The sequence below is a fragment of the Lygodium microphyllum genome, chromosome 28, assembly GCF_053477565.2.
Source record: "Lygodium microphyllum isolate KBCC chromosome 28, Lygodium_microphyllum_v1.1.10, whole genome shotgun sequence".
Lineage (NCBI taxonomy): Eukaryota > Viridiplantae > Streptophyta > Polypodiopsida > Schizaeales > Lygodiaceae > Lygodium > Lygodium microphyllum.
Window position 1 is genome coordinate 20,946,309 of NC_141162.1, and position 139,604 is coordinate 21,085,912.

Sequence of the window (139,604 nt, forward strand, 5' to 3'; positions counted from 1 at the left end):
TCAACAGGCAACAAGGATGATTCTGTAACTCCCAATGTCTCTACGCACAGGTATACGATGCAATTTCTATGGTAACTTTTCACCAACCTGTAGAATAGTGGTTGCACAGCAAAAAACAGGGCCTTTTCCTGAGTGCGTGCAAAAAACTTCCGCCTCCAAAACAGGCCCCGAAATGGCCTCAAATCAAAAAAATAGGGTAGCCAAGAGCTAAAGCCCCGTCCCGCAGCATATACTGCCCTCTTACTTCACCGCGAAGGGCGTCTCAATCTGAGACAATGCACTCTTGCACTTTCCTGCTGTGCTACCTACAGAGACTTGCTCCCAAACTCGAAAAATGAAAGTAATACTGGTCCTCTTACCAGAACACCGCGAACTTGGTTTGCTTTCTTGAGCTCCTTACCACGAACCAGGCTCTGATACCATGTCAAGATTGTGGGAGAGAAGGAAGGAGTCTCACTTGTAGCTTTCTTGCTTACACAATGGGGGAATACACACACAGGTGGAGGCTGAAAATAGTTTTCCTCTTCTTAGTTGTGTAAGCCAAAAAGAACTCTAGTACAAAGAAATAGAAGAACCCTATATATGGGTCTCAAACCAAACTCAACTAACTAAGGTGGCACACTAACTAAGCCACGAACTAGAGTAGATAAGGATAGCTGTCATCTAGCTATTATTCATGGGCGGTGTACCAACCGCATTTGCAGCTAACAAGTCGGTGACATAAATGCACAACGATCACCCTGGCATATCATGAGTGGAGCTCGATATCTCAACATATCTGGGGCCTGTGTCAGAATGTTTCCATGAGCAAAAAATGTAGTTTTTATATCACTTTCATCGATGATTTTAGCAGAATGACTTGGGTGTACTTTATGCAGCATAGAAGTGAAGCATTTGGAAAGTTTTTGGAATTTAAATCTATGGCTGAAAAGCAGTTTGGATGCTACATAAAATGTTTGAGGTTAGATAAGGGTGGAGAGTACATGTCATATGAGTTTTGTGACTTATTGAGAGATCATGGTATCAAAAGGCAATTGACATGTAGGTACACACCTCAACAAAACGGTGTGGCTGAAAGGAAAAATCGGATCATTGCAAAGGTTGCAAGGGCAATGATGAACCAAATGAACATGCCATTGTCATAGTGGGCAGAAGCAGTGCATACTGTAGTTCATAATAGGTCACCATATGAGAAAATGTATGGCAGGACACCCACTCTTGCATACTTTAGAGTCTTTGGATGTGTTTGTTATATCCATGTTCCAAATGATCTGAGAAAGAAGATGGAACCAAAGGCTATAAAATGCATTTTCCTTGGATATCTTGATGAGAAGAAGGGATACAAATGCTATGATCCAGTGAGTAAGGAAGTATACATAAGCAAGGATGTCAGATTCAGTGAATATGAATCATGGTACAAACCCAAAATTGTAGTGGACGTTGATTCCTATGGAAGCAGCGATGATGATGGCTATGGAAGGAAAATTTCAACAAACAACAAGGCTGAAAATCAGCATGTGGAAGATACTTTAGGACCTCAAGAGAATGTGGAAAGTAGTGACAATTACAGTCCATGGAGTGGTAGGTTGAGAAGTTCACAAAGGAGTGCGGAAGTTGCGAAAGGAAAGAGACCTATGGCTGAAAGTTCAGAAGATGAATCTATAGATGATGAGTATGGCATTCTGTATGTTAAAACACCTGGCGCTAGAAGTGCAGGAAAGTATGTTCCACCACATGCTAGATTAGTTGAGACACATGGTAGTACACCTCAATTGAGAAGGTCAGAAAGGATAAGGCATCCCGTTGATAGACTGACTTATAATGGGTTCATGAAGATGCATTATGCATACATGGTTTATTATGTACAACATGTGGAACCTCCTTGCTTTGAAGAAGCAGTAGAGAGCAAAGAGTGGAGACAAGCAGTGGATGAAGAGATGGATGCACTAATGAAAAACAAGACTTGGGATTTGGTGAAATTACCTCATGGCAAGAAATCCATTGGATGTAAATGGGTTTATAAGGTTAAATGTAAGTCGGATGGTTCCCTTGAGAGGTATAAAGCAAGGCTGGTTGCAAAAGGATATGCATAAACTTATGGTTTGGACTATGAAGAAACATTCAGTCCAGTAGCTAAAATGATGACAGTGAGATCGGTGATTGGTTTGGCTTCTATCTATGGTTGGAAGCTTTATCAAATGGATGTGAAAAGTGCATTTTTGAATGGCAACTTAGAAGAGGAAGTGTACATGGATCAGCTAGAGGGCTGTGTAGATCCAAAATACCCACATTATGTATGCAAGTTGAAGAAGTCTTTATATGGACTGAAGCAAGCACCAAGAGCATGGTGTGATAGAATCAACAAATTCTTATGCAGTATGGGATTTTAGTAGAGCAAAGCTGATTATTCACTTTATGTGAGGCATATAGAAGATGGTATGGTTGTTGTTGTCATCTATGTTGATGATCTCATTATTACAAGTGCACTTGAGAAGGAGACTGCTAAAGTCAAGCATGGGTTACATAAAGAGTTTGATATAAAGGACCTTGGTTTGTTGAGATACTTCTTGCGTATTGAGGTTATTGACACACCTCATGGTATATAGCTTATACAAAGGCAATATGCATTGGAGATGTTGGAAAAATATGGCATGATAGGATGCAAACCGGTTGATACACCATTGGATCAAAATGTTAAGTTGATGTGGATGATGGACCTTATGTTGAGGATGTCACTATGCTTAGAAAGATGGTTGGTAGTCTTATCTACTTGATCATTATAAGACTAGACTTGAGTTATGATGTTGGATTGATAAGTCAATTTCTGCAGAAACCATGCAAATCACATTTGGATGTAGTGAGAAGAGTTCTTAGGTATGTGAAGAAGACAATTGGCTATAGCTTATTTTATGAAAAAGAAATCAAGCCTACATTGTTTGGATACTCAGATGCAGATTGGGCATGTAGCTCTATGGATAGAAGATCTACTAGTAGATATGCATTCTCATTTGGATTAGCCATGGTAAGTTGGAGCAGTAAGAAATAACCTACAGTTGCTCTATCAAGCATTGAAGTAGAGTATAGAGGCATTGCATTGGCAACATGTGAGCAGACATGGCTAAGATTGATTTTATATGACATGGGGATAGAAATTGATGGTGGAGTCATTATGTATTGTGACAATGTTAGCAGCATTATGTTGGCAAAGAACCCAGTCTACCATGCAAGGACAAAACACATAGAAGTGCACTATCACTTCATTAGAGAAAAAGTCATTAATGGAGAGATTGACTTGGTCCATGTGAAAACAAATGACCAAGTTGCTGATATCTTTACCAAAGCATTAGGTAAAGATAAGTTTGAGTACTTCAAGAGTGCACTTGGAGTCTTATGTGTGCAAGCTCATTCTGAGCTTGAGGGGGAGTGTTGATAAATATGACATATCCTAAATTATATCCTATGGTTGTATGTATCTAAAGTAGAAGCATATGTAAAGCATCCTTAAGTTGAGGGTATCTATCACTTTGAGGATATCACTTGTAGTAGACTGAGAGAATGGAAGAATAAAGAGAGATAGAAGAAGATGAACATGAAAAATGGTTGAGTCTCCATATCCAATGTCGTCTACTCTCCATTGTGCATCTCTCTCTCTTTCTTTTCATTGAACACCCAAATCATAGCCAGGAGCAATAGGCATATAAAATCCTTGTTAAAATAAGTTCAAATTTGCTATATACAATAGTGAATACATTGTCAAACCAAGCTATTTCAGTACCAAAATCAACTCCAAATCCAACCCATAACATGGGCATAGCATTCCTATACACGTAGACATCACCCCAACATAACCACGCATCATAAGACCAACAAAGCTAACCATAGAAGCATCAAACAGGGTGCTACCCTGTTTTATGACAGTCTGTAAAATTGAAGCTTGATGCTCAAATTGAATGCCAAGAGTGGGAGGATCCATGCCAAGCATCAAAATCAAGTGTATAAGTTTTTGTATAGTAGCCCAATGAAGAAGATATGCTGTTGTAGGAGATGAAAAATGTGAGCTGCTACTAAAAAAGGGCATGTTCAATGCAACGTGATGTTGCATCAGCAAGGTGAGGGCTATGGGGGGCTACTCCAACTTGCTCGAGAAGGCTCAAAGAGTGCCCAAAAAGAATGCAACTGATAGGAAGCTCAAACGAAGTGGCTATGATTGCCAACAAAGATATGGTTGCTGTAGGTATTGGAATGGAAGCTGAGAGTGTGTTAGACCAAGCTCAAGCTCGCAAAGAAGAAGGCTTTGATACTAGTTGAAGGGAGCTGAGCCCTGAAGTGGAAGCACAAGTGGGAGCAAGAGCTATGGTGGAAGGAGTAGGAGCAAGAGAGAGTGACACTCCAAATGTGGGAACTCCAATAGTCACAATGTGTGACCGCCAACCTTCCCTTTATTCAAATTTCACTGAAAGAATAAAGAATGAAGTGACAGTGATGGGTGCTCGCCGCCTGCAGTGTATACCTCCCTCCCCTAATGTAGCCAATTATGTATATATTATATATAATAGAATAGATTATGCTAATATATAGCATATATACAACATATATACTAGGTTAATTATAATATACTAATATAATGTGCATCAGTGTTAATGTATAATGTAATATACTTATTAATATGTTACATGTTAATATTAACATATATATAATATATTATGTGTTACTATATATATACATCACACACACACACACACACACACACACACACACACACACACAGAGTTTTGTTATATGTTAATTAACAAAGTTATACGTTTAGGCTAGAGTGGCAAACATTGATGCCATACATGCCAATGTAGTGGTAAACATACTTTAATGGGGAGTATAGGGGCACGAAGGGGGTGTAGTGGAGGTGGGGTGTTGGAGGGGGGTAGTTGTAGTCCATGAAGAGGATGGGATCGGGGGTGTTGAGGGCAGTGATAAGATCAAGGATGTATTAGGCCATCCTCTTACAACAAGTGTCGTGTAGCATCTACCATGTGAACAAGAAGTGCCCTGTGCGAAGACCCACGATGTTGGAATAGGGCCATGGCATGATGGCTTGGTTCACGATTGCACATGCAAATGTGAGTCGTTGCCACTTGAAACATGCCTTCAAACCTTGGTGCAAAGCACTTGAAGAACATTGGTGCAAACCATTGGGAGAATCTAGGCGCGGAGCGCTTGGTGAACACTTAGGATATGCCTTGATGGGAAATGCTAACAGAAACACCCCAGAATGGTGTTATCCCATCTTGGATCAAGAGTAACAATCCCTAATGCTCAAAATAAACTTTCCCCAAAATGTGAAAAACCTTTATTGAAAAATGTAATAGGTAAAATGGCTAATATTTAAACGTTTGTATACTAAATCCTTCGAATTTTGAAGGTTTTAGTTTTAAAGGCAATTTTGAAATTTAAAGGTGAGATCACGCCAAACCTTAGGTGTTTTTGGGAGCAGGGCCAATGCCACAAGCGATCAAGGGTAAGGGTAAATCATTAGCCCTCGAAGACAAATCCGATTGTATTGCTGCGTTGCGGGTGACACAGGACGCCATCGCCATGTCCTCCAGGCAGAGGGTTATGCTTCTCCGTTTCAGCAGCAACTAGGATATTCAGGAGCACATTCAAAACAAGCAAGCGGACGCAGCAACACAGAGAAATATGTATGGCTCGATGGCCGAGGTTTTGTATATCAGGCATAAAGAAGAAGAGAGCTTCCAAGAGTAGCTGAAGAAGATGAAAAGGCTTGTGTTCTGGTTCATGTCAGGCGTAAGGGAGAATCGAGCTTTCAAGATTAGCAGAATAAGATGAAAAGACTTAGTGTTCTGGTGCATATCAGGCATAAGGAAGAAGCGACCTTACAATATTAGCAGTATAAGATGAAAAGGCTTGTGTTCTGGTGCATATCAGGCATTAGCAGAACAATATGAAAAGGTTTGTGTTCTGTTGCATATCAGGCACAAGGAAGAAGAGAGCTTCCAATATTGGCAGAAAAAGATGAAAAGACTCGTGTCCTGGTGCATACCAGGCATAAGGAAGAAGAGAGCTTACAAGATCAGCAGAATAAGATGAAGAGGCTTGTGTTCTGGTGCCTATCAGACTTCAGAGAGAAGAGAGCTTTCAATATTAGTAGAAGAAGATGAAAAGCCTTCTGTTCTTGTGCATAACAGGCATAAGGAAGTGAGCTTCCACGATTAGCAGAATAATATGAAAAGACTTGTGCTCCAGCACATATCAGGCATAAGGAAGAAGAGAGCTACTGTTATTATTAGAATAAGATGAAGAGACTTGTGTTCTGGAAAAGAAAGTTATGCAAAAGAAGAAGAAGAAGAAGAAGAAGAAAAGGGAGCTGCAGTTCCACAGGATTTGATGGGATTTGATCTTCGAGCCGCCTCTTTGAGGCACTCATTCCTGGGCTCATTGAAGGCCTGCATTGCACAGAAAGACCTGGTTAGAGGCTGCACTCTGCATGCTGAAATCGCCAAGACGGGCCTCCTTGAAAGAGATGCTTGTGTTGCCAACTCTTTAATCAGCATGTATGCTAAATGTGGTGCTATTGCAAAAGCAGAAGAAGTGTTTGGCGAGCTTCCTTCTCGAGATATAGTATCATGGAATGCGTTGATTACAGGGCATACCCAACTTGGGAATGGTATTAAAGCATTGGACTGTTTTGGACAGATGCAATCAGAGGGCTTTCTTCCTAATGCAGTTACCTTTGTTTGCATCTTGAAAGCATGTAGTTTCCTAGGAAATGTGGACAAGGGTCAACAAATACATGCTGAGATTGCCAAACAAGGGTTGTTAGAAAGGAACATTTTGGTTGGCACTGCGTTGGTTGATATGTATGCAAAATGTGGATTACTTACGAAAGCACAAGATATTTTCTACAAACTTCCAGTTCGAGATATAGTTGCATGGAGTGCACTTATTGTAGGATATGCACAACATGGATTTGGTGAGGAGGCACTGATGTGTTTTGAACAGATGCAACTTGAGGGGTTCTCTCCAGATATGGTTACCTTTGTTTGCACTTTGAAAGCTTGTAGCAGCATTGGAGCCTTGAATAAAGGCTGCCAGTTACATACCGAGATTGCTAGGAAAGGTTTGGTGGAGAAAGATCATGCTGTTGGTACAGCACTGGTTGATATGTATGGCAGATGTGGATTGCTTGCGAAAGCCCAAGAAGTATTTGACAAGCTTTCAGTTCGGGATATCATTGCATGGAATGCGTTAGTGGCAGGGTATACTCACCACGGGCATGGTGAAGAAGTTTTGAACTTCTATGAACGGATGCAAGTTGAAGGTGTGGTTCCAGATGTGATCACCTTTGTCTGCGTTTTAAGGGCATGTGGCAGTATTGGGGCCATCTGTAAGGGACAGGACATACATGTTGAGGTATCCAGGAATGGATTGCTGGATAGCAACATCCTTCTTGGTAATGCATTGGTTGATATGTATGTCAAATGTGGCTCACTCGCACGAGCACAAGAGGTGTTCAAGAAACTTCCAGTTCGAGATGTCATTGCCTGGAATGCAATTATTTCAGGTAATCTTCAACATGGTCTTAATGAGGAAGCATTAAACTATTTCAAGCAGATGCAGCTTCATGGTATCTCTGCAGATGCAATCACCATTACTTTTGCCTTGCAAGCTTGTGGCAACCTTGGAGCTACTGATAAGGGCCATGAAATACATGTGCAGATTTCAAAAGAGGGACTCGAAAAGGACATTCTTGTTGGCAATGCAGTGGTTGATATGTATGCCAAATGTGGCTGTCTTGTGAAAGCGCAAGAAGTGTTTGATAAACTTCCGGTTCGAAATATAATTTCCTGGAATGGACTAATTGGAGGATACACCCAGCTTGGACAGCCTGAAAATGTTTTTCATGTGTTTAACAAAGTGATAGCAGAAGGTATAAAGCCAGATCTGGTAACCTTTATCAGAGTGATAACTGCATGTAGTCATGCAGGTCTAGTGGATGAAGGTCTGCTATACTTTCAGATCATGAGCAAAGACTATGGCATCAACCCCTATACAGAGCACCATGTTTGCATGCTTGACCTCCTTGGGCGAGCAGGCCAGTTAGAGAAGGCTGTGGCATTAATTGGAAAGATGCCATTCCATTGTACCGCGATGGCTTGGCGTACTGTGTTGGGTGCTTGCAGAAAATGGGGGAATCTAGAGCTTGGAAGGCAGATTTTTGAACACACGATGCAAGTGGATGAAAAGGATTCAGCAGCATATGTTTGTATGTATAATATTTCTTTGGATGCAGGAATGCAAGGTGAATTATTCTTACAATGAGAGCTGTGGATAGGCTAATCATGGGTATTGATGGCAGTCTCCTTCAAGGGATGACAAGTAATGTCCTTAGCTTGTTCTAGTGAAATGAGACAGCCTCTATAGTGCATTGTTAAGCCAAGGCAAGGTAGAGGTGCTAGTCACGTAATGCTTAATTTGGTTGCATGATTGGCCTTTGTATCATATTTGAAATGGTCTTGTATAGTAGACCACACAATTTAATTTCTGCAAATTATAACATGATCTTCCATGATTTATTATATGGTTCTATCCTTGTAGGAGTTATTGCGTGGAAATACAATGTAAGTGGGTGTTCATTTGGTTACATCCAAAGGCCAATAGTGAAAGGTCCACCTAGGATCTACCTACATAGGAGTCACAGTGCAAGCTATATCCAATAACATATAGATAATGGACATTAGGCTCACCTCCCAACCATTGAGCCAAAGGGGCTCACTCTCGATCTTGGGAGCTAGTAGTAGCAACAAAATCGGGCTACAACCATGTTCCAAGAGTTGGCGTCCCATACCTCCAACCCACGATATCCAATTGTATGGATGTGTTGGCCTATGCACCAAGAGTTGGAGACTTTGTGATCACACAATTATGTGCACAATAGGGCCTTGGGCCTATAAATAGGACTTGTCAGTCCTAACCTTGAAGTGCCTTTAGTGCATTTGTACTCACTTCATGACCATTGTGATTAATGCTACTAGTAGTGCCTATTTGGTTATCCAAGGATGTAGCACTACCTTGCTTTTATGTATGGTTGTTGTCGGCCTTGGGCCTATAATAGGACTTGTCTGTCCTAACCTTGAAGTGCCTTTAGTGCATTTGTACTCACTTCATGACCATTGTGATTAATGCTACTAGTAGTGCCTATTTGGTTATCCAAGGATGTAGCACTACCTTGCTTTTATGAATGGTTGTTGTACTTAGCAATATCCTCATGAAAGAAGTAGAAAAATGACTTTTCAATGAATGTATTGATTCCAATCAAGTAGCCTTGTAGACTTGGCTCCTCCATTTGACCAAATGCTTTGGGAGAAATGGTTCAACAAGATTGTTTAGTCCTATCGTCAAGAACCAATTCGAGTTGGAGTGGAACATAACGATCAATATCATTGAGTTGTGGGACTTACTCATTTGAAACTATTAGTCCACCTTATCCCAATTGTTCTCTCAAATGACTCATATGGAACACGGGGTAAAGTTTGATTTTTAGAGGTAAATCAAGCTAGTAAAATACACTACTTGTCTTCTTGGTAACTTGGGAAGGACCACAATACCTTGAAGAAAACTTATACCTCTTGCAAGTAGTACTTAGAAGGAAATTCACATACCCTCTTGGAGCTCTTAAGAAGTGTGATGTTGATTAGCTTAAAATGTAACATGCTCTTGGGCCATTTTAATGCTTTTCCTTGCATCACAAGCGTTTTACATATCATGTAGAAAATTGACTATGAACTATTTTCATCCCCTTGAGCTTGAAGTAATGGGTGGTTGAGAGCGGAATTTAGGTGACGGGAAGTGCTTAAAAATAGCTAAAAATTATGAATATCAAGGGAAAAATATTCACTGTCAAAGGTGGCGGCTCGATCTAGGACGATTTTAAGCGTCAAAGTGCTTTAAAGGTGCCCGAGCGACACTTGTTGATTTTTCATAATTTTTCAGACAGTCGTGCGGGTTGACATGAGCTACTGGCCAATGCGGGATGCTAAGCCGGACGCCCAGGATTTTTCAGAGCTCGATTCCGAGTCCGGACGAGAAAATGGCCAAGAAACCGGTCAAGATGCGAAGGGGTGGACAAAATTTGGCCAAAGTGGGCAAGTGACCTTTGGGAGCCCAAACTTTAAATGTCACATGAAAGTTTCATGCAATTGAGAGAGATGAAATCGTGGAGAGAGGGCGCCATCAACAAGCGCCGAAAAATGCGCCATGTTGATGGAGATGCTCCCTCCTGCCTGTAAACAACCATGCCAACTGATCACTGCTCCTCATTCCCTCCTGGATGCCAATCATTTCGCCGCCCTTCGCTCGCGCAATGATGCTCTCTTTGAATATCTCTGATTTCAGTCTTTCTATGCTCCCTCCTACCTGCAAACAACCATGCCAACTGATCACTGCCCCTCATTCCCTCCTGGATGCCAATCATTTCGCCGCCCTCCGCTCGCGCAATGATGCTCCCTTTGAAGATCTCTGATTTCAGTCTTTCTCTCTCCTCCCTCTCTCTCCTCTAAAGGCAAGTTCATGTGGAAAGAAGAAGGAAGAAGAAAGAATGATGGAGGCTTGTCCGGCATGGATCGGATTGCTCCACGGGCTGGAAATAGTGATTTGTGATTGTGCTGGACATGAAGTGCTGTTGATTTTCAGATTTGCAGCCATGGACATGAAATCCGAAACACGCAAATAAGCGGTAATTCAATTTTTTCAAAGGAAATTTGAGATTTCATGGCTTTTGATTGATGAAATGTTGTTCATGTGGACTAAAAATTGTTCATGTTGCTGTTTGCTGATTACAATCAGAAAATCAAAAAAATATGCATCTTGTGGTTCAAAATAATACACTAAAACACGTAAAATATGGAAAATCAAGGGAAAATGATGTTTTTGGGCATAAAAATGGGAAAGTGAATAGAAACACCAACTAAACTTTCATTTTTGCTGCAAGAAGGAACTAAGGGCCACAGCCCATAACCTATCTTGAATTTTCAGTAATTAAATAATGCAAAAAATAAGGGAAAATACAAGGAAAATAGAGAAAAATCACTAAAAATAGGGGAAAAAATGCATTTTGGGTGCAGAAAATTAGTGAAAATTAAGAACAATGTTTGTGAATATTTGTGGGGACTGAAGCATGAGGATTTTCCTCAGTTCAACCCCACCTTCTTCTAGTGTGTCTCTTTCCGTTTTTACACATAAAATGATGGTAAAATGTCATATAAATCTATACCACAATGCAGCATTTGATCGATGGGAGGGTAGAATGGTTAGAGTGTGTCTAAATGTGGAGTCAAATGACGAAAAGATTGCTGTTTTTGTTTGCATGCCATATAGGTTGGTGAATAATTATAAAATAAGAGCCTAGTAGCACGAGGGTTTCCTCGGTGCTAGGTTTGTGCAACATCGCATAAGAACGGTAGTTGAAAATCATTGAAAGGATGTTTTCTACATGTGCACAACATTGATTTCATAATTGTTTGAGCACTTGGCATCCACACTATGCATAAATCATGGAAATATTTAAAGGTATCAGAAATCCTGGATGCACAGCAATTGTTTTCATTAGGATCTTGACCCACGTTGAGTGAGAGACAGGGCACCCTAAGCCATAGGCTAGTCGTAGGGTCTAGGGAAAAGAGAAGTAATGACAATGGTACATTCCTCTATACGATTAAATGGTACCTTGAGTGGACTTTTGTACGAAATGTTTATATGTTGAGCGACGCATCGAGGGGCCAATCCCCAAGGTGTAGGAGAGTCGCAGAGGGTTGACGACATTCAGCTGTAGGAGGAACCCCATGTGTATGTGATTCGAGCCTTTTGGCTATGTGAAAGGGACTCCCTCTGAGGAGTAATATTGGGTTAGGATTAGTTGGACTACAACGTATTACAAACGCAATGTTTAGGAAGGCAGAGATTTTGATAGACGCTCCTGGCCGCGAGGCCGAGGGGTTGTCTTGTGCGTAGTGACGAGGCCCGGCTAGTGCATGAGCCAGTGCCGGCCCGTTTTTAGGTCCATTAGTGGTGCGTCTGCCGGGAGCCGCTTAAAAGTGGCGGTCCTCGAATCCTGGTTGTTTAGGGACCAACTAGCAGTTTATGCCAAAGGATACTGGGATTGATCCGTTATTTATTAATAAGCATCGTCTAGCGGAAATCCAAAAGCAAGAAAGAGACGAAAGAGCTAGGCGACGTGCTAAAATTTTTAGGAGATATTCCCCTAAGCGTAGCGGTGCTGAACCCTTACGAGGGAGTGGATCTAGTGGTCTTGGGGCCACAAGTAGTAAGTTAGGAGAAGGTGGAAGCTCTAGTGCTCCCCTTCCTTCTATAAGCCAGTCCACGTCAAGTGCGGGAGGTGTAACCCCACCGTCCCTTATTCCTAGTGCAAATCCAATCCTCGTCATGGCGCAGCCTATTGCAATTCTAGCAGGAACGACGGATTTACCGGCTCTAGGTTACCCGCTACCCATTTTTAATGGGCTAGTTGAGAAAGATGAGGAACTCCACATTAGGGAGTTTCAAAAGCTGATGTTTAACTGTCGCATTCAAGAAGAAGGACATTTAATGATGTTCTTCAATATGACTCTCAAAGGAAGAGCCGCTATATGGTATCATGGTTTAGAAGCCGGAACCATATTGAACATTGATGCATTTTATGGAGCTTTTCGAAGGGAGTTTGCCCCCGAAAGGGGTGGGCAATATTGGTTGCGTGTACTCAACGTGACCCGCCAAGAACCACACGATGATATTCGTGCTTATGCGAAGAAAATAAAAGAGGTTTTCCATAAGTTGAACACCTCTATTCCTATCCCCGCAGCTGCCCAATTGCAATATTTCCTACATGGTTTGGACTTTAATATCCAATTGCAGTTGAGTATGTCCCCTTGGGGGATATAGATGCTGCCATTACACGAGCACAAGAGGTGGAATCCCGACTACAAGCAGCCTATGCTTCTCGAGGCAATTCGAATATGGGTTTAGTATTGGGAAACAATGTGGCAATGGCCAATGGCAGTAGTGGCCAAGGGATAGCAATGGCTAACCCTAATGGGAGAGGGAACATGATACAGAATGTGCCTTTATTACCAGCTCCCCCTAGCATATCGATGCCTACGGGCAGTCAAATGGCTTCAAGTGGTGGAGGCCAGGCGGTCAATTCTAACACCATGCCTGTGGCTCAACAACCAGTGCCTAATCGAATTGTTAGGCCGATGGAACGACATGGTAATGACCAAGGCTATGAGTCGAGTTCTTCCAATGTTCTTAGCGAGGTTAAGGACATGATGAAGCATTATACCGACATGATTACGGAGCAGTATCGGCAAATAGCCGTTGATGTCAACTTCCTTAAAAAACAACAAAATTTGATAGGAAGTAGATACCCAGATGAGGGTGCGCCTTCGAGGTATAGTTGCAAATGGTGTGGTGGGCAGCATTATCCAAGGAATTGCCCAAATGTTAAGTGCGACATCTGTGGGAAATCCGGCCATTTAGCAGCTACTTGCTGGAGTAAGATCAGTTCCCTCCAGCGAGGTAGTCGGCAACCAGGGCCTGTTAATCATCGTGCCCAAGGAAGTGATTCCCAGCGAGAAGATGGGCCTAAACAAATACTTCAACGACCAAAGACTACATTGGAGGAGCTACCAAGTGGTAGTGGGGTTAGTTTGATTGAGGCTGTACGTGTTAATGATGCTGAAACCTCTAATCTGCGAGCTGTTCTTACAAGAGGTCAAAAGGGTAGAGAGGCCGACAAGGATAAGCCTGTCGACGGAAACCCTAAACAAGGCGACAAAGGAACGCAAGTTTTGGATCCTGCCATGGAAGGGGGACCTTTGAAGCCCGTAGAAAGTAAAGCCGATAAGGAACCACCAAAGAAGAAGGTGAAAGTTAAAAAGGAGGCATTAAAGCCAGTTCAGCGACCTAAAGAGCGGATGGTTTGGCATGAAAAGCGAGCTCTATCAAACTATCATGAATTCGATTTAGCGAGCTCTCTTTGCGAAGTCAAGCCGGATGTGAATCTCTTACAGCTTATTAAGCTTTCCCCAGGAGTACGCAAGGAATTTAGAAAGATCCTACGTACCGGGTATATCATAGAACCTTTGGGTATTGCGCGAGTTGGTGATGACTGGTTTGAGCATGCTAAGAAGCATTGCCCAAGGGTTGCAGCCTATGTCAATGGGATATTAGTAGATTATGCCATTGTCGACACGGGATCATCTGTTAACATTATGAGTTCTGAACTGATGGAAAGGTTGGGTCTTGCGATCCAGAAAGATACCTCCACAATTCTCAGAATGGCAGATGATAGTTTGAGACAGCCGGAAGGCTGCATTACTAAGGTCCATGTCACTGTTGCAAATGTAGAATGCCTGTTGGACTTTAGGGTGATTCGTTTTGCAGGTCGTCCAAGTTACCAAGTATTACTCGGACGACCTTGGATCTTGCAAGCGGACTGCCAAGTGGATATACCCGCCGATCGGCTAATATTCGGTAGAGGTGCCCAGCGTATGGTGGTTGATGCTTATCCTGAGTCCCCGCAGAGTGAGAGAGCTCCTCTATCTTCTACAGAATTGGAGACATTAGAAGATTTATCTGCCAGTGAGACATCATCGAGTGATGAGTCCAAAGAGGGATCCACCACGGAAGACATCTATCAGATCACTTTGAATGAGCCGATAGAGGGCCAAGATCGTATAAGAGATACAGATGTTATCGAGCTAGACCTTGGTACACCTGATGATTCGCGGCCAATCAAATTAGGTTCTATGCTCAGTACAGTAGAAAGGGAGGACTATGTGGCCTTGATTCAGGAATTCCGTGATATCTTTGCCTGGAGTTATGATGAGTTGAGAGGCATCCCTCCTAGTCTTGCTGTTCATACAATTCCGTTGAAAGAGGGCAGTCGTCCTGTACGACAGAAAGTAAGGCGTATGCCTTTCGAACTGAGGGACGGCCTGTTTGAAGAGTTACAGAAGCTTCGAAAAGCGGATTTGATTTTTCCTGTGCAACACACGGAATGGTGTTCGCCAGTTGTGATTAGAAAGAAGAAGAATAATCAAATCCGTTTATGTGTAGACTTTAGAGAGCTGAATAAGCAGACAGTTAAGGACTACTACCCGTTGCCATTTATTGACCAGATTTTGGATCAATTAGCGGGTAGGGAGATATATTCGTTTATGGATTGCTTTGCAGGATACAACCAAATGGCAATTGCAGAAGAGGACAAGTTGAAAACAACTTTCATCACTGTATTTGGCACTTTTGCGTACCATGTGATGGCCTTTGGTTTATGCAATGCGCCTGGTTCGTGGCAACGAACAACAGATAAGACATTCGGTGACATATCCCCTGAAGAGTTGAAGGTGTTTATTGATGACTTAGGGGCTGCCACCGTGAGAGAAAGGCAGTTGATCATTTTAAGAAAATGCTTTGAGTGCTGTAGACAATTTTGCATTGCCCTAAACCCACGAAAGTGTGTTTTTGGAGTGCCTTATGGGCTGTTGCTGGGTCATGTGGTCAGTTCGGTAGGAATTGCGACAGACCTTGAGAAGGTTAAAGTTATAGTTGCCATGGGTCCACCACACACTCCGAAGGAAGTTCATAGCTTTCTGTCTTCGGTTGGTTACTACCGTAGATTCATCAACGCCTTGGCAAAAAGAACGTTGCCGCTTACAAATTTATTGTCCTTTAGCTGTTCGTTTGTATGGGGTGACCCTTGTAAGGTAGCATTCGAGGATGTGAAACAAGAGCTAGCAAGAGCGCCCGTTTTAAAAGCACCTAAAAGAGGTGAGGTGTTCTATATATTCTCAACAGCCACCATGTATAGTATCAGCTGTGCTGTTTAGCCCAAATTTGGGAAGAGAAGTGGTACCACCCGATTGCTTTTACTAGTCGGAAGCTGGGGGTATCCGAAATCAATTATACCTACATGGAGAAGCTGTGTCTAGCGATGGTCTTTGGGACCAAGAAATTCAGGCATTATATTCTCTATGAGAAAGTCGTGCTTTATACGAAGGCGGAGGGGCTTCGATTATTGATGAATAAGCTACAGCCGCCTGATCGTCTAGCAAAGTGGTTGATCACTTTGCAAGAATTTGATTATGAAATCAAGAGTAAGCCACCAAGGTTGCAAGGCATCGTGGAATGTCTTGTGGACTTTGGGGAGCCGAAAGAATCTGTGGCTGAAGGTAGTGACATGGAGTTGTTATTTAAAATAGATACGGCATCTATTCCCTCCTGGTATGCTGCAATAACGCATTATTTATCAACAGGAGAGGCGGGATTCGAATTATCTAAAGCTGAGAGAATGAAAGTTAAGCAGCGAGCGTTAAAGTTTGCTTTGATCGCAGGTACATTATATCGGCAAGGGGTTGATGATATCTATCGTCGGTGTGTGATGCCTGACGAGGTGCCTTTCATTTTGGAAGAGTGCCATGATTCTGCTTGCGGTGGCCATTTTGCTGGACGGCTTACAGCACAAAAGGCTTTAAGAGCAGGTTATTGGTGGCCTGCTATCTTCCAGGATGCGTTTGCGTATGTTAAGAGATGCGATATTTGCCAATGACATGATAGTCGAGAGAATAGGAAACGACCACTCACCCCTATTATGGCGATACTTCCATTTGAGAAGTGAGGAATAGACTTTGTGGGTCCTATTACTCCGTCATCGACTACACAAAAGAGGTACATCATTGTAGCAACTGACTACTTCACAAAGTGGTCATAAGCACGTGCAACAAGGAAAGATGATGCTAAAGAAACTGCTAGTTTCCTTTTAGAGCAGATAATATGCCGGTTTGGTCCGCCGAAAGAATTAGTGTCGGACCGCGGAACCCATTTCCTGAATAAGGTGATTAAAGGTTTGACAGAGATGTGGCAAATCAAGCATAACAAGACAACCCCATATAGTCCGCAAGCCAATGGGCAAGTTGAAAGCACCAACAAGCAGCTTGTGGGCATCCTGTCCAAAATTGTGTCGGAAAAGAAACGAGATTGGGATAAAAAGTTATACGTGGCAGTGTGGGCTTATAATACGACCTTCAAACGAGCCATGGGCCATACCCCGTTCAAGTTAGTATATGGGGAGGAGTGTGTCTTGCCTTTAGAAATTGAGCTACCGACTATTCGGTTTGCCATCAATTATTCTTTGAGCGATGAAGATGCACTTTTTGAGCGCTTGACGACATTGGCACATTTAGATGAGCTTAAACTATAGAGCTTATTGCACCAAGAAGTGGCGAAGCGCCGAATGAAGCAGTTACACGACATCAAAGCCAAGAAATACACCTTCAAGAAAGGACAGCTTGTTCTGTATTATGATGCACGATGTGAATTATTTTCAGGCAAGCTAGAGCCCAAATGGGATGGGCCCTATAGGATCGTTAGAATAGGAAAGAATAAATCCACAGTCTTGTTAGTTGACCTTGAGGGGATAGAATTTAAAAATAAGGTTAATCTTAATAAGATTAAACCTTATTATTTCTGATTGTACTAATGCTATGACTGCCTTGCAGGTCTAGGCGCAATCGATCAAACATCTGCAAGGAAATCGTGATAGAGGTTGATGGGTCGTCTGATCCCTTATTTAGAAAACCCATATTTGGAACAGAGGTATCATCAGGGAAAGCTCATTTGGTGGAGCAAAGGATACAAGGTGATTGAGCAAGAAGGTGGGACATTTATTTGGGAAATCAAGGTCTTCTGCCATCACTGCCTACAAATTTTGACGAGCATCCCTGTTGAATTCAATGATAATGGAGGGATGGAGCCTACAGTCCACCCGTTGAATATGCTGAATTTCGATTACCATAATTACGAGTAGAGTTCAGGATGGCGGGATATGTAAACCCTTTATGGATGTACACCTTGTACTTTGATGGGGCGTCCAGGGGTGCATGCAAAAAAGGAAGTGTAGGAGTTGTCATCCGAGACCCCCGACGACGCATTGTCATGAAGTTAGCTGCTTATCTCAGGGAGAATTTTACCAATAATATGGCAGAATACAAAGCCCTGATTATGGGTTTGAATATTGCAAAGAAGGGTAGTATCCGCCAGTTGTTGGTGAAAGGGGACTCTCAGTTGGTTTTAAATCAACTCAATGGGACATACATGGTACGAAACCCCATCCTTTGTATGTACCATCATACTGCCATAGCCCTATTAGACGAATTCGATAGAGTGTCTTTTCAGCTGATTCCACGGAATTGGAATCAGTTTGCCGATTCTTTGGCTAATTTTGCGTATGAAGAAGACCTCTTCTTTAATTGTGGCCCTTGTCTCAATATATCTATTGATGCTGAGGCAAGACCTAGTCGTTTGTGGTGTATGCTTTCTGAACATGCCCTCTTTGGCAGACGATGGTTGATTTGGGTGATGCAGAGGGTAAGCGAGACTCATCTGCCTTTATTATCTTGGACCCATAGACTGATTCGACAACATGTGATGCGAACACCTCTTGCGATATACGCAGGAGGGATAGGTCATAATCTAATGCACCTAGTTTAGGGCTACGAGCCTTTGTTCCCCTGGGAATGGTATGCTTTGATGTCTATCATAATTGTTTCCAGGAGGATGTTATGAGTAGTATTGTTTCATTTCATTAGGCCAAGAGGGCCATTTCCTTGTCTAGTGCGGGTGCGTTTAATGGGGTTTTTTGTTTTAAGTGTTGTGCTGGACAGGTTTCATGGTTCGTGGAATTTGGTGGAGCCTGGAGGAGCCTTTGCTGCGATGGAAGCTTCTTGTGGCCAATCCAGGTGATACCTCTCCTTTACGAGTACCTTTCTTTCCTGTTATATGTGTATTTGTACTTGTCGAGGGGATACATTTTTGTTGGGGACCGGCAACCAAGGTATGAAGTCCCAGGTTTAGGCTTAGTATGTTTGAGGGAGGTCGGAGTAGTCATTGCCTCCTGTAAAGACATTGTCCGGCATCGAAAGACCTGTTTTAGAAGGACATCCTAGTGGCCCTGTTCTGCTAGCCTGCTAGGCAGCCGTTCTAGGAGTTCTTGTTAGTAGTGAGGCAGTTAGAGAAGCCTGCCAGAAGATAATAATGATGATGTCCAGAAACTCTGTACATCCTAAAAGATGAATATAAATACGAAGGTGTGTAAAAAGGGGTTCTAACCCCTATCCCAAGAAAAGAAAAGCAATGAACATATATAAGCAGTTGATCATTGCCTTGCGAGGGCCTGGTAGGTTCCTGGGGACGAATCAGACCCGGGGCCGATACCTTGTCTTCCTAGGGGTGGCTTCTTGCTGAAAAAATAATTGACAAAACAAGGAAGGTTGGAGCGAAAATAAAAGTGAGCGTTAGAAAAGGATTAAGTGTCGCCTTGCGAGGGCTTGGTAGGTTCTTGGGTGCCGAGGCAGGTCCTGAGGCCGATGCCCTGTTCTCCTTGGGTCACTACGCTCAGCTCCCTCCTTTTTACATGCCCAAGTCTGTTCATCCAATATAAACCCTAAAAGAAGACATGTACAGAAAGAAAATACTCTTTGATCAGGCTATAGGAGTCCTCGCCTTGTCGGAGCTCCTAGTTGTGTTGTCTTTAGTTGGTAAGTAGTTCAGACTACCACTTAGGGCAACCTCTTTGGTAGGTTTTTTAGTTTGGCTGTGTTGGAGCAGCTGGTTAGTGACTCACTTCGCATATTTCATTAGATGATGCTAGGCCTACTCCTTGTGGATGTCATGCCTTGGTTCTGTCCAGGGGTAGGGGAAGCATTGTGTTGAGTTTTATTATATAATTGTTTTGTATCAGTTTGACGCTTCTTTGGTTGTTTATGTGTAGATATGTTCGTGGATTCGACGGGCTGAGTCGCCCTATCCCGTGGTCGCCAATGAGAGCGGAATTTAGGTGACGGGAAGTGCTTAAAAATAGCTAAAATTATGAATATCAAGGGAAAAATATTCACTGTCAAAGGTGGCGGCTCGATCTAGGACGATTTTAAGCGTCAAAGTGCTTTAAATGTGCCCGAGCGACACTTGTTGATTTTTCATAATTTTTCAGACAGTCGTGCGGGTTGACACGAGCTACTGGCCAATGCGGGATGCTAAGCCGGACGCCCAGGATTTTTCAGAGCTCGATTCCGAGTCCGGACGAGGAAATGGCCAAGAAACCGGTCAAGATGCGAAGGGGTGGACAAAATTTGGCCAAAGTGGGCAAGTGACCTTTGGGAGCCCAAACTTTAAATGTCACATGAAAGTTTCATGCAATTGAGAGAGATGAAATCGTGGAGAGAGGCCGCCATCAACAGGCGCCGAAAAATGCGCCACGTTGATGGAGATGCTCCCTCCTGCCTGCAAACAACCATGCCAACTGATCACTGCCCCTCATTCCCTCCTGGATACCAATCATTTCGCCGCCCTTCGCTCGCGCAATGATGCTCTCTTTGAATATCTCTGATTTCAGTCTTTCTATGCTCCCTCCTGCCTGCAAACAACCATGCCAACTAATCACTGCCCCTCATTCCCTCCTGGATGCCAATCATTTCGCCGCCCTTCGCTCCCGCAATGATGCTCTCTTTGAAGATCTCTGATTTCAGTCTTTCTCTCTCCTCCCTCTCTCTCCTCTAAAGGCAAGTTCATGTGGAAAGAAGAAGGAAGAAGAAAGAATGATGGAGGCTTGTCCGGCATGGATCCGATTGCTCCACGGGCTGGAAATGGTGATTTGTGATTGTGCTGGACATGAAGTGCTGCTGATTTTCAGATTTGCAACCATGGACATGAAACTCGAAACACGCAAATAAGCGGTAATTCAATTTTTTCAAAGGAAATTTGAGATTTCATGGCTTTTGATTGATGAAATGTTGTTCATGTGGACTAAAAATTGTTTATGTTGCTATTTTCCATGAGTACTTGCTGGTTATAATCAGAAAATCAGAAAAATATGCATCTTGTGGTTCAAAATAATACACTAAAACACATAAAATATGAAAAATCAAGGGAAAATGATGTTTTTGGGCATAAAAATGGGAAAGTGAATAGGAACACCAACTAAACTTTCATTTTTGCTGCAAGAAGAAACTAAGGGCCACAGCCCATAACCTATCTTGAATTTTTAGTAATTAAATAATGCAGAAAATAAGGAAAAATACAAGGAAAATAGAGAAAAATCACTAAAAATAGGGGAAAAAATGCATTTTGGGTGCAGAAAATTAGTGAAAATTAAGAACAATGTTTATGAATGTTTGTGGGGACTGAAGCATGAGGATTTTCCTCAGTTCAACCCCACCTTCTTCTAGTGTGTCTCTTTCCGTTTTTACACATAAAATGATGGCAAAATGTCCTATAAATCTATACCACAATGCAGCATTTGATCGATGGGAGGGTAGAATGGTTAGAGCGTGTCTAAATGTGGAGTCAAATGACGAAAAGATTGCTGTTTTTGTTTGCATGCCATATAGATTGGTGAATAATTATAAAATAAGAGCCTAGTAGCACGAGGGTTTCCTCGGTGCTAGGTTTGTGCAACGCCGCATAAGAACGGTAGTTGAAAATCATTGAAAGGATGTTTTCTACATGTGCACAACATTGATTTCATAATTGTTTGAGCACTTGGCATCCACACTATGCATAAATCATGAAAATATTTAAAGGTATCAGAAATCCTGGATGCACAGCAATTGTTTTCATTAGGATCTTGACCCACGTTGAGTGAGAGACAGGGCACCCTAAGCCATAGGCTAGTCGTGGGGTCTAGGGAAAAGAGAAGTAAGGACAATGGTACATTCCTCTATACGATTAAATGGTACCTTGAGTGGACTTTTGTACGAAATGTTTATATGTTGAGCGACGCATCGAGGGGCCAATCCCCAAGGTGTAGGAGAGTCGCAGAGGGTTGACGACATTCAGCCGTAGGAGGAACCCCATGTGTATGTGATTCGAGCCTTTTGGCTATGTGAAAGGGACTCCCTCTGAGGAGTAATATTGGGTTAGGATTAGTTGGACTACAACGTATTACAAACGCAATGTTTAGGAAGGCAGAGATTTTGATAGACGCTCCTGGCCGCGAGGCCGAGGGGTTGTCTTGTGCGTAGTGACGAGGCCCGGCTAGTGCATGAGCCAGTGCCGGCCCGTTTTTAGGTCCATCAGTGGTTTCAACTCATAACTATACATTAGTATTAACAAATTGTACCTAATAGTAGAAGAGGAAGGTAATGCTCCCAATTAGATTGTCTATGGAAGACTTGTGCAAAAAGTCTATAAAGGTGCTCGAGAAAGATACTGGCCAAGTTGTAACTTTTAACAGTTGTTTGTTGGAAGGAAGCCAATTTATCAATCGATCAACCACGACCCATTTTGCATCATGACCTCGATTTTTATGGGGTAGCCCTATAAAACCCATGAAAATCAATTCTTATCGAGAATTTGTAGAGGTGGTAACATCGTCATTTGTTTGTACCATTCAACATCCATACACCCGCACATTGCTATGACAATGAATCTATAAGAAATGAGGCAAATAGACATAAATAATATTACCTCCCTATCATACCCAAGACTTATCCCGAGCTGTTCCTAACTAATGTGAGTACCCTCTTCACGTGCTTGTCTAGTACATATCCTTGACCGAGCCAAAATGGTGGAGGTGGAGGCTCTTTTCTTCTAGCCTTTGAAACTTCTCTTATCTTTACACTATATTTCACTTGGTACTCTTAAACAAGATCCAATATGCGCTTCAAGTTATAGGGCATGAATATGCTCAAAATTTATTGCTCTTTGACCTTTAGATGTACTAGGATCCCCCTTCCACACAAGACCTTATTTGATAACTTCGAAGACTCTTCATTCATCCATCCTAGTGGAGTATCTTCATCAATGTATTCAAGGTGCTCTTTGAGGTAGTACCCAATCAAAGCTTTGTCTCATTTTGGTCTTTGTTTCACAAGCTAACTGAATTGGATAGGTGGCTTGGAAACTATCTGACATGCACTCTTTATGGAAAACCCCCTCGGCTATGGAACCCTCTAGCCTTGCTCTATGATGCACAAAGCTCTTTATGGCTTCCATGAATCTCTTGCACAAAACATCCATTTGACTATTAACAACTCTTGTAAGCTCTATCTCCTACACTAGATGGATAAGAAAGCACAACTAAATATTTCAAAAAAGATGCCTCATTTTTTATTAAGAAAAGTAGCTCTGTGCACTCAAGCTTCTTCTATTGTATGTCACATGCATCTATATATTTTCTTGTCATCCACCTATCAAAAGCCATAAAGTAATATATTAGACCTAAACAATTACACAAATATATCTTTTAACGACCAAAGATACCTTGTTAACTCACCCAAGACTATACAACATCTCAAACACCTTTCATCAAGCATTCATCTATAACGATGGGTAACATAATGCACAAAAGGAGTTACAATTTGAATCTTGCACAAAGGATCAAGAGAGAGAATATCCAATGTGTAAGAAAATAAATCTTACCTTTGCAACATTATGTTAGTCGTGTTTTTATACCAAAGAGGCCAGAATCATTCACAATGCACAAGCTACGTAAAGATGCTTCATATCCTATGGATGTACTTGTGGGTTGTGTTCTATGGTTTATGTCGTTATCTCATCTAGAGTCAATACCCATGGGGCTTGCGTATACTCTTTCCATAATAGCATTTGAGAAAGGAGTGTAAGAACCGATTATAAATTTGTGGAGTGTTATGAGAGCCTAGGGCATGTGAGTGATAGTGTGCCAAGTTATATACTTGTAAATGCTACTAGATCTTTAGATGTTGGTGATGAGGCCCCACGAGTGCCTTTCAATGAGGAATAAATAGAATGGCACCAAATGCACTATCCATGGATATAAAGTAATCTTAATCATTGAGACGTCTTGTATTGCAATGCTCATATGATTTCTGTTGCAAACAAACATAATATAATGTCATTGGCATAATAATGAATTTTTTTATTATTTTGATAGTTCTAGGTGATCTTAATCTTAATTTAATTATTATCATCAAGGTTTTAAGGGTAACATAATTACTCAATTTGTTGTAAGGGACAAGTTGACCATGAGAAACTTTTGCCATAAATGACCTACCAAATGATCCCAAACAATGAAATTTATTAGAGAGAGAGAGAGAGAGAGAGAGAGAGAGAGAGAGAGAGAGAATTGTAACATTTGAACTCTTTCATTCAAACTTCTTTTTTATATAAAAAAAGAGAGATGCATGGGCATTGTGCACACAAAGAGAGTTTGTGTGCATTCCAAACATTGAATCTTCAAATAAGCAAAATAACTTCATTAGTTAATTGACACTATATGTTATGGGTCTTACCTAATCCAAATTTTGATGTTGATAATGATTACATCTATCTTTGCATGACATTTCATGTCTATTATTGGAGTGCATGAAGATCTTGCATAAGAGTGGTCCAACTAGCTACAATAGATTAAAGGATATCTATTATAGAATCCGAGATACACGCTCGACTTTCTTATATACTTAAAATATATATGGCGAATATTATGTTGGCACAGAGGAAGAATAGATGAGAGAAAAGAAAGATATATAGAGAGAGAGGTAGAGAAATTGGCAACACACTAGGGACTGGAAGATGGGCCAACCCCCCCTTGTGGAGTTATATTATTGACAAGGAGCAAGCTCTTCCATTACACATAAGCTAGTTCTTACTTGTAGATCTTGGAAACAAGATCACGGTTCCTTGCACGGTATACAATCGACTAACTCTTGCACAACTTGGAAGTTTGTACCTTTTGATCCTTCTTAAGTCTCCTTCTCTCCTACACAATATGTGTAGGGCTCTCCTCTTGGCGTTTGATTTCACTAGAGCTTCTGCAGCACTTGCACCTTCTTTTCTCCTCTTGGAACTTGATTTTAGCAAAGCTTCCGCAACACTTGATTTCAGCAGGGCTTTCGCAGCACTTGCACCTTCTCTTCTCCTCTTGGATACATGCAAAGTGATGCTTCCTTCACCTCTCCCTTATACCCAAGGAGAGCCTCCTCTTTTATAGGCTTTCAAGAGCTTCTCTTCTTGGAGAGAGAGTTGAGTTGATCTTCATGCAAGATGTGGTTGTTCCACTCTGCAGCACTAATTTCGAGATATCTCTTTGGGCGTTATTTGGATGAAAAAACGTCCAACACGAAAGTTATAGATCTTGCTATTTCCGATAACCCAAGCGGCCCATTTTTAGAGATCGTTTTTCTATTGTGAGATATTTTAAAAATGGATTTTCCAAAAAATAGCTTTTTAAATTGTACTCTTAACTTGTGGTCCATGCAACCACCTTGAGTCATAGATAAGGAGAGTTCATTAGATTGCCTTGGGCCTCAACCTTAAGATTGAATTCCATACAAAAGCTTGTGTTATTTTAGACCTTAGAAAGAGAAAATCGCTTCTCTCCTCACTTCTAGAGGATCACGTCTCTCGCCTTTCTTAGTGAGAGAATTCCCTCTCTCATCTTTCTTAATAAAAGAAAAGACCTTAAACCTTGACTTGTAGGGGAGAGGATGGCCCCAAATGAATGCAATGCTCATTACACACAAGTAAACATTCCCAGGTGTCCTTGGATGAACACATAAATACATATACACAATGCTAATGCACTTCCTCTTCTTAGAACTCAATCCATCTTCATTTATGTGTAACTCCTTGATTCTTGTGTACACTCTTACACTTGGCAGACACTTCTTTTGATGCCAGGAGGCATATTTCACGGTGGATTCCGTAAACTTTGATGACCGGGGCTCATACACAAAGTGGATTCTTTGCGCGAGAAGTTGATGGGAATGCCTGTCCTTTTCGGGCGTTTCATTAATTTAGTGTGTACATGGGTGATTCCATAGCGGGTGATTTCGCAAAATGCATATTAAATTAATAAACGTTTATGAGTTTAGAGTGCGCACTCGTAATAAATTAAGATTAGGATTGATTTCTAACCAGTTGATTTATCTATGTAGTTGAAGACTGCTAGGTATTCACTTTTGTCGGTTTAATTGTATTATTTTACTAACGATTGTGAATGCTTCAGTTGATGTGTAGAGATAGCAGCAGTGGCGGAGGAAAGCATTGGAGGATAGCGAGTATTCGATTTATCACTTATATTTTGATGGGCGCATACCTTAGGCATGGCGCCTATATTTTGTCCCGTCTATTTATTGAGGCGTTGGATATTTATTTATTATTTTGTATGCGCATGGGCGCACGATTATGTTATTTGTACTTGGACATTGTATTGGGCATGCCAGACTCTTTGGGCACCGCCTGTTAGCTTTATTCATATTTTGTGCTAAAGCAAACTCAAAAGCTAAAAGCTTGCTATTTTGTAATTTGGGCTATTATTTGAGCTTGAAGATGATTAATACATAAAATACATGCTTTGTGGAGTGCTCACACAAGGCATGGGGGGAGATTGCACCCAATTGGTCTCTTGTTTATGTCGTTCATGCTTTTTACCTTGAATTTTGTGCAAAAAGTAGAGTTCTATTGTTCTTGGGGACCTTCCGGCATTCATTACGCAAGCGTACATCATCCAATTTGCGCACCAGTGGTATCAGAGCGAAGCTGAGATCAAGAGCTTCCAATCGCTACCCATCTTGTGCAAAGGTGGAGCTCCTGGAACGATCGAGCTCTACGGTCAATCTCGTCGCGAACGATCAATACGAGTGGATTCCTGGCGATCAAGAACCTCTGTTTCCATCATCAGATTGCGAAGGACCAGCTTGTAGAGGCGGAGGACCACTCCTACATCCTCTTCTTCAAGTCGTCTTCATACAGAGAGATAAGACTCCATAGCCTAAAAGCTTAAAAGCTTTTATTATTATTAAGCTTAGTAGTAAAGCTTAGAGAAGCTTTATGCTTTTAAAAATTCGTCGCGAGATATCAAAATATGCCTGCGAATTTTCCGCCGGGCTGAAAAACGCCCCCCCCCCAAATTTCGCCGTTTCAGATTCCTTAAAGCCACAAGCTAAGTTACTAAAGCTCTAAATCACATAAGCTTCTCAAATTCAGCAAGTTCTGCAAGTCTCTCAAGTCGAAATCCTGCAAGTCACATAAAGCAACCAAGTTCTGCAAGTCTTGGAACTCTGCAAGTCACATAAGTCTGCAACTCTGCAAGTCAGACAAGTCACCGGAAGTCAAAACTGACTTCTGTTCAAAACTCATAGAAGGGTTGTTCCTACGCAGAAACTTCGAACTGCAAAGTTGTTCATTGGAAGGTACTCTTCGCATACGCAGGTTTGCTGAAGCATTTTCAGTATACGAAGAAGGATAAAACACAAATTTTGCGAAGATTGCAAATCCCGCAATAATCAAAGACGAAGATTGTGAAAGCCACACACAAAAATATATAAGCCTTGTATACCCGAACTTGAGCTACACTCATCCCGCTAACTTGATTTTGAGAGTGAGAGGTCTTTTGAGTTTTGCAGGATGACGGAACCACATATGGATGATTTAATGGCTGAAGGCAACCTACCTGAACCTACGATGGAGCAAAAGCTGGACTTAATTATGATGCAATTGGATGAAGAACGACGAGCTAGGCAAGCATTACAAGTACAATTGGCTAATTTACAAAGATCGACTACCGACAAAGAGGAACCTCAATCTGAAGATCTTATCCGACGTACCATCGACGGGACTCTCGAAGCTCAATCCATCCGCAAGGAAACAAAGATAAGTAAAAGAAATTTCAAATTCCGTACTTTCAATGGCACTCGAGAGGGAAAAACTATTCTTACATTCATTAGTCAGTTTGATGACTACTTTCATGAGGAAACCTATGCAGAAAAAGATAAAATCAAGTGTGTCACTAATCATTTAGTGGATAGAGCATCTCTTTGGTGGATCGTGGTTCGTAAAAGTATAGATTGTCCCGCTACCTGGGAGAATTTCAAGAAGAAGTTTATGCAGAATTTCCTTCCTCCACAATTTCATGAAAAAGCCATAAAGCAATGGGACCTTCTTCAGCAACGAGATCGTGAGCCTATTCCTCAGTACACCGAACGCTTTTGGAATGCATTTCTCCAGTTACGCATGCTTGAAGACGTACTTGAAGCGACACACAAGCGCAAGTATATATCTAGATTACTTAGGCATTACTACGCTGAAGTTAATATGTTCAAGCCTACAACTCTTGAGGACACAATTTCATTAGCTCATGACACTGAAGACAAGCTGCGAGGAAGAGACAAGCGTCCACAGCAATTCCAAGCCAATGGTAACTATGGATCTAAGCAATTCAACTCAAATTTTAGAAGATTTAATCAAGGTCGTTTCCCTTCATCATCTTTTCGTAAAAATTGGGCAAAACCACCTGCTTTACCATCCAATACCAACCAAAACCCTAAGCCTATTCCACAGCCAAATCCTAATATCCCTAGACTTCCTGCCATTGCAAACAATGTAACCAAAGCCAAGCCTATAGTCTGTTATAAATGCCACCAGCCTGGACATCTAGCAGCAAATTGCCATTCGAAGAAGCCACCTATCCATATCAACTACCTTGGAGCAATGGAAGATGACGAACATGAAGAAATGCCTGATTTCACGGAAGATGAGGACGACATTACTACTCCTTTGGATACTTTACCAGGTATGCCAACTCCACATTCTTTATTGACAATGAAATGTCTAGTGCATGGAAAGGAAAATATTATTTTGCATGATGATGGTAGTACTCATGATTTTATTTCTGCAAAACTAGTAAAAGAATTGAAATTACAGACTGTACCTACGCATTATCGCATCAAAGCAGCATTCTTAGGCACTAGGTATAATGGTACACAGGAAGTGCATGACTTAGAAATTCAAATTGGTGAATACACTGAAAGAAGAAATTTCCTAGTTGTACCATTACAGTCCAGTGATATTATTTTAGGAATGCCTTGGCATCATCAGCATAACCCTGATATAGATTATTCCACACATTCAATTAATATTCAATTTCAAGGAAAACATATTACATTGTATGGTATGCATGCATCTAATGTTTTTCCACTACTTTCGCATACTCAAGCTAAACGTGCATTACGCAAAAGTAGTAAATCTTATCTGATTTGGGTGAATGAACTTCAAGTTAAAGAAAATCATATGCACCCTAGGCATAAAGAATTTCTTGCACATTTTAAAGACTGTTTTGCCGAAGATCTACCACCTGGTTTACCTCCTTCATGTCCAGAAGACCATAAAATAGATTTGATTCCTGGTACCCAACCACCTTGTAAAGCACCATATAGGCATAACCAGATAGAGCAAAACGAAATTCAAAGTCAAGTTGAGGAATTACTAAATAGAGGATTGATTAGACCTAATAGTTCTCCATTTGGTGCACCTGTTCTATTAGTAAAGAAAAAGAATAATACCTATCATATGTGCATTGACTATCAAGCTTTAAATAAAATCACTATAAAGAATAGGTATCCAATTCCTAAAGTCGATGACCTTATGGATAAACTGCAAGGTTCTGCCATATTTAGTAAAATAGACCTTAAGTCTGGTTATCATCAGGTGAGACTAGATAAGTCTGACATATTCAAGATTGCATTTAGGACACAGTTTGGTCATTATGAATTTTTAGTGATGCCTTTCGGATTGACTAATGCACATGTACATTTAGTAGAATGATGAATCGTATATTTTTGAAATATCAGTATTGTGTTATTGTATTTTTTGATGATATTTTGGTGTTTAGTCAAAATGAGAAAGAACATTATGAGCATTTGTCATTGGTTTTCCACTTATTAAAAGATAATCAACTGTATGCAAATCCGGAAAAGAGTGAGTTCTTTAAAACAGAAATTGAGTATTTAGGTCATATTGTATCATTTGATGAAATTAAGGTTGACCCTAAGAAAATAGATGCAATATTGAATTGGCATGTACCTAAAAATGTGCATGAGTTACGATCTTTCCTAGGTCTTGCTAGTTTCTATAGAAAGTTTGTGCGTAATTTTTCATTACTTGCTTTACCATTGACTAAACTTCTGAAGAAAGGTATTGTTTATCATTGGTCCAATAATCAACAGAAATCCTTTGACTTATTGAAGCATGCATTAACCCATGCTCCTGTACTACAGTTGCCTGATTTTAATAGACCATTCTTTTTAGTAGTGACCGATGCTAGTAGATCTGGAATAGGAGCCGTACTTATGCAATACAATCATCCCATAGCCTATTCTAGTTGTAAGCTAAAACCCTCTGAAATGAAATATTCCACATATGATAAAGAATTATTAGCCGTGGTACAAGCTTTAAGACAATGGAAACACTACTTAATGGGCTCTGAATTTATGATTAAGACTGATCAGCAAAGTATTAGACACTTCCTTAGCCAACCTCAAATATCTGACCGACATATCAAATGGGCATCCTTTATTCAAAGTTTTCATCTGATTATCCAATATCAACCCGGTAAAGAAAATGTAGTGGCTGATGCATTAAGTAGAAGACCTACCATTCATAATATTTCTGTTATATCATTTGATTCTTTGATTGCTATGAAAGATACTTATCATTAGGATATTACTTTTCATGCTGATTGGAATAAATTAGTTCAAAATAACTTGATTCCTATTGATTCACTATCTTATAATGATGGATTTATGTTTTATGAAAAGAGATTATGTGTTAGAGTTCCATTTAGATCTTTTGTTTTGAATGAGATTCATTGTCCTCCATATCAAGGTCATAGAGGTATCATATCTACTTTACGTACATTATGGCCGCATATGGACACTGATGTATCTAACTTTGTTTCCGAATGTTTGATTTGTCAAAGAGTTAAGAGACATCATGGTAAACAGTATGGATTACTTATGCCTTTATCTATTCCATCGAGACCATGGAAACAAATTTCTATGGATTTTATTACTGGTTTACCTAATACTAAATCTAACCATGATATGATTTGGACAGTAGTAGATAGGTTTAGTAAACAAGCATATTTCATTCCATGTAAGAAAACTTTAACAGCATCATAGGCAGCACAATTGTTTTTGAAAACTGTTTTCACTAACCATGGATTACCAAAAGTTATTATTTCTGATCATGATTCTAGATTTTGTAATAACTTTTGGATTACTTTGTTTGCTAACCTAGGCACAAAAATTGATTTCTCATCTGCATTTCATCCTGAAACTAATGGACAAACAGAAGCCACTAACAGTACTATACTAGATCTTTTATGTGCTTACACCATTTCTAAACCGCAGACATGGGATACACATTTGCATTTATTACAGTTTGCATATAACAATACACCACACACATCTACAAAGAAAGCACCGTTTGAAATGATTTATGGTTATAGATTGTCTACACCTGTTGCATCTTTATCAAATAGAATTCAAAGTGCTGATGATATTGCTAGTATGCACAATACTATTTTTGATGAGGTTAAAGACATGATTGCCAAAGCCCAGCAATCATATACCAAGCAAGCCAATAAGAAAAGACAAGCAATGAATTTCAAAGTTGATGACTATATTTGGTTGAGAATAGAAAAACGTAGATTACAAAGTGTAGATAGACACCCAGTTGTTAATTAGCCCCTAGATTCTATGGACCATTTAGGATCATTCATAAAATTAATAACAATGCATTCAAGTTAGAATTACCACTTCACTGGAAAATTCACAACACATTTCACATTAGTTTATTAAGACCCTTTAGAGGCCAATTACCTGTACACCCTGTTTATGAAAACCCACCTTTGTTAGAGGAAGAGACTGAAATACTTGAACCTGAAGCTATCATAGATACTGCTTTTATAACCACTAGAACTGGCCGAAGATATTCTAGATATCTAGTCAAATTTAAGAACCATCCTGTAGAAGAAGCCCAATGGATGCACGCTAGAGACTTAAATGCTTTCCCCACTCTCTTAGCTCCACATTGAGCTAATAGCAATTGAGGTCAATTGCTATCCCACCCCGGGGGTATGATGCCAGGAGGCATATTTCACGATGGATTCCGTGCCACGGTGGATTTCGTGAGGTTTTACGGTGGATTCTGTAAACTTTGATGACCGGGGCTCATACACAAAGTGGATTCTTTGTGCGAAAAGTTGATGGGGACGCCTGTCCTTTTCGGGCGTTTCATTAATTTAGTGTGTACATGCGTGATTCCATAGCGGGTGATTCTGTAAAATGCATATTAAATTAATAAACGTTTATGAGTTTAGAGTGCGCACTCGTAATAAATTAAGGTTAGGATTGATTTCTAACCAGTTGATTTATTTATGTAGCTGAAGACTGCTAGGTATTCACTTTTGTCGGTTTAATTGTATTATTTTACTAACGATTGTGAATGCTTCAGTTGATGTGTAGAGATAGCAGCAATGGCGGAGGAAAGCATTGGAGGATAGCGAGTATTCGATTTATCACTTATATTTTGATGGGCACATACCTTAGGTATGGCGCCTATATTTTGTTGCGCCTATTTATTGAGGCGTTGGATATTTATTTATTATTTTGTATGCACATGGGCGCACGATTATGTTATTTGTACTTGGACATTGTATTGGGCATGCCAGACTCTTTGGGCACCGCCTGTTAGCTTTATTCCCATTTTGCGCTAAAGCAAACTCAAAAGCTAAAAGCTTGCTATTTTGTAATTTGGGCTATTATTTGAGCTTGAAGATGATTAATACATAAAATACATGCTTTGTGGAGCGCTCACACAAGGCATGGGGGGAGATTGCACCCAATTGGTCTCTTGTTTATGTTGTTCATGCTTTTTACCTTGAATTTTGTGCAAAAAGTAGAGTTCTATTGTTCTTGGGGACCTTCCGGCATTCACTACGCAAGCGTACAGCATCCGATCTGCGCACCATCTTTCCCCCTTCAAAACTTGTACTGCCTGTACCAAATATCCCCATCATAGTGCTTTGATCATCCCATTAAGTGATGCACTAGGAATATTGGTCTCTAAATGGTCTGATGGCCATGCTAGATCATCATCAACACTTAAAGAAAAGCGAGTCATTAATTTATTGACATGAATTTATTAAATAGAGAATGTGTAATAAGCAATCAATTTAGTGACAATATCCATGGCTCATATGTAGATAGTGACGATATTATGGATGATAACATTATTGATTTTCTTCACAATTGGTGTGATTATAGAAGTAGTGACATTGACAATAGCGAGTACTTTCTCCGAGTTAAAGCTCTCAAATTGATCTATGTAGGCTCAAGATAACACGATTAAGTACAAGTTTGTTTATCTTAAATCTCCAAAATTGTTCTACTTGGGATAATTCATTAATGTTAGCACTTGAAGTAAGTACATTACATTGTCATCATACTATTCATGATTAAATAAGATCTGTTTATGTTCTCTTGACCATCCCATACATAAAAAATTGTTAGTTGCTTTGTTACAAGTTTCTACTTGTAGACAATGTTCCTCTCACAACCAAACATGAGGTGAAAAGAATGTTGGGCTATCTTGGACTCAATTACAAGATCATATATATGTGTTTGAATGCTTTTGTCTTATATCAAGGGTAGTATGAGAGTTTCATGACATGTCCAAAATGCAATACATCTTGTTATAATGATGAGAGCTGTAAGATCCCTAACAAGGTTCTTTGTCATTTTCATTTGGCTCCATATATAAAACATATCTTTTAAAATTAAAATCAATAGAGTTGATGGATTGGGGTGCCTAGAATGTAATTAAGGATTGAATCATGTGGATTCCTATTGATTGCCTTGCCTTGAAAATTTCAACACAAGATAGCTAGAATTTGAAAAAAAGTCATGTCACATGAAGATGGATATTTGTTTGGATGGTGTTAGCCCATTATTCACATGTTCTAGCAGATGGTTCACTTGGCCAGTAACACATTATCTGTTGTGATTTTGAGAAGACATCAAGTCAAAGGCATTAACATTAACATATACTTGGCACAATTGATTGACAATCTCAAAGAGCATGAGAAGGGATAAATGTGGTAGATATGTCCAACCGAGTTGGAAAATAAGCTTCAAGGTTTGTGGAATTCTAGCATGGACTATCCACAACTTCGTTGGATAATCATTATGTATAAAAATATATTATGATTTACTATGATGGGTGGTTAGTGGAATTCTAGCATAGACTATCTACAACTTCCTTGGATAATCATTATGTATAAAAATATATTATGATTGACTATGGTGGGTTTAACATGTATGGTTCTTTCATTGGGGATTTTATGAATGGCAAACCTAGCAAGGCTTATTGCTCGTGGTCAAAATAAAGGAATGTTATTTGCCTTGGATGCAAAAACTCCCATCATATAGAGCTCTATGTATGCTAAGACATATCATGGACAAGATAAATATGTCAAACTATGGCATAAAAGGATTGGGCATGTGAATTTGCAAAGGCTTAAATAGATATAGTCTAGACAAGTGGTTTGTGGGCTTCTGTAGTTTGGATATGTAAATTATGCTAATGTATGTGAGGGTTATCCAGTTTGGCAAGTGGTCTAGACTCCCATTTCCAAAGAGGGGGAGAGTGAGCAACCATTCTTTGGAAATGGTGCGTTCTAATATTTGGGATCCATGTCAGAATGTCTCTTTGAGTGGGAAATATAGGTTCTATATTACTTTCATTGATGATTTCAACAGGATGATAAGGGTGTACTTTTTGTAACATAAAAGTGAAGCATTTGAAAAAGTTTTGGGAGTTTATAGCCATGGCATAAAAGCAATTTGGGGGCTACATAAAATGCTTAAGATCGGATAATGGTGAAAAATATATATCAAATGAGTTCTCATACTACTTGAGAAATCATGAGATAAAAAAATAGGTAAAATGCAAGTATACAATACAACAAAATGGTGTAGCATAAAGGAAGAACAAGATTATTGTGGTAGTAGCAAGGGCAATGATGAATCATATGCATATTCCCTTGACTTATTGGGCTAATACTGTACACACTATAGTCCATATCATGAACATGACACCAATAGATTTGACTCATCATATGTCTCCATATGAGAAGACGTGGAAGACACCTATAGTTGCATACCTTAGGATGTTTGGTTGTGTATTCTATGTACATGTCTCTAATGACTTGAGGAAAATATGGAGCCAAAGGCTATTAAAGGCATTTTTCTTACGTATCCATATGAGAAGAAAGGCTACAAATGTTATGATACTTTCACTTCAGAGGTTCACTTAAGCGGGGATGTGAGATTCAGTATGAGAAGTATTGGTATTGACTAAAAGATGTACTTGAGATGAATGTTTACGAAAGCAATGATGATGATGGGTATGCAAAGAAAATTGTAGTGAATAATGGCCAAAGATATCAACATGTTGAGGATATGTTTGGACCTCAAGATCATGAAGAAAGCAGTGGTATTTATAGTCCATGGAGTAGAAGGTTGAGAAGTGCACAAAAGAGGGTGAAAATTGCACAAGGAAAGAAGCCAATAGGTGAAACTTTTGATGAGGACTCTATGGATGATGAATTTGGCATATCACATGTAAGAACTCCATGGATAAAGAGTGCAAGAAAGTATGTTCTACCAAATGATGTAAGAATGATTGAGACACCATCTAGTTCACCTCAGTTGAGGAGATCAAATAGACTGAGGTATCTAGTGGATAGATTGACACATAATGGCTTCATGAAGATGCACTATGCATACATGGTATTGTATGCTCAATATGTAGAGCCCACTTGTTTTGAAGAGGTAGTTGGAAACAAAGATTGGAAGAATGCTATAGATGAGAAAATGGATGCATTGACAAAGAACAAGACATGCGATTTAGTTTTGCCTTATGGCAAGAAGATGATTAGCTACAAGTGGGTCTATAAAGTCAATTGCAAATTAGATGGCTCATTGGAGAGATACAAGGCAAGGTTAGTTTGCAAAAGGCTATGTTCAAACATATTGTTTGGATTATGAAGAGACATTTAGTCCAGTGGCTAAGACATTTAGCCCAAGTTAGCTCCTGCATATGACTGTAAATTATATCAAATGGATGTGAAGAATACCTTCTTGAATGGTACATTGGAATAGGAAGTATATATAAATCAACCAAAAGGGTATGCACACACCATAAGTAGTTTCATAATGTGTGCAAGTTGAGGAAGGCATTGTATGGATTGAAGCAGGCACCAAGAGCCTGGTGGGAGAGGATATGCAAGTTCTTATATAGCATGGGATTTTAGGAAAGCATGACCAATTATTTAATTTACATTAGACACATAAAGGATGGAATAGTTGTTGTGGTCATCTATGCTGATGATCTCATCATTATCGGTACTCTTGAAAGAGATATTATTGAAATAAAACATAGATTGCACAAGGAATTTGATACCAAGGACCTTGCTTTATTGAGGTACTTTCTTAACATTAAGGTGGTTGACACTCCACATAGAGTTTGATTAGTGCATAGACAATACTCATTGGAGATGCTAGAGAAGTATAGAATGATAACATGCAAGTGAGTAGATACACCATTGGATCAAAACATTAAGATGGTGGATGATGGACAATATGTGGAGGATGTTACTATGTTTAGAAAGATGGTTGGGAGGCTAATCTAGCTAACTTGATGCTACAACTATTCATGCTTTGTAGGATGCAGATATGAGATGAAGCATTTTAATGGGCAAAATGTATCAATATATCTATGGGTATATGTAGACAAGATGATTTTTCATGGGGTTTTTCAATATGCATGGAGTTGGTATTTTTCCTATATTGTTGTGCATGCATTGCAAGAATGATTGGCTAAATTATATCACAGAGATGCTAATTGGGTTGCCTTTAAGAAGGCTCTCAAAGAGGAGTTTTTTCCCGAAGACACAATATTAGTTACATAGAATACATTTACATATGGGGTGAAAAAACCTAAGAAGGGTCTTGTTGATGCAGCCTTGCTACGTGAATTTGAAAGTCGCTATGCTTAGTTGGATGTGGATGACCAGCAATAACTGGAGAGTCAAAAAGTTGAGTTATTCTTGAAAGCTACTAACCTTGTGTTGTAGGAGATATTAACTAATTGGCTAGAAGATGAAACCCCAAAAATTGGGCTGAAGCTTGCATGATCTACATTTGAATATGATATACCTTCATTCAAAGGTTGTAAAATTGGATGAGGAAGTGGAAGAGAAGGGGCAGATAATAGCAAGGCCTGCTAGAGAATGGTTTAAGAGATTATGTATATTGTGTGATAACTTGTAGCATAAAAAGTGGGAGTGTATGGCTTATCATGATGTAGAAGCAAAGAGCTTGGTGTTTTGGAAAGATGGAAAATTTCATGCAATTGAAACATGGTTGTCTCTTGAGGCAAACTTTGGCGAAGGGGGTATGTAGAAGTGGTTGGAAGAATTGGCAGTAGGAATGCATTTGCAACCATACATGTTGCTACATATGAATTGGAACTTGAGAAATCATATGATTCTTTGGATGCATACAAAGTTGATGCAAAATCTGTAGTATGGTCATGAGAAGGGGAATATGGCTAGGGATAAATTGATAGGTGCTACTTAGAGTATATGAGATAAACTGGATGGGATGCTCCTATTGATTCATTTACTACCTATACATATTTGGCTAAGGTGTATAATATGGATGCTATTGTTGAGGAAAAGAGAAGGGATCAGGATGATGTAGATCCTTCTACTACACGTCCTTCAAAGTGCATGACATGAAGAATGATGGACCAGTAGAAGGCTACTGAAAAAGCTAGTTTGGAACATGCAATGGAAGATGTCTTGTATGAAAAGAAGTAATAGGGTAAAAAGAGAGGCAAGCAACCTAGTTAACAAGCTACAGTCTAATATAGAGACAACAATCGATATAAAGAAAGTCCTTGAGAAATGTATTCTTAGAAGCAAAGTTGAATGTACACTTGGTGAGGTTCTTGGAATTTCTAAACATGAATTTTATGACGAGATAATAGATATCATTAAGTGGAAAAGGCAATTTATAGGAGAACCTACTCAAGCACTATTGCATATTGAAGAAGATGTGGGTTCATAGGGTATTAAGTTAGAATCTATTGATGATTCCATTTGTATCAGAAAATAAGTTGATGTTAAAAATGGATTGTATAAGGGTGGACAAAATGGCGTTATGGCTGAAAATATTATGGTGGGTAGTACTACACATAATAAGTTGTGCAACAATAGGTTCATGAGGAAGATGAAGCTCATTTTTTTCCTAACAGACACTACTCTTGTACGCATTGGGCAAGAGCTACAATTAAAACTGTTGTGAAGATAGGTCTGAAATTAATGTAATGGCATGTAGTCTATATGAGAATGGTGGATGGCTAGTGGATATGGATCTTGGCTGTCATATGTGGGCTGCAAACAACTCATCAAGGGAACTTTATGGTGCATGCTTGAGTAGTCCAATGACTATTGGAGATATCCAAGATGAGTATCACTTCTTTGTGCAAGATTCATGCAATTATCTAGTTATCTTGGAGTAGGCACACATTGTGGAATCAAGGATGGAAACTAAGGTGATAGATGATGGTTCTTTTTATGCTCGTGTGCGAAGTAAAGATGGGAAAATGGTAGTTCATTTTTTAACTGTATGTGTTAATCATCCCCATAATCAGGATATGCTTAGAGATTATTTGGTTCCATCTAATACTAGCGAATTTAAGGGTTTTTAGACAACACTATAGTATATGGAGGTTATGGTAGTGCTTCTTGGAAGATATTTTTGCCTCTAAGAAAAGGGAAAACTATCTTTGTGGCTAGTTTTTAGGAATGAACAACAAGCAATACAAGTAGATTCGAGCATATTGCAACCATGTGCAAGGCTGAAAAGGGTTGTGTACATAAGGTTGAAAAAGAGATGAAGAAATATAAAGGTTGTATGTAATGGGCTTCTCTCACTAGTGGAAAGGGATTAGCCTATTGAAATCGGCTACATGGATCAACTATTGTGACTCCAATGGAGATCTTTATAGCACCGCATGTTCCATGGAATCTTAAACCGATTCTTTTTCCTCATTCATACTTGCCTAAGCTGATGGAGCTCTTAAATATGAGAAAATCAAGATGAAGATTTTGGAGCCATCTTCCTATACTCTAATAGCTAGTTTATAATCCCAAAGAGAAGAATGGGGCATTGCAGTTTATACAAGATATGTAGCTAGTCAACAAGGTCACAATAAGGAATGTAAGTGTAGGGCCTATTATAGATGAGTTTGCAAAATCCTTTGCTAACAAGGCTCTTTACTTCATGGGGGATTTATACATGTCTATGAACAATTTTAGCTTGCATTAGAGAGCTGAGATATCACTACTCTGAAAATACCACTTGGCTTGATACACATGTGTACCCTTCCATAGGAGGTGACTAACTCAGTTGCCCACATGATGAATGCAATGCATAAGGTCTTGAGAGACTATATCCCACAACTCACAATGCCCTCTCTTGACAATGTCTCTATTAAGAGTTATGAAGTGCAAAAAACGAATGAGTTGGATGACAAGGGTTGCAAGATGTTTGTTGTTGACCACATAACTGATTGCAAGAAGATTTTGACTTGGTTAGAGGAAGTGCATCTCACTCTATCAAGTGCAAAATCTATCTTTGGTGTTGAGGAGGTACTAATTGTATGGCATATATGATGTGGACCCTACGTTCGAAAGCCTTCACCAATAAATATTGATGGGATTAGGAGGATGTAGAAGGTATGCTCCAATGTATTAGAAGTCATGATGTTTTAGGTGCATGCATATTTTGTTTGATATGGTTTTCCTCATTTGGCGCATGTCACTAAAAGCCTTTATCAGTTATTAAGGAAGGGACAAAAGTTTCATTGGGAAAGGTAGCATACAAAGGCTATTTGAGCTAAGGAAGTCATTGAATTTTGCATCAACCTTGAAGAAGGTGGATTATTTGAATGGAAGGTCTATCATCCTTTGCCAATACGAGGCCTATTGGTATTGGATGGCTAGTGGGATAGGATGATGCTAAAAGGAATAGATATGCTATTAGATTTGGAGTAAAGGTGCTAAACAAGATGCAATGGAGGTATTCGTAAGTAAAGAGGGAGCTTTGGGGAGTGGTTACAACTCTTAAATGTGATAGAGAGTATTTTATGGGTGGTCATGTTGTGGCAAAGACATATTGTCTATAGTTATTGGGTATGATAACTAGTTGTACTATCGACATTACCATGTTGTGTTGGATAGTTTATACTAAGTCAGTCAACCCCAATTTACAACATATTGCAGGGAGGAACAATCGAATGGTTGATATGTTATCATGCTATGAAGATGGCATGATGGACGAGGATGAAAATGAGGGTTTTTTTGCTAAAAATGATGAAATTATAGTAGGGGTTGATTGTGTAGTTATTGTATATGCATGCACATGTCTTAAATGCTAGTATAGTTGTCATAAATGCTAGAAAAGCAGTAAATTCAGCAAGTACAATAGCTACACTATCTTAGAATGTTGTTATCATAGGGAATTCATCTACAAAGAAGGAGCTTTTAACCAATGGGAAAAGTAGGTATATCAAGAAGAAAACATCATAGGTATTATGTTTCAGCTATGGAGGTGTTTCTGGAAGAGGAATATTAAGGGTAATGGCTAAGAATAGGCCAATATCTCAGCACTCTTTATAAGATGAAAGAATGGTTAAGGGAGAAGTTCAAGATGATCAAGAGAAAGGCATATAGTTTCTTTTTGAACAATGGATATTTATGGAAGCATGCTAAGCAGACGAGGGGAGCTCCACAACGAGTTCTTGCAAATCAAGCCACACGGGTACAATATATATGGGAGTTCCACAAAAGCTTATGGACTAGTCATAGGGTTGTGTGGGGCACCTTTGAGAAAATCAAAGAAAGATATTGGTGGCAAGGGATATATGCAAACATTGCTTATTTTGTGGAATCTTGTGCTACCTATAAGATATATTTTTCAATGAGACATCAAGATGGTGGGTTACAACCAACTTATCACTTGTCTCTTAATTTTAAATGGATAGTGGATTTGGTTACTAGGCCTATATGTTTATGATAGATGCAGTACGTGTGCAAGTAGAAGGGAAAACACTTAGGACAAAGACTACTCAAGCGCAGTGTGTACATTTCTCTTGTAAGAGGTTTTTTTTCAGCATGGGTATGTTGGAAAAATTAGTGCAAATTGGGGTGAATTGGATGTAGATCAAGCAAATAGTTTTTCTCTCACTTGGGAATAAAGTTGGCTCTTACTTCAGCCTATAATCCAAAAGGTAATGGCAAAAGTAAACGTGGACATCTACCTATTGTTAAGGCCTTGACCAAGTCATGTGGAGGGAATATGAAAGACTGGCCATGAGTGCTTCCATATGCTTTGTGGGCTAATAGAATAATTCATAGTGCTATCACAAGGAATTCGCAAGATGAATTTATGTATGGTCAGAAGCCCATCATGCCAATAGAAGAAATGGCTGCTAGATGGAGTGTGATACCTTGGGAAGAGGAGTTGAATAGAGATGAGTTGATGGTTTTACACATAAGGCAATTAGAAAGAAGTTTAAAAGATATTAGGATAGTAGTGGAGAAGTTAAAGGCAACCAACATGCTTCAGAATAAGAAATGGTTTGATAAGAGATATAGACTTCGACCAAGAGCCATACAAGAAGGTGATTGGGTGCTGATTTATGACATTAGCTTGGAAAATTAGCATAGTGCCAGTCAAAAAGTGTCTAAGAAATGGTTTGATCCATATGTGGTTTGGTCCATTAGCTTGGAAAATTAGCATAGTGCCAATCAAAAGTTGTCTAAGCGATGGTTTGGTCCATATGTGGTAATACATGTATTTGGCAAATGCTACCTATTCACTTGTTGAATTGGATGGGATAGCATTGTACATTCCTATAGGCTTATAAATGGATCAAGCTCTTTAAGCGAAGAGAGTCTACACAATATAAATTGGATGAGATGAATACAAGTATTGACCTTGATAGTATGGAATAAGAAGAAGAGAATAGCATGGATATGGATGAGGAAGATGTAGAAATTACACAGCATAGTGCATATAATCTGAGTAAGTCAAAATGGGGGCCTCAAAGCCTAGTGATGGTTGAGCCACGTACACCTCCTCCTTGATATCACCATCCAATAATGTTGATTTAACAACCATTTGGTAAATTGCCCACTTCTTATGAGCGGCTATTACAAGGACTATGCAAATAGTGGTCATTCTGTAGTTGGAGCAAATGATTCTTGAAAATAAAATCCTTCAACTTATGAAAATCCTTGTGCAACTAATTTGGCATTGTACTTTTCTAAACTATAACGATCTTGTACTTTACCTTCTGGACCCACTTGTTGCCAATCATCTTTCTCTTTTTTGGCCGATCTACTAGCTCCCAAGTATCATTCTTCATTATAATGTCATACTTAGCTTGCATAGTTGCTCTCTCTCTCTCTCTCTCTCTCTCTCTCTCTCTCTCTCTCTCTCTCTCTCTCTCTCTCTCTCTCTCTCTCTCTCTCTCTCTCTCTCTCTCTCATTCGTCCACTTCAGGGCTCACTCCCTTCAATAAGCTATCTAGGGTGGCATATCAATATGTGGGCGCCCATTGAAAAAGTGGCCAAAATGTGGACATCAAGCCTTTTTGGGGCTATCGGTATGAAACCCTAAATGAAGTGTGTGAACTAAAGAAGTGGTTTCTCAACACTATTGAACTTGAAGCACAACTACATGCTCAATACCTACCAAGGGAGTCTCAATATCAGAAAGTAGAACCATGACTTTAGCTACATTGTCCTCTATGAGTATCTCAACATAATTCAATATACTCTTCAAAGGCACTCTTGCCATTTGGAAGACTTTCAAGACCTAGATTGATAGCATTGACAAGGCCTAGCCTATTAAGGAGAATACACAACATCTTACATATAGCTCCCAACCTACCCCAAAACTCGATGCTCTAGGAGTTACCACGTTCTAGGAGGGTGTTGAATAACATGTAGTTCTACTTGTGGAAGCCCTCACTAAATTCACAAAAAGAGGCATTCTAAACACGTGAGATTGTGTCAGTATTGTGAACTAAGTAGTGCTTAGGACATGGGAAAACCCTTTGATTGAGCCTAACCATTTTAGTCTCACAGTTGTTGTACTAATGGTTCTAGAGTGCACCCCCTAGGTGTGCTAAAGGATTGGCTAGTAAAGATAGCTAGTTGCAAGATCTCTATCACATTTGTGGTCATGAATGGAGTTGATTATGACTTGTTGTTTGGCCAATCATGAATACACAATGTATAATCATTGAAGATTGGGGTAATGGTGTATACTTTTTGGGAAATTGCACTAAGGTTATGCACATTGAAATGAATAGCTAGAAGACTACTCATGTCAACCTAGATGCTATTTCCAACTTGTTGCGAGGAGATGCCATCTTTCCTCCAACATAGAAGCCCTTAAACATTGTGAAATCCTTTGAGGATGAGCAAGATTCGATGCATACCCTTGCCACCCTGGGGCTACCATTTACCAAGGAAGACAAGTATAAAGTAGCTAATTAAGGTCAATAAGGTCTAACGAAAGCCCTACTCAATGTGCTTGATACCCCCAAAGACTTTCTTTTTGTGCAATTGTTGATGATAAACCCTAGCCCATCAACATCATCTAAGCCTAAGATTCTCCCCCATCCACTAATAAACTTGAGCTTCACAAATATCATGTCTCAATGGCAACTTTTTTTTAAGCATAGGACAAAGGATACAAATCTATTGATATTTGAAGAATTATTTGTCAGTCCGACAACCTAGAAGTGCATCCCACATTAATAGTTATCTGACTATCATAATCGGCTCTTTGTTTGAACCATGGATGCCAAGAGCTTCAACATTGATGTTGGAGAATGACCCTGAAAATGCCTCCACTGAGTATGAAGTGATACCAATTCTGATCTTGACTATGACACTGATGGATGGATCATTGAGAAAATTACACTAGATCCAAAGCCCTCTAAGCACAAGCCCCTCCTCATCCTAGAATACTTGCAAGCCATGGATTATGAGAAACTAGAATTACACATCTTGGATCTAGCTTCCAACGCTAATCTATTTACCATTGCACCATCAAAAGACCTACTGTAGAGTTAGATTCAGAGTATGATCTTAGCATTGACTCGAATTCCAAAATACCTTAGCCTACTATAGCTCTAGGCTCAAAGATAAATTTTCCAATTCACTTGATTAGAAAGTATCTTAAGAAAGCTATGGAGAATCTTGACTTTGATGTAGTTCTCAATGAAAGCCTCTGGATCTCCCCAAGTACTTTACTAAATTTAAGAAGGGGGACTGAGTTGTCAACATACTTGGGTGCAAAATGATAGGTTGCAACCAATGAACCTATTGGTAGGTAAAGTAAAGGAAGATTATCTTACTAAGTAGGGGGAAACACCTAAGCTTGTGTTTATTATTGCTGAGGATCTTAACATGGAAGATGAAGAGACACTCATCTCGTTATTCGAGGAGTTTTGTGATGTTTTTGCTTGACCTCAAGAAATTGTCATGTTCATACTGGACTAATTCTTCGCTAGATGATAAAGTGGAAGAACTTATAATTCTCCTCCCCCACTATTTGTGGTTACTCCTTGAACACCACATCGCGGCTTGCTATGATCTTCTTTGCTTCTTGGTCATACAATTTGTAAGCATTTTGCTCATCACTATAACCCAAGAAGATACATTTTTTGTTTTTTGGATTTAACTTGTTTCTCTTATCCTTTGAAACATGTGCATAACATTGACATCCAAAAGTTCTAAAATGTGAGACGGGTGGTTTCCTATTAGAACAGGCCTCATGAGGAGTTTTTCTCTTAAGAGCCTTTGTGTAACTCCGATTGAGAATATAGAATGTAGTATTAATAGTTTCTACCCAAGATGGTTAGGCAATCCCTTGCCCTTAAGCATGCACATTTCCATTTCCACAATGTTACGATTTCAGCATTCAACAATGCCATTTTGCTAAGGTATATGAGGCATCATCAATTGACGATTGATCCCTTTGCTCTTACAAAAGTCTTCAAACTCCTTTGAGTTGAACTCACCACCACCATTTGTTTTAAACTTCTTCACTCTTTGCCTTGTTTTATTCTCAATACATTTTAGCCATTCTTTAAACTTACCAAAGCTTGAGTCTTATCATGAAGGAAGTACACTCACATCTTCCTACTCTAGTCATCGATGATCAACATAAAATAACAAGATCCTCCTAAGGCTTTTGTATATATTTTACCCCACAAGTCATCATGTACCAACTCTAAAGGACCCTTTGCTCTATTCTTACTTTTTTGTGGAAATGCCTTTCTCTGTTGCTTCCCTATCATACAAGCTTCACATGGTTCCTTCATTTTAGTTACTGTAAGAAGGTGAGCAACCATACATTGCTTATGCATCTCCTTTAACACTGTAAAACCAATGTGACCAAATCTTTCATACCAAAGTTTACTTGTGTCCACACCAATAGTGGCTATAAGAGCACTTAGCTCATACAGGTTGTTCCTCCTTTCTTCTTTGCCAACAACTTTGCCAGCACTTGTGCCCACACTAGTGTTGGGGTAAAGGCGCCTCCGCCGTGCCGCCCCGTATATTACTACACTGACAGTACCCGCCACTACACACTGCAGGTGGTGGGTGCCCGTCACGTCACTTTATTCTTTACATTCATTTTAGTGACTAGTAAATAAAGGAAGGCCCGGTCACACATTGTGACTGTTGGAGTTCCCATTTCTTGTCTCTCTCTTTCTTGCTCTTGCTCTCCCGCCATAGCTCGCGTGCAAGCTTCGATCCTTCTCACCTTTCAACTGGTATCAGAGCTTGGCTTCCTCTTGCTCGAGCTTGACTCGGTGCTTCTCTACCTTCGCATCGACTCCCTTCATGCATTGGATCTCCATCCCGGTAGCCATAGCCGATCTTCCCGAGCTTCCGACACTCCCCGGCTTCCCGAGCTCCCTCCCGGCATTGTTGGGCTTCTTCAGGGCCTTGCCCTTGAGGTATTGCATCAGAGTTTGAAGGGTTTTACTTCAGTTCTTAGTTTTAAACAGGTGGAAGAAGAGGGGCAGCCATCATTTGAAGCTTCCCCGGGCAGCCCGTCAGTAGTTCCCCCTTGTGCTCCATGTGGTTTGAGCCCACTCAAGGCTTCTTGGAGCACTACTAGTGCCTACCTACCCTCCCCATTTGTCTTCCCCAGCACACCTGGCAGTCCAGGCCTGCTCTGAGATCACGCAGGCTGCGCCTGTTGTGGCAACACTTTACACACGTGGCATTCCTCTTCCTCCAGCTCCCACTTCGTCCTGGAGCTCATTGGGCACTCAATAACCACCTTGGCCTTGCTCTATGCCCTTTGGTACTGATCTATGGCACTTAAGCTTTGAGCTTTGAGCTCCACATTTTCAGATAGGCTAAAAATCACAGGTCTACATGCTGTAATACAGGGCAGCCCCCTGCTTCTCATGCCGGCACTTAAGCTTTGAGCTTTGAGCTCCACATTTTCAGATAGGCTAAAAATCACAGGTCTACATGCTGTAATACAGGGCAGCCCCCTGCTTCTCATGCCTGAGATCAGTGGTGATGGTCCGATGATGCCCCTTTTGTGCTCGGTAAATGCCTATATGGTTGGGATGATGTGCCATTGTTTGGATAGGCTTTTGGAGCTGGATTGAGCCCTTGTTTGCTCAGATTTTTACTGTTATACAGTGCTGGAAACAGGGCAGCCACACTTGGCATTGGCATTTGATGCTTATACTCTACTTCGGTTACCTTGTTTGATGCCCGTATGCGGCCTACATGATGCCTAGTGGGAATGTATGCACATAATTATGCCATGATTTTGGCCTGAAATACTGGCTAAAATTTCTCAGTTTTGATAGTCAAACTTGGCTGTAATAACAGTGGGCTGAAGGTACTTTGGATGCTTTGTCACTTACCTATTGGTACCGGATGTATTCTTTGGGATTTGCCATCATGTATCTAACATTTGGGGACGACTTTGAGCTCATCTTTGAATCTATGGAATGTATTTGAGCTACGCATAAGCTCCATCTTGGTTGGTATTCACTGGCATTTGGACCGACCTAGCATGCTCTTGGACCGCTTATGCCTCATGTCTATGCTTGACAGTTAGGCTTCATACATTGCATGCTTTGGTTCGTGATATATGCCGCTTGGTTCGTCTATGCTTTACCGACATTGGGAGATTTGCCTTGGATGTATTTGAGCATTTCCGACTCAGTTTGATCATTTACTTGGTTGTTATCAGATGTCATTGAGTTGACAGAGATCTTATTTTGGAATTATGTATTGCTCGTTGGTTGCTTCCATCAGTTGCTTCATGTATGTTATGCTCTTGGGATACGTATGACGCATTGACTTGGTCACTTGTCAATGGTACTTTGTCTTGGGTTGCTTGAGCCCTTGAGCTCATTTGTATGCCTTTTGTGCCAGTGGGAGCATCTTGCATGCTTACTTGACCTTGAGCAGGGATTACATGCTATTAGAGCAGTCCATGTCATTGAGCAGTTACAGATATATTGAGACTTTGGGATTATACTCCGACAATTGGATGTTGCATTGAGTATATGTCTTGGTTCACAGGATGCTTATGAGCTGAGTCTCAGTTTTGGATCCACTTTCTTTTGAGCAGACACCTATTTGTGTCAGGTTTTGGCAATTGCAGGTACATTTTGCCTGGATTGTCTGGGGGTGTGCCTCTTATTGGCAGATGCTATTTGACATCTCTCGGTGTTATGCTCATGTATTTTCAGTGTCATTTGGTTTTGCTTTGTCCTCTTTATGCCAGCTTTGGACCTAGCATTGTTTAGTTGACATTAGATCCAGTTTTGGGACAGTTTGCTCTCATTATTGCAGTTCTGAAATTTATTACAGCAAGCATTTATTGGTGGACTGAGCAGTATTTTTTATGCTGAAATATCATGATTTGGTGTACTGCACCTAGTGCTAAGTGGGCAGCATCTTTTAGCACACTTTTCTCGCCATTTGGAGCTCATTTCAGTGGATTTTAGGCATTTTCTGCAGTAAAACAGCCAGTAGTTTTACATTGTCTGTGCATTTCCAGCCTGCATTATGGCATCCTCTTCAACTGATAATGCCATATTTAACATCACAAAGTTGGATGGTACCAACTACTCTTATTGGAAGAGTCAAATTTGGCATGTCTTGGTGCAGAAATCTCAGATTAAGCCACTTCGATTGAGCGAGGAGCAGCCTGAAACTATGGACAATGATGACTGGCTTGAACTTGATGAGCTATGCAAGTCCACGATTGTATTGTCTCTCACTGAACATGTACATTATAATGTATTTGAGGAAGCACAGAGTGCATGGGATCTATGGAATAAGATCAAGACTCTTTATGATAAGAAAAGTCCGGCGAGTCAGATGTACTAGTTGAAGCAGCTTATGGATCTGCACGCATGAAGGATAATGCGACTATGTCTGCTCACTTGAGCCAGTTCCATGCTATACTGAAGAACCTGACTTCGCAGGATATCACCTTTGGAGAGGAAGTAACTCCTCTTTTCTTGCGTGGGACTCTGAATGAGTCATGGGATGTATTCCGCATTGCTCTATGTGCCTCTAGTGCTACTCTAAAACTGAATGATGTTGAGAGTGCTCTTCTACAGGAAGAGGTTAATCGCAAAAACTTGGATGCCTCTCGTATTTCACATGCTTTGACAGTTAGACGTAGGAATGACAGGAATGATCGTGGTCATGGCCGTGGCCGTGACTCGCAGAAGGGTCGGTCTAAATCTCGTGGAAAGTTGCGTAGTAAGTCGCGTGGGCGCAACGCTAACGTCACTTTTCATCATTGTGGGAAAAAGGGCCATATCAAACCACAGTGTCATGAGTTGCGCAATGAGAAGCGCAAGGATAAGGGGAAAGAGAAATTGCAGGAGAAGTCCTCTGATCGCAGCATAGTATCTGTGAAGTCCAATGTCAAGATTGAGGAAATTAATGTCACGCAAATCGAGGATTCCAATGGTGGTGATGAGTTCATACTTGCAGCTAGTTCTTATGATGCCTCACACTTGACTGAGACACCTAGTATGTATGCACAGTATTGGTTATTGGATTCAGGTGCGTTCTTCCATGTGACGCCTTACCGTGAGTGGTTTCACTCTTACCGTACTATATCTGGATCAGTCAGACTTGGAGATGACAGCTCTCTTGATATTGTGGGCTGTGGAGATATTCAGTTGCATTTTTCCACTGGCAGTTCCTTTTTGCTCAAGGATGTACATCATGTACCTGCGCTTACGCGCAGTCTTATGTCTGCAGGATAGTTGGATGATGCAGGGTTTCATGTTTGTTTTGGGGATTTTGCCTGGAAGATTACCAGAGGCAGACTTGTGCTTGCTAGAGGCGCCAAGGCTGGCAGTCTCTATCCTCTTGTTGTGTCTGGGTCTTCTATAGACCATGTTTTAGCAGTGGGCTCTATCCCACATGTATCACTTTGGCATGCCCGTTTGAGGCATATGTCTTTGAAGGGAATAAAAATTGTTATCTGGTTTGCAGTATCTTCTGCCTTTGGACTATGCACGTTTTGACTCATGTGATCATTGTCTTTATGGTAAGCAAAATAGGTCTACGCATAAGAAATCGGGTAGGCCATGCATGAGTGAGCCCTTGGCTTTGGTGCATTCAGATGTTTGTGGGCCCATGCCGTGTATGTCTATGGGTGGTGCGAAGTAATTTGTTACCTTCATTGATGATTTTTCTAGGAAAATGTGGGCTTATCCCATAAAGCAAAAGTCCGATGTCTTGGCAGTCTTTCAGCGTTGGCTTGCTCTTGTTGAGAACTAGACTGGGTATAGGCTGAAATGCCTTAGGACTAACAATGGGGGAGAATATGTCTCACGTTCTTTTGAGCAGTTTTGTGATGACAGGGGTATTAAGCGTCAGTTGACCGCCCCTTACACCCCACCCGAGAATGGTTTGGCTGAGCGCACGAACAGGATTATTCAGGAGCATGTCTGCTCTATGCTTAGCCATGCAGGCCTACCACAGAGCTTTTGGGCTGAGGCAGTTAGTACGGCAGTGCATGTCATAAATCGATCGCCTTCAAGTGGATTAAATTTCCAAGTTGCAGAGGAAGTTTGGGCTGGTAAGCCACCCTCTTATGCGCATCTCCATGTCTTTGGATGTGAGGCATTCTGCCATGTGCCCAAGGACAAGAGGAGTAAGTTGGATCCAAAGAGCATTAAATGCATCTTTCTTGGTTATGGTGATTCAGGAGAGATGGGCTATCGCCTATGGAATCCGCAGGCGCAGAAAATAGTACACAGCCATGATGTAGTCTTCCATGAAGACAAGATGCACAGGCAGCCTGAGAAGGTGGTTGAGATCCGCAGAGTGAACTTTCAGGAGGAGCCTAGAGCTCCTGCACAGCCAGTTGGACAGCCTACAGCTGCAGCAGATACTCATGGTCAGGGTATTGGCCAGGCAACTGGGCAGGCAGTGGAGCCTGCAGTGAGAGGGTCTGCTAGAGACAGACGTCCACCTGATAGATTTCAGCCCTCTATGCATTATGTTTTGGTTACAGATGCAGGAGAGCCTTTCACTTATGATGAGGCTATGCACAGGGGTGATAGTGACTCCTGGGAGAGGGCTATGCAGTCTGAGATCAACTCCTTGCATAAGAATGAGACTTGGGATTTGGTTGCCTTGCCTAAGGGCAAGAAGGCTTTGCCATGCAAGTGGGTGTATAAGCTGAAAAGTACCCCTGGACACCCCAAGCTGGCATACAAGGCTAGATTGGTAGTAAAGGGTTTTAAGCAGGAGCATGGTGTAGACTTTGATGAGGTCTTTTCTCCTGTGGTTAAGATGACCACCCTGCGCTTGGTCTTGGCTTTGGTTGCTCAGCTTGACTTAGATCTATATCAGATGGATGTCAAGACGGCTTTCTTACATGGGGACTTGCATGATGAGATCTATATGGAGCAGCCTAAGGGCCTTGCAGAATATGGCAGGGAGCACCTAGGGAATGGTATCATAAGTTTGATGCCTTTATGCAGTCATAGGGCTACAACAGGAGTGCTATGGATCCGTGTCTTTACACGAAGAAAGCCTGTGATGGTTCATTGCTTATTTTGGTACTCTATGTGGATTATATGCTGATAGCAAGGAAAGCTCATGATGAGTTAGATGCTCTTAAATCTCAGCTGAAGAAGAGCTTTGAGATGAAGGATTTGGGACAGGCCTCTCACATCCTTGGTATGCGTATTAGACACGACAGGCATCAGGGACTTCTCTACTTGTCACAGAGGGAGTATATTCATAAAGTCCTTGAGCGCTTCCGCATGCAGGACGTAAAGCCTATTGGATGTCCATTGTCTTCTTATGTGAAGATATCACAGGCCGATTGTCCGCAGACAGATGAGCAGAGGGCCGAGATGGCCCAGATCCCTTATGCTTCTGCCATGGGCAGTTTGATGTATGCCATGATAGCCACTCATCCAGATATTGCCTTTGCAGTTGGTGTTATGGCACGCTATATGGCTACACCTGGCAGGAAACATTGGGATGTCGTGAAGGGTATCATGAGGTATCTAAAGGGCACAACAGATATGTGTATTTGCTATGGCAGCCATGATACAGGGGTCGTGGGGTACACAGACTCCGATTATGCAGAACATGCAGATAATAGGAAGTCCACTTCTGGCTATGTATTCACCTATGCTGGAGGTGCTATCTCTTGGATGTCCCGAGTTCAGAAGTGTACGGATTTGTCTACCACTGAGGCCGAGTATGTTGCAGCCACTGAGGCTTGCAAGGAGGCCATATGGCTAGGCCGTCTAGTTGTTGACCTTGGGATTGATGCTATACCTACACTACATTCGGATTCTATGAGTGACATTCAGTTGGCTAAGAATCCGGTCTTCCATGCGAAGACGAAACACATTGAGGTGAGGTTCACTTCATACGTGGTGTCATGGAGGACAAGTCTATTGACCTTGTCAAGATCTCCACTAACGAGAATCCTGCAGATACGCTCACGAAAAGCCTCACTACTGAGCACTTTGCCTTCCTCAGGAGATTGATGGGTGTTGGATGAGATGTTGCCTTTCCTCATCCCTTGTACCTATGTACAGTTGTACTGTCTTTTTTTTTCTTTCCTTTTCTCTCTCACTGGGGCAGATTCGCCTTTAAATGGGAGGTTGTTGGGGTAAAGGCGCCTCCGCCGTGCCACCCCGTGTATTACTACACTGATAGTACCCGCCACTGCACACTGCAGGTAGCAGGCGCCTGTCGCGTCACTTTATTCTTTACATTTATTTTAGTGACTAGTAAATAAAGGAAGGCCCGGTCACACATTGTGACTGTTGGAGTTCCCATTTCTTGTCTCTCTCTTTCTTGCTCTTGCTCTCCCACCATAGCTCGCGTGCAAGCTTCGATCCTTCTCACCTTTCAACTAGCAGTGGCTATAAGAGCACTTAGCTCATACAGGTTGTTCCTCCTTTCTTCTTTGCCAACAACTTTGCCAACACTGCCAATAATTTTTGCACTTGTCTTAGTGAACCTCACCTCATGTGCTAGATCAGTTATAGACACAATTGATAGTAAATTTCTCTTAATCTCTAGAACAGACAACACATTTGAAAGATTCTTGAGTTCACAATTTGCAATAATAAAGGAAATAGTACATGTGTCCTCAACACGGTGTTTTGCATCATTCTTGACTGTCATAGTGATGGATTCTTATAGAGGCTTCATAGAACTGCATAGACCTTTTTGTTGGTCATGTGATGGGAGGTGCCACTATTCAATACACATGAGTCAGTGTTAGATATTTCTTGCAAGGAACACACGTCCTTAATGATTGGCATGAATAAGTCCAACTTAATTTCTACCGTATTGGCTGTCTCTGCACTCAACAGGGTGTTTTGCATCATTTCCGACTGTCATAATGATGGATTCTTGTAGAGGCTTCATAGATCTATATAGACCTTTCTTATTGGTCATGTGATGGGAGGCGCCACTATTCAATACCCATGAGTTAGTGTTAGATATTTCTTGCACCAAGGAACACACTTCCTTAATTGTTTCCATGAATAACTCCAACTATGTTTCTACCGTATTGGCTATCTCCTTCCATTTAGTCTTCATAGTGCCATTCTTTTCATCTGCCTTCTTGACATGGCAATTTGCAATTGCATGTCCTTTCTTCTTGTAGTAAAAGCACTCTCCTTGAAAAATTTTCTTACCACCCTTCTTCTTTTTGTCATCATTGGTAGAGGAACCACCTTCACCTTTTGCATTGGCGGAGGACGTAGCATCTCCATTGTGCTACCTTCTTGAGCTTTAAGCTTCAACTCCTCCTCCATTAATAGTGCACAACATTCCTCAAATGTCAAAGATTGGGGTCTCACCTAAGTATTTAGCACAATTATCAATCCATCAAACTTTGGTGTGGACAAATCCAAAGACACCTCCAAGCTAGCTTCTCACTGGTCTTTTGCATCCCAACGCTAGCCATCTAGTCATGTAGATTCTTAATTCGAGCAAACTTCTCTGTCGCTAGTTGATTCTCCAAGTTTTGAATCCTTGTTTGATTTCGTGTTTTGTACTTACTCCTTAGTACATTCCAAGCCTTTGATGCCTTGGTTGTATGCTAATCAAGGTCAAAATATTGTCAAAATAGCATGTAACTAAGGCACATAGTGCATTTGTATTCTTTCATTTCCAAGCTCATAGAATATCTACATTTGGAGGAATTATAATACTTGAATTTGATGGGTCAGGTGTGGGTTATGGATTTGGGTCAGTCCCCAGCAACGTCTCTAGATGCTCATAAGAATCAAGGATAATTGTGATTTTAAACTTTCACAAAGTATAATTCGTAGCATCCAACTTGCCTTCTTTGAAGGTTGGTGGATGAATTCTCAGTGTTTGAATCGCCGATATAGTACCACCACCACTTGATGCACCATCACTCCTATATGATGTAGCAGATGATATTTCTCATCTTTGTTATTGAATCTCTTGTCTCTCATGTACTATTCACTCCTCAAAGCCCCCTAAGCTCTAATACCATATAGAAATTATATGGCATAGTGGCAACGGCAACAAAATCTGAGCTAGAAGTAGAGAACACATAACAAATATGAGAAGAACATATATTACTTTAATTTCAAATAAACTAATACAAAGATGGCTCTATCCACCCATGTGCCTCCACTGTGAAGCTTAAATAGTGATGTAGATAGATGATAGGTGAAGAGCTTAAGGGTAGCTAGAAGAACTCTAATTGGGTGAAAGGTAGATTAGTGATGGCTTTAGAGGGGTGATGAAGGAAATTCGGTATGGCAGCCTCTATACTATGCTAAACTCCCTTCTGCCACAAAGCGAATGAGGTAAGGGCACCACCTAGTCATGGAAGAGTGGACTAGGATACTATGCAAGAGGGAGAGGAGCTTGTGAGGGAGAAGAGAGGAAAACTGAGAGAGAGAGAGAGAGAGAGAGAGAGAGAGAGAGAGAGAGAGAGAGAGAGAGAGAGAGAGAACTACAAAAAAATAGATGAATCAATAAAACTTAAGATGGCACAAGAGATGGAGAACCCTCAAGACATAACCAATATACATAATGTGGACACCAATAGCATGGGCTTATTACACTGTAGAGTATGCATAAGCTATAGTAAGAGAATGAACTACATAAGCTCATGAGAGAGAATGGGGAAGGCTCAATAGGGCTGAAGAAGGCCTCTTGGCTATCTCTTGCAAATTACAAAGAAAAATGCATCTTTATATAGGCCTTGAGGGTGTTTAGGGAGAAGGTTAAGATAGAATAGGAATTAACACCACCAAAGCTGCATTAAGGCGGTTCCACCAATGTGGAAGCTCTATCTAGATGTTTTGTTGACCAATTTTGTACTTAATCAAGTTCCATCATAGGTGAGTTGTCTCCATTCTCCCTCCCATAGCTTGAGTCCAAGAGCTCTCTTATAAAAAAAATATAGAGAATCTTCATCAAATAAGATCATATCTAACAATAATGGAGAAAGAATAGTGAGAATTCATACATTACTACTACAGTTAAGGATGATTTGAGGGTGATTTAGGAGGGGAATTCTAATGGTTTATTAGCTTGAGAGAGAGGAGAAGAGAGGAAAAAGGGTTGGGAGTCTAATGAATGATGTTTTATGGAAGTGTTAAGTGTGGGGAAGAAAGTGTGACTATCTATAAAATTGAGAGGTGGTCTCCACTGCAGTTGGAAAAAGTTGGCATCCACCATTTTGGCCATATCTCCCAACTCATAGCTCCAAAAAATTATAAAAAAATACCAACCAAAACTTCAGCTCAGGCGCTACAACTTTTATGTTAAAAAGTTTTTTTGAATTGGAGTGAAAATATTTTTTAAAAATCTTACAAGATCATGTGCCTGATTTTTCTTCCACTAATGCTTCCAAGAAGGATCCCATTTGTTTGAATTATCATAAGGCTCCAAAGCCATGACATTATGAGCCTCACATGCCCTTTGGATGGCTCCAAATCCATTTCATGTCTTTTCTTTTCACATTACACATTTTCCCTTCATCTTCCTCCATTGATATTTACTCTTCATCCCCCCTTGGTAAACCAGCCCATGAAATATTTCCATCCGGTGATTTCTTGGATTTCCCAAGAGGTTGTTCCCACCCTCTTCTTTATTTCAAACCTCCAAATATACAAAAAATCAACAAAGTGTTAGACAAATATTTTTTTGTGATTTTCTCGGATCAGGGTCTTCCTTTTATAGAATGGGAAGGTAGTCTGATCGGCATGTCTGACCATTTTATGAACCTTCCCTAGTTAGTCACGGAATATTTCCTTTATCGTGGGTTGGGGGAACTACCCTTGGACCCCAAGATAGAGACCCTTAATAACTCCTAGACCTCGCAAAACTTGATGCATTGTGCCTTGAGTTGCTACCAACATAACTACTCTATTATCTAACCCAAAGGCTAGATCCACAAAGGTCACTTTTTGCCATTCCAATCACATAGATCTCATCTAACATACAAGTCAAGATCCACCTAATGTCTATGCTCACACATGACTTCTCTTCATAATGGGGGCCTTACAACTTAGAGCACCATAGATCATTGGTGGCACCTTACGAGGGTGGGGCATTAACCATATCTAACAAGTGTTATAAATGTGCCCAATTGTAGCAAAAAATAACAATATGATATGTACACATGATGTGCATCTATTGTCTAGCAAGAAAAACTATATACAAGCTCAAATAGTGCTTGTATGACCCAAAAAAACATCAAAATATAGGTCTAAAATTTCCAATTTCGTATCCTATATTTATGCATTTTTTTATGATGAAATGAAGCCCACATAAGGATCAACACTTTTTTTTGAAAAAAAATTATGCAAAATTCTCCCTTCCAAAATTGCACTTGAAAGTTGCATAAAAGTCACATTTTTTCTCTTCAAAACAACTAGTTCTTTTTTTTTCAATGTGAATACCCAAATCTATGAACCTATTAAGATCTAACTTGTTCGAGCCCCATAAGTGTGAACAAAGTTTCCAAAAGATCTAATTCATTGAGCTCCTGTGTGTGAACTGGATAGATGTAAACTAGTTTGCTTGACCAAGCATGAAAAGGGTTATTTGGGTAGGGGCCTTTGACTTAGTATTAAGGCTAAGAAGCCTTTTAAAAAGGCTAATGTATTTGTAGCATATTGCACCATCTTCAATTGCATTTGATTCACATAGGACCTTCAAGTTATTTTTGCCATGGTGAAATCCATCACTAACATTCTCTCGTCCTACATTCTAAGATCCAAGAGCTAAAGCTCTTTTATAAAGGCAACGTCACAAACCAAAACTCTTCTCTCTTCTTGGACAAGGCCCCTGCTTCTCTCTTCTCTATTCACTATTGGACAAAGCTCCTTCTTCTTTAAGCAAGTAGACTCTATGTTTAACTTGCAAGCTACCCTTGTGCTTTCAAGGTCAAGTAGGCCCCCAGCTCAAGAAGATGTGAGCTTAAGTAGCCCCCTTACTTCTGGCATCCATTCATATACTGATTTGAATCAAGAACAAACTGAAACCTTACTACAATACTTTTATTTTAAGCCTTCAATGGTTTCTCAAATGCATTCAAAGCAGGCAATAGTTTCCCAAATCAAGCTATAATGGCTCTTCTAATCTATACACCTATCTTGAGTTGATTAGATGAATATTTGTACTTAATTTAGTTGTGGGGATATCAAGCTTACTTTCAATATAGACCTTGTTTCACATAGTATATGGAGGCTCAATCTATCTTTTTCTTCTTCTTTGTTCTTCATACTCTTCTTCTTCCATTCGCCATGTTCTCTATAATGAGTATCTCTAAAAGTGGATAGATAGTCTTTTGACTTGTTGTATACATAGGATTTGAACATAAGCTAAGACATATTTCTTAACCTACCTATTTTTCCTTTTGCTACTCATCAAGTCAGAGGGCATAAGGCATGAGAGTGAATATGATGTTGAGTATCACGGTCAGTACAACTTTCCTAAAATTCCTAACATCGATGCTCCATAGGAGAGAAAAGTGTATCTCTTATAGTCATGGGATCTATGGCCCTCCTTTAATCGTTTCCTTAAATGGCTCACAAATTGGCCAAACCCTACATTTTTTGTTACTTGCAATTAATAGTCAAGCTATTGTAGTACCCACTGACTCCCTATGTTGAGAATGGATTGCCATCTCTCTTCGTTAACATCAACACAAGCATTGATCGTGTTGCTATGGCGAGACTCCATTTACGTACTACTTTGTTCCCCTCTTATATAGCCTTTATGGAGGATATGGTGGACATAATATTCACATAGTGTACTCATTTCTCCTATCCCAAGTCATCCCTTCAGCTCTATGAATTCTTCAAATTCTACTTTATTAGAAAAGGTTGTCTTTCCCACACCTTGTAGCCACTGCTCGAGGGCTAAATCACTTATATCATTCATTCATTATAAAAACCCAAAAAAAGACCAATTTTTTTTTAAGAAAAAACAAAAATAAAAGAGAGAGTAAAAGCTATATCATTACTTAGATGTACTCACATTTCACTACACCTAGGGATCCTCAAGTTAGGTGTGTCTAGTGGCTTCGATCGACTAGCATTGTCTCATCCCCCTAACTCTTTCCCCACTATATAGTTTGCACATCAAGGGTAAGAAATCCTGAGCTTACTAATTGAACAAACTGTCACCCTAAGCTTTGCACTACACAATAACTCTTCATCAGTTGGGTCTTCAAGTGTGGGACAACACTTCAAGCTTGCTTGAATTTTGACCCATCTTCTAGTTGCACTTGCATATGCAGAGATCACTATACAAGTTAGTTAGATAACCCCTTAGAGAGAGCACAAATTGGCTTGCAAAATCTTTTTCTAAAAAACCATAAAAAGTCCCACCAACATTAGTGACCTCTACACCCTCACCACTCCATGACCCCTTCTTGAGTAGTGATATCAGTGATCCTTCATGCAACAATCATCTTTCTATTATTGAGCAACATATTTTTGGGCATCATCTACAACATTAGCACGAGCTTCAATGTATCTAGTGCCACTTCTTCATCCATAGGAAAATCGGTCTCATCAACAAGACTCATTACTTCTCCATTTGGACTTTTTCATCAACTGTATTAGCATTCCGCATCTTCAGTCTACAACATGCTACCTTTGATATGAGTGCCATGGGATTGGCACTCATTTCATAGGGGGATAATGTTAATAGGAAATGTGGAAGGCTACTATCAATGGCAAAGTCAAAGAATGTCAAAGACGATCAAAGTGTAAGTGTTGGAATTATTTGTAGCTTCGTTATATTATTATTGGGCACTTGAATTATTTTTATTATTTGTGGAAACATTATTACCATGGATGCATTATTTTGTGAGAGATGGGCTCACAACACTTGTGCACATTGTATTATCTCTTGTAGCTATACGTGTCTCATTCACAACTATTGTGTGGGTTGCACACATAATTATGTAATTGCAATAGTGTAGACTAGGGCCAGTTAGGTTAAGGTATAAGCATACTTCAAGAAAAGACTATCCTAGAGCCCACAATGTGGGTAGGATGCCCAAAAGAAGGTGCAAACCATAATTCACAATTATGGAAATCCTAAAATGCAAAAGGAACACAAAACATACAATCCAAATGGGGTACCACCTTAGAGAGTGAGTTAACCCTAACCCTAATTTTGGCCCATATAATTATGGGAGGTCTTAGTTGTATTTATCCTTTTGGTGCATTTATAATGTGAAAACTCTCTCTATGCAACCATTGAAGTTTTCCATTCACTTCTTCTACTTTATTATCTTTTTCCATTAATGAAAGTGAGCAAGAGAAAGTGAGTGAGTGAGAGGTGTGTTTAAGCAAGGGACTAAGGGAAGGTGAAGCTCTACATCTTCTTCTTACATGTCTTCTTCTTTCAATGTCGGCATGCATGGTGGTGGATGCAAAAAAGCGGTGATATTAGATCGTGATGCTTGGGTTGTGGAACAATCTTTGAGCCTTCAAGCTTTCAAACTACAATCTAAGAAGGTAAGTTGCTCACTACACCTCAAAGCTAGTCTTATGTTCTCACTTTCTTGGGTTGGAGAGAAGGATGCATGTATAGTTAGAATGGAGTGTCAAGAAAACAAGGTAAAAGATTGTCACCGAAGTGAGTTACAACTCTTAAAAGATTAAAAGTCTATCCAATGACTTGTTTATTATACATTTACCCCAACATGTGCAAAATTGACTCACGTAAGGAATTGCTACATCACCTAGTCCTCGATAAAATATTGACCAAAGAGGAGTTGCATATCACCAGTCGCTTTAAAGGCCCCTCATTGCTTAATGACATTACATCTTACTTGTGCATACTTATGGTTCAACCCTCAGATCTAGAAACCCCTGTCAAGCTTGCAAGTATAATCCTAAATTTTATGATTGGTAGGTTCCCAAAACATATATTGTACATAAATACACAACCCTTATATGTAAGTATCAATAAAAAACCCTTCTATAAATAGTATAAAAAACCCAAAAAATCATGCATACACTTTAATCAAATCCTTCAAGCTTAGAAGCTTGAGCTCTTATTTTATAGAAGGAGAAAGTTAAAGGGTATTTGCTATCCTCCATACATCACGGCCTTGACTATCAACATGGGGTAAATTTTTTGGTAACTTGGTAAAATAAAAATAAAAAGGAAATAAGTAATTCATATTTATTTTTTCTCTCCAAATAATTATAATGGGACTTCTTCTTATTATCTTATAACATCCCCCTTTGCTTAGGGCCACACCACTTTGGGTGCTTATCAGATATCCCCTAAATGAAGACAAAATAGTTTTCTCCACATAGCAAATAAAAAGACTTTAACATGGAAGTAAGCATGTAGAGAGTGGGTCTTCTTTGATTTTTAATACTAATCAACCTTGAGAGCCTTATCAACAAATGCCAAGACACTGGGACATAGCCAATTGATTGGTTGACCATGTTAGGGTGACAAAACTCAAATCCACTATACAACATGTACAACTCTCATAAGGAATTATGACCTAGACATCATAACTAATAGGTTCATATATTCACTAAAGTTTTGGCTAGTGCTATGAAGATTGAGAAGTGAAAATTGAATCACTCCAAGTTTGATAGAAAAGATACTTGGGGTTAGAGTAGAGATGGGAAAGTACGTTAAAACACGATGAACACCCCATGTATCACAAAGATGGGAGTAGCTAGTACTAAAAAAATGAAGGGGACTTGTTGAAGGCAATTCCAAAAAAGGAGTTAAGGGTCGAAGCATAGGTGCTCCATCAATTGTTCACTCATAACAAAGCCACAACCAAATACAAATTGGCTATTAGAGGACATTGTGTGAGGAAATTTGGCTAATTGAGATTTGAATGCGTTCTAATTGGAATGCATCATTGAATCCAAATCCAAAGCTCATAAGGTTCTACGAAAGTATCTAAGGATGCGGTTCAATTTCACAAAGGTAAGGAACAACATTGACTACCATATTGTGCTTACCTAGATCATAGCTATTAGTCTAGGAGACTCTTTTCAAGAAATCTTGCCCCCATAACTCATCAGTCTCTCAACTTGCATCATATTGGAGAAAGGGAAAAGAGGCATAGAGAATAAGCAAACAATCCCAACCCTAGTAAAGCATGAGAGGTAAAAGAAGAAGCAAAGGGAAGAAGAGGAACTAAGCTCAACCTCACAAGATAATCCATGTAACTAAGAAGAGATCTAAAAAGGAGTAGAAGAAGCTAGAGGTTAGGATGGAGCAAAGTCAAGCAATATGGGAATGTTTCAAGGAAGCAATGCTTAAAAAAGACTAGTCCATCTCACAACAATTGGCAAAAATCCTAGTCAAAGGAGGGGAGAGCTATTCTAGGATGGGAAAGGAGAAAGTGACAAAAAAACCACAACTAGCTAACTTAGTAAATCCTCCATGAATTGATGACAAAATAGGGGACATGTAGACATAGATCACTAAGCTTACTAGGCAAAACACACACACGAAGTCATTGATATAATTGGGAAGGAAATACAATATCCAACTAAATCAATTAAGAACACACAAGAGCATCCTACAAGAAAACACAATAGGTGGATTAGGAGCCTTGGAGTAGCTTTGTGAAGAACTCAAAAGAGACAAATTGGATGTAGTCACGGCCAAATAAGAACTTTAGGATAGGCTAGATGAGAATCATGAAGCTTATAAGCTCATTGTACAATCAAACCAACAAATGTAGGAACTTTAGGGTCAACTCAAAAAGCACAGCTCAATAACTATGGCTAGGGAGGACAAAGTAGAGGAGTATGGAAACAACTAGTAGAGATCAATGGCCAATTGATAGACATCGCACTCTAACTTACATAAGAGAAGGCAATGAGAGTTTTTCATAAGAGAGAAAAATAGGAGCATTAGTAATTTTAAGGTCAATGGAAAGCTACATACATGAGCTTACAATAGACCATAGCTACTAGCCTAACACGAGCTATTGGATTAGTGGAGAATGAGAACCAAAGGCTTTATAAAGGAACCTTAATGAAATTATCAATTAACTTAGGTGCAACCCTATATAGTGGGATTCAACACAAACTCCAATTGGAAGTTTATAGACACAGCATGTGGCTAAGTGATAGGATCTCTTGAGGAAAGTAGCATTACTAGCTTAAACTCTATAAACAAAGGATCTCAAGGAGCTCAAAGCATGATTGGGATTGATCGTCGACACCTTGGAGAGTATGTAATAAATTTACGAGATTAACCTAATGTCTTTGGAGCACACCAAGGAGAACTTACTTAATCACCCAAGGAAAAGGATATGAAAATCTATGACTAAAAGAAATTGGCTTATTACACCCAAAAACACCTCATCAAGGATGTCCAATAGCTTTAGAGCTACCCATGGTCATGACCCCTAGCAAATCTACTTGAACTCTTAAATTATGATGTAGGTGTAGCTAATAAAGGAAGAAGATCAAGAGCAAAGAGAAGCATACAAGACTATGGTGCAGACCTTGAGGGCACAATCCCAAAAGGTAATTGACACTCTCTTCCCCCTGAGATCCTACCATAAGAAAAAGAGGAGAATCCAAAAGAAGCTATGCAAAAATACTAGGAAAGCCACTGAGCAAACATCCCAATATTTTTTTAACTTCAAATTAAGTGAATAAAGTAGGTTAAAGATACCACCCTCTCTGTGCACAATACAGTTGCTCATTATACTAATTGGACTCCTAGCCTACCTTGTAGGTTTTGCCATGCATAGGGAAGTAGAGTAGATACGTCAAGCAAAAACTAAGGGAAGTATGCCATACTAATGTCAATCTCTACATAAAAACTTCCTCGCAAGGCCATGTGCACAAAAGTCTAGGCATTTAAGACTATGTGAAATGCAATGTAGGGCTCCTTGTGTGTGAGTGGGGCTAAGGGTGTTAATGTGCCTATGATGAGGTGTTGTGCAAAGGGTGGTGTGTAGAGTGTTGTGTGTGAGTGCACGTGCACTAGCTCAAGTGTGGGGTGGGTGCACTCATGCTTGTGCACTTGTGTGCATTGTGCAAGGTGGTTGCACTTAGCCCATTAGTGCACAAAGGTTTTATGCAAGGATGGCATGCACTAAGTATGTGTATTGATATGTTAAACTAGATGCACTAGTGCATGTTTGTACTATATGCAACGGTGTTAGTGTGCTTTGTACTATGTGCAAGGGTGTGGGGCTACTGCACGTGTGCACTACGGCTTGGAGGGGGGATTGTGATGTATCTTAGTCTAAGTGAAAGGATGTGTGTAGGATAGTGCATTGGTTATGTACACTAGTGGGGATGCTAGTGTGCAAGTGTACATGAATATATGTAAGGTAGTGCATGTGGTGTGTGTAGAGTGAGCACACTAGTGGGCAAATGTACTAGTGCACAATGCATCGAGGTGAATGCAAAGTGTAAGGCTAACTTAAGAGTGAGGAGTGTGCATGGTGTGTTAATGCACATGCACTAAGATGCAATGATATATGTGTGCAAAGGTAGTGTGTACACTGGTTGTAGGTGCTTTGGTGCACAATGATGAGTGGTGCACTAAGTTTAACACATTAGGGTGCACTATATGCTTTATGGTGGTTGGTGGAGTGCACATAAGGTGAGATAGGTGCAAAATGTATGCACAAGGCATAATGCAATATGGCTTGCACTTTATCTTGAGATGGAGGTGTGAGCCTAGTACACACAAGTGCACTATAGTGAGTGCGGGGTGTTATTAGATGCACGCTAGTGCTCTAGGTTAAGGCTCAATGCACACCCAATGTGCACTGCAAGGGACAAAGAAGAAGAGCCATGATGCATGTTGAGGCTATGCCTTTGTCTTCAAGCAAGGCCACTAATGGTTTCTACAACCACTACAACGAAGATGATGTGATGGATGTTGGGGTAAAAGGCCTATGGGCCTACCTATGTATATTGTGACTACCCATTCTTTATTCATATATAATACGATAGTGCAATAAGGCTGTCAGTTCAGTTGGACAACACCTACATTGTGTGTACTCTTCTCTCCCGCATCTTCCTCTTCTCCTTCTCCACTGCCATTGCATCCCCTTCAACTGGTATCAAAGCGGGTCTTCAAGAGCTCATCCCGGCCTTCCACACGAGGTATGAGATCTTCATTCTCACTCAGTTTTCAGCTCAACAGGGTTTTTCACAGGTTGTGGGCAGCCATAGCTCACACCTCTTGGAACTTCCTTCACCTGGATCTTGCTTCCAGCCTATCAAGGCTTACTGAGGCTTGGTATAGGCCTTCTTTGGCCCCCATTTGTGCCCCCTTTGGCCCCGTTGTTGACACGTGGGACACTAGACCCCCCCAGCCAGCTCACGTTTTTTTTGCGCATGTTTCAAAATCTGGCCCAAAAATCACTCTTTTTGTCATATCTCGGGCATTCGGAACCCGATTCAGGCAAGGTAAGAGTCTAAGTTGGGGTTTTGGCATGCTCAAGATGCGATAGTGATGTCGGATTTGCCAAATTTTGATGACAGAATATTCTTCAATAGATTTCAGGTCTGAGACAGCATGTATTTGTATGCATATGGCTTATGTGATGCTTCTACTAATGTCTATTGATACCGGATCACTTGTGGATGTTATGCCTCTTATGTAAGACGCATTTGGAGCTGATTTAGCTCAGCCATTGACTATTTTGAACAATCCCAAATTAGTCCAAAACAGGCTAGCCACCTGTTACTTCAATTTTATGCTTACAGATCGTGGCATTTGATGCCCGATTATGCCCCGGTTGGTGCCTATACATATGGGAATGTATGCCTATGGATTTGAGCTTGGATTGAGCACTGATTTTCTCAGTTTATAGAGGTTATATGCTGTTGGAAGCTTCAGGGCTAAAGCTATTTATGCTACAGTTGGGTTACGCCTATTGGTCACGGGGTGCTCCCGGCTACTCAGTATGATGTCATGATGTATTTGGACTATGCCACATGTCTTGTTTATGCTTTGAAATTCTTTTGAGCTGAGATTAGAGCTCGATTTGGCTTTGATTATCACTTCTTTGCAGCTGGCATTTCATCTATGACATGGTTTATGCCTAGGCTACCCAGTACGAATTATGATGTCTTGGTGAATGCTTTATGCTTTGGCTATGGATGGCAGTTGTTTGAGCTCGTCTCGACATTCATTTGAGTATTCCCTTGAGCAGTTGGACATTGACTTGGCTTTTTCCGTTACGACTTGGCTTTTTTCGTTACGACCTGGATGCTATATGGGATTTGATGCTCCGATTATGGATCTTGGCTATTACTTGGATGCACTTACAGGTATTGAGCAGTGAACTGCTCCCTTGTTTTGGCAGTTGCCTATTGAGCTGTGATTGCTCGTTTGCATTTGATATGCGGGATACTTACTGATCAGTGGACTTGGATAGTGCTTGGGATTTACAGTTATGGCTTTCTTGCTCCTTTGTTGTCTAGCTTCTATGCTAGTTGGGCTCCTATTGCCCGTCCATGTTAGAGAGCAGATGCTATGTATGCTTACCCATCTATACACATGGTCTACTATTGTATACCTTATAGAGCCACTTATTTGGATGTTGTTGTATAGATGTTTGTGCTTCACCTGGAGCTTGACTCTTGCAGGATGCTTTGCCACTTGTTGGTCTTTACTTGACTTGGATGTTCCTTAGTGGAATGATGTACTGCAGAGCTATGCATATGCATATGGTTATGGGCTGATTTCATGGCTGAATATCATATGCTCTTATGACAGATGTCTTATGCTTTACTATACTGTGGTTGGTTATGTCATACAATTGGCTATGACTCTTCTTCATGTGCGAGCTTTTGCATCCTTGATTGATGCCTTTATGTCCTCCCATCCATTGAGGTTTCATGAGCATTTGCAACATGCTTCTACCACTAATGTACTAGCAGATGATTGTCTTTATGAGCAGGTTCCCTATGTTATGACAGCCCTCGACTGCTTGAGCTCTGTGGATGCTATGGATAGCCCTATTCATGATGACTTCTTCTACAGGTTCTTCTACTTCAGATGTTGTTTGCTTCCATTGTGGGAAGCTTGGGCATGTTCAAAGAACATGCTTTAGACGGATTAAAGAGCAGCAGAGACAGAGACGAACTCGACATGAGTAGAGAGTCAACGATGCAGCAGGTATTACCACTCTTTCTAGTAGTAAGGTACATGCAGTTACCCATGATGATGCAGTTGAGCATGTCCTCCTGTCATCTAGTTTCCCTACAACTTACTTGCTCAATGATCAGGCCCATGTCTTTGATTGGCTTTTCGATTCTATGGCATCTTGTCATATTACCCCTCATAGAGCATGGTTCTCTTCTTATAGGGAGGTTGATGGATGTATTGATCTAGGCCTTGAGCAGACTTATGCTATTGTTGGTACAAGGAACATACACCTAGCTTTGCCTAATGGGACTTCTCTTATGCTTAGGGATGTTCTACATGTTCCCATGCTCAGTAAGAGCCTGATTTCTGTCAATCAATTGCATGATGAAGGTTACTCTGTTTCTCTTCAGTATAGGTCATGGAAGATTTATCATGGTTGCTTGGTTTTGGCCAGAGGTCCTCGAGTTGGTTCTCATTACCCAGTGCATGTCTCTCATGTGGAAGATTCTATGGTTGCAGTTATCCGGATACCATATGCATTGCTATGGAATTATCGCCTAGGCCATATGCACCACAAAGAGATAGAGATCTTGTCTTGTTCAGACTCATTGTTGCCTCCTATGTCACTTATAGATCTTGATGCTTGCCCTGATTGTACTCTTGGTCCTTGCAGAGCCCCCTTGGCTTATGGCGATCGTATGAGACATGCTCCTCTAGATCTTGTCGATTGTACAGTATATGGACCTATGCCTTCCCAGTCACTTGGTGGAACAGTCGTACTTTGTGACCTTTGTTGATCATGCTACCCATCGTGTTTGGGCTTTTTCCTTGGTGCAGATTGAGGATGTTGTAGTTATGCTTGATAGGTTTATGGATTCTGCTGGTAGCATGCCTAGGTGCTTGCAGATGGATTATGAGAGTCATGCTCTCTCTCCCAGCTTTCGGACCTCTTGTCAGCATGATGGCATTGATTTCTTGTGCCTACGGTATTATGGGAGTACTCATGGCATGTGTCTGACCTTACAGGCAAAGGTTGCTTCTATGCTTACCACAGCTGGATTGTCTTATGGCTTTTGGGCTGAGGCCCTTATGACAACAATCTATTTGGTTAACAGGGCACCGTGCTTGCTTGACCTTGGATATTACACCCCATGAGACATGGAGTGGCATGCAACCCTCATATGATTACTTGAGGATGTTTGGCTGCCAAGCATCTGTGCATATGCCACATGAGCCTATGTCACGTAGATGTATCCTCCTTGGTTATGGAGATGGTGACTTTTAGGCCTACAGATTATGGGATTTGGATGCCCAGCAGGTCATACGCAGCCGTCATGTTGTCTTCTATGAGACGCAGACACCTCTTAGCCCTCTTGATGAGCATTCAGTACGCTTTATGGCTGATTTTACAGCAACTATAGTGCCATTACAGCAAGCTATTTATGCTGAAAATGAGGCACTTATTGGCCCAGATGACGTAGCTATGCATAGCAGTCAGGGTTAGGATGTTGGTGGTCAGTTGCTAGACCCCTTGCAGGCTCATGAAAGCTGTTTTCTTGTAGTTTTGCAAGTTAGACAGCCAACCATATGTCAGTCTTCTGCTTCGCTGAGGCCACTTGTAGTCTTGAGACCGCGTTGGACAAGTGTCTGGGATGTTGGCCCTCTTTCAGTGATTAACTCTGGAGAGTTTGACTGCTCTCCGCTATCTTATATGCACCACACTTTTGCTATGCGCGATTCTAAGGCTTTACAGCGGTGCACTAATGAGTTGTGCTTACTTCATGAGAAGCATTCTTGGATTGCTCCATTGTATGGAGCTGCAGGATTACTTATCTCCTGGATGTCATGGACTCGCGGATGCTTGACTCTTCTTCTGCAGAGATTCCTGACACTTCTTGCACAACTCGCTTTTCGATTGGGCATTGGGTGAGATGTTATGATTCCTCACCTTGTCTTTTTTTCTTTTCTTTTCTTTGTTCTCACTCCCTAGCCACATTGGCCTTTTAGTGGGAGGTTGTTGGGGTCAAAGGCCTCTGGGCCTACCCGTGTATACTGTGACTGCCCATTCTTTATTTATATATAATATGATAGTGCAATAAGGTTGTCAATTCAGTTGGACAGCATCTACATTGTGTGTGCTCTTCTCTCCCGCATCTTCCTCTTCTCCTTCTCCACTGCCATTGCATCCCCTTCAATGGATGAGTTAGTAAAAGGCATGTGAGACTTATAGCTAAAACTCACAAATTTGGAAGAAAAAAGATAGTCTACAAGACCAAGGATTCATGTTGATGAAGGCTATATGCATAGATGTATTTAGTGTGGCAGTATGGAGCATGAACATAGAGATTGCAAAACATATAAAAATGGTGTGGTAGTATGGAGCATGAACATAGATATTGCAAGACATATAAAAATGCTTTGAAAAAATTTTGATCTTCTTTCAAAATGGGAGAAGTCATCTAAATGAGACACAACTGCCACTCAATCCAAACATTAGAAAACGGGTGGAATGCTGTAACATTTCCGCACAATAAAAGTTAGTTGATTAGTTTGAAAGTTAGTTAGTCAATTAATAAATTGGTAAGATTACTAACTAAAGACTAACTAAAAATAAAAAATAAAAACTAACTAACGTTAATAATTAATAATTTTTATTTAATTAAAAATATACGTTAAAAATCGAGAGTTGTAAATCTGATATTTTTCTCGGATTGACAAGGACCGTAGCCACCCTTCACGTAAGTTACAACGTGAACGAGACTTGTGAGCTATATTAATCACTAGTATTAATGTGTATAGTTTGGATAGTCCAAAAATATTAGATTTTGGGCAAAACTAGTGTATTTTAGATATTATCCTTTAAAAAAAGATATGGAGATTTCTAAAACTAGATGTCATTTAAAAGAAAAGACAAGTGATGTTTTAGTTAGTTTTGGAGATTTTATCAAAAGAAAAAATAAAGAAAGGGATTTGCAAAATCGCGCGCATCGCGATCGCAGTCTACAGACAAAAAACAACACTTTGAACAGAGAAAAGAATGAGTGAACTAAGAGCTTTCTAAACAAGTGTCTTGGAGTTTTATCCCCCTTTCGAAGCCAACGGAACCATTAGATTTATGATCTGAGCATCAGATCACTGATCTTTCCAAGATCCCCCTCCACAAAGAGCTCCACTTCTCAGCCACAAGCCCTCTTCTCTAATTCACTATAAATATGAGGCATGGGGAGGCACAAGCGGGCATAAGGAGACCCCGAGAGGCTACGAGAGAGAGGTAAAGAGAAGGATACCCCTCCAAGAGATTGTGAGAGAGAGCTTGAGAGAGAGAGAGAGAAAAGTCACCTCGAGGGGCTGCAAGGAAGAGAGTTAGCTCAATCCCCTCTATTTCAATCCTCGACTTACCCATCTTCTCTTACGCTCTCCCATCTCCAATCTATTCCGCCTTCTTAATCTCTTGAGTCTACTTGCAGACGATGGCCCCCAAGCAAAGAATGTCACGTGTGGATGGCAATCCTATAACCAACAACAAAGCTTCAGACGAAGGCATCACCGTCAATCCAATTGTGGTACCGGTCGTAAGTAATGTATTTCCAATTTGATAGATGCTTGTTTTGATTCTCGTATGAGATACATTAGGCCCCATACTATGATGCATGAGTATAGGTCATCGGAAGGGATAAATTTTATCTCACATATTCAAAAGATCGAGCTTGCAAAGTGCATGTATTAAGGAAAGTTAATTGCACCTTGTTGCATATGGCTCATTCGTTGATAGAGCAATTACAAGGAAGAATTGGTTAGGGATTATGAATGGCATAATCATGACATTAAAAATTGTGCATACAAGAGTTAAGTAAATTTTACATAGAATCACTCTTTGATCCCAAAGGAAAGAGCATATATGCGATGGAAATGTTATCGCGACTATTCTTGCATTGTTTGACAATAATACGATTGGTTTTTATTGGTTGATCTAACAACATCCTAAGTGCTTTTACATTCAACTAGTTGTTTGGATGATTGTTCCAAGTGCTTGTGATTTATGCTAAATGCATGGCAAGGGTCTGTGATGACAAGTTGCCATGGGGATAAAGGGATGTTTTCCTAGCAAATGATATTAGGGCTGAATGCCTGGTTGTGCTAGATTCTTAAATGATGTAATTAAGGGAGGATATATTGCACGGGTGGATTACCTCCATGAATGCACAGCGGATTAACCCGAGAGGGCACTGCTTGATTCATGAGCCAAAGGTCAAGTGGTGAAAAGGCCAACCACGGAAATGATGTTTCGCTCCTAGATAGCTTGTGGGTCAGATGGAGCTCTGGACACCCCTTTCTAGGTCTAGGATGGAGTTGAAGACCTCCGTGGCCCCCAACATCTGGGCATGTTGGGAGATCCTATTCTAGATAAAGGATTGAATTTATGGTGCCATGTGATTCAAACCAATTACTTTTGCAAGGCAGAAGGGATACATAATTTCTCCTGTATGGGCAGGAGACAAAGATTAACTTGAAGATAAGTTAAGGAACTTATTTAACTTGTTTATCAATAGATTGCTTTGCTCTGTTTTCGTGTCTATGCTATAAGTTATGCGAACAAACCTTGTTCCCTAAAAGTCTTAATTAATGAAGCTGACTTAAAATTTCACACATAAATGTGGTAGGACCTAATTAGAAAACTAAAGCTACTGAGGGAAGCGGGTGGGCGGAACCCCTGACGGGTCTGTCCTATGGCAGGGTGGTCCCAAAGAACTGGGAGGCTTCTCACAAGATTTTACCATCATTTGACCTTTAGGTATTGTCATGTTAGAACCCGATTCATGCCATTTCAGGGGACTGGAATGGGACTATGCCCTACGGGCAGAGAGGTTGAGTGGCGCATCCCTCTCATTTCCCATTCTCTTTAAACCAAGTGCCGCATGGGTCTGATTTGGCTTAGGTATCTTTGCATAAAGTAGGATGTACATGATCCGATGCTAGAATGCTGTTAGGAGATCTTGGCCACTAGGAGCCTAAATTTCAGGTCGATCCTAGTGGGTTCGACCGTGAACGTTCCATTGCGAGGCGAATTCGGGAAACCCAAGGCGACAAAACTCAGAACATTCCATGGGAATGTCGGGCAGCAACACTTAGATTCATTTCTCGATAGACCGCTAAAAGCGTGCCTGGATAGCCAATGGGCCGGGCAACTTACAAATGCAAAAGTTGGCAGATGAGAATTTTCTAAGAAATACATATGTTGTAGTTGGACCTGCAACCTATGGCTTTCAAATTGAAAATATCTCTAGCCAGAATTCTAGATATGATGCTATATTTGGCAAGAAGAATGAACCTTGGACACATGTACTACAAATTAGAAAAAGGGGAAATTTCCAAAGATGAGTTAAATAAGGTAGAAAATCGCATTCAAAAAATGATAGGTTGGGATGCTCCTAACGATTCCTTCTTTGTTTATGCATATCCCATTAAAAGCTAGAACAACAAGATCACTATAGATAGATTGTAAGAGGGTATTGAAGAGGTAGATGTCTTGATTGGAAATGTTAATGTGTTGACTGACATGTTGTTTGGAGCTAATGATATAGATGTATTGTCTAAGAATGGAGACGATACATTGATATAGTGAATGCAAATAAGATAAAGAAAATTTGTGTAGATAAGTAAAGACTAAGGGTACTAATGCAAATAAGTTGATTGATGATGTCAATATGATGGTTTCCAGTGCTATCCAATTTGACGTACATCAAATGCATAGAAGACAATGAGATGGCATCACCACATATATCTATTCCAACTAATGAGGTGTTGTACTACTTGCAAAAAGGTAAGAATAATGATGAAAATGTTATAGGGCATATGGCAAATATGCATAGTACATGTGAAGAAGTTATTTGCATGAAATTGTAGAAGAGTTTTGTGATATGAATGATAAGGGTTGTTTGGACTTGATACAACCAAAGGGAAATGATATTGAGCTTATGTCTCTACAACTGTTGGATGTAGTTCTAGAAGATATTGTGTAAGGCCATCAAGCCATCCAAAAAGAAACTGTAGTATTACTCTTATTGATTTTATTCCAAGCAATTATAGAGAAAATAATCTTCTTATTTTTTATAAATATATCCCAAGTTCATGTTTCAAATGTATATTTCCATTTAAAAAAATGAAATATGTGCATGTCAACCATGACACTAATGATGTTACAAAGAAGTAGATACAAATAGAAGCCAAGTGCAAGAAGATTGTTGTGAAGTCTAAGACCCATGCAAAGTACAAGAGTAATCAAGCTAAGGACCAGACGAATAGAGGAGTCAAGGGCTAAAAGGCAAGAACCAAGGATCATACTACAATAAGAAGTACAAGTTCAAGGCATCAAATAAGCTAGAGTTACTAAGAATCAAAAGCCAATGGGGTGTGAGTTCCCAATTCTAGGTGAATACCACAGGAAACTACATGAAAAGTTTAGCAAAGGCAATGTTGTGTAATAAGAAAGATCCTACTCCTATACAAAAAGTTAAAAAAAAAACCATTGTCGTCTATTTAAAATTTTGTATCAACGAAGCCTACCACCATCGAGCAGGGTGGGGGTGGGGGGGACTGTTTTTTATCATTCATGAACTTTAGTAGAGAAGCTATTAAGCCATGAGTTTAGTCCTACAACCTTAGGTGAGGATTGAGGAGGGGCTATTTGAGCCCTCTAAATAACACAAAAAAAAAAGTGGAAATATTGTATTATATCATCGACAATCTCCACGTTCATCTCATTCATATGCAAAACTAAGGAAAAGCAATCTGAAACAACCACAATTGGAATTAGGCAACACAATGTATCACAACTTAATAGATTCTCCCACATATTTACATCAATGAGAGAGTGCTACCATGCTAATGACTAAGGTTCAAGTGAGCCCTAATTATTGAATACCCCTAATCTACCCTTATTTGCTAACAATAATGTGTGCATGTTCATGTTTCTACCTATGCTTGGAAGTTGGATATGGCATGAATACATCATTTTTGGATTTGAAAATGAAGTAGCTACCCCCTTTTTTTAAAACTTTAGTTGATCATACTGAATGGAGCATTTGCCCTTTACTTTTACTCAAGTTGGTCACACTTGAATGGAAAGAAAGCATCAATGTTGTAGTTTTGCAAAACAAACACAATGAACTCGTGGGATGTGATTTAAAATGGCCCATCTATTAAATATGGTACCCAATGTGTTGCATTTACATTTATAGAGAGTTACCAACCTTACCTAAATTCAAGGTGAGGAAGCTAAGGAGAGGTGGATTCATGGTACAATTTGAGATAGTGCATATGCCAATGCCTTTACCAACTGAACATGAGGGCATTTCATATATGTCTTTTTAAGAAGTAGCATATGAAGCACGCAGAGGCATCAATAGTTGCTATGACCATATGAATCACATATGTTCTCATTGTGGAAGAGGTCAAGCATGAAATTTTATTACATTATCAGAGGATGGTACACATGATACACACTATCAAGTATAAATAAAGACATATCCAAGCTAGTCATGTTTAGATTCTAGCATCAAAGTTGAGAAGAAGAGGCCACATTTGGCATATAAACACTTGTATTTGTGTATTTAAGAGTATTTGGTCTCCAAATAAATGAGAATATACATGTCACCTAGTACTAATCCTTATGGAGCTCATTTGATATCGAGAAAAGTCAAGACCCAAACCTATTATAAGCAAGGATTAGCATAGTATGAACCCTAAAATCTAAACTCTAATTTATCATTAAGTAAGCACTTAAATTCCACTTGTTGTACAATGCCCAAAATTGTAGCAAGGCTACATGGTTGAACAATGAACTAATACCACTAACAATCACATCATTATTTAGATTTGTGAATCCATCATTAATGTCACCGTTTAGATTTGTGACGCCACCATCAATGTATATGCATATTGAAATTGATTCTTTGATATTTCTTCTCACAATTAATTTGTTTTGGGTATCTGGACCCAACATTGCTTTATATTCACACTTTGCCTTATAGCATATGCTTAACACTCTCTTGAAGTGAAGAATAAAGTTAAATTTTGTCAATTGGTCTTTGTACCTGGCAGTGTTTTATATTTACCCTATAACATGTGCATAAAGGTCAATTTTCTATATTGGTCTTTGTACCTAACATTGTTTTATCTTTATGCTTTACCCTATGGTACATGCTTAATACTCTCTTGAAGTGAATAATTTTGTATCTAAAAGAGCACATAAGAAGCTATAAGCACATACTTCTCCAATGTGCTTCAAGAATCACAACCTCATATATGCAAAAACTACTCTCTTTTGTAACTTTACACGTTTAATGAATACATAACAATGGAATATAGGCAATGCCTATGATTACATTTCAACTCCTTGATTTTTAACTTTTTTTTTTGTAGTTGTATCACTTGTATTTGCGAAGCTCCTTGATTTTCTACATGGCTTTATACATTGTCAAATATATGCCTTACATTTTCAAGAACTTTTAACATTTTCTAACATAAAAATGTTAACATATACACAATATAAATGTTTGAAAAGATGTTTTGAACTAGCCAACAATAATATCAATAACAAAATGGAAACCACATTAGTCTACATAGTAGGAGGAGCCTTGTCATGTACATTGCAAGGTCCTTGTCTTATACAAGGATGAGGTATGATATTTAATGTCTTCTAGTTAGATTCCTATTCTTCACGTGGAGTGGATAGGTTATGTGTGGAGGGAAATTTTATCAAGAGATTCAATTTAGGGATCTAGAAGAATAGGTTAAGATTTTCCATAGCAAAATTTGGACTTCCCCTTTGTTTATGAGATTTGTGGTTGTCTCAAGCCTCTTCTTTATAAAGTCTAAAAAGGCTACAAATTTGTTTTCAAGTGAGAGTTTTTAAAGACTTAAAAAGTCTAAAACCCATCAATAACATTAGATGTTAAGTTCAATGGTTCATTGAAAATGAATAATTAGAGCTTTCAATATACCTTGAAATGTTAAGGTGTTTATGGGGTTTTTTCCAAGCCTCTTATTTTCGTACAATGGTTGTTGGAGAGGGGAGTGACTAAGAAATCATGCTATGGCAATGGAGACGTGTATCCTAGTTATAATTACCACTATGCTGAATGCATGCTTAAACTTTTAATATTGGAAACATAGAAGAGTATAGGCTAGTGTTAGTGCATTTCTAGTAGCTTACCATAAATGTGTAACCCTAACAAAAAAGTGTGAGTAGGAAGTGTGTGTCCCTCTAACTTATGATGCCAAGGGTTATGATATTCCAACTATATGACACCTTTTATGCAAACTAATTTTGAGCTAGGAGACCACTCCTATGTAGAGTAGTTTTGATTCCCTTCCCAAGAACTAGAGACCCTAACAAGTGAGAGTGGTGTATGTCCCTTCAACTTATGTGATGCCATCACAATACATGCAAAGGATTACATTAGTTCAACTCTAATAATTACGAGACCACATCTATGTGAAGTATTATAGAACAATAAGACCCCCCTCAACGTAGGGCATTTTCCTAGGAAGTCGAAATCCTAACAAGTGAGAGTGAGCTGACAGAGTGTGTCCCTTAGACTTATGATGCCAAGGGCACATTAGATGGTAATGGTTACATAGCTTACATTACGCCAATTTTCCAAGTTATATTAGGTTGGGTTCACATTCATTTGGACAATGGAAGTGCACATAGGCATTTTGATGGTGTTGAGAGGAGATCAACCAAAAAACTATCCACTCAAAAACACATTTGTTCATCACAACCCTCTTGCCCTAAACCATTAGACATTGAAAATAATGCTATTCAGAACGCTAGACCTTAGACCTCCAATTTGAATGTCACCCTTGCCCAATCCCCCTCGGGAAAAACAAGGACAACTTTCATGATTGCAAAGTATTTGTTTATTTATTGGACAAACATGAAGCAATAGGGTTTGTTCTTTGAATCATGCTTGCTTGTTTAGATACTTGTGAATGAACCCTTACTATGAGCTCACCATTATTTACTTAAAAACAATGCACAATGTATTAAGTTATGTGGATATTTGCATTAAGCGAAGATTGATTATGAGGTTGATAAACTTGCTAAGCAAAGGACTAGAGAAACCCAAGAAGTCTCTACCATTCATTACTTTGTAGATGTGCTCCTTGCGCAAATTTCTCTTACAAAGCATTATAGTTCCTTTTTTGCATGATATCAAAATCATCAATCAGGAGCCTGTAGCACTCGTTGTGGACCATATCATTCCTAGATTTTGAGGTCTCGTAATAGTCACCCCATAGATGCTAAGCCTTTGCATTTTTGGCTCAATCCCTTTGGCAAATTATCGAGCAGCGGTAAGGCAACAAAGGATTTGGAGTTATCGAGGAGCAATGTGTTCATCGAAACAGTGGTCGATTGGAGCGATGCCTTCTTATTCATAGCGTAAGAGAATATGGCCATCAACGCCCTCTGGGAGGAGGCTGAATATTCTATGGAGAGTCTACACCCACACCCTCTCGACCCCCAATATCCTATGGAGAGTCATCACCAAACTTCTTATCATGAGCCCACCATTCTTGGAGTATGAGATACGAAGTCCTCTTAGATGACGTTGGGTGCGAAGTTTTGACTTTGGGCAGGACTAGGAAATGGGAATCTGAATGGCTCTTGGTTGTTGTCTCTCGGGAGTCGGCAGCATAGAGGAGGCAGAGGCTCTATAGTCATGACGAGTTCTTTCGTATGCCATAGCCAGAAACCCTAGCCTGGCTCCAGTCCTCCTTTCCCTCCACTCTCCGCGCCAGCACACGCTCGGCCACACCGCATCCGCCTCTCAGAGCTCCGCCCTTTCATGGCTTTTCGGACACTGTATTCTATCTTCTTCCTATCCCTCTCTTGTGCGTGCTTCAAGGTTTTCCATTACATGGTCTGCTTCTTTGCTACCTGAAGCAATAAAGGATCAAGACTTGTCTTCTTGTTTGCTGGAGAGAAAAAGAAGAGGAAGAAGAAGAAGAAGTCGAAGAGAGAGGGAGAGATATCATGGCTTCCCGCCTTGCTTTTGCTGTCGCTGTGGTTGTCGCAACATCGTACGCTGTGTTCTCGTATTTTCGGAGAAGAGGGAAGAAGCAGAGCCGCAGTGTTGCCATGTTTAAGGGCTCTCCGCGCCTCCCTGCATTCGCTGTTCCACGGCGGTACGATGTGGAGCTTTGGCCTGACCTTGTCTCTTTCAAATTTGAGGGCAGATTGGCTGTCACAGTTGACATTTTAAAGGAAACGACCTGTCTCGTCTTGAATGCTTTTGATCTAGCGATTCACCCAGGCTCAGTGTGGCTGAGATGCAAAGATACACGTCAGGTAAAGTCCAGACGCTCATTAGCATTCTTTTTGTTTTCGGTCCCAGCAGACGAAAGCCTCAAATTTGGTTAAATGACACCTGAGTGATAATCGTCTTCTAGTTTTATATAAACAGTACACATGGAAGGAAAAGAGACACTTGAATCAATCTAATTATTAAGGTTTATAAAGAGTACATACGGAAAGAAAATAGAGACTTGGATAACTATAACCATCATTATTGATGTACGTATATATCACATAATACCAATATATGAAACTAATACATAGCACATAATGCAATATATTAAAATATTTGAGGCACCTATCTATTTGCCCAAGAGAGAGGCCTTGTGCAAGGCTATCAAAATAATCAATTTGATGGTCTATAATCACATGATTTTCCCAAGTGCCAAAATCCCATTATTAGAAGACCTTATAACTTGCTTATCAATGCTACATAGATTACAAGTGGGAAAGACAATATTCATACTTATAATACACTTTTTTGGATTGAGGTTGTAAAAAAATATTTTCGGACCTTTACTTTGAAACTTTTACATTAGCTTAAGTGTAGGATTGCGCTGGTTTTACGTTTGCAAGTAGTCATTTGAACTTCTAACTATTATTGGATGATAATAGTTAGCTCAGTCATTTTACATTTTTATATTTGTCATTTGAATATTTATTGGATGATGATAGTTAGCTTAATCATGACTTATGATCCATTGATTAGCCTTGATTGATATGGTACTCTTATTTCCATAAAAATATATTTTAATCCATATGTTTTGATAATTTAAATCTTGACAATATAATTAAGACTTTTGTTTAAAGTCTAAAAGTGCCAATTATTTAAATGTGCACTTAATCAATTAATCTTTGGATCTCTAGTCTCAATTATCGACCCCTACTATTGATGAGTTTGCACAATATCTACACAACTTATGCATTATCTTGCTTGCCCATAAAGCTAGGAGTCAATCATAAGTTAATCGTGAACTTAGAAAACACATCTTGGTGCTAGTTGTAATTCATGAAATTTTGGATTTTCCTATATCCTTTTCTATGTTCTTTAGAATAATTTTAAAGGGGATCTCTTAGCATACACCATTGAGTCTCCTTCAAGAAGCTTTCAGTTTATCCGATCCTCGAGAGGGGGTCATTTGTTAGAGTGTAGCAAGTGCAGAAGTACATGATTGGATTAAAAGAAAGAAGTGAACATGAGAGAGAGAGAGAGAGAGAGAGAGAGAGAGAGAGAGAGAGAGAGAGAGAGAGAGAGAGAGAGAGAGAGAGAGATGTTGCATATTGTAGAGAATGAATGTTGAATACTGAAGGGAGATACGTACAAGGGGTTGTGGGAGTATAACTAATCAAAGATCTCTCTCGACTTGCTAAAAAATGAAGTGACTATGATTGGAGGGGAAAGTTGTCTAAGTAGGTAGGAAATAATATAGTAATCTGATTAGGTTGAGTAGTTAAATCTTGCCAATTGTTGTTGAAAATGGTGGACTATAGGAAATAAACAATAAAATACTAGAAAATTGCCATGAAAATGGTGCATGCTATGTGTAAATTTGTCTAATTTGTCAGTCTTAATCAGCTTGCTCTACTTGTTGTTCAAACGGTTGGCGATTGTAAAGTTTATGCCCATGAAACCAATCTTTCTTCTCGGAGAGGATGGTAATGATCCGATTGGTCAACAATTATAAGAAGTAAGCAATATACATAAATTGAAATGCATAATTTGCCACTTGATCTTGGATAATGGACAGGCATTTGGTTCCGAAATTGACACCTCTTGTGGTATTTCTTTAACTTTTATTGCAAATGGATGGAGTACACTGAGTTTTATGAATCTTTTACATTGATGAAAGTGTCTCTTGTTGTCATAGATAACCAGTAAGCGTTCAAACCAACTTACCCCTTGGTTTGCTTAGGGATTGGTTGTCATGAGAACACGTATTTTCAAAATCTCTCTTAACATGTGGATTAATTTTTAATCACATGGTTAAGTAAATATTGCACATGTGAGGTGTAACTAGGATTAGAGTAAATTTATGAGCTCGGGATCTGAGAAAATCACAGGATGCCAAAGAAATAAGTTGCTATAAGTTATATTGTATAGGTACTTGGTGGTATCTGATACCAGTTAATGGCGTAGGTCATTCATTTGGCCATAAGTGTTAGTTGGTGACACTAGAGAAGTGGCGTTTAATGGTACCTAACATTAATTTGATGGTCAAAGATAGTGCAGAGACACTTGGAAATGCAAGATGCTTAGCCAATTTAATTATTGGCCAGTTAGATTATTTTTTAGGGTACCGAAATAATGATTAGATTAATTTTTAGTATTTAAAGACAAAAAACTAACATTTAATTATGGATAATGCGAGAAAAGCCATTTGGGAAGGTTGCCACTTGTAAAAAATGCCAATGTAAGATTAAAAAAATGTCTTTAGAGGTTGGAGAGGCATTTTGTGTATTAAGCTCTGCAAGAGAGAGGGAGAAGATGTTGGTCTGATTTGCAGCCATTGGAGGATTTTCTGAGGCAGCTAGGGGCAGGAGAAGACCAATCAATAGTAGGTGACAACATCTAGAGGTTGTTGAGACAGGGCAATAGCAGCAAATGACTGATTTTCTTCAATTCTTTGCATCTACAAGCTGTAGAGATAGGGCAGCAGTAGTAAATGATAGATTTTCTTCAGCTTTTTGCAAAGAAAGTTTGAATTTTTTCTCTCCTCAGCATCCTGTCTCATCTCCTAACCTTTCTATATCCTTGCTCCAAAGATTGCAATATTGAGATCACCAGAGGTTGAGAAATTTCATATTTCTTTGGTGTAAACTCTAATCTGTAGCAAAAATTAGGGTCAAGAAGCATGCCAGAAATTGGAAGCTTTAATAGGACTGAAGCTATTTTTAGCCTATTCAAGTGGAGGGATTAACAAATAATTGAATTTGGAGCATTTTTCATCTCCATCAAAGCGGGTGAAGGCCAATTGATTACTCGAATCAAGGGGCAAATTAGATTAAAGACTTGTTGGTCATTTTGAACAGTAAGGGGAGTTGGAATACTGAAACGGATTGGTGGAATCCCATTGTTCATCGACTTCTTCTTCAATTAAGTTAAATAAATATCAAAGGGACACCAATTTTGAGGGCTAACAGGGTATCCAATGTTTAAGATTATATGGTAAAGTGTACTTTTCAGTTTTGTGAATTTCTTAATTGCTGTAAATAGTGCTTAATCAGGTTATTTACCACCCTATCCAAGGAAGAAGACTGGTTATATTGGCCTTTAATTGTGCTTCTTGGGTGACAAATTCAACTCAAAATGACTGTTGGCTGAATGGCCACTTGAAAATCTTGAAATTGTTTCAATTTTAGTGATTGAAATTCAAGTCTCTAGGCCTTATATTTTCAGCACACTTCTTGAGGTGACAACCAAACCCTAATTTCTATTCTATTGTAAATTAGGCTTTATAATAGAGATTAGTGAAAATCTCCACTTGAAACTAGCCTTCCTTCTTGAAAAGGGTGGTAATTCCTTATAAAGCACTTAGTTAAAGCAATCAACAAATGAACATAACTGCAATTGCACAAATTACCTCAATAATCTTGGAGATCGTACACCTTGTTGGCCCCAAAACTGGTGCCCCTTTCGGTATTTCTTTAACTTGATTACTAATGGAATGAGTACAAGCTAAGATTCACAATCTCTTTTGCTGTTCCAAAAGCCCCTTTGTTGTAGTAACAATGAGCAATCAATTTGGGTCAATTGCCCCTTGATTTTTCACCCAAGACTTGCACAAATGGAACCACCAACTGGCCAAATGCTGCCCCAAATTACAATGAATGGGTTGATATTTGAATTCTTTGATAATTACTCAAATTTTAGGTGTTGAATTTAGTGTACGATGCCTTTACTAATTGACACGGGCCTTGAGGTGTTTGTCAAACCCTAGCTTTTGCAAAAAATTAGGGTTTATAACCAAGATCTCTTTGCTGTCCACCAAATTTGGTTGAGATCTACTCAAAATGGCTAAGAAATGTTGAGATCTATTGAGAATGGGTTGGAGAAGGGGAGAGAAAGCCAAGATGAGAGAAATTTGATTTTCTTTGTGAGGAAACCCGAAATTCTTCTTGCTGCTTGCATTTAGTATAGTCACCTATTGCGAGGCACCTTCAAAAAGCAGTCACCTAATCAACAGTGCTGTTGCCAGCCCTTGAAACGTGACTCCCTGCCGTCCCCTACCTGTTGAGGCCCCCAGATGGCTATCTTCTGCAGCAAATTGTTGTTCTTTGATTAGAAAATGGACCATTAGTTCTCTCTCTCTCTCTCTCTCTCTCTCTCTCTCTCTCTTTCCCCCCTCCCCCCAAGCTATAAACTAATTGAATGGTTGAGACCCAGCCCCTGAAAACATTTTCTGAGTTTACATGGGCATTTTTGCTAAGTGGTAGCTTTCTAAATCCATTTTCAGCATTATCCAACCATTTAATTAATTTTCAAATCTATCAATTTCAGCCCTTTTGACCTTAGAAAAATAATTTGGTTGGCCTACAATTTAATTGGCTAGGCCAATTTATCATTAAGTGATCTTGAGCTCTTATTAACCTAGAATTGACTCATTAACCTAGTTAATTAATTAGTACCAATTCTCTAGTGTAACCATTGACACTTAGGGCTATTTAAATGGTCTAGGCAAAATTTCGATACTAGGTACCACCTAGTACGTGTCCAGTATATCTTGTTACAATTGCAGCCTTTGACACCAACTGATACCTTGGGAATCTAGGGCCCATATTGTGAAACAATTAACCTACACTTCACATATCCAAGTTATATTTTTACATTTGATCAACTTTTAGTCAAATGCTAAAGCAAAGCATGAAAATTTCATGTCCTTGTGATACATCTTCCCTTTGGAATCCTTGCTTTGTCCTTTTGCACTACAATGTGTCAAAGCAAAATATAATGCATTGGAATTTTCCAAAAGACATCATAGTGAAAACAACATTGGTCACTATTGCTTAACCATGGTAATGCCAAATACTTGCTGATAAATTTTAACTAGCAAAATCATAACATAAAAACTCATAAAGAATCCAAAATTGCTACCAGAAACTCATAAAATGCATTTCTTATTAGCATATCTCAATTGTTTTGGCTAGACAACCATAACAAAGTTGAAGTTGAGCTTTAACCATGATTGAACTTTCAATGTTATTCATAAAACATTTTGTTGTCCACAAAACCAAATTAATTGCATTGGTAATTGTTGATCATCCATTGGGAACCAGTAAAATTGATAATCAACCTTTGATGATTGTACAATGACATTGAAATCAGCCTTCCTTCTTGGAAAGGGTAGTAATTCCTTGATTACGCACTTAATTACAATAATTAGCAAATGAACATAACTTAAAATGCACAAATTACTTAATAATCTCGGACATTGAACACCTTGTTGGCACCAAAATTGGTGCCCCTTTCGGTATTTCTCTAACTTGATTGCTAATGGAATGAGTATAAGTTGAGATTTACAATCTCCTTTGCTGTTCCAAAAAGCCTCTTTGTTGTAGCCACAATCAACAATCAATTCGGGCTGATTGCCCCTTGATTTTTCACTCAGGACTTGTATGAATGGAACCTCCAGTTGGCTAGATGCTACCCCAAATTACAATGAATGGGCTGGCATCTGAATTCCCTAACAATTACACAAATTTCAGGTGCTGAATTTGGTATACAATACCTTCACCAATTTCCACAGGTCTCAAGGTGGCTGTCAAACCCTAATTTTTGCAAAAATTTAGGGTTTACAGCAAAGATGTCTCTATTGTCCTCCAAAACTTGACTGAGAAATGTTGAGATCTCCTGAGAATGGGTTAGAGAAGAGAGAGAAAGCCAAGATGAGAGAGAAATCTGATTTTCTTTGCTATAAAACCCTAAATTCTACTTATCACCTGTTACTTGCTACTTGCTTCAGCATGCATACAATGCAATTACCTACTGCTAGACACCTCCAAAATTTGGTGTGGACAATAGAGAGATCAGCTTAAACAATGGTTGAAACTATCAATGGCATTTACTAACATGTTGCTGTCCGTGGAACTAGTTGTAAACCATTGAAGATTGAGCATAATCTAATCATAAACTGATCACTTGCTGATCTGATAAGTAGTCACAAACTGATTGCACAAATTGATTAGTAACTAATGCAAAATTTGATCCCAAAAGTGACCATAAACGGTTCTTAAAGTGATAAAAAATTGGCTTGAAATTGATCAAATTTTTTTGTCTCAAAACTGAAGCAAAAATCCATGCCAGACTGATCTTAAACTGAAGCAAAAGTATAGTTCGAGTGCTTGGGTAAAACTCATACTCATCTGTATGCATCTCACAATGACTTGTACACTAAGTAGTGACCCCATGCCTCCCCTTTGAGCATCAGGCAATACTCTAGAACCTTGCTCTGCTAAACTTGATTGAGCTCGAACCAAAGTTGGCTCTAATTGAGAGGCATCTCGGTAAAGTTGCAACAATCGAGGATGGATTGTCAAGTCATCCTTTTCCATCCACTTTGCATCTATTGGTGAAACAATGCTGAAGCTTCATCAAGAAGCAAATGGAAACTTTACCTCTAATTTTTCTTGCCTTGAAACCTCCACTAGGTTGTAGGCCTTTTTTCTTGACGGAAAGTGCGAGGATCGAGATACGCAGTGCTTTCTAGCAGCAAAGAGAGAGTGTAGAGGAGTTAGGAGAGAACACGATTTGTGGGTACGATGACGAGTGTATCTCTTTAGGTTTATATATATATATATGAAAGTACAGTGCTAAGGGTGTGTTCACACCCGAGCACATTTAAAAGGCACGAGGGTCTTTATTCCCAACAACCTCCCACCTAAAGGCTATGTGCCTTAAGAGGAGAAAAGAATCAACTAAGTCTAGGTACGTACAAAGCTGAATTACATATATCTATCCAACTCCCATCATCTGTCGGCAATAAGCAAACCGCTCTGTTGGGAGATCCTTCGTGAGAAGGTCTGCAGGATTATCATCTGTATGCACTTTGACAAGCTCGATGCTCTTGTTGTCAAGTACATCTCTAATGAAGTGGTACTTCACCTGTATGTGCTTCGTCTTCGCATGAAAGACGGGATTCCATGGTAGCATGATAGCACTTTGACTGTCACAATGGAGAACAGGTAACTCTGTAATGCCAAGCTCTCCTACCAGATGTGAAAGTCATAAAGCCTCCTTGTATGCCTCAGTGTGGCAGCCACATACTCTGCCTCTGTAGTAGACAATGCAACACACTTTTGTAGCCTGGAGATTCAAGAGACTGCTTCTCCTGTGAAGGTAAACACATATCCAGAAGTGGACTTTCTGCAATCTGCATAGGTAAAGCCAACGACAAATGCCTTCTGCTTTCCAAAGCAGATGTACAACTCCTTTGTGCCTTTGAGGTATCTCATAATACCTTTCACTACTTCCCAATGCTTTTTACCAGGGCTTGCCATGTATCTGCTAACCACTCCCACTGCAAAGGCAATGTCAGGACGTGTAGCAACCATAGCATACATCAAATTGCCAACCGCTAAAGCATATGGTATCTTGGTCATTTCAATCGTCTTATCATCAGATGCACGGCTGTCCTCTGCACCGAGTTTCACATATGGAGGTAATGGAACCCCAATTGTTTTTCCCCCCTCCATATTGAAACGTTGCTAAACCTTGGAGATATACTCCTGCCGAGATAGATAGAGTAATCGTGTCAACCTATCTCTGAGTATTCGCATGCCAAGAATGTGATTTGCATCACCAAGATTCTTCATGTCAAAGCTGCCATGAAGACTTTGCTTCAGTGGGTCCAAGGTACGAGTATCCTTGTCAGCCATCAGCATGTCATCAACATACAGAACCAAGATAATCAGGTTGCCATCTGCTGTCTTCTTGGTGTACAAGCAGTGATCCACTTGACTTCTATGGAAACCTTGAGACTGCATAAATGTATCAAACTTATGATACCATTCTCTTGGTGCTTGTTTCAGCTCATACAAACTCCTTTTGAGTTTACATACCATATTCTCTTTCCCTTTTTCCACAAACCCTTCAGGCTGTTGCGTATATATGTCTTCATATAGGTCACCATGTAAGAATGCAGTCTTTACATCCATCTGTATGAGCTCCATATCTTCAGCTACAACTAAGCCCAAAATGGTTGTCAGTGTAGTCATCTTGACTATAGGAGAGAAGATCTTATCAAAGTCAATTCCATGTTTCTGCTTATACCCCTTCACAACCAATCTTGCTTTGTACTTTGGTGAGGAACCAGAAGTGACCTTCATCTTGTAAACCCATTTGCATGGAAGTGTTTTTTGCCCTTTAGGCAATTGCACCAAGTCTCAAGTGCCATTTTTCTCAAGAGATTCCATTTCTGACAACATGGCTTTATACCATTTCTTGCTGTCTTGTCTGTCCATTGCTTCCTTGAAGCAAGATGGTTCACCACAGTCTGTCAACATGACATAATCAGCCACATTGTTTGCACCAAGAATGAATCTATTAGGTTGTCTAGTAGTCCTAGACGATCTCCTAACCCAATGATCATTGTTTGCTGGGTGTTCAGCATTTTCAGCTTTCTATCCTGGCATTTCAGCCTGCAAATCAGCATTAACAGCTTGTTGTTCTGGCTGTTCCTGCACGTGTAGTGGCTCATTTGTTAATAAACACGGATCTAGAGCATGGTAGGAGCTATGGAGGATGAAAGATGAAGAGAAGACTCATGTTGACATAGATATAGATAGACCAACTGTTGGACAAGTGAATTAGGTTCCAAGATAGATTAGCTTGGACTCATAAATACAATCTTGTGTAATGAATTGACACTTACAAGACACTAAGTGAAAGTACTAAGCATCATGATATTGTATTCATTCCATAGTCAAGTTCAATGCTTTATAGAAGTTGGGTTGTTCCACTCTTCTCACTGTGCATATGGGATTCAGGACATCCTTTCTTGGAGTATACATCATTTGTTGTTTCTCAACACCTCCCCCCCCACAAATGATGAGTTCCTACACTTGTTGACTTTTGTCTCCCCTTCATGATGACATGGCTCGGGAGACTAGCTCATAGGCAGCCTAGTCAAGTTAAAGCTTGAAACTTTACATCTTTGATAGGAGTTTTACAGAGCAAATCCACTAAGGGAAAATTGTATGAAAGATACAATGAAAATTCTTTTAGAATAATCTGTTAGAGTTGCTGATGGTAGTGGAAGCATCTTCTTCTTCTTCTTCATTCATGAATTGGTTTTGGTGGTGATCATTCTGCAACTGTTGTGCTCTTTTCTTGTGGAAACATTCACTGGCTATATGGCGAGTCTTACCACAATAATGACATGTCATTCGACTTTTGTTGTCGGTATTGAATCCTCGACCTCTTCCTTTGGGTCCAACAGCTTCTTTGGTGTATAAGAGATTTTCCCTAGATGGAATACCATCTTTTGCATTCTTGTTCTTCTGTTTGTTCTCTTTATCAAGAAGAGAGTGCTCAATATCTTTAAGTGAGAGACTTGGAACATTACTTAGGGTGGACACGAGATTCTCATATGGATCCTTATTTACACTTGCAAGCAGTACGGCTATTGCTTCATCTTCATCAATATTCTTCTTAAGAGTTGCAAGCTGGGTTTTTAGGCTCTTGAACTTGTTAATGTGTATGGTTATGGAAGCAGTGTCTTTTATATCCAGTTTATAAAACTGCATGAGTAATTTTACTTGTGAATTCTTTGCTTGGGTACCAAACATCTTGTGAAGTTCCTCCCAAGCGGTTCTAGCATCTCTAATGCCAGAGATATGATGTAGCACATCATCACTTAGTCCCCAGGCAATGATGCCTAGTGCCTTGTTATTCATCTTCTTCCATTCTTTGGTTTTTGATGAAGTTATTGCAAGGATCCCGCTTTTTGAATCTTCTTCCGTGCCATCTGCATCACCTTCATCATTTTCAAAGAGATCCGAGAGGTCTTTCCTCATAAGGTGGTACATGGTCTTTTCCTTCCAGGCATGGAAACCTTCTCCATTAAACTTTGCTATTTGCTCAAGTTCTGCCATGTTGATAAGCGTCAATTATTTATCAAAAGAGTTGTATTTCAATGTGTTAAGAGACAGAAGTACAAGGTAATGTGAAGGCACACTCTATAGTATCAAGAGATACTATGTCTGGTCTTTAAGCTTGAATCTTCTTCCTTCTTGATGGTGATTATTTGATGCTTGTCTTTCTTCAACTTGAGTCCCCTCCTTGTTGGTAAAATCACTGAGTAGAGTGACAGTATTTGCCTTGCCAAATGGAGGAAGAATGAGGCAAAGAAGGAAGTCTTGGCGTTGAGGCTATTGCTTGAGGTCTTCAAGACTTAAAAAGAATCTTCAAAGTATCTCAAGTCTTGTTGAAACTTTCAAATTTAGTGTAATTAGAGTGGCAATAGCCTTAGTGTATTGCAGACAGTGAGGGAGTGAGATGAGAATAGTTGAAGTGGCTATGGTGGAATTAGGGTTAATCAGGCAGGCGATTGGTTTTTTACTCGGGGCAGCTCGTAGACACACTTGTATGGCGAATCGTTTGATGAGGAGGAAGTTTATGATCCAAGCTTCCAAAGCCCTATGGTTACAGGGCATCTAGCAGCGCATATAGGGAGATTCGATTGTACGACAGCTTGCTGTCGTGTTTCTGGCAGCAAGCTGCAATCTCTGCAATGCCGGGTGCTAGAGCGCATAATGTTGATGTTTGACGTGACAAGGAGGAGAGCCTGAAGCTAGAGAACAACTCTCCTGAAGAGAACAAGTTGAGATAGGCTCTGGTTGAGGAGATCCAAGACCTCAACTACAGGTGGGTGCAAGTTGGCTATGGGAGCCACAATGTCAAGCTGAAGATGAAGCTGGAAATGGAGTCATGAGCTGGCTGTGAATTGAACAGAGATGACTAGAGGTGAAGAGAGACTAAGAGAGCAATGTATGGAGCTATGCTATGCTCAGCTGAGGTCTGATACCATGTTAAGAAACACGGATCTAGAGCATGACAGGAGCTATGGAGGATGAAAGATGAAGAGAAGACTCATGTTGACATAGACACAGATAGACCAACTGTTGCATAAGTGAAATAGGTTCCAAGATAGATTAGCTTGGACTCATAAAGACAATCTCGTGTAATGAACTGACACTGACAAGACAGTGAAAGTACAAAGCATCATGATATTGTATTCATTCCATAGTCAAGTACAATGCTTTATAGAAGTTGGGTTGTTCCACTCTCACTGTGCATATGGGATTCAGGACATCTCTTCCTGGAGCATACATTGTTTGTTATTTTTCAAGATCATTATCATGGGTAATAATTGGCTTATCATTTTCAGCATTATTTTCTGCATTTACAGGTTCATTTACAACAAGTATTTGTTGTTGTACAATAGGCACATTTTGTTGTCCAAAAGGTATTTCTTCCCGAAATACAACCTCACGGACCTCCTCAGTTCTTTTGGGCTGTTTATGCATGCGATCTTCCCGGAAGATAACATCATTGCTGCGTACTACTTTCCTTATCTCGGAATCCCATAATCTATACCCCATTTCACCCTCGTCACCATATCCTAGGAAAATGCATTTACAGGACTTTGGCTCAAGTTTGCTGCGTTTTTCTTTATGAATGTGCACAACAGCCTCGCAGCCAAATAGTTTCAGGTGAGCATATGAAGGTGGCTTGCCCGACCACGCTTCTTGGGGAACACCCCTCCTAAAGACCTATTTGGTGACCGATTAATCAAGTGTACGGCTGTCATAACAGCCTCTGCCCAAAAACCATGGGGTAATGTAGCATGAGACAGCATCGTACGGACCTTATCCTGGATGGTCCGATTCATACGCTTTGCAACTCCATTTTGGGGTGGATTATGAGGGACAGTGAGCTTCCTCTTGATCCCTTTGCTATCACAAAATGCCTGAAAGGCCTTGGACACATATTCCCCACAATTGTCAAAGCGAAGACACTTAAGTGTCTTATCAGTTTGATTTTCAACCAATGCCAAGAATTTTTTAAACTTGCCAAGCACTTCATCCTTGCTACGAATAGGGTAAACCCATACCTTCTGTGTAGCATTATCGACAAAGGTGACAATATTTCTTTCCCCCTAAAGATAATCCTGGTATCTGACATACATCGGAATGTGCTAACTCTAGAGGAGAAGATTTTAGTGAAAGAGACTTTTTATGAGACGTCTGTGCATGTTTACCATAAACACAATGATCAAAATGTTCAAAATCAGCATAACGAAGACAAGGCAAGTAACCCAAACAAGATAGCACTTTCATTCCTGTTCGACTCATGTGTCCCAACCGGCCATGCCCCAAAGAAACACTTGGCTGCTCGGTCACGACAACAACATGATCACTCACACTAGATACATGGAGAGGATATAAGATATCACTTTTACACCCTTTGGCAATCACTCTAGATTCCTTACAGATCTTCCACTTCCCATCACCAGAGGTGGTATGAAATCCATCATCATCTAGTTGCCTTGTGCCAATCAAGCTCTTCTTGAGCTGAGGTACATGCTGAAGTGTGAAGATAGAACCATGCTGAAATTGTAACTGTACATTGCCAATACCTGCAATGTCATATGCATAGTTGTCCCCAAGATGGGTAACACCATGTCGACCCCCTGTATAGGCAGAGAATCACTCACGATGAGGGTTGGCATGAAAGGAAGCACTTAAATCGAGAACCCAGGTATGCATGTGTACGTACAAGTAAAGCATGTGCACCAAAGTGTGAAGAGACCAAGAGTACGTCATTCCCACTGTCATTGTTATGGGTGACTACATTCGCCTCTTAAATTTTGACATTGCTCTTCTTAGACTGACTCTCTTTCTTCTCTTCCTTGCTATCATCTGTCTTCTTGCCCTTTCCTTTCTCTTTCTTCCATTTATAGCAGTCACGTTTAAAGTGACCCTTCTTGCCACAATGATGGCATTCAACATCTTTGCCACGTGATTTACTGCGTCCCTTGCTATCAGATTTGCCTTTCTGCTTTGATCTGCCCCTAGTATGCAAAGCACTGGAAGACTTACTAGATGCATTGCTTTGCCGATTCATTTCTTCCATGAGTAGAGCACTCTTTACATCAGCATACAAAAGAATCGCATTAGAATTGCTCATAGCAGTCCTGAATGTATTCCCAACTCTCTGGAAGAGTGCAAAGTAAGAACATAGCCTTAAATTCTTCATCGATCAAGAACTGCAAGGCAACAAGCTGGCTGAAGATGGACTTAAAATCACTCAAGTGAGTAGACATTGCTGTACCCTCTTTCATACGCAAATCCATAAGCTTTTTCAGCCAATACGCTTTGCTTGCGGCACTCTTTTGTGCATACAATTTTTCCAGTCGAGTCCAAATAGCATATGCAGAATCCAAACCTTCAATGTTAAACAGCAAGGCATCAATTGAGCATGCAAGCTCATTTAACTCATCCCAATTTTCCTGTTCCATGTTTGCGGGCTTTGCCCCTTCGGTCTTAATCGGCTTTGCCTGCTTCTTTTGCAACAGGATATTGTAGCACTGTTGTTGCCAGACTGCAAAGTTATGTGCTCCTTCAAGCTTCTTAATGTCATGAGATTACTACTGTCATTGCTGCCCGCCATGATTTTCAGCCCAAATGTGACCAAAAAATTCAGCAAATGCAGGCCCAAACTCTCACACAAGTGACCAAGGTACAAACAAGTACCAACCTGCAATTAATGACCACGTAGAAGCAGAAATTTCAGATCTGTAAGTAAATTTTCAGAAGCATCAAGCCATGTGCTACAGCATTCCACAACTGATTACAGTTGTTTCAAGGGCAAATACATCACTTTACATGAGAAATCCCAAATTTTAGCTGCAATTTCTGTTGTACATGTATCCATGGGCATAAAATTTGACAGGCACAGTCAAAAAAACCCCAAAATTTTTGTGTCGAGAAATTTCACTCAGATGAGCAAAATTTCAATAATTTTTGGCGAAATCCCCAATTCAAACGCGCACATTGTTTGCAATTTTTGACGCAGATGCCTCAATTTTGCATGAACAACACTCAATTTGGAAAAGCCCTAAAATTTTGGGCCTAGATTGCACAAAAAATTGGAGGCTGTGCCTCCATGCGTGAACCCTTTGTAGGGGAAGAGGAATTTCAAAAAATTTGAAGGGAAAAAAAATTTGGATGACGGGTTTGTTGACCCACCAGTCGCGGTTGGTCCCATCTGTCGCACGCTTCGCTGGCCGCCCCGTTTGACGCCTGGCTGCCGTCATCATGCTGGTCAGCACCCGTTGTGTGATGCTGCACGCTTGCTTCCCTACTCGACTGGTTGTCGCCTGGTCATCATGCCGTTGCTTGCTCGCCCAACCTTTCGCACCACTGCCACGCGCTTATTGGTCACCTGACTGCTGCCCTGTCGCCTGACTGCTGGTCTTCAGCACAACTTGTGTTGAACGAGCCTTGTGGCTCGAATAGCTTGTGTTGTGGTCTCGGGAAGCTCGCGAAATGTGTGCTTTGATACCAGTTTGTAGTAACGGAAAGCGCGAGGATCGAGACACGCAATGCTTGCTAGCAATAGAGAGAGAGAGTTAGGAGAGTGAACACGATTTGTGGGTACAATGATGAGTGTACCTCTAGGTTTTTAGAGATATATGTTTATATATATATATATATATATATATATATATATATATATATATATGTATGTATGTATGTATGTATGTATGTATGTATGTATGTATACATATACATGTATATGTATACATATATGTATATGTCTATACATATATACGTATAGGTATATATGCCTATATGTATAGGTATACATATATGTATACCTACACATATAGGTATACATATATGTATACGTATACACATACATATTTGTATATATACATATAGGTATACATATATGTATATATATGTGTGTGTGTGTATATATATACATATATATATGTATACATATATATATGTATACATATACATATATGTATACGTATATGTATACATATATGTATATGTATATGTATACGTATACATATATGTATACGTATACAGTGCTAAGGGTGTGTTCACACTCGAGTACATTTAAAAGGCACGAGGGCCTTTATTCCCAACAATACTTTCACACCGCTGCAATTCCAACTTAACTAATATGCAACATTGCATCCAGTTGACTAGTCCCTGATGTGTACGTGACATGCTAGGAGCACTAGATGCAGTAGGAAACATTCTTGTTTGCATGCTTTGGACCATTGCAATGTGACTGCATGGGAAATTGCATAGTACCAGCCATAGTAAGATACATTTTCCCATACATTGTGTGTATCCCTAGTTGCACTTTTCCTCACGACCAACACTATATGGAGCATTTGCATGACCAACATCAATACCATGAGTCCCAAACACTATGGATTGCAAATATGCATTGCCAAAGTTGCCACTTTGTGCCCTGACATCATGCCAACATTGCTATACATGGGGTTATGCATATTACCAGCCATACACGATACATTGGGCCTTGCACATTGGGCATTGTTTGCTTCATATGATAAGGAGTTGTGTCATATATCCTTGTATGTGGTTGCAAGCCCACCATAGCATGGAAACTAGTGCCACCACCAAAGTATCATGGCTGCCCCTTCATTGCATGCATGCCGTGCTATTCAAAAAGCATTGGATTGGTAGTTCCAAGTTGGCTTTGCATATGCATCAATTGCCCGCTTGGCATCATTTGATTGTGCTCACTACCTACGTTTGGAACATTATGCTATTGTGTTGGCTCTTCCTTCGGTGCTTCTTGCAATCGCAAAGCTCTCGAAGATAATCTCCTCTTCTTGCCTTTGCTGCCCTCCTTTAAGGGTTCAAAAAGCGCATAAATTGAGTATCATTTGCCAATTGCATAAACATTTTAGCTACTGCCATCAGCCGATCTTTAAAATGGTCATCAACTTCGTCTTGATGTTGTTAGTCATCAGCTTCAAGAGACCTAGAAGAACCCACATCTCATCCAATTCTCTCATTCTCAACTTGCTATCCTTGTTGCGCGCCTTGTCCAAGATCAAGCATTGCATTTTCCCCAATACTGTGTGAATTTTCAGATTGAGAGGCATCATCCCTGCTTGATCTCATCTCACTATCTGAAGAAATTCTTGCTGTAATGCTCAGCTGAATATAATTTCAGCACTAGAGCAAAGCTTCTGACCTTCAATGAGGTGCCTCAAGCCCACCAATTCAAGGGAATTGATGGTATCTCGGTGATGGAACCATGAAACCAGCCTTCCTTCTTGGAAAGGGTAGTAATTCCTTGGTTAAGCACTTAATTACAGCAATCAACAAATGAACATAACTTAAATGCACAAATTACCTTAATAATCTTGGACATTGGACATCCTGTTGGTCCCAAAACTGGCGTCTCGGTGTTTCTTTAAATTGATTGCTAATGGAATGAGTACAAGCTGAGATTTACAATCTCCTTTGTTGTTCCAAAAGCCCCTTTGCTGTAGCAACAATCAATAATCAATTCGGGACCATAGCCCCTTGATTTTTCACCCAGGACTTGCACGAATGGAACCTCCAATTGGCCAGATGGTGCCTCAAATTACAATGAATGGGCTAGCATCTGAATTCTTTGACAATTCCACAAATTTTAGGTGCAGAATTTCGTATACAATGCCTTTACCAATTGGCACGGGTCCCAAGGTGGTTGTCAAACCCTAATTTTTGTAAAAATTTAGGGTTTATAGCAGAGATCTCTTTGCTGTCTACCAAATTTGGTTGAGATGTGCTCAAAATGGTTGAGAAATACTGAGATCTCCTGAGAATGGGTTGGAGAAGGTAAAAGAAAGCCAATATGAGAGAGAAATCTGGTTTTCTTCATGAGGTAACCTTAAATTCTGCTTGTTGCTTCCTACTTGCTGCTTGCTCTAGCTTGCATTTAATGCATTACCTACCTCCAGACACCTCCAAAATGCTGTCACTTGATCAGCAATGCTGTTACTAGCCCTTGGAAGGTGACTCCTTGCTGTCCCCTGCCTATATTGAGGCCCCATATGGCTGTCTTCTGTAGCAAATTTCTTTTCTTTGATCAGAAAATACACTAACATCTCTCTCTCTCTCTCTCTCTCTCTCTCTCTCTCTCCCCCCTCCCAACAAGCTGTTAAGTAACTGAATGGCTGAGAGCCATCCCCTAAAAACGTTTTCTCAGTTTGTATGGGCATTTTTGCCAAGTGACAGTCTTCTAAACCCATTTTTCAACATTATCCAACCATTTAATTAATTTTCAAAACTAAATAACCTTGAAAATTAATTTCAACCCTTTTAACCTTGCCCAAAATTAAATGTGTCCATCCATAATTAAATTGGCTAGGCTATTTGGAACTTGGAGTAGTTCCCAACCTCTGTTGATTCTTTGACTGGCATTAATTAATGAATTAATGCTAGTCCCTAGTGTCACCACCGGCACTTATTGGCCAAACCACTACCCCAAGGTCAAATTTGATATCAATTGATCAATAGAATCCAATCGGCATAACTTATCGCAACTTTTGCATTTGATACATTGCATCATCGGGGTCCTTGGCTTGTTACCATGAAATAATTGCCATGTGCATCACATGTGCTAAATAACCTTGCACATTTGATTAATAATTTAATCAAATGTTATCAGCAAGATTAAAGCATGTTAAAATTTAACGATCTCGTGATAGACACTTATGCAAATGTATAGTTTCAAGGTTACATGTTAAAAACTATACCTTTTGCATACGAAACCGTAGTAAGTAGTACACCGAATAGTGACGTGATGGTAGATATACTAGTAGGTCAATACCTTGGATGTATGCTGAATATATGTGAGATTCACTATACACAAGAGCTTTTGATTACTAGAGGAGTGGAAGTGCTACCTTCCCCTTGAGCATTAGGCAAGGCTTTGGACCCTTGCTTTATTGAACCTAAAGTAACCATGAAATGTTTCACCCCGAAAACGTTTTATCCATGAAATGTTGTGTTCCACTCCAAAACTTTTCACCTCTGGGCAAGTTCCAAGTAAAACGGTTAGTGAAATGATTGAATAGTATATAGAAGATAGTTTCCTTTATAAACAATGAGTTGCAACTTACACATTTATACCATGCAAGTTCCTTAATTTCAACAAATGATGTCTATCATACATGGAGTGGCTAAAAACTCTAAAAAAAGTACAAAAACACAATCATTTTTCATAAAAAATCTTGTTTTAGTTTGCTATTTCACTTAGGGCATTTTGTATTTCAGTGAAACGTTTAAGGCATCTCATGTTTTAGTACCAACGAAACCAGTTTTGCGGTTACCATGACTAAATGTGATTGAGCCCAACCCAAAGTGATCTAGAGTTGGCTTATGTCCCTAGATTTACTCGGGTACCAATATTTCATGTAGCTCCTTAATCTTTGGTTGAATTTCATCAAATGCATCTTCAGGCATATCACCATTAAAAGGCCTCAATAAGCTCACATGAATTTTATATCTGCTAGTGTGGTGACAATTTTAGCGTATAAGCAATATTAGTGATCCTCTCCAACACATGGAAGGGCCTATAATATCTCATATTTACCTTTGGATATAACCTCTCTCTATCTTTTATCTTTTTTAGCCTTGCCTTTTCAAAGCACAGTAACACATAATCTCTCTCTCCAAACTGCAAAGCATGTTTATGGCGATTAGTTAGTTTCTTTTGTTTCTCTTAAAACCTCTAAAGACTATACTTAATCTTTGCAAAGATTGTATTAATGTTTTCCATATACCAATCATTCTCAAAGATCCATATCCCACCATTTTGCATAGGTATCTAAGAAGCTCAAAGATAAAGTCCATAGCAATGCTTCGCTAGGGCCTATCAAGAATACAAAGGGTTGCAATAAACCCGATATCTTTTGCCTATTGTACTTTACTTTTTGGCATACAATGCATGTCTTGACAAACTGTTCAACCTCGTGTTTTAAAGAAGGCCAATAAAAGAAATGTTCAATTGCTTCAATTGTAGCATCAATATCTCTATGCCTTGTAAGTAGGAGCATGACTCAATTATTATCCTAGGCCTCAACTACTTTGTGACGCATAGTCGTTCATGCATCATCAGAAAACCATCTCTAAGCACTATGCACTCATGTTTGCAGCAATTACAAAGTTGATCATAAACATTTGTAAAATTTGAAACAACATATTGATCTTTCATAGTATCCAACTTAGTGTGATATACCATAGTGACATTGGAAATCCGTTGCTTACGTGATAATGTATCAATCATGACATTCTTTTTCCCATCTATGTGCATAATCTGAAAGTGAAACATAGATAAGAAGTTGGCCTATCTCATGTGTTTCTTAGGCAACCTAGTTCGAGTCAAAAAGTAGTGCAATGTTTGTTGGTCCTTTTGCACTGTGAAATTAATCCCTAAGAAATATTGTTTCCACGTCGAGAGTATGAATTATAGCAAACAACTCTTTCTCATAAGTCTACAAATTCCTCTCTGCACCATGGAGAATACGACTCTCATAAGCCATAACTTGGCCATCTTGCATTAAAACAACCCCTATGTTGTTCTCATATGCATCACTCTGAATAATAAATGTCTTTCTTAGATTAGGCAACATAATTACAGGATCTAAAGTCATCTTTTTCTTTAGCTTCTCAAATCCTGCAATTTTCACAATTGTCTACTTAAACGGTACACCTTCTTTTGCAAAGCATGCAGTGGAGATGCAATGTCAGTAAAGTTGTGCGTATACTTTCTATAATGGAAATATAGAGCCAAGAAACTGTTGATCTCATGCACGTTCTTCAAAGGTGGCCATGAGCATGCTGCCTCAACCTTTACAAGATCCATATGAATGCCATCAGTCGACACAATGTGCCCCAAAAAGTACATCTCATGCAAGAAAACTCATTCTTGTCACTTATAACCAGCTCGTACTTAGGTAACTCATTGAGTACAATTTCCAAACGTTGCCTATGCTCTACCTCATTCTTTGAACATACAATTACATCATCAAAGAAAGTGCTCACAAATCCCCTATGTTACTTGAAGATGCGATCCATGATTTGATTAAATGTGATAAAAGCATTTATATGTCCAAAAGGCATGACAATAAACTCATATAACTCAAAAGATATCTTGAAAGTTGTCTTAGGTACATCCTTTGTTCTAGTGTGAATATGTTGAACTTTTCAAATCAATATGGCTGAATATGGTTGTCCCTTGCAATCTATCCATAATAGCATTGATTAGAGGAATTGGAAACCGATTCTTTATTGCGATCAATGATTTTATTCAAAGCATGATAGTCAATACATATGCCATGATCCATCCTTATTTTGTACCAAAAGCATTGAGAACAAAAGGAGGGATGAGCTGGGTTGAATCAGCCCTTTTTTAACAGCTCATTCTCTTGACTCATTCTGTCCTCTTGTTGGGCTGCACTTACCTTGTAGGCTAGCTTATTAGGAGGGCTACTTTCAGGGATATGATCTATGCCATGATCTTTTGGACTTTCATGTAGTAGCTACCTTGAAAGTGACTAAGAAAAGCAATCAACATACATACCAAAAAATGACATGTGATTCTTTTCTAACTTAAGACATGTTTCAAACCTTATCCTTTGTGAAAACCAAGTGTGTTAAGAGGTGACTTTTCATTACTTTAGAAATGGTAGCAACCAATACAATAGGGACGAAGTTTTCTTTCAATTTTACTTCCAAACCAAGTATGTTAAGAGGTGATTTTTCATTACTTTAGAAATGAAAAATCAATTTTACATCCAAACCAAGACATGTTTCAACCTTATCCTTTGTGAAAACCAAGCATGTTAAGAGGTGACTTTTCATTACTTCAGAAATGGTAGCAACCGATACAATAGGGACAAAGTTTCCTTTCAATTTTACATCCAAAGTATGGGCCTTACCCTCATGCTGAATAGTGATCCCTTTAGCATGTGAATCAATCATTGCATGTACATGATGGCATGAAGGCATACCAAGCAAGACATCACAACCCTCAAGCAATGTAATGAAAAACTCTTCACTATTTAGATATCCTTGAATGTGCAAGCGAAGCTTCCCAATGCGTGGTTTGACATTTTCTGCATGGCCCTTGCATGCCATACCAACTTCTCCCATGGGTCCCATCTCATCTTCTCTGATACCCATACGGCCTAACATGTCAGTAGGAATAAATTTGGCTTGTGTCCCATTATCAAAGAAGATTAATGCGTGTTGATCTTTAATTTTGTCCATGCTCACAAAGCATTTATTTGCAGCCCTTAATTCCCTTCTTTGTGCAACTATTTTCTAGCCCTTTACTTGTTGTTTTGACCTCTTTTCGGCCTAATTTTCAAATTTGCCCCTTTTCTGAGCCCTTGAAAGCTTCTTATTTGGCTCCTCATCCATTCCATGCCTTGGAAGCTCAAATTTTTCCCATGCAGCAAAGCATCGGCTGTAGTAGCTGTTTTTATAAGTTGAGATATACTAGATATAGTGGATTTAATGCAAAAATCCCTAATTCCTTTGGGCAGTCCATATACATACTTTTCCACTTACTCAAGAAGAGAAACTAGACGATAAGAAGTAATTGGCAGCAAGGTATCCCAAAACTTCTTATTATATTGTTTCAAATTATTGCATTGCGTTGGATCAAGCTTATTTTAAGTTATCATAAGGTCCATCTCAAATGTACGAGTCAACCGATTTGAAGCAAACATTTGCTTAAATTGTACCTATATTGACGGTGCTGTACCTTGCATCAAGAGCATGGACCACCACTTCAATGCATTCCCCTTAGTGGTTGCCTTTCGAATATTTGAGGATTCAATGAAGTTTCCTCTTGAATAGATTGCATCAAGCTGTTCAATAAAAGTCCAAGCTTTCAGCCTATCTTTTTTCAACTTTGCCTTTGGCACCAACTAATATCTTGGGATCTTAGGTCCCACATTGTGAAATAACTGATGGTAACTTCACATCATAGTAGTAGGGGAATGCTGTTCCACTCCCTTGGGAACAAGGGAATGCGTTCCACCCCCTAAAAGGGGCCAGGGAATGGGAAAACTTGAAGGGGGAATGTTTAGCAAGGGGAATTGCTAGGGCAAATGTGAAGGGGAATGCTATGGGGAATGTACAAGCTACTATCCCACCAAAGGGGAATGTGGGACTTCATTGTTAATTCTTGGGAAGGAGGAAAAAAACTCACTTATATTGGATGTGCATGCACCATCACTTTTACTCCCTCCATAGTCATATGTGCGGACCAATCGTTGCATTTAAATAGGTGTACAACAATTCACACACACACACACACACACACACACACACACACACACATTCTCTCTCTCTCTCTCTCTCTCTCTCTCTCTCAACTTGTACCACTTTTAGCTATCTTGATGCATCTTGACTCTCTCATCTAGTTTGATCTCATATTATCATTTATTTTAGGTCTTATGTTCCATTTCGATGTGATTGATGTATCATCTATGGAGCAAACTATCATGTTTTGCAAATTGTATATGTTTCTTTTGAAGAGCTTTTGTAAGATATATGAATGAACAAATTTAGATGTATACATATTATGCATATAGTATAAGTCGTCCCTTCATGTTCCCATTCCCCCTAGGGTCCCATTCTTGTTCCCCCAAGACCTCTCGTTCCCATTTCCTTTCTACTATGCTTCACATGTGCAAGTCACATTAGCACATTTGATTAACTTTTAATCAAATACTAAGCAAAGCATTGAAATTTCATGTCTTCGTGACAACCCTGCTTGCTTCTACATGGTGTGATTGTACAAATTGTCTTAATCTGCCTTGTGCATGCTTATGCTTGTCATGGAGATGGCCAAATTTCTCTCTAACATTGTGGTCCCTTATGGCCACACATTATTGGACGTTTGCAAACTACGGTGAAAAGCCTTGATGAGATGGCCCCCTAGGATTGAACTTGCATAGAAGACATTACGCAAGATCCATGATACAAAGCATAAGGGGAATGAACATTAGACTCTCCTTCTAGCCATAGAGCTGAATAGGCTCACCCCTCAAGCTTGAGACCCCCAACGTACTAGTTCACAATCGTGTTTGAAGATTTGGCATCTCATCTCACTGGCCCACGATGTTAGTGTATGGACATGTTAACCAATAGGTCTAAAGTCCAAGAGTGATGATCGCACAATGATGCGCACAAATGGGCATTGAGTTCTATAAATAGGATTTTACTTCTCTAACCCCTAAATGTCCCTACTATATTTGCACAAGGTCACCTTATGTCCCTCAGTTGCGAGCAATGTTGCTGGTGCCTATTTAGACATCCAAAGACATAATACTTTCCTCATTACACATGAATATACCAATTTCTAGTTTGTTTCCGCTTATGAGCAATTTTTCCACTTAACTAAATTCTTGTGATGAATGGTCAGATGGGATTGTTTAGTCATACAGTTAAGAACCTAGTGGGATTTGAGTGAAATATAATGAGTACTCTCCTCCAATTGCCAGGCTTTTTCAATTACAGGGATGATTGATTCACCTTGTTGAGTCATTCTTTCAAATGACTCATGTGGAACACTCGTAGATCTCAGATGTTCCCTAAATCCAATTGATAAGACATGTTACTAATCTGGAAGGAACCACAATACCTTGAAGGTAACTTATAGTACTTGTTTGGAGGTATTGAACTAGAATGCTTTTTGACTTCAAGATAAACCCACATGTGCTCTTGGAGCTCTATAGGCTTATGGTTCTGGTTAGCATAAAATGTAGCACGATATTGGGTTATCTTAATGCTTTTCTTTGCAATTGTTATCAATGTTTAGTTCTATGGTCAAGAAACCAATTTGAATTTGAATGGAATGTAATGAGCAGCATCCTCCATCGCGGGGCTTCCTCAATGGAGATGACCAGTTCACCTTGTTCCAATTGTTTTTTTAGACAACTCATGTGGAGCACTTGGTGAACTTAGATGTTTGGAGGTAATCTGGAAGGATCAATAACTCATAGTACTCGTTGATAGTTACAGAATCATAGTTCTTTGTGGCTTTAAAGTTAACCCACATGCCCTCCTCTAGCTCTCTTGGAGTACAATTTCAGTTAACATAATGTAACACAAATTTGGGTTGCTTAATGCCTTTCTTTGAAATCACTAACACTTCCTATCATGTAGGAAGCATAGTTGAGGGAGAGGGGGAAATAGAAACAGAAGTGAGAAGTTTGGAGGGGGGAACAAAGATGCCATGTCATCAAAGGGGGGAAGGCAAAAGGGAGGGAAGGGGGCGAGCTTAGAGCCTAGGTGCTTAGAAGTTAGAACTTAGAATACAAGTTTCATACTCAAAATCAAAGTTCTTTCTAATCTAAGTTTTGAGAGAGAGAGAGAGAGAGAGAGAGAGAGAGAGAGAGAGAGAGAGAGAGAGAGAGAGAGAGTTCTCTTGGAGGCCTTTCGGCTTGATTTGTGTTTGTTTTGTTTTCCTTAGCTGACTTGATGGTGTGATGTAAATATTGCCATTTAATTCAACTATCTTCACTAAAAAAAGAAGAAGAGAAGATTCTTCTGACATGTGGGGGTGTTGGGCCGGGGGGGGAAGAGAAACCCCCCCCCCCCCAAAAAACAACCCTCTACCCCCCCAAAACACACACACACATAGGGGGAGGATTTATTCTAGTCATTCTTAGCATAGAGATTGATCAAAGTCCGTTATCATGGTACAAAGAAACGAGCCACAATTTTATAGAAGTTAGTAACAAATCGCACACACGTGGACTAGTTGGTGCGTCAACTCAAAGAATAAAAGTAAAACATTAAAAATGATAACATTAAAAACAACTGAAAAGGATAACATTAAAAATGATTGATACAAAACACTAAATAGCTGTTTCTCCAAAGGGTAAACATTTCAGGTAGGGAAATGCATTTCAAGCGTGTTTCGGTGTTTTAGGTCCTCCCAAGAGGTGTTTTGGGGGGTTTCCCACTTCTATGGTAGGAAGTCCATTGTATATCATGTTTCACTCCTTTGAGCTCGATGACAGGCCTAGCCAATTTAATTGTTGCTTGGTTGTACTCAATGGGGACGGTTATTGTTGGTGACATCACATTAGTGCTTGTTTGTGCTGTTGGTACTTTGCTTTTGTTTCTTGACCGTCCATCTTGAAGCACTGTATCAAAAGTCCTCATATGTTCTAGACGTGAGCTTCCATCTCCTCTTTGTTAAGGGCCTTTTGAGACTCGGTACCTTGATTTTCTTCATGTAGCAAGGTGTATGTTTGGAGGATTCGACATTAGGAGCCATTCTTGTGACAAATTGGTAGGGGTGGGCTATGCCAGCTCCATTCCCCTTCCAATGTGAAGGACCCTTCAAATCAGCTTTCTATTTTTGTACTTATTCCCACCATCCCACAATCTCCACGCCATCCCCCACCATCTCCTCTAGTGGATTCCTCTTGTACACCCTACTTTATTTTTTTTCCCTTTTTTTTGAAGGGGGGGGGGGGGGGGGGGGGGCGGTGGGGGGCAATGTAGGAGATGCAATTGTGGATTCTTCATCCTTGTCTCAGAGGGGGATTCCCAAGCTCATGAGGAGCTTATTCAAGGATTGCACTATCATTGTAGTCTTTTGTGGGTTTTTTCTTCGCATGGCAGCCTCTTTCCTTTGTCATTGAGCCACCATCTCCTACCACTTGCTTGCACATCCCATGGCTCTTGGTCCTTGTTGTTCCTTGCTATTGTCTCTCAGTTGGGTTCAAGGTTTGCCTCACCCATTCTCAACTGGATCTCATTGGACTGATACATTCGAGACCTCTCCACTCTCATTGGCCAATGGTGCCCTTGTTGGATCAGACTTTCATTTGGAGGCTGGTTTCCTCGATCAACAGACTTCATTAGCAATGGCACTCTTTCCCATCCCCCCACAACCACTGGTGGAAAACAAGAGCGCACGCGCGCGCGCACGCACACACACACAAAGCAATAGAAAAAGAAACACCAAGTTCACATACACACGCACAACAAGAAAAACGATCCTCATTTCGGGTTCTTGCTGAAGAAGCACCTAATAGCAAGAGTTTTCCAATACTCCAGAAATTTTTCACAGCATGAACTACCTATCTATGGTTTCTGTTTATGTTAAAGTGGAAACAGGACTCTCAATAAGATTTTGTACCCCTGTTGGTAATATCTGGGTCAACTGAACCTGTCAGTCTTAGTTTCTCCTGGATGGAAAGGCACTATGCAATCTAATCAGTTGCAAAGAAACACATCATGAACTATGGTTACTTGTTGCATAAAAGATTAGTTCAATAGTCTTCATGTTTGACAATATCTTTGACCAGGTTCTTTGGCCAGCATCAGTGGAGATAGACAAAGAAGATGAGATTCTGGTTCTCACATTTGAGCAACCTCTGCCACTAGGAGAGGCAATCCTTTGCATGGAGTATGAAGGAAACCTGAATGATTCTATGAAGGGCTTTTATCGCAGGTGCAAACTTTGTTTCTCTTGGTTGTTGCTATTTCAATATTAGATACGTGCGTCATGAACAGGCTTTTAAAAGAGATCTTATGTAACTTTTTTGTTGGGGTTTTATTGTTTCAATTTCCTTTAGCTCTTACATGAAGGATGGGAAAAAGAGCTACATGGCAGTTACACAATTTGAGCCAACAGATGCGCGACGCTGCTTTCCATGCTGGGATGAACCAGCTTTAAAGGTAAGCTAGTTGTGCTTTTCTTCCTAAATAGTGGAAGCTGGCCTGACTTTTATCTTCTTTTTCCGCCCATGTTTAGGGGGATGGAGCTTTATTTTAGTGAATTTTAGACACACAGGTTAATAGACTTTGGGACATTAGTTGGTTGGACTGAAACTTGTAGTAGTTTTTAATGTGGCTGTATTCTTGCAATTTCTAGGCCACATTTAAGCTGACTGTACATGTTCCTCCTGATCGAGTTGCGTTATCCAACATGCCAGTTGAAGAGGAGAAAATTGATGGAGATACCAAATCTGTTTCATTCCAAGAATCTCCAAAAATGTCTACATATCTGGTGGCTCTTGTTGTTGGAGAGTTTGAATTTGTGGAAAGTGAGACACCATCAGGTATCTCTAGTCAGCCTTGACACTAGAGAACTTTAATGTTAATTTTGTCTTCCTGCAGGCTACTAACATGTCATGCTGTGATCTAAAGTTCCTGGCTTCCAACAGCAGTCTGTATGTCCCTTTTGTCTGTTATTTAGCTGTCCTCTGTTCACTTCTTTACTCTCTTTTCCATGTCTGCTGCTTCATTTTTTCTAATTTTATGCTCTGTTGTTTTTTTGTTTCTCACAACTTCCAATGTCACTGTTTGCACTTTTGTCCCTCTGCGTTTCTTGTTGATATATAGCAGGATTTCAGAAACTATCTGATTCACCAGTAAGAATTCTACTTTAGTTCTTTGGTATGTTTGATTATTAGTCACAGAAGGCATTTGTTTTGTTCATTGTCAGGGAACAAGGTGCGAGTGTATTGTGCAGCTGGTAAAAGTGAACAAGGGAAGTTTGCATTGGATGTTGCAACTAAAACACTACCTTTCTATGAAGAGTGAGTATCAGAATACTTTAGTATTGCTTTTGTGTGCTATTATGTGGATAACTACATTGAACACTTGAGGAAGTTTTTGGGCATGGTGTAAATTCAAACATATTAGAACTATTGAAGGGCACTTTTTTGAGTCATGTTATGAATTGCTTATTTTGTTGTATCTACACGTGTAGTCTCAAACCCATACATTTTTGAGCACCTTACTTTCTGTTCGATTGATTCAATACCTACGGAACCCCATTTTCTTTTGACTCTAAAAGCATAGTTGTGAAACCCCATTTTTCATTTGTGTTTGCATTGTGGAATATTAGACGGAGTTCAGGAGCATTGAAGAATTGAAGTTCCTGCAATTATGCTTGAACACAACTAACCATCCCCTGGTTCTCCTTTTGTTTTTTGTGTTTTCTTGTGGTCCATTATTTGCAAGAATCAGCTTGGAGCCTCCTTACAGCTTGTGGCTGTGATATCCAATATTCGATTGGAAGCCTAGTGCATATTGGGTCTTACCACAGTAAGCGTGTGAAGAGTAGCTTTCAATACACTTGATGTCTGAAAGTGGAAGTGAAGATGCTGAAGAGCATAGGGTGGAGAGACAGAATGGAAATGCGCAATCTCTCTTTCTCACAAGTATATGCACATGCAAGAATGTAAACCTAGCTTGTGTGGGACTGTCTATTTACAGATGGATTGACTTGCTCTTGGCTAGCGCTTCCCTGCCACCTAAACTTCTATGCTACCAGAGAAGCTTCCAGTCATGGTTTCAAATTTCTAAGTCCCCATTTATCCGAAGCGTAGAAGTTTAGCTTCCTGTTTTTTTAAGTGGGCTGCTATCATGTATTGACTAATTGTTTCACGGCTCATGGTAACAGACTAACCTAGCCATGGTTGCTTTCTGTTTGTGAGTGGAATGGATCTGCCCGATCCAAGTCTGGACCCCCCAAAAGAAAAGACCTTCCCAATATTTTTTTGGGGGTGGGGGGATAGAGATTTAAAATCTTCGTCTTCCTCTACCTCTACCCCTACCCCTACCTCCCTTACCAACTCTTGTTCCTGTACCTCTCTTACCACGATTATTCCTCATTCTCTTTCTACTCCTCTTTCTCTATCTCTTTTCTGCCACCTCCTCTTCTGTTGTCTCCACCTACTCTTACCCTACCTCTCTCTTACCATATCTTTCCCTCCAACTCTCTTACCACCTTCCACTCTAGTTTTCCCCTCTCTCTCTCTCTTACAAGTTACCACCCATCTTTATTAGTACTCATTGGGTTAAAATTACATTTGGTCTCAACTCTTGTCCTATTCATTGTTGAAGCAACAAGGTCAAAGTTAGTATTGGATAGATAATGCATTATGACACTCTATTTCTCGGATTATAACTCTCTTGTTGAAGCAAGTAATATTTACTAGACTAATCTTTGATTTTTAATGTATTTTTTATGATCGTATAAAACACTATATTTTATTTGACATTTTTTTGTGTATGTTCAGTATTGCACTAAGTTCACACGTGATGAGAATGTAAAGTGTTGATGCTTTGCTTAGCATTTAATTAAAAGGTTAATCGAATGTTCAAATGTGACTTGCACATGCGAGGTCTAGGTTAGTTATTTCACAATGTGGGACCTAGGACCTTGAGATATTAGTTGATATCAAAGGTAAAAGTTGTAATAAGCTATACTTGACAAGTACTAGGTGGTACTTAGTGTCAGAATTTGGTCTAGAAGATATAATTAGCTAGAAGTGTCAGTGGTGATACTAGGGAATTGACATTAATTAATTAATGAATGCCCAATCCCAAGGCTAATGAGTGCTCAAGATTACTTGGTTGATAAATTGGTCTAGCCAATTTAATTGTTGGCTAGTTAGATTATTTTTTTGAGAAAAAAATAATGATTAAATTAGTTTTAAAAAGATAAAAAATTAATTTTATAAAATTGGATAATGCTAGAAATTGGATTTGAAAGGTTGCCACTTGGCAAAACTCTCCCAGGTAAGTGAGGAAAGGTTGGTGAGGTTGAGAGAGGGAGAGAGTCATTTATGAGCTAGTTTAGCTTATTAGAATTTGTCAATTCTATGGGTAGTGTCCAATGTTTTAGTTAGTTGGTTTATAGTGTGAATGCAACTACATTGATAAGTTGTGTTACTATTTCTGGAGCTAGTTCGAGAGTTAAATTAACTCTAGTTGAGTTAAAGGATAGGTCTAACTTACTTAAGACCGATTGTACTTTCATTCTATCATTCTAGCACTTGCACCTTTTGAGTGTGGAATTGTTGCCCACTCTTGCTCATTCTTTTGTGTTTACTCACTCTCTTACTCCATTTCCAACATTTGCTATTAGAGCTAGACATTTGGGTTTTGTCTCTCCACCGCTCAACCAATGTCACCCATGTGGAGTTCACTCAATTGACAAAGGAAGAGGAGGAGTTGTTTGGGAGGGAGAAGCTATTGTTTTGGAAGAGAAGTTGCTATTTTGAAGGAGATGCTATTGTTGTTTTTAGTTTGCACGCAATCCCATATGCAGTCTTGCATGTAACTCTGCACACATAGCCTCTCTCAGCCTTGCTCGTAATATTCTCAGCCTTGCCCCCATTTTCTCAATCTTGCTTACTATTTTCTATAGATCTAAGAAAAAACACAAAAACCCTAATTTTCCAAATTTGGGAGTCTTCAAAAATTTTTGCAATTTCTCATCCATCTTACTTGTTTCATATGTAATCTCGAAGAAATTTTCAATTCCACATCTTACCGAGAAATTTGGGGAATCTTGAGCGGCTTTCTCAATTTCTAAAATTTCTTGAAATTTCTTCGAGGAAAGTTAGGGCTTTTGCTCGATTCGAGTTCTTGTGCATGAATCTCCATTGAAATTGCCAACATTGCACAATTTCTTCAACATTGGTGTGAGAAATTAGGGGTTTTTAAGTTTTTTGGCTTTGACATGCATAATGAGGTAGATTCTAGCTGCTGGTTACTATTGGCACGCGTCTCAATGTGCATTTCTACAAAAGTTCAGACTGTAAGGTATAAGTTTCTTTAATTTCTTTGAAATTTTGTGAAGAAATTTAGGGCTTTTGCTCGACATGCATTCCAAGGCAAATAATAGGTGGTACAATAGCATTAATTTGTTGTGAGTGTCAGATTTAGCAGCAAAATTTAGGGAATTTTAGAAAAATTTGGTGAGACTCAGCATTATATTGTTGTAAATTGCTTTCTTTTGGTCACACATTTCAAAGCAAGTGCAATACAACAATGGATTGTTGTAGTCTGCAAGCTGACTGCTGATTTTTGTGAGTATATCAGTAAAAAGAAAAGGGCCATCATTTTGCACATTCAGTCTTGCAAGACATCAAAATCAGCATGGAACATACTTGAGCGTATGTTTACAACCCGCAATGAGGCTAGGATCTCATATCTTTATAGAGAGTTGGCAAATGTAAACATGAATGAAGGTGATAGCATGATAGATTATCTTACTCATATATAGAATTTACGTGAGCAGTTGCTTAATGTTGATGAGATTATTCAGGATGGTGAATTGGTAAACATCACACTAAACTCTTTTCTAGAGTCATATCTAGGTTTACACACCTCTTTGATATTATCATTGAGGGGGAGGGGACAACAACCTCTTACATTTGTGGAGTTGGAAGGCCTCATGTTGCAAGAGGAGTAGACTCGGAAGAACGTTGCATTGCGTTTAGGTGATGTGGCTATGCTTTCCAAGTTTAAAGGCAAGGGTAGAGCTAGGTAAAATGCAAAAAATTAGCAAAAGTGCGATGTTAGATAGTCATCAAACAAGGCTGTTCAAGACTCAGATAAGTCTAAAAAGAAGGGAAAATGCCATTATTGCAAGAAGCTCGACTATTAATAAATGCAGAAAGAGATTGGCCAAGGAGAAGGAAGACTTTGGTTTGGCTGTACAAGAGGCATCAACCAACAAACAATAGATGGTGATGCTTTAGCCAACTTGGTAGAGGAGGATTATGCATTTCTCACATGTAGTAATGATTCTTCTATGGTTGATTCAGCATTTAATGCTATTGAAATGTACCAAACATGGTATTTTAATAGTGGTGCATTAAAGCAACATCACTTTTAGGAAGTGCTTGTTTACTTCTTTGCATTCAACCCTTGCTGGGAAGCGTCACATGACAACAACAGTTATGATGTATGTGGCATTGGGATAGTCACTATTACTGCTGCAAATGGTTTTGACTTCATGCTTGTAGTTGTATTGTTTGTGCTTGGCATTACAAAGAGCTTGTTGTCTATTTCTGGCCTAAATAATCATAGCTTTGTATTTTTGTATTTAATAAACATGCCTTTTAGGTTATCTTTGAGGATGACAAATGCATTGTCAAAGCCAGAGAGAGAGATTATGCACTTAGGTTGCTTGGCACCCTATATAAGGGTCTATTCTTGTTGTATATATATGACAGATAGTCTCATGATGCTCTAGTAGTTACTAATTTTTTGCATGCTAAGTAGAATTTGGAGCTATGGAATGCGTGCTATGGACATATGAGTTTTGGGAGCTTCATGACCCTTCAGAGGTCTCATATGGTAGATGCATTGCCTCCTATGGATACTCCACCTCCTCATGCATGTGAGGGATGTATTTTGGGCAAGATACATAGGTTTACCTTAAAAAAGGATAGTGTAGTACTACGTGGTGTTCGAAAAATGCACCCTATTCACTTTGATGTTTGTGGTTCCATGAGGACGTGCACTTGGGGATTATCTTTACTTTGTTACACTTATTGATGACTGCTCAAGGTATACATGGGTGAATGGGCTAAAGGCCAAATTCGGTGTATTCATGCATTTTAAACATCTTGTTTCAAAGCTTGAGATTGAAATTGGTTTAAAAGTGAAAATACTTTGCACAAACAGAGGGGGGAAGTACATGTCTCATGCTTTTAAAACATATTTTCTTGATGATGGCATTTCGTATCAAGCCACTATTAGAATGACTCCTCAGCAAAATGAAGTTGCTGAAAGGATGAATCGCAGTCTCATGGAAATGACTTATTGCATGTTGAAAAGTAAGGGGTTGCCTCATAAATTTTGGTTAGAAGGCCTTTAGTCTTCTGATCATGTGTTGAATCATGCACCCACTAAGGCATTGAAGACGATCACACCATTCGAAGCTTGGCATGGCAAGAAACCTAAAGTTAACTACTTTTGAGTGTTACATAGCCTACACATATATTTCAAAGGAGCTTTATGGGAAGCCTGATTACAAGGCTGTAAAATGCATATTTATTGGCTATTGTTTGGAGAATAAGGGCTATCACTTTTGCGACCCACTCATGAAGAAAGTTTTTGTCAGTAGGGATGCCACATTTACTGAAAGTGCCGCATTTTCACATGGCAAGTTTTAAATGCCAGCCACCCATGACATTGGTGATGACTTTGAGGGCCTTTGACCACTTTCTTTGGAGTTCGTGCTTGCTGTAAATGATAGGATAGACTTATTACAGCAAGTTGTTGCAGCTCCATATGCTCCTAAACAGCAAGGTATTGATGAAGATTTGCCACATGTAGTGGAAGAAGCAGTACAACATGAAAAGGTTGTTGTAATTGCAGCAAAAACAGACTTGAGTGGCTGTTACAAACTCTCTAGGAGAGTAAAATAGATGTCTCTTTACCTTAGTGCACTAGAAGGGTTGTCAAACATGCAACACATGATGCATGGGGGCAGATTTGACTAATATAATGGAAGTAGATGATTGTGATGAGCATGTATTTATGAGCTCAATGTTGAATGATGATGAGCCTACTTCCTTGGACGAAGCTTGACAAGATGTACATTGGATGCAAGCCATATAAGAGGAGTTAGACTCCATTGCCACTAACTCTGCATGGGATCTTGTGGATTTACCACTTGGCAAGAAAGCCATTGACAATAAGTAGCTATGTGCAGAAGAAGGGCATAGATTTTGAGAAAACTTTTGCTCCTATATCTCCTATGAGTATGGTGAGAGGTGTGATTACAATGGCTGCAAATTATGGTGGGAAAGTACATCAGTTGGACATTAAGACAATATTCTTGAATGGGGATTTGCACGAGGATGTCTATGTATCACAATCTTCGGGGTTTGTGATTAAAGGGAAAGAGCACATGGTATGCAAGCTACCTAAAGCTCTTTATGGTCTTAAACATGCTTCTCATGCATGGTACTAAAAAATTGATGCATATTTGGCCAGCAAAGGGTTAAAAAATAGACCAACTACTCCCACTATATACATTAAGAATGAAGAGGAAGACTTGTTGCTTTCATTCTTTATGTGAATGACATGTTGCTCATTGGGTCTACAGAGGGAAAAATTGCAACTTTTAAGGCTGAATTAAAACATGCATTTGCTATGTCAGACATGGGCTGTCTACACTATTATTTGGGGATTCACTTCATCCAAAATTAGCATGATATCATTATGTCATAGTCATAGTATGCGGATAAGTTGTTATATAGGTTTAATACTGTATGGAGCTAGGCTTAAAGCTGTCAATGCATGATGGTAAAGAGACGTGTGATGTTGCAATTTTACCTTTGCAACTCATCGTGACATTCAGTATGCAGTATTTTGGGGGAGCAGATATTTGCATAGCCCATAGCAAAGCCCACAGACCATACATTGGCAAGTTGTTAGGTAGATCTTCAGATACTTGCAAGGTACTTAGTTACATGAATTATTGTTTCCCAGGGGTAGACTTGCACATATAGGCTTACAATGATTTAGTTTGGATTGGTGACACAGACACTAGGCAATCTACTAGTGGACATTGTTTCTTTTTGGATCGCTCACGAATTTCATGGCTAAGTAAAAAACAGTCTACAACGGCTACCTCATCTTGTAAGGCCGAGTATAGGGTGTGAAGGAAACTGCTAGGGTTTGCACTGAGGACACACAGAGTGTACGACCACGACCGACACAAAGAGATAGACACAGACACAGAGCAAAAAACTCAAACCCTAAACGCACAACTCAAAACTCAAACACAAAAACTCTTAACACAAACAGAAGAAGGGAGAGAGAGAACACAACTCTGAAGTGAATGAATGCTGTAAATGAATATAAGAGTGTACAGTGTGCTCAAGGGTAAAGCAATGTCGGAGTGTGACGTCCACTGAAGACGGATCCCAAGTCTTTGACCACTAGTCGGAGTGTAGGAGTGTTGAATAGTGGATGGCAACAGGCTGGTCACCAAAACGCAGCAGTCTGGAGGCTGGAAACTGGTAAATGCAGCAGTGTACCACCAATCGGATGCTGGAAACTGTGCACAGTCTGACTGAAACAGTGTTTGAGAGTGTCAGGGCTTGCAATGCTGAAAATGCAGGCTGGTTGACCCTGGAGACGATGGACAGCAAGTTGAACAGCAGTCTGGAACAGTCTGGATCAGCCGCCAGCAGCTGAGAGCTATCGCCTACAGCAATGGACAGGCTGAAGATAATGTGGCTGCAGTCGATGATGGCTGGATAGCAGATGGAGGCGGGCTGCAGGCTGGAAACTGGGCACCAACAGCAGCAAAGAGTGTGTGGGCTGGTGTAACTTGCAAACAAGGATAATTGCTGAATGGGGGCAGCCTGTCTATTCATAGATGTGGAAGGGCGTCCCAAAAATTAGGGTTTACTCTAAACTCTCTCGAACCGCTCCCCGTTTTAGGGTTTTCACTGAACTCTCTTGAACTGCTCCCCGTTTTAGCAACAATAATTTCGACTTTATAAAGATGATCTTTAGTTGATCTAAATTCGTTACTTTGTAATGCAATAAAACCACTTGCTAAGAATACATAGAGATCTTATGCTCTTTCTTTGTTTGTTTCATTGAAAAATACCAATGACCGAATTCTTCAATCGTGAGCTATTTCTTTTAAATTAGCCAAAGTATTTCAATCGAAAAGTGCATTCTATTTCCATAAATGATCCATGCATAATATTATGACGTAAATTAAAAATTAGGAAGAAAACCTGGACTTGTGGTGAAATGTCCACATGGATGTTAGGAGATGATCCTCCTGCGGTTGCGCCTTGTGCCTTTTTAGGAGCCATCAAGACTTCGACCTTCTTGCCTTGGCCGCAAACTTATGATCTTGCCCTGTCTCCTTTGCACGCAAAACTGGTTTTACTCTAAAAGAGTATTTTTAGTGTGTTTTGGGGTTGTTTAAGAGGCTAATCAGCAAGTAATGCATATTCTAGCTCAACACCCCCTCTCAGGCCCAAAACTGAGCTGAAAGGTTAGGCCAGTCATTGTGATGTTTATGTACCCCAAGGCGTCCCACCCCAAAGCAACCAAGGCATCGAACAGAGGGTGCACGTCGGTTGCCCAGTGGCCTACCAAGACTACAGAGGCGATGGCTATTTTACCAATTGAATCCAAGTAGTCATCCCAGAGAGGACAGGGCATTGGACAAAGGGTGCACGTCGGCTGCCCAGTGGCCTACCAAGCCCTACAAAGGTGGATGGAATTATATGGATTTTTTTTTTTTTGGTTTTTGTTTTGAATAAGTGAAGTAAATTTGATGGGATGCGGCCGATTGAGTAAAAGTGACCCAGAAGACTGGAGGGTACACCCAACACATCACAAAACAATACAAGCTAACCCATCCACTCAGGGTGTTGATGACGAGGAAAAATAGGTGATGAGGTATCTATGTGATGAAGAAGGATGGTGGTGTGGTAACAATAGCCGTCGGTGGAAACAACTTAGGATCCGCGCAAGTGGTGCTCTGCACAATGAGATGCAAAGTATGCTACATGCTGAAGAATGTTCATGCAGCAGGTGCCACTTGGACAGTGTTCCTCGTGGGAAAATTGTTCACTTGCCCAAGCGCCCTAGTACAAGGATGATGTAATCATGCAATGCAAATGGTAAGGTACAATAGGGGGAAGAAGCTGATGTCAAAGACAAAGTGCTGAAGCCTGTAGAATACCAAGAAGGGTAAGAACCCCTCTCAACTTGGATGTAGATGCCGAAGAAGGAAGAGGAGCCTGATGTCGGTCTTCATATGGTGCCAAGAACCATAAGGAATGAAAGAAGATGAAGTGGATGAAGCACCCCGCTAGAAGAGCAAGGTAGAAGTCACCACCATGATAGCATTGAGAGAGATGCTGCACGATCCGCCTCGGGAGGGGAACCCGCCATGCTGGAAGAAGAGCAAGCACTCCTAGAATGATGAAACCATGAAAGGAACGGTGCGCATCCCCACGTCTCTAGTCCAAGTAGGACCAAAGCAATCTGCAAGTTAGCCCTACACTGAAAGACAAAACCCTGCAAAAGAGATGAGAATCTGCAAACACAGAGGTTAGTGGTGAGATGCTCCAAAGCAAAACAGAACAGAAAGAAAATCTAACTCAAAATAAATGCAATGAATGTGTATGTGTGTGAGGAAATGTAGCGGAATACAAAAAAATGAAAAAAACTAAGGATAATGAATCCTATGGCCCCAACTCTAAGAGTGCGAAAAATGAATGTCAGATTGACCTAGGGTATTCGAAAGGACATAGAGACATGTTAGGCTAAGAAGGTGGCCACCATCGCGTACGTCCAGTAGCAGGGATTTTCCAAGGGAACGCCTGACGAGGTAGGGAGGAAGGTGAGATAGATGCATAAAGTGCAACGGGATCGGAACCTGCAGACCAATTAGCCAATTCCTCAGGGCTAGTGAAAGAGATGGGCCGCTGTGGCTGTACGTGAGCCACATGTCCAACAGCAACAATGGGTGTTGAAGGAGCAGATGAAGCAGGAGCGGAGGGCATAGCCCCATTGGACTGTGCAGTCGCAGCGGTCTGCTGAGGCTTTTTAGATGGAAGACCTTGGGCCTTGGAGCGACACTCCTCATCCACATGGCCTGCTCTCTAGCAATGTGTGCAAACCGATTTTTCTTAGGGATTTGGTGCTAGATGGGTCTAGATTCTTTGGTTCCATCTAAGAAAGAGGAGTCACCCTTTGATTGGCTTGCCTTCGTATCTAGCGAGTTCTTGTCACTAGTGGTTGTCCCTCTCGCCCAATCACTCGTGCAGTTTGCTAATTAGAATCCATGCTATGCAATCAATCGAGCGATGTTCCACACAAAAAATTATGAATGCATTGAAGAATTTGTGCCTAGCCTAACTACACGTGCTCATGCGTCATGCAAATGCAAACACAAAAGAAATACACAACGGAAAATAAACTCATAATGACGCTAACTAAAGAGTCCAAAATCTTGGCAGAAAACTCCGCCCTCAGGTTTGCAGTGGTAGACATGCAGCGTCATGACAACGTTTCCCCTTGTCTGAACGGCAGCATGTGATGTTTCCCCTTGGATATGATTTTCCATGATGTTTCCTCTTCAACTAGTATCTGGAATTCCAAATGGACATAGTTTTTTAGCCATAATATGCTTATACCTCACTACTCCTTATAAGACACCCACACTCTTTTGCTTTTCCTCCCTAAGAATGTTCCCTCCCCTTTTCTCTTTACACATTTGTCCCTCTTTTGTCTCCTCTCCTGTTTGTCTCTCTTCTCAAAATTTACCATTTCTGATTGCATTCCTATTTACCTTTATGAGTTTCCCTTAACTATGGCTCCCTCTGTGACTGTAGCATTCGCTTCCTACCAATCAATGAGGTGAGACCTGATAAGATTTTCTGTAACAAAGACAGAGTCTAGATAATAAGTTTTTCAGATTTGAATTAGTTAAGTCTTAGCTCTACAATGTGAATTTAACTCAAACTGCTATCTGATTCTATCTATGTGACTTTTTCTTATTAGCAAAGATGTGTTGATTTTTATTGTGCAGCTCTCTTACTATGGCCATGCATTTTTGGTGGATGCTTTCTTTATTGCTTGTGATCTGAGAATCTTTTATTTGAAGATTCTGTTCACATTCAATGTGTTGTTACTATAGGTATTTTGGAACTGCATATCCTCTGCCAAAATTGGACATGGTCGCTATTCCAGATTTTGCTGCTGGGGCAATGGAGAACTATGGTCTTGTAACTTATCGTGAATCTGCTTTGCTTTATGATGAAAAGAACTCTGCTGCAGCAAACAAACAACGAGTATGTTAAACAACTAGTAATGCCTTTTTTCCCTTTTTTCTGGCAAACATTTATTGAGTGTTCTAATCTTTCTGGCTCTCCTTATTTTAGGTTGCAATTGTCGTTGCGCATGAATTAGCTCATCAATGGTTTGGGAACTTGGTGACCATGGAGTGGTGGACTCATTTATGGTTGAACGAAGGCTTCGCCACTTGGGTATAACGCCTGCATTTCCACTTTGTCACAAAGTTATTTGGCTAGCTTTTCGTCAGCTGGCTGGGCATAGTAGAGTATCCTTAATTGCTTACATTCACACCTGCTGCACACACGCAAATACACGTGCATGCAAGCATATACACACGTGTGCTTTCTCTCTCCCATGCACAGTTCTATTTTGAGCTATTTAAAGGATCACTATATACTTCTAACTCAATGTGTGAAACATGCTGTAAAATTATACAGATGAGCTATTAAGACACAATGCTTCTGTGGAGTATACAGTTGAAGGATGTATGTTAGTCTAGATAGTGGATGGTGTGCCTTAAGCATGATGTGGAAAGCCAAAGAATAGAAAGAAAATGACCAATACATGAGAAAGGGGGATAATTTTTGAAGACTTTCTCTTTAGGTTTACTTCAGACACAAACTAGAGATAAAGAAAAGCTCTAAATGGCCCAAATTTGTACAAAATAGACATTGAAAAGGAATTCCCAAATCAATGGTCCGGTGAGAACAAGAGGTGTACAAATGTAAAAAGTTGTCCTGTAATTGAAGTATTCATTCCAAAACTGTATGTGAAGATCCCAAGAGTTGAATGCATATTGTGGTTGAAGCTGCCAACTCACTGTCCCCCAAAATTATGTCTACTTTGGGCTGTGACTTTAACTTTGTTTTTATCCTACAGAAGTAGATTCAAGAAATAGATGCAATCATTGGAACATCTAGAAAAATGTCCCCAAAAATTATGTGTACTTCGGGCTGTGACTTTGACTATGTTTTTATCCTGCAGAAGTAGATTCAAGAAATAGACACAATCATTGGAACATCTAGAACTGTAACGGCAAGTGTGTCCTCTATGACTTAACTGGTAGTTTTTGAATCATATCCCACAGATATATAGATATATAATGGGACCACCATATGAGGAACAATCTGCACATATGAGCCACTTCAATTTTTGAACAATCTGTTGGGAACAGGAAAATGCCAATAGGATAGCTGTGTGGTTGGCTGGCAAGCTATGAGCCCACACTGGTTTTGCCAAACACTTTCTTGAGATTGACGCATAGGTGCACTTGCTGTGTGCTGCCTGTACTTTGAAGCAGGATTCTTTGATGAATGTGGTCTCGATATGACATGCTTACTTGGGGTCTTTGATATAGGTTGTATGCCTTGTGACCAAGCAAAAAACAAAATACTTTGATTGAAAATCACCCATGCAACAAACAGGAAAGGTGCTGTTGATTTTTACACTCGACAGAAAATTTCATGGCAAGGCTGCAAGCTAAACCAAAATGAATCCACACTAGTTAATGATGGCTTAGATCATGCAGTTAGGTGGCAAAGCTACATCTATGGTTAGAATGCTCGTAGTCAGGCAGATGGAACTAGGTTTTGTTTATCTTCATTCGTCATCAGGTTTCAGAGGCATGGTCTTGTCTCATTCTCTTTCATTATGTTTGAGTTTTTTGTGTTAAAATTTTTTAAGTGTGAATCTGGGCTTTTCTGTATCATATCAGTTGGTGGTTGATGCCATGCGACGGAGTAAAATTGCAGAAAAAATTTAGACCTTTCTCTTTTTACAGCGTACTGTTGCTTCACCTTTTTCTTGGGTTAACTTGTATCTGTTGTGCTAAGATTGTGCAGTCCATGGTTTTTTTGGTAGGTGAGTTATCTGGCAGTAGACCACTTGTTTCCTAACTGGAAAATCTGGACACAGTTTATTCAGCAAGTTGTGACAGCTTTCAAGCTTGATGGCTTAGTTCAATCCCATCCTATTGAGGTTGGTGTCAATTTGTAGTGCTATGTTGCTTGATTGTCAGTGACAGTATGCAAGGTGGTATTTAAGCAGCAATCTGCATGCTTATGTGAGTGGGGCAAATACCTTTCAAATCTTGTTATAGATGCATGCTATCATGATAAATGGTAGGTTTTTATTTTCTCAGGTTGAAGTAGGACATGCCAGAGAAGTTGACGAGATATTTGATGCTATTAGTTACAACAAAGGAGCTTCAATCATCCGAATGTTGCAAAACTACTTGGGGGCTGATACTTTTCAAGTAAGAGATGTGCAAGAGAGATTGGCACCTTGTATTTACTTGGAACTTGGACAAGCCTTTGGTTCACTTTATAATATTGTCCGTCGTTTTGTCAGAAAGGTCTGATGTCGTACATTAAGAAATATGCTTATGCCAATGCTAGCACAGACGATCTATGGATGTCATTGTCAGAAATGTCTGGAGAACCTGTGAAGGAAGTGATGGATTCTTGGACTAAGCAGAAAGGATATCCTGTGCTTGTTGCATCAACGAAAGATTCCTCTTTGGAAGTAGAACAGGTATACCATACTTCTTTTTTGTTCATTCAGTTGTGACAACCCCTTATTGAGTCCATTTCTTTGTTTTTATGCAGTCACAATTCCTTTCCAGTGGGCTTCCTGGCAGCGGTGAGTGGGTTGTTCCTGTGACCGTGTGTCGTGGGTCCTATTCTGCTGTGTCAAGGTCTTTGGTAAGAGGCAAGATCTGCAGTATTGCTGTGCCAAATGCTCCAAATGAAGAAAACTCAGGTTTTAGAGCACTACATGAGGGAACACCATCAGATTGGGTGAAACTTAATGTTGGGCAAACGGGTTTTTATCGTGTCCAATATGATGAAAGGCTTGCTGCACAGCTTAGGGCAGCAATTGCATCAGGTGCCCTGAATGCAACAGATAGATTTGGTGAGTTGCATGATCCTCATGCTTTGACAAGTTTTGCAGTGGCTGTGGACCTTACAAACTACTCACGAAGTTTTTCTTTTTCAATATATTCAGGGGTCCTTGATGATACGTATGCTCTCTGTAGTGCTTGTAAACAGCCACTTGCTGTTCTTCTATCTTTAATGGATGTTTTTAGACAGGAGACTGATTACACTGTATTGACGAGCTTGATAAATGTAAGGATGATGTATATTTTATAGTGGTGTTTCAGTCTCAACCCTTTTTGATGCATAACTAAAGCGTGTTGTCTTGTTTTGGGGGATTTCAGGTTGCTTATAGAGTGTCATCTATAATTAGTGATGCAGTTCCTGAAGCAGCAGCAGACATCAAAAGATTCAGTGGCAGGCTTCTGCAATATTCTGCCGAGTGATTCTCTTTGCTTTTGACTTTACCAGTCATCTTTTGTTACAATGCAAATCTGCTAATTGTAATGGAAGTAATGTAATGCATGTTATATGCTACACAGAAAGCTTGGTTGGGAGGCAAAAGGAGAAGATCATCTGGATGCTATGTTGAGAGGTGAAGTAATAGAAGCTCTGATAAGTTTTGACTTTGAAGATGTAATTGAGGAGGCATTGCAACGGTTCAAAGCTTTCATGCAAGATCGAGACACACCATTGCTATCTGCAGACATGAGAAGTGTATGGTATTTCTGATGCTAACATGCTTTCTGACCCAGCGTAATGTAACCTTGTTGAAGTTGAAACAGAAATTTTTCTTGTGAGTTGCAGGCTGCATACATGGCTGTTATGAGGAAAACTTCGTCATCAGACAGGTCTGGTTATGACTCACTGTTGAGAATTTACAGGGAAACAGATCTCAGCCAGGAAAAATCTCGAATACTCGGTAAATGATATATTTGTAGAGATTTTGAAGCACGAGACTTATGCATGCATGGGTTTTGCACTAGCACACAAGTTCTTCAGGTGCAGAACATGTTAAAGCTGGATTCTAGTTATTGACAAACCTTGAAACTCATGCAGGGAAGCTTGCTGCATCTCCAGACCCTGCTATGGTCAAAGAAGCTCTCGACTTTGCAATTTCACCAGAGGTATATTATGTCACAATGTTGGCCTTCTTTCAAGAATAGCTAATGTATTCAGGATCTCATCCTAGTATATCCAGGTTCGAAACCAAGATACAATTTTTGTTTTCTCGGGTGTTGGTCTTGCTGGTCGAGATACAGCATGGGAGTGGTTAAAGGTAATTTTTGAGCTTTTGAAGGTGCAAGGAAGCACAATATGGATCATTTTCTGTATAAGTATGGACAGAAGCATTTTTATGGTTGTCTCATATTGTGACTACTCGTTACTTGGAAGCATCGGCATGCTGACTAGGTTGCTTTTGAAATGAGTTGGTTTATAGTCATTCATTGTAAGTTTATGGTTGTCTCATATTGTGACTACTCGTTACTTGGAAGCATCGGCATGCTGACTAGGTTGCTTTTGAAATGAGTTGGTTTATAGTCATTCATTGTAAGTTTCAAGGCAAGATTACATTTTGTGCATTGAAATTGTATTGGGTTGTGGTCACTGTAGCTTCATCCTGTTTAGGTGATATACTCATACATTTGATCTACTAGCAGAAAAACTGGGATTATGTGTCAAAGAACTGGGAAGGTTTTCTGATAACTCGTTTTATAGGCGGTTCAACAGCACAGGTATGTCTTGAATGTAAATGTCTAGACTTTTGACATCTTGAAGGAAAAGTTGATTCTAATCCTATGACTTTGTAGTTTGCAAGTGATGAAAAAGCGGAGGAGATTAAGGAATTTTTTGCAGTCCATGGCAATCCCTCTATAGAACGTACAATTAGTCAGAGCATAGAACGTGTTCGCATTGCTGCTCAATGGGTCAAACACATCCGCTCAGAGGAAGGGCTGCAGGAGTATATAAGGGAGTTATCATACAGAAACTACTGAAGGCCCAGTGTAGGGTTTGTTTAATCTTGGCCATCAACCTTATGATGATCAAGACTTGTGTAACAGATCAGATGTTAGATCCTTATGGCTCTTTTTCCCAGCTAATAAACATTTTAATAAATCTTTTAGTACTGCAGCAACGAACGGCAGTCCTCTGGTCTGCTTGAGAGAGTTCTTAGATTCTAATGGAACCTGTCTTTTGTAATTCAACATCTAAACGAGGGGCCTATGAATGAGTCTGCCCCTTTTTACTATCTCCACCTCCACTCTGGTATTATGTGCACCATTCTTAATGGCATAGACATTCACGTATGAGAAATGCTTGGCACACACATTAGTGTATGATCACAAGTGCTCCCATGTATCTTTAAGATTGAGCCTATAGACAATTTTGGCCCGTAATACAGTCAGGACAGAGAAACAACTTATAGGTAGTACCATGCAGCAATGATTACTTTTGTCAATCAAAATGTAATTATCAAAAATTCCAAGATCTGAGGGATGACCTTTGTTAATCAACATAAACTATCAAATATGCTAATATCCAAAGTGGTGGTCTCTTGGTCTCAATGGAATCACTTGTTTTTACCAATTATTGAAATAGAAAAGGCTTCACAATATTGAGGAAGAATATTGTTTTGTGGGCTGATAGACTATTGTAGCCAAATGGTACTTTCAATGAGCCTATAAAGGCTTCACAAAATTGAGTAAGAATATAATTTTGTGGTTTGATAGACCATTATAGCCAAATGGTACCTTTAATGAGCCTAAGACTATTGTAGCCAAATGGTACTTTCAATGAGCCTATAAAGGCTTCACAATATTGAGTAAGAATATAATTTTGTGGTTTGATAGACCATTATAGCCAAATGGTACCTTTAATGAGCCTAATTTGCCATGCAATCAATGTTTATTATTTGTGTTGGGAATGGTGGGCAATGAGTATTGAGGTTGTTACGAATGATGCCCATGTAATAGTATCAAAACACATGTTAATGAAATGTCATACAATGTTAATCAATTGTTATTGCATTTATAGTATTCATTAATGCATGCTAGTAAGCTTTGTTATTCAGCAAAAAAACTCCATAGGAGTTGATGAAATTCAAAGGTAATCTCCAATACGAGGAAGCGACAGCTTAAGAAACTCAAACATTATGCATTTCTTCTAGAAGAAAATGCAACCTTTAAGGCAAAATCTTGATTAGATATAAAAAAGAGTTTGATGGAAGATGAATAGAAGCACTCTTAGCATGGGCTTAGTGTACTTAGATTAGAACTAGAAACCTCATGAAAACAATGAAGATCAAGCTTGTGTATTGAGGCAAGATAGGGATATTTGTGTAGATGATTACAAAGACATTGATAATGAAAGAACATAGTGAATGCGTGTAACATCTTACCCCTTCAACCATCACCTTTGCTAGCTTTGCTTGCTTCTTAACAATCTAAGCCACATGTTAGGATCAACATAGCTACATCAAACTCAATGAATCTTTTGGTATCTATGTTCTCGAGCAACATGTGATTTTTCCCTCTTCTCTAACAAATGTTCTCGAAGAGTTTTTTTAGGAATCCACTGCAGCAGACCATGGCTATCAAGTGCTTGGACCATAAACAAAGAGTCGGCTTGTTGCAAATTTGAAATTTAAGATTGTGAAATCCTGATTTTTGTATATCAAAGGCAATATGCTAATATTTATATGCAATGCTTGAACGAGAATAAGAAAGTATAGAGTGCTTATTGGACGAGTGATAGATTAGAGAGTATAAAGCATGTGGTTAAAATTTTAGCACGAGAGCTTATTCGAAATGAAGAGAGAGAGCTCTAATATATATGTGTAGGCCTTGGGTATTCAAAAGTAAAAAGTAGAGACTACAAATGATAAGTTAAGAGTTTGTTAAAAATGATGTGTTTGTTGAAAAGATGGAGTGGTTTTTTTTGTCTTATTAAAATTATGTGTCTTATTCTAAATGTTACATGTCATTTCTCTAAAGAAAGAAGTTTCTAAAAAAGTTGTTAAATTTAGATTTCGAAGAGATTTATTATATGATTTCATTTACTCATGATTTATTTCTTTGATCATGGATATTTTGCTTCACTTTTTAAAATCACTCATTATATGTACTTTTTGTCAATGTGACTATTTGAGTATAAAAGTTAGTTATTTGAGCTTTTTTGTCAATCTAACCACTCGATTAAACTTTTAATTTCTCTTGGGTATCTTTAAAATATTTTTAAATATCCATTTAATATTTAAATGAGTAATTTTTAAATTAAAAAACTTTATAAAAATATTTCATATTTATTTCGTGATCATATAGTGATGTTTATTTATAAGAATTTAGAAGATGGATATGAAAAATATTGTGGATTTTTCAATACTCAAGAAGTTATAATTTGTAATAAATAGCACTAATATTTTGAGTGATTTGAAATAGTCCATAATTTCTTGTTGGAAGCTTAGTGACATGGGATGAAGGATTGTTAGATATTCTTAGACAAGATTTGTTAAATTTCAATCACAACCAATTTTCTTGTAAAATCAAGTGCATTCAATGCTTATTTGCTACTTTGTTTTGTTTTTCTTGAGATCTTTATATAGCTTGTTTGACTTTAGTAAAAGTTATATCTATATCATGCATGAACTCATATTCATGAAATATCTATTTGAGAATATGTAAGAAGAGTAGCTCTTCATATATATGATCTCAAATGATGCTTTACTTGTAGAAGTAAATATATGGGTATATTTTACTAAATGTAAATATTTTTCTCATTATTGGTTGGCTTCATGGCAATAGTAATTCAGTGTTATTATGGGTATATTCTACCAAATGTAAATATTTTTCTCATTGGTTGGCTTCATGGCAATAGTAATTCAGTATATCTAATGTTGTGAGATTTTCTATTTCACTTTGATTATCTATTTGAGAATTATAAGAAGAAGAAGAAAAAGTAAACATTGTATCCAAATTTTTAAAAAAAGCTCGCCAAAAGAGATTAGTGGTTAATGGATATTTATCATCCACGATGGATTGTGGCAATCCATGATTTTTAATTTGTTGAATAAATATTCTAGCCATATTCAGAGACTTGATAGTCTTTTTGATTGGAATGAAATGTCTACTTCATGAACTTGTTAGTAATAGTACATATGCCATCATTGTTTATTGCTTTTGGTAAGCAAAAAATAAAATTCATAGTAATGATTTTCCAAGCTTGCTTGAAAATTGGTAATGGCTGTAAAAGCCATGTAGGCTTTTGGCAATCAAACTTTGTCTTTTGGTACACAAAAGATTCTTTAATAAATTATTCAATGTCTCGTCAAAGACTTGGTTAGAAGAAACATATTTCAAGTACCTTGGTTGTTGTCAAAATACCATGATAATCCATACAAGGAGTAGCATGACATTCTTCCATTGATTCTTGAATCTAAAGCTTGAATGATGGCCATTAACTCATTTTCATAAGTAGTAGTATTCTTTTCTACATTTTGTAACCTTCTTGTACAAGCAACTATGTGTCCTTCTTAGTTTAATATTGCACAAATACAGTCTCTTGAAGCATTACATTACACAAAGAAAGATTTTGACAAATTAGGTATACTCAAAATAGCTCATTTGTTGATGAGCTTCAAAAGTTCCTTATCTAGTTTAATACACTAGAATACCATTGGTGTGGTTCAATAATGATTGCAAACCATTTAATGAATCTTCTATAATAAGAGTCTAATTCCAAGAAGTTTTGAACTTCATGAATACTCGTCAATTTTGGCCATTCTATAATAGCATGGATTTTTTTGGATCCATTCAAATCCCATGTTTGGATACAATATGGCCAAGGTGTGAATCTCTCCTGGGAAAAATTCACTCTTTTTGCCATTCACATAAAGTTTGTGTTTGCAGAGTTTTTGAAATACTATTTTCAAGTGTTGCTTATGCTCTTATTCATCTTTTCAATGAACCAAAATATCATCAAAGAAAGTACATGCAAACTTTCAGTGTGCTCTAAAGATTATTTCTTGGATTTTATTAAAGATTGCACGAGCATTGGTGAGACCAAATGGTAGCATAAGAAACTCATATAAACCAAAAGTTTTCCTAAATGTTGTTTTATGAATAACTTGAGGAGTAATCCTTATTTGATGGCAGTTGCTCTTTAAGTTCAACAAGCTGAATATTTTGGATCCATAAAACCTATCTAAGATATCATTTATTCTTGGAATGGGGAACCTATTCCGAATTGTTATTTTGTTGAGGTCGTTGTAGTCCACACATGTGCAAAATCCATATTTCTTTTGCATTAAGAGGATTGGTAAGCAAAAAGGTGAGGAATTGACTCTTATTAGACCCTTCTCCAAGAGCTCATTCACTTGCTTCATAAACTTCTCTTGTTGTGTTGGACTCACACAATAGGGTGGCCTATTTGGAGGTGAGCTCCTAGAAATGAGGTCAATGTGATGATCTTCTAGTCTCTTTGGTGGTAACTCTTGAGATAAAGTATAAGCAAAAAAATCTTCATACTCCTTTCAGAAACTCATTCGACCCTCGTTCAAATTTAAAATGGACTCTTCAATTCTAGGCTCTTTGTTAGAATCTTTGACAAAAATCAAGTATGAGGAACTAGCCTTTTTCGTTGCTCTACAAATTTGTACATGGGATAAGATATGAATAGATTTTCCTTTCACTCCCATATCAAAATATACATTTTATCCTTAAAAGAAAATATACATTTATTTTGGTTTTAGCCAATGGCGATTGGATCTACTATTCTATGCTAGGGTATTTGTAATACAACATAAAAAATGACCAAGATCTTCAATGACAAAACTATCATCATCTACATAATCTCGTATCTCAATTTGTAGTTTCCTAAAAATGAGAATAACTTAAGATTGCATCCCTTGAAAGGTAGCAATCGATATTTCTGGTGTTCCAAACCTCTCCTTTGGTGGATGTAGAGTTTCAACAATTCGAGGATGATATAATGGCATATAGCCCCTATATCAAAGTGAATGAACATGATGATTAGCAATCTTACTGCAAGCAATAAAAAGCTTCATTTTCTTTGATGGAGTTTCATTCTATTGCAAGGATTCCTTAGGTATAGCATTGGCTTAAGGTTCTCATTTTTTGCCTTGTTAGAACATTGACCATCCAGGGAATGCCCTAGCAATATAGAGGAAATGGAAGAGACAAAGACAAATCCAAGTCAAGTCGTCATGAACGAATGTGGTCAACAGTAGCTGAAAAAAAGGCAATGACAAAGGCAAAGAACAAAATGATAAAGCAATGTGAAATTGAGGGATTGCAAACTATCAATCGAAACAAAAGAAAAGCTAGCTTTTTAAATCTAACATGGATTTTTCAAAAAGAAATCTAGATAAACCCCCACAAATCCACAACTTCTAGGGCAAAGCATCCATCCCTAGGAATAATCATGGCAAGGCCAATGCATTCGCTGATATCAACAAAATTACTTTAGAGAATTTGGATCAAGAATACCCTAGGATTGACGCGAAAATACAAATGGCAATGGACTAGCAAGGAAACTAAAAGCAAGAGGCAATGTACTCAAGTTGGTTTGCTTCTCAAACTAACAAGGAAAGATTGAGTGCCAATGAAACAATGCAAGGTACTACCTAGTTCAAGGAAGAAGACAAATCAAAGGGGTATAACAAAGGATTCGAGAAGATTGATATAATTAGCAAATAACTTGAAAATGCAGCCAATAAATCTTAAAATTGCAACGTTAAATGTAAAAGACCTGAATGGTGATGCAAAGAGAGGAATTTCTTGGAGGTGGACTATCTTAAAAACCAATGGCATAATATAAGGGTAAGAACATAAGCTTCATTGTAAGCATAGGGAAGAACATGAGAATTACAATACTTTGAACTTAACCAACTTGATCAATTATCACCATGAAAATCGCTAGACAGAGAGGGAGGGAAGGAGGGAGAGAGATAAAGAAGAGAATTGAGAGGGAAACCAACCCCTCCCCTTTACAAGAATTCATTGAAACAAACCACGAGCACCAAGTGCCAGAACCATATACCAAGGGCCATAGCAAACTAATTTTTCTCTTTAGAGCTTGGACTAAATCAAGCTAAGTAGAAAGTACATCCTGGATAAGTGATAGATAGAAGAGTACAAAGCATGTGGCTAAAATTTCAACATGAGAGCTTATTGGAAACGAAGAGAGAGACCTTCAATATCTAGGTGTGGGCCGCCTTGAGTGTTCAAAAGTAAAAAGTAGAGGCCACAAATGACAAGTGTTTACTGAAAATGAAAATGATACAATCTTATTCTAGATTGCACATGTCACATTTCTAGATAAAGAAGCTTTTAAATCTTCTATTCTAAACATCTCTCAAATGGTTCAGAATTTGAGATTGTGCAGAATACAAAATTGTTTCTTGTGAAATTTTAGAGGTTTTGATACAAACAAAATTTCCATATTAGCAACTTCCAAAAATAGTAATGTCCTAAAATTTAAGAGTCACCAAATTTAGATTCTGGAGAGCTTCATTATATATGTCCACTAGTACATGGTTTGTTTCTTTGATCATCCTAGTATTTGGTTTCACTTTCTAAAACCACAAATGTACTTTCAATAGTTTGCAGTAGTTTTGTCGTGTATGTGGCACAAAATGTGCGATCCTCAATGGTGAATCTGGACATGTAATGAATGACTAATTGATGGGTCTTTTTCACCTGTGCTGTGCCTAATTATATACGGGCACCGCGCGCGCGCGCACACACACACACACAACGCTTATCCATCGTATACATTAGTCTGCCTTGTCACGCACGAGCTACATGTCCCGCAGCTTATCCATCATATGCATTAGTCTTCGTGAGCTTTTAGCAGCATATCATCTGCTGCTGCTGGAGCATGAGTCCGCACTCTCGCCATAGAGGAGGTCCCAAGTTGGCAACCCGTATATTCAAAAGCTTTTGCATTCTTGTGAGCCATGTCTGTACGATCGATCACACAGCGTTACCGTAGCAAAGGCCCTCATATACGTATGAGATATAGACCAGAGAGCTTGTTTCTTTTCTTTGGGTGGAGCTCGCAAGCAGCGTAGACGAAAGTTCCCTCGATGGAAATAAGAATCTTCGCTCTCGAAAGTTAAGGGGGGAAGCGGCGGCTCGGCAGGCCCATGTAAGTAACTAGGCCAAAGAGGTACTGTCAGAATGGTCCGCAAATTTTCCTGCGCACGGACGGTCGGGCATGCGCCACGATCTGCAAGTGGAAATTTATAAACTTGTGGTGCCTGCGAAAGCAGCCTAGCAAGCAGCTGGAGTAGCTCAGTTGGTTAGAGCGTGTGGCTGTTAACCACAAGGTCGGAGGTTCAAGCCCTCCCTCTAGCGGCGGTCACTGCCAGTTTTTGCGCGCACAGCAAATCTGCTTGTGCCAACCACTTTTCCACGAGTAAAAAAAGCTTTCCTTTGAGGAGGTCCCAGGAAATAATAGCATGTTGCATGAAGGAGCTGAGGAAACAGGCAGGTTAACATCACCAGGGTCCAGCTCCCTTTCGAAAATGCCCGTGAGAGAGTCGAGTGCGCATGAGCACATCGCAGCGGTTAAAAATCCCAAAAGGCTTGTTAGGCCAAATGTATGCTCTACTCTTCTCATTGAGATCCTCACTAAGCGTATCTTTATTTTTGAAGAGGAGATTTATTTCTACCACCCTTCTGGTGAAGAATAAGCGTCCCCCCCTCCCTTTGCAAGGGTATTGTGATCTCCAGCATCAATTCGCCTTCTAATGCCTTTACAATGTACACTGCTGGGGGCAACTTGACCTTAACCTTTGTTGGCGCAGCATCTAAGCCTCACTTTGAAACCATATCAATTGTTTGCAAGGAAGCATCACCCGTTTTGCCATTACTGCCCTTCTCTGAGACCATTGTCCCAAAATGTTTTGCTAAACCCTTACCAACTGTTGAGCCTCCTTCGAATGCTTCGCTCGGTCCTTTGAGCTCTTTCAAAAGATAGCATTCTCCCATTTGAGCTCGTTCCAACCTATCACAACACTATTAGCGTTCCCACAAAATGTGCTTGATCCATTCCTCCACTCTTGTACAAAAAGGGCACATTAGAGATATACTCTTATATTTCTTCATTAGATCCTTATGGTGGCAGGAAGCTTGTTAAACACATCCATCAACAACTTGATCTTGAGCTTATGTTTTGGGCGGGGGGGGGGGGGGGGGGGGGGGGGGGGGAGGGGCACGTGTCTCTTCTTCCATGTTTTCAAACATGTCTTCAAAGTGCACTTTGCCTCCCACGCACTCCAATGCTCTCAATCTTCTTAATCCAAACTATGTTTGTGATGCCAGGAGGCAAATTCAACGGTGGATTCTGTGAGTTTTTTATTTCACGGTGGATTCCGTGAGGTTTTGCAATGGATTTCGTAAAATTATATTTATTTATCAGGGCTCGTACACAAGGTGGATTCCTTGTGCGAGAAGTTGATGGGGACGCCCGTCCTTTTCGGGTGTCATGTTAATTTAATGTGCACGTGGGTGATTTCGCAAAATGCATATTTAAATTAATGGACGTTTATGAGTTTAGAGTGCATTCGTATTAAATTAAGGTTAGGACAGAGTTCCAACCTATTTATTTGTTTTGTAGCTGAAGACTGCTAGGTATTCACTTTTGTCGGTTTAATTTTATTAATTTCTAACAATTGTGAATGCTTTGTTTGATGTGTAGAGTAGGCAGCGGTGGCGTTGGGAAGCACTGGGCGATAGCGTGTATTCAAATTACCTAGAAGAAATTATCATTTTTGATGGGCGCGCATCTTATCATTAAAGGCATGGCGCTAATATTTATTTAGGCACGTTTATTTATTGAAGCGCTTGACAAATATTTATTATTTTGTATGCGCATGGGTGCACGGTTTAAATATTTCAGTATTGGATATTGTATCTGGGCACAACCCGACTTTTGGGGTGCTTAACCGCTTTATTCTTTATTTGGACAAAAGCAAACACAAAAGGTAAAGCATGCTTATTGTAAAATTGGGCTATTTTTAAGCTTTGAGATGAATAAGATTTATAAATACATGCCTTGTGAAGCGCTCACACAAGGCATGGGGGGAGATTGTATCCAATTGGTCTCTTTTCTTCATATTGTGCAAATCTATCTTCTCGCTTTTTGAGCTTAAGTAGAGTTCTTTTGTTCTTGGGGACCTTCCGGTGCTCGCTACGTATGCATCCAGCATCCGATGTATGCACCAGTGGTATCAGAGCGAAGTTGAGATCAAGGGCTTCCAATCGCTTACCATCTCGCGCGAAGGCGAAGCTCTTGGAACGATTGGGCTCTACAGTTTTGCGACGAACCGTCAATACCAGCGTGTTCCTGGCGGTGAAGAACCCCCTACTGTGCTGCTGGATCGCGAAGGACCACTCTCTAGCGACGGAGGACCACTCGGGAAGCTCCCTTATCAATAGGTTTTTTTTTTTCTCAGAGAAGCAGAGACTTTCATTAGCCATTAGTCAATTGGATTATAAAGCTTAATAAGCTTTATAAAAAGCTTAACCCCTCAAATTTCAGTGATCGTGGCGGTAGTATGTTCTCGACGGTGCTGTTTCCCTAAAACATTTACTTGGACATGCTTTGTCCAAGTAAATGTTCATCAAATAGTTTTGACCACAAGCAAAAGCATGACAAATTTCAAGCATTAGATATAAAAAACAACAATCGAGCGATTCCCTATTATGAGAAAGTCATATTGCCTCTTATCAACTGCCTTTGGCTTTGGGGAAAAGGCTTTCTCCATGATTGAAGGAGCATTCGATATATCAAATAGACTCCAATGGCTAGTCACCTATATACATTTTTTGAATAAGCTTAATATTCCCTCAATTGACAAACCTTGGCACGTTACGTATCTCCTTGAAGTGATTTAGCATTTTACAAATATCCCCAATAATAACTGGATATTTTAAATAAAAAAGCCACCCATTCTAGGATCTCATTAGGGCCAAAAACGTTTCAAAAACGGCACTTGTAAGAAAATGATTAAGTTACTAATTAGTTGATGTTTTAAAATAATGAACCCTCTAAATTTGGCCATTCAGACGTAATTAATGAGAGAATTTATTATTCATTTAAGAGGTCAGCCATTAAATGCCTAAGGACGTTAACTCATGTCAGAGGTCACTTTTTGACCATTATTCTTTCTTTTTGAATATTCTACTATCATGTTTCCCACCAAAATCACGCTTCTTTTTTTGTCTGCATTCATTTGAATCATTATTATCTCCTTTTCACTTTGTTTCTTAGTTCTTAAAGCAGATTTTACTCTGTCGTAAAATTTCTCATCAAAATCACGTCCGGTTCTTACCAGCAGTCTGCATTGGTCTCTCTTTGTCTCCCTTCATCTCCTAACATAAAATCTTGAGAAGGTGATCAACAATCAAAAGAGTCTCTACACAGAGGACCAATACCACTTACTTTCCGATTGAGCTATAGAGATATGGTCCTCCCTGGACCTGAGACGAGATCATCTCATTAGTTTTCAACAGACCCAACTAGGTTGGGACATCCAAGCCGCATCTTTACTTCGACCCCTAAGACATCCATTCTGTAAGATTTTGTTTCAACTAAATCTAAGCTTTTTCTTCAATCTCTTCAATTTGATTCGTAAGAAAATGGGTAAAAGAGTTCCATGGTGTTGATACAAATTAGTAGGGATAGATATACTAAGGATAATCCTCAATCTAATAGAATAGAAAGTGAAAAATTTCACCTTGATCTTGGCACTTGAAAATAGAATATCTTCATAATACAGTGTTGTAATATCGACTTTTTAGCAAGCACTAATGGATAAGACAAGGATAATATATTATAATTAGAAGAAAAGAAGTACTTTGATTTCTGGGAGACAAAAATATTTACCTAGTAATAGATTAAAAACGTTTATTATTCAATTTTTAGTCTCTTAAAATATAAAAAACATTAAACAAGTAATAGATAGAAGTATTAGTGATATTGTGTATCATATCAACTTTAGAACTAACACGATTTTATGTGTGCAGGATGCTTCGAAGAATATGAAGGATACAACTTCTTACTTGAGATTAGCTCTTGGGAGTCTTTTTCTCATCATACCCTCAACTATGATTAGCACTATGGGGTTTCAAGTTTCAATATCCTCAATTGCGATTCTTATTAGCACTATCAGATTTCAATACCTAAATGGTGGCTTGATGTCATGGGATGATACTACTCATGCTATCATATCCTAGCAAATCTCTTCAGATCTCTTCCCTTGATTTGTAAGAAGAAATAGAAAGGACCTGACTCTATTTCTTTCTCTCAGAACTTTGATTCTAATGCACATGCTATCATATCCTAGCAAATCTCTTAAGATCTATTCTCTTGATTTGTAAGAAGAAACAGAAAGGACTTGACTCTATTTCTTTCTCTCAGAACTCTGATTCTAATGCAAACTAATTTTATAATTGAAAGCATCACTACATTATTGATGCTTTATCCTTGTATATCTTTTTTCAAATGGAATATATCTCAATTTCACAAAAAAAATGACCATCAAAATAATCTTTGTGATTATAGATCTCATTTACTCTATAGCATTCATGATCTTATTTATTTTTTAAAAATAGTTTAAAGAGTATTATATGATGTTATACAAAGTTCTCTACATAAAATAACATGAACTTTTGACAAGTCAATGGAGTTAGATAAATAAATTATTAATGGAGTCATTTATATAATAATATAAACTATTGATAAATCAATGAAGTTGAATAAATAAGTCATTAATAGTCAAATTTTTATATGAAACCCATGATAATAGATATAATTATTCAATATCTCTTCAATATTTTTCTATAACTCAAAAGGATAGAATATACTATTTAGTAAAGATAAACTATATTTCATAACTCTTCAAGAAGATACCCTCTCTAAAATAAAAATATTTTAGTGAATTGATAGAATGATTAGCAAATAAGTTATTAAAAATATATATTATCTCAAAAATATATAACTATTCATATCTCTTATATATTTTTAAAGCTCTTAAAGAAGATAGAATATCTATAGCAAATATATACTAATGCAATATCTAATAAAAAAGATAGTCTATTTTGGATCCAAATTATGTACTGATAGGTAGAAAAAAAAGTAAAGGAATAGGCCAAAAAATTTTAAGCTTTAGGATAATAGTCACATGTAACTCTTTGATAATGTTATAATATTTATTTTTAATAAGTCTTTACACCTATTAAAAAAATAAAAAAAATCATAAAAGAATTAGACACTTAAATTTTTTTGAAAAGTTTTTAAGAAAATTTTGAGCTCATTTGTTATTTTATAGCTATTTTAAGAAAAAAAGGAGAAGATGATCCTCCTTATATGTTGTAAGGGATAAGGGGAGCTGAGTGTGAATGGTCTTGAGGGGAAGCGGAAACCCTAAACCCAAAAAAATCACAAAAAATAGGCCATCATGATATGGCGCGAATAGGGGGGTTGGGTCATCACGCAACCCCCCCATTCCCGCCATATCATGATGGCCTTTTTTTGTGATTTCTTTGTGCTTTTTTTGGGTTAGGGTTTCCCATTTCCCTCAAGACCATTCACACTCAGCTCCTTTTATCCTCTATAGCATTAGGAAGATTCACATGTATACACTCTCAATACCTTGTCTCCTTCCCCTTCCCCTTCCCCCTCCCCCCCCGTCCCTCAATGCCACATTGGATTACAAAGCATGACAAGATGCTCCCTCTTAATCCACAAAAAGATGCCTTTATAAATCAAGGTATAATAAAATATAATATATATTCTTTCTCCTTGGCTTGGAAGGCTCACTTCCGTGAGCAGAAGAGGATCTAGATTGATTTGTTGGCTGATCAAGTACTCTAGGGGAGACTGGAACCTTGGCAGTTGTGTGCTTTGTCCTTGTCATTACTACTGCCTGAGAAAATGACAAGAAGAGTAATAAAAAACTATTCGTTGGTATGGTCGATACGACATGGAGAGGATAAGTTGATACGATGCGAGAGTAGCAAAGCCAAATCTTCACAGAGTCCTATTCGCACCGTATCGTGAGTAATTGTGATACGACGCGAGCGTGGCAAAGCATAATGTTTGGTACTATACTTCACGCTCCGTATCGTGGATGACTTGATATGACGTGAGAGTGGCACAACGAAATCTCCGTAGGAGGAGTCCTCGCTCCATATCGTGGAGGAGTAAACATGCACGTGCAAAGTACAATCCCCCTGTAATGACTTATTTTTTGTGAGACCTTAGACCCATAAAAAAAATTCCAAAATTTTTTCATAAGGTTATTAGGCTCTGAAAAAAATTTAGAAATTTTTAAAGACATGAGCTTGTTTGCTATTTGAAAACTATTTTTTAGCAAAAAAGGGCCTAAAAATGACAAAAAAGTCACATCGAACATCCTTTTTTCGCGCCGTATCATGATATGCTATTTTTGGGCGATTTTTTTTGGTCATTTTAGGCATTTTTTTTGCTAAAAAGTAGTTTTCAAATAACAACGAGCTCAAAAAATTCTTAAAAAATTTCTAAAATTTTTAAAGAGCCTAATAACCTTATGAAATTTTTTTGGAATTTTTTTGATGGGTTTAAGGTCTCACAAAAAATAAGTCATTACAGGGGGATTGTACTTTGCATACTCATGTTTACTCCTCCATGATATGGCGCGAGGACTCCTCCTATGGAGATTTCGTTGTGCCACTCTCGCGCCATATCAGGTTATCCACGATACAGAGCGAGAAGTATAGTACCAAACATTATGCTTTGCCACACTCGCGCTGTATCAGCTGCTCCACGATATAGCGCGAATAGGACCCTGTGAAGATTTGGTTTTGCTGCTCTCGCACCGTATCAACTTATCCTCTCCATGTCGTATTGACCATACCAGCGAATAGTTTTTAATTACTATTCCTATAATTTTCTCAAGCAGTAGTAATGATAAGGACAAAGCACACAACTGCCAAGGTTCCAATCTCCCCTAGAGTACTTGATCAGCTAACAAATCAATGATATTTCTGATAGATTTTCAAGAATGTTGACTAAAACTGGCATGCAAAAGAAATGGTAGCTTGCATGCAAAAGAAATAGTAGCTTGCAGCGATTATTTCTCTTTAGGAGGCAATTAAAGACTTTGTGATTGACTTTATGAATTATGCTTACATTATTGCTGCTCATGCTTATAAGATCACCCTAATGAACAAAGATTTTAATATGATTAGCAAAATAAGGTACTGAGGATGATGTTTGCAAGAGAAAAATCGATGTACTTGGCCCTGTTAATTATAAGAGAATGAGTGAGGTGTATGGACAAATGGTTATCAATGTTTCTTGCACTTCTGAGGAAGAGGGCTATCTTAGCATATCTCATGAGGACAAGTCCATGCTAGTTGTAAAAATGATATTTAATTATTAGATTCTGTAGTTTATTGTTGCATAAGGTAAGGCATTTTGACTCTAAAAAATTTCAGTATATAGAATGATTGTGCTATTGATTGCAAATAACACGCCTTTATTTTTGCTATTAGCTTTAGGGCATTGGTTGCATCTCTTAGCCAATAAATCTCTAAAATTATGTGTATTGTTGATCCACTATTATCAATGGAATTGTTTTCGAGATCTGGTTCAAATATAGCAATGTCTTTCAAAGCTTTTGATTCCATCACAAACTACCATATTTTTTTTCATTACATCGGATATACTCACCAGAGAAATTATCCTCATGAACTCTCTAAGTGGTATCCATGGCCAAGGAAGAATGTGGGTTGAATGGAATACTGCTTGCTTTTTTGTTAATTAATTATTTTATTTGATTGTCTATTTTAGTTACATGTTTCCATTTGCAGAGCTAGCAAGCTCGTGACTACTTTCTTGGACACCACATATGAGGATATTGTTGATCCTAAAAAAACCATATAACTCTCTCTAACAAGAAGTACCATCGCAAAGTCATACATATACTTGTGGAAAGAGAGTGCTTTTCAAATGTCTGTAGGACAATAGATTCAAAGATACTCAAGATAGATGGAGTGAATGTAAGTGTTTTTCATATTGTTGGTTTTTTTAGGGACCCTTTTTACGAATTTGGAGTAGCAGGCTTCTAGGCTTAGGCTTAACTGCTTTAGATTAAAGAACTCGTTCATCTTCTGGGGGCTTAATATGTGGGTGGAAGATATCTCCCACATACCGCATCCTTAATTGTGTCCCAAGTGATAGTGCCTTCGGGCATTCTTTGGTCCTTGCACCATTGTTTCCACCAAAGACGGGCATCTCCTGTGAGTTTTAGTTTGGTGATCATGGCTTGATTTGATGGTGCAGTTCATGCAACAATGAAATAGTCTTCCATAGATTCTATCCATGTTTTTGCTTCAGTTGGAATGCTCCTCTCTTTACCATCAAACTCTAGTGGCTTGTATTGCTTGAGAAGAAATTTCTTCTCTTTCGGCTTCCATAGTATTGAGATTCGGGGTGATGTTTTGAGAATTATACAAATTTATGATCAATTTTCGTTCCAACCATATTCAGAAAAAAAAAAATGTTTACTTGTTTACTGTACCTCAATAATTTAGAAAGGAAATTACGTACTACTTGTCTTTCCAATAATGATCAGGGTTTATACTTCAAAAGAGAGTTTTAATTTTTAATCAGGAAAAAAACTCTATCTACTATTTTTTATTTATCAAGGAGACAAACAAATGGACAAAAATAATTCTTTACATCAATAGAAAGGGAATACATTATTTCAGTAGATCGAGAGCTCATATTATTCTTGGAAAAGATTTTTCTATCACAATCTAGGTATGGCATTGCAATATATCAATTTCATAGTAATTAGGATTCTAAGAATAAATATCCAAAAATTTATATATCGGAGGAAGATCAGGTAATCCATCTTTCTTGTAGTTGCGGCAAAATTGGAGCATCCTACATTTTTTCTCGTAGTGCTAAGATTACCCTAACTCATATATGCGGTTGATAAGGGAGCAATGTATTGAGTTGATTTTGGATAGGGTAATCACACTAGTTGATTCCGACTCCCCTCCACAAAGCCAGAAACATGCATAATAAAAGAACCCACAATCTGATCAGCATAGATAATGTCTGTGAACACCTTATGAATCGCATGGAAGGTTCCACTTAAGCTTTCCATAGGTTGCCATTCAGTACTTGTTGACAGAAATATATCTACAACCAAGAATTCATTATTAGTACTTGCTTAAATGAAAAAAAATTACATACTTTATCAACTCAAGTCTTACAATGTGTTTGCTGCGAAACACGCTCGTTTGGAGGCAAGTGCATATCCTTCGCCATGTAAACATGTTGCAGTTTGATAAACCACCCTTCATGCATAATTTTGAAAGAAATGATACGTCGGTTCCAGTGATGTTTAATATCCTCTCGTTTTTTTCTTTTCACCTTGTGAGAGTCCTTGCAAGAGGGCAACATGGCAACCTAATCGTTTATACTAAAGATCTTTGGCTCCCAATTTTCATCAACTCTGTGGCTATAGACAGTGCAAGAGTTTACTAAACGAGAAGAGCGCCTTCTGGATGCCATACTTAAATTAAATTCGCAGAGAAAGAAGCTCATCGAGAAAGATGAATGAACTAAAAAGTAGAGAAAGAAGCTCACCGAGAAAGGTGAATGAACTAAAAAGGAATATTAAGAAGACTAATGAAAATATATTGGGCGCCAAAAAGTTCTTGACTTTCAAAAAATCCATCATTAACTTCATAGCAACTTTATTATGTCATTTGTCAGATTTTATAAGTAAATAATGACTTCGGGACTACCAAAACATGTCAGACTTTGGACCACGAAATTAAATTAAGTCCACGGGTTACAAAATGTCGATTCTTGAAGTCATTGAATTATAAAAACAACTTAAACAACGCCTAGAACAAGGATTCATCTGATTACGCAATTCACCATGGGGTACTCTTGTACTTTGAAAAAAAGGAATGGAACATTAAGGCTTTTCATCGATTATTGTAGGCTAAATTAGGTAACCATTAAAAATAAATATCCATTCTCACAAATTGATGAGTTGCTTGATAGGCTTCAAGGGATAAAACTATTCTAAAAAATTGACCTAAGGTTAGGCTACTATCAAATGTGGATTAAGGACAAGAACATCCCAAAAATCACTTTCAACATGAGGTTTGGCCATTTCAAATTCATTGCAATGTCCTTTGGATTGACTAATGCACTAGATACTTTTAAGAGATTGGTTTTTGGACCTTACCTTGATGAATTCAAACTTGTATTACTTGATGCCATCCTAACCTATTCCAAAGAAGAAGAAGATCATGCTACCCACGCCACAGTCATCCTTGATACCTTGAGAGAAAAAACAAGCTCTATGAAAAGCAGAGCAAATGCATCTTCTTCAAAAAGGAGACTGAGTAACTTGGATTCATTGTTTTTGCCAAAGGGATCTCAATTGATCTTGCAAAACTAAAGGATATCCAAGAGTGGCCACCTCCCCAAACTATCTGAGAAATCCAAGGATTCATAAGATTCACATAGTGGTATCACATTTTCATCAAAGATTATGCCTTATTGTGACTCCCTTAACTGAACTCCAAAAAAAGAAAACAAGGATAGTATGGAATCTTATGAAGCAAGAAATATTTGAAAAGATGAAGAAATGCCTCACTAATATACCAATACTAAAGCTTCACAACTTCTCTCGAGAATTTGAGGTAGTCAATGATGCTAGCATCATTGTAGTAGGATGTGTTCTTTCTCAAGAAGGAAGACCCACATCATATTCTTCCTAAAAGCTCAAATCCTAAGAAAAATTATGCTAAACATGATCTAGAACTTTTGATAGTCATTCATGCCCTTAAACTATGGTGTCATTATCAGCTTGGATGAAGATTCACCCTCATCACCAACCACAAAAGTCTTAAATGGATCTTTACCCAACCAGAACTGAATATGAGGCAAAGAAGGTGGATAGAAGTCTTGCAAAAATTTGGTTTCGAGATTCGGGTATCACCGTAGTAAGAAAAATATTGTGGATGATGCTGTTATCCATTGCAAGGCCTTTCTAAACCTTTTGATTATGGAGGATCCTTCTAGACAGGAAAATCTTGCAAGCCTCATCTCAATGCCTACTAGTAACTCTATTTTGGGCCAAAATCAAGGATTATATCCTACAAAATGGGATGCTCTATTATTAGCAAAGGCATTATGTGCCAAAAAGCTAGGAGTTGAAGAAGAAAATTCTATGGGAAGCTCATGATAGCCCAGTAGCTAGACATTCGAAGTATGCCAAAATCCTAAATGAAATTAGAAGGAGCTATTACATGGCTAGAATGAAAGCTAACATCCTTAGATATGTGACGTAATATTTAAGTTGCCAAAGGGTCAAGACCAAGAAAATCAAGCTTCCTAGTGACCTACACCCTCTTGATATTCCCAAGATGAAATGGGAATACATCAGTATGGATTTAATAGTTGGCTTACCCACCGTTTAAGGAGATTTTAATTC

The 139,604-nt window shown here is 39.3% G+C and overlaps 2 protein-coding genes and 1 non-coding gene across 3 annotated transcripts; all 3 read left to right on the forward strand.

Annotated features, from left to right (window-relative positions):
* The first annotated feature begins 5,452 nt into the window (after positions 1–5,452).
* On the forward strand, positions 5,453–9,220 carry LOC148011229 (pentatricopeptide repeat-containing protein At4g13650-like). Its single transcript, XM_087670595.1, has one exon. The coding sequence runs from the start codon at positions 6,400–6,402 to the stop codon at positions 8,332–8,334; it is 1,935 nt and encodes a 644-aa protein (XP_087526721.1). The 5' UTR covers positions 5,453–6,399; the 3' UTR covers positions 8,335–9,220.
* A 67,562-nt stretch (positions 9,221–76,782) lies between these two features.
* Positions 76,783–121,319, forward strand: APM1 (aminopeptidase M1). The gene is made up of 19 exons (XM_087669913.1): positions 76,783–77,513; positions 103,904–104,049; positions 104,174–104,276; positions 104,473–104,659; positions 105,046–105,139; positions 116,035–116,188; positions 116,279–116,383; positions 118,053–118,169; positions 118,333–118,446; positions 118,542–118,724; positions 118,799–119,105; positions 119,199–119,320; positions 119,413–119,510; positions 119,611–119,785; positions 119,876–119,990; positions 120,128–120,195; positions 120,270–120,347; positions 120,730–120,804; positions 120,880–121,319. The coding sequence occupies exons 1-19, from the start codon at positions 77,199–77,201 to the stop codon at positions 121,063–121,065; spliced, it is 2,742 nt and encodes a 913-aa protein (XP_087526039.1). The 5' UTR covers positions 76,783–77,198; the 3' UTR covers positions 121,066–121,319.
* A 7,052-nt stretch (positions 121,320–128,371) lies between these two features.
* On the forward strand, positions 128,372–128,445 carry TRNAN-GUU (transfer RNA asparagine (anticodon GUU)). Its single transcript has one exon. It is a non-coding gene; the product is annotated as a tRNA-Asn (tRNA).
* Positions 128,446–139,604: the final 11,159 nt, after the last annotated feature.

What these genes read in the sequence shown, in the direction of transcription:
- APM1 (XM_087669913.1), top strand. Translation starts at nt 77,199, where the DNA reads ATGGCTTCCCGCCTTGCTTTTGCTGTCGCTGTGGTTGTCGCAACATCG. An exon ending in GGAAAAATCTCGAATACTCG is followed by an intron (nt 119,991 to 120,127) that starts GTAAATGATATA and finishes AAACTCATGCAG; the next exon opens with GGAAGCTTGCTGCATCTCCA. An exon ending in TAGGCGGTTCAACAGCACAG is followed by an intron (nt 120,805 to 120,879) that starts GTATGTCTTGAA and finishes ATGACTTTGTAG; the next exon opens with TTTGCAAGTGATGAAAAAGC.
- LOC148011229 (XM_087670595.1), top strand. Translation starts at nt 6,400, where the DNA reads ATGGGATTTGATCTTCGAGCCGCCTCTTTGAGGCACTCATTCCTGGGC.